The following is a 109,596-nucleotide window of genomic DNA, read 5'->3' on the forward strand; positions in this document are numbered from 1 at the left end:
CAGGGTAGGTGTAAAGTAATCTAGGAAAGGTGCAGCCAGTCAAGGTTGCGAGAAGTGGATGAATTATGATAGGGTGTACATCTGTCTCCTAGAGGAATTGAGCTTTGTGTTTGATTTCTAATTTTCAGAGTAAATAACTCACGGACAGTAGAGAAGCTTAACCAAGTTCAATTCTTCCCAAAGAGTCGATACAGCTGGATTCAGACAAAGACATGTTTCCACCACCACAAGTATATATACTCCACTTTAGGCACTTCTTCTCTCCAATCGTTACAGCTTATGGTTCGACAGGAAGAGGGTAATAAACCATAATTTCTCCCTTCAGGGGATCTGATCTGACCTCAACCCCTCCTTCGCCTAATCCACAGATGTCCATCCGCTTCCCCAATAGCAATCCTGTGACTTCCTCCCGTCCACTCAACACTGGGCGGCAGGTAGCCTAGTGGTTAGAGCATTGAAGATCGAATCCCCAAGCTGACAAAGTAAAAATCCGTTGTTCTGCCCCCGAACAAGGCAGTTAACCCACTGTTCTTAGGCCGTCGTTGAAAATAAAAATTTGTTCTTAACTGACTTGCCTAGTTAAATAAAAAATAAACATTCCGTCTGTCTCCTTTAACTTCTGTTGTAAACACTAATCTCTTTCACTCCTGTTACTAGCAAAGTTTGTCCAAAATAGCTAGCAATGCCAACGTTAATTAGCTAAAATACTGTCCCCTCAATCTTACTTAGCTGGCAAAATTTATACTGCATCTCAAGTCAAGTCAATCTGGTAACATCACAATCATGACAAAATGTTTTCCTTCTACTTATCTACCTTTTTTTTAAATGTTATGTTTCCAAGCCGACGAAAGCCACATTAGCCTCCGAGGTGGAACCCATATATAACAATGTTCCAAGTTTCACCCAGAATTTAACAGTTTGAATGGGGGAACGGGAAGTAATGCGTTTTAGTCTACAGAGCAAAGCTCCTCTCAAGGGGGTGATAACAGTGCCTATAAGTGTAGTGGTTGTGCAACTTAAAGAGCGACTGCCCCTAAAAACAAACTAATCCCTTTGTAAATGGCCTATGTGGCATCGATATGAGTCGGAAACATTTATTCTAGTGTCAAAATTGTAAATAGGATAATTTTGTTCATAAAGTCAGTCATGTTGTTTATAATTGAGGCCTACAGAGGGTGGCTCAGTTGGTAGAGCATGGTGTTTGCAACGCCAGGGTTGTGGGTTCGATTCCCACGGGGGACCAGTACGAAGAAAAAAAATGAAAAAAATGTATGAAATGTATTCATTCACTACTGTAAGTCGCTCTGGATAAGAGCGTCTGCTAAATAACTAAAATGTAAAATATGTAAAAATGTATGACAAGAGTGCCATCCTACTGCATCTCACACATGCACTCCTGCCACTGGACTGTCCATAACCTGCAATACATTACTTAGATGGGACTTCATCACCCAATGGACACTTGAAGACAGAACCTCACCCAGAGAGCTGTGCGATTAGCGAAATCCTTAGATTTGGGCAAATATACAGTTGAAGTCAGAAGTTTACATACACTTAGGTTGGAGTCATTAAAACTTGTTTTTCAACCACTCCACAGATTTCTTGTTAACAAACTATAGTTTTGGCAAGTCGGTTAGGACATCTACTTTGTGCATAAAACAAGTAATTTTTCCAACAATTGTTTACAGACAGATTATTTCACTTATAATTCACTGTATCACAATTCCAGTAGGTCAGAAGTTTACATACAGAAAGTTGACTGTGCCTTTAAACAGCTTGGAAAATTCCAGAAAATGATGTCATGCTTTAGAAGCTTCTGATAGGCTAATTGACATCAGTTGAGTCAATTGGAGGTGTACCTGTGGATGTATTTCAAGGCCTACCTTCAAACTCAGCGCCTCTTTACTTGACATCATGGGAAAATCAAAGGAAATCAGCCAAGACCTCAGAAAAACAATTGTAGACCTCCACAAGTCTAGTTCATCCTTGGGAGCAATTTCTAAACACCTGAAGGTACCACATTCATCTGTGCAAACTATAGTATGCAAGTATAAACACCATGGGACCACGCAGCCGTCATACCGCTCAGGTAGGAGAGGCGTTCTGTCTCCTAGAGATGAACATACTTTGGTGCGAAAAGTGCAAATCAATCCCAGAACAGCAAAGGACCTTGTGAAGATGCTGGAGGAAACAGGTTCAAAAGTATCTACATCCACAGTAAAAGGAGTCCTATATCGACATAACCTGAAAGGCCGCTCAGCAAGGAAGAAGCCACTGCTCCAAAACCACCATAAAAAGCCAGACTACGGTTTGCCACTGCACATGGGGACAAAGATTGTACTTTTTGGAGAAATGTCCTCTGGTCTGATGAAACAAAAATAGAACTGTTTGGCCATAATGACCATCTTTATGTTTGGAGGAAAAAGGGGGAGGCTTGCAAGCCGAAGAACACAATCCCAACCGTGAAGCACGGGGGTGGCAGCATCATGTTGTGGGGGTGCTTTGCTACAGGAGGGACTGGTGCAATTCACAAAATTAGATGGCATCATGAGGGGGAAAATTACATGGATATATTGAAGCAACATCTCAAGACATCAGTCAGGAAGTTAAAGCCTGGTTGCAAAAGGGTCTTCCAAATGGACAATGACCCCAAGCACACTTCCAAAGTTGTGGCAAAATGGCTTAAGGACAACAAAGTCAAGGTATTGGAGTGGCCATCACAAAGCACTGACCTCAATCCTATAGAAAATTTGTTGGCAGAACTGAAAAAGTGTATGTGAGCAAGGAGGCCTAGAAACCTGACTCAGTTACACCAGCTCTGTCAGGAGGAATACGCTAAAATTCACCCAACCTATTGTGGGAAGCTTGTGGAAGGCTACCTGAAACATTTGACCCACGTTAAAAAATGTAAAGGCAATGCTACCAATTACGAATTGAGTGTATGTAAACTTCTGACCCACTGGGAATGTGATGAAAGAAATAAAAGCTGAAATACATCATTCTCTCTACTATTATTCTGACATTTCACAATCTTAAAATAAGGTGGTGAACCTAACTGACCTAAGACAGGGAATTTTTACTAGGATTAAATGTCAGGAATTGTGAAAAACTGAGTTTAAATGTATTTGGCTAAGGTGTATGTAAACTTCCGACTTTAACTGTAAATAGCTGTAAATAAATGCCATTCTAGTTTTGGTTAGACAGCTGAAGTTGTACTCTCTACACAACCTTTTTCATTTGTTAGGTAAAGTGTAGGCACACTGTCCTTATAAGCATATCAATATATTATTTACAGCAGAACATATTTTGTCTTTGTAACACAAACACATGCATGCATTTTTTGTTGATGTACAGTGCATTGGGAAATTCAGACCCCTTGACTTTTTCCACATTTTGTTATGTTACAGACTCATTCTAAAATGTACTAAATAGTTTTTTCCCCCCTCATCAATATACACACAATACCCCATAATGACACAGCAAAAACAGGTTTTTAGAAATGTATTATAAAAAACTGAAATATCACATTTACATAAGTATTCAAACCTTTTACTCTGTACTTTGTTGAAGCACCTTCGTCAACAATAACAGCCTCGAGTCTTCTTGGGTATGATGCTATAAGCTTAGCCTGTATTTGGGGAATTTCTCCCATTCTTCTCTGAAGATCCTTTCAAGCTCTGTCAGGTTGGATGGGGAGCGTCGCTGCACAGCTACTATCAGGTATCTCCAGAGATGTTTGACTGGGTTCAAGTCCGGGCTCTGGCTGGGCCATAAAAGGACATTCAGAGACTTGTCCCGAAGCCACTCCTGTGTTGTGTTGGCTGTGTGCTTAGGGTCTTGTCCTGTTGGAAGGTGAACCTTCGCCCCAGTCTGAGGCCCTGAGTGCTCTGGAGAATGTTTTTTAAATCAAGGATCTCTCTGTACTTTGCTCCGTTAATCTTTCCCTCGATCCTGTCTAGTCTCCCAATCCCTGATAAACATCCCCACAAGTCTCTGATTGATGAACAATCAGGCCAAATTGTTCATCAAGCCAGAGAATCTTGTTTCTCATGGTCTGAGTCCTTTAGGTGCCTTTTGGCAAACTCCAAGCGGGCTGTCATGTGCCTTTTACTGAGAAGTGGCTTCCATCTGGCCACTCTACCATAAAGAGTCTTGGTTGTTCCAAACTTCTTCCATTTAAGAATGATACAGGCCACTGTGTTCTTGGTGACCTTCAATGCTGCAGACATTTGTTGGTACCCTTCCCCAGGTCTGTGCCTCGACACAATCCTGTCGTCTCGGAGCTCTAGGGACAATTCCTTCGACTTCATGTCTTGGTTTTTGCTCTGACATGCACTGTCAACGGTGGGACCTTATATAGATAGGTGTGTGCCTTGCCAAATCATGTCCAATCAATTGAATTTACCACAGGTGGACTCCAATCTAGTTTTATAAACATCTCAAGGATGATCAATGGAAACAGGATGCACCTGAGCTCAATTTTGAGTCTCATAGCAAAGGGTCTGAATACCTATGTAAATAAGGTATTTCTGTTTTTATTTGTCACTTTGTCATTATGGGGTATTGTGTGTAGATTGATGAGGAAAATGTTTTATTTCATCCATTTTTAAATCAGGCTGTACTTAGAAGCATGTCAAACGCTGTTTAAAATCAATTTTTATGGTATTTTTAACGTAAAATTGCGATAATATTCCAACCGGACAATAGTGTATTGGATACAAAGGATAAAGGATACATAGCACTAAATAAAATAAAAAGAAATAACAGAATTTTTTCAGATCCAAACAAAAACTCTGACAGTATATTTTCTTCCATCATTGTAAAGAGCACATTTACAGTCCCTTCTCTTGAGATGGTGTTTTTTTTTATGTGGAAAAAGTCAAGGGGTCTGAATACTTTCCGAATGCACTGTATCTGCACAAAAGCTGGGCGACATTTGTGCAGTGTCCTCATGTAGCCTACACCTGTAGGGATATTAGTTCTGGGATTTGTCTCCCGGGAAATATCTAACAGCAGACATAAGGAGAGAGAAGACGAGAGAAAACTAGCCAGTTATAGAATATTGTGTTGTAGGACAGCTGAGCTGACTGAAGACAGCGCATGGGCATTCAATTCGCAGTAGTTAATATCGTTTCCACAGCAACATGTATTTAAATGATGTGATGAACCGTTGAAACTAAGTTGCAAGCTTCTTTCGTAGCAAGGTATTGTAGAAGGAGTGTCTTATGAAACACAGTCCAGACACTAGCTCTTGCTATCTTGCCATGACTGTTTTGACAGAGACATATCAGGTAAGATAGGATAGCTGAATTAGCTGACCATCTTGAGATGGTGAGTCAGTCAGGAGGGGAGAAGTCCTCAACTTAAAAACTTTGTTCACTCCATAGCAAAGTTAGCGTAGCTTACCTCGCTGTACTCACTACTGTTGTGACTGAATGGCAAAGACACACCCAAGAAACACCCACATCAAACCACACCCACATGATAACTCTCGTTTGCCCTCAGTCATGGCCGGTAGGATTTGTTAATGAGCATAGATGAAAAATGAATCCAAATCAGAGAGTGCAGTCACCCTGTAAGAAGGTTCCAGGCATGTGCAGAGCCAGACAGCTAAACATAAATCGAGGCAGGTGGAGGGAGGAGAGCCTGGCCGTGGTGTTGTGCTTTGAGTTCGAGGTTCTCCCTGATAGTGTGATTCCAGGATATGAGTTATCTGGTTAGAGCATTTGTGCCTAATGTTTTGTAGTGTTCGCGCTGCCAGAAGTTGACGAGGCATCACTCTAGTATGGACTTCTACCGCAGTTTACACAGCTCAGTCAGCAGTATCAAGAAGTGTAAACCCAGAATAGAGGGACTGAGTGAATGTGGTCTGTACACGGAGGGTCATTGTATTAGAAAAGGCGCTGTAGAAGTACAGATTAGCTGCCTGGTGATCCAGGTACACTCTTACTCTGGAGGACTGAGGGCCTGATACTTCAACTTCACAATTTGTGTGTCTGGAACGATAACTACACCAACAGCTATCGCTAGAGTACTCTAAACTCCAGAACTTGACATAGTATCCTAATCTAGAATCTAAATTGACTACTGATGTCTTGATTTCAGACTGCTATATGAAACTTCCCTGACCACTCCACCTTCCAATAACAGCATTCAGACAGACCCTCTCTACACAGTACCTGAGGCCACGTAGTGAACCTTTCTGGATGGTTAGGATATGGACGGGCTCAGGATGTATATGTCACCTTTCTGGAGGCGTTCATTGTGTGCTGTCTTTGGGTCCAGAGTGAGCTGGCAGGAGTCTAGGAGAAGAGCAGAGCAGAGAACAATGAGGGGAGATAGCTTACTGTTCTAAGTCAGATACTGTATCTACCCTGTCAGATTGTAGCAGAGTAGAGATTATAGAAATATGAAAATAAGATAAGCGTCTCACTAGTCTTTGACTATATTTACTATTGCTATATGTTTCTATCTTAGAGTTTGTGAGGATTGTCAGTAGATACAGACTTAGTTGCTTCAGGATAAAGAGCACATAATTAGATAAAACAATTGAATGTATCTCTGTGATAAAGAGACTCACATTATAAGAGCTCTTCTCTGGTCTTGGGTTCTGGAGGCAGTAAAACATCCACTGTTTTCACTACAGACACAAACACATTTACAGAGAGAGGGATATTTTTTTAGTCACCATACCGTATTGAACATATATAAACTTTTGGCTTTTTTTTAAAGTACATAACTAAATATTTAGCCATATTTCCCCTTTTAGAATTATTTCCAACCCACCTATATTCTCTTTTTATTTAAGGGGGCATTCTAGTTTCTCTCTCCGTCCACACAGACTTACTCACAACATTACTCACAACCTCTGAAGGGTGAAGAAATATGGCTTAGTCCCTAAAACCCACACAAACTTTTACAGATGCACAATTGAGAGCATCCTGTCGGGCTGTATCACCGCCTGGTACGGCAACTGCACCGCCCACAACCGCAGGGCTCTCCAGAGGGTGGTGCGGTCTGCCCAAAGCATCACTGGGGGTAAACTACCTGCCCTCTAGGACACCTAAAGCACCTGATGTCACAGGAAGGCCAAAAAGATCATCATGGACATCAACTACCCGAGCCACTGCCTGTTCACCCTGCTATTATCCAGAAAGCGAGGTCAGTACAGGTGCATCAAAACTGGGACAGAGAGACTAAAAACAGCTTCTATCTCAAGGCCATCAGACTGTTAAATAGCCATCACTAACATAGAGTGGCTGCTGCCAACATACAGACTCAAATCTCTGGCCACTTTAATACAGGTATCACTACTCACTTTAATAATGTCTACATATCCTACATTACTCATCTCATATGTATATACTGTATTTTATGCCATCTATTGCATTGCTCATCCATATATTTATATGTACATATTCTTATTCATCCCTTTACATTTGTGTGTATAAGATAGTCATTGTGAATTTGTTAGATTACTTGTTGATATTGCTGCAATGTCGGAACTAGAAGCACAAGCACTTCGCTACACTCGCATTAACATCTGCTAACGATGTGTATGTGACCAATAAAAATCTATTTGATTTGAAAATGTAGGGAAAATGGGCGGAGATCAGAGACCTTGCAGTGTGGTGCCAGGACAACTACCTCTCCCTCAACGTGAGCAAGACAAAAGAGATGATCGTGGACTACAGGAAAAGGAGGGCCGAACATGCCCCCATTCACATCAATGGGGCTGTAGTAGAGCGGGTTGAGAGTTTCAAGTTCCTTGGTGTCCACATCACCAACAAACTATCATGGTCCAAACACACCAAGACATCGAAGAGGGCACGACAACACCTTTTTCCCCTCAGGAGACTGAAAAGATTTGGCTTGGGCCGCCAGATCCTCAAAAAATTCTATAGCTGCACCATCGAGAGCATCCTGACCAGTTGCATCTCCGCCTGGTATGGCAACTGCTCGGCATCTGACCGTAAGGCAGTACAGAGGGTAGTGCGTACCACCCAGTACATCACTTTGGCCAAGCTTCCTGCCATCCAGGACATATATACTAGGCGGTGTCAGAGGAAAGCCCCAAAAATTGTCAAAGAAGTCATAGACTGTTCTCTCTGCTACCGCACAGCAAGCGGTTCTGGAGCGCCAAGTCTAGGTCCAAAAGGCTCCTTAACCTGTTAGGGCTAGGGGGCAGTATTTACACGGCCGGATAAAAAACGTACCCGATTTAATCTGGTTACTACTCCTGCCCAGTAACTAGAATATGCATATAATCCATTGGCTTTGGATAGAAAACACCCCAAAGTTTCTAAAACTGTTTGAATGGTGTCTGTGAGTATAACAGAACTCATATGGCAGGCAAAAACCTGAGAAGATTCCATACAGGAAGTGACCTGTCTGACAAGTTCTTGTTCATCTTGGCTCTTTTTATTGAAGACTGAGGATCTTTGCTGTAACGTGACACTTCCTACGGCTCCCATAGGCTCTCAGAACCCGGGAAAAAGCTGAATGATATCGAGGCAGCCCCAGGCTGAAACACATTAGCGCGTTTGGATAGTGGTCGATCAGAGGGCCATTAGACTAAGGCTCGTGCACGAGGGGATCCCATGCTTTTACTTTCTCTCTCGTTGAATGTAAACAGGCTTTGCCGGTCGGAATATTATCGCTTTTTTACGAGAAAAATGGCATAAAAATTTATTTTAAACAGTTGACATGCTTCGAAGTACGGTAATGGAATATTTAGAATTTTTTTGTCACGAAATGCGCCGTGCTCGTAACCCTTATTTACCCTTTCGGATAGTGTCTTGAACGCACGAACAAAACGCCGCTATTTGGATATAACAATGGATTATTTGGGACCAAACCAACATTTGTTATTGAAGTAGAAGTCCTGGGAGTGCATTCTGATGAAGACAGCAAAGGTAATAACATTTTTCTTATAGTAAATCTGACTTTGGTGAATGCTAAACTTGCTGGGTGTCTAAATAGCTAGCCCTGTGATGCCGGGCTATCTACTTAGAATATTGCAAAATGTGCTTTCACCGAAAAGCTATTTTAAAATTGTCCCACCTAGCCCAGAGAGGGGAGCACCAAGTCTAGGTCCAAAAGGCTCCTTAACAGCTTCTACCCCCAAGCCATAATACTGCTGTACAATTAATCAAATGGCCACCTGGACTATTTACATTGACCCCCCCCCCTTGTTTTTACACTGCTGCTACTCGCTGTTTATTATCTATGCATAGTCATTTTACCCCTACCTACATGTACAAATTAGCTTGACTAACCTGTATCCCCGCACATTGACTCGGTACGAGTACCCCCTGTACATAGCCTCTGTATTGTTATTTTATTGTGTTATTTTTTAAACTTTAGTTTATTTAGTAAATATTTTCTTAACTCTATTTCTTGAACTGCATTGTTGGTTAAGGGCTTGTAAGTAAGCATTTCACGGTAAGTGTTAGAGCTGATTTGGACATATTTGCATAAAAGACAGAACATTCAGAGCTCCATGTATATTTGTGTAAATATGAATGTATATGATGAAATATTAGGTACGTACCTTTATGATTTATATTTACCTGATTGAGATGTATTCATTTGTTGTTAGTGTAACTTAGTTTTGTCCCCCCCCTCTTGCCCATTCATTGTACTGCAGTAAGTGTGTTAGGATAAAAGCAGGAAGTTGGGCCTTTGGGGGGAGGAGTCCTTGCTAGACGCGGGAGCGGTATAGTTTTTTGACCATACAGACACACAGACATACAGACATACAGACATACAGACAGGTCATATTGTGTATTTTCCATATCAAGTAACCTATGTTTTAAGTTGATTGGATATTCATTTTCCTGTTAGATATAAGAAGAATAAACATTTTTGTTGCACCATATCCCTGGATCACATTGAATGTTTGGCTTTTTGGAAACCTTGAGTGTGGACTGTATGCGTACCAAACAACCCCGCTTCAGGCTTGGGCAGTGGCTATGGTAAAGAGGAAAGGAAGCCACTACAATCAAGTCAAAAAACTCCGTGAAGGATTGCTATCGGAAGGAAATCTCCGGTTTCGGACACATACTGGATATTGTTCTATTTGTAATTGCATTCGTACCATAAGGACAGCTCGCTTGGAAGGACTTGAACTCCTAGAATTCGCCAGCCGTGAGTAACCACTGCGAATGAATGAGCTGCCCTGTTCAATGCGATTGATTGATCATGCATATTATGGAAGCGCAAATGTGCTTATAATTGGAATGTTTGATAAACTTGGGAATGGAATTCAAAACACAGCGCTGTGAAAACAATTAAGAAGTTTAAGTTTGGGTAACACTGAGATCCTATGCACAATGTAACCTAATCATATGTCTAATATTTGGCCTAACGTGGAAATGCAATGCATCCACGCAACGAATGATACTGCGTGTTCAAACTTCATTAAAGGGACAAAACGTATAAATGGATGAAATGTTTAAAACGCAACTAAAATGCCGAACTTGCACATGTTCAATTCAAAATGGGTCAATATGCTGAAATGGATGAATGTGTTTTAAAGCATTAAAGGAGGTCTAAAGGGGCATTACGTTTAACAATCAAACCAACAACTGTGTCATTGTAAATTGAGTGAACTAAAAGTGAATGATGGAGGATGAAATCCCAAATAAGACTCCACTGGAGAGGGCAGAGGAGCATCTAAATTCGCTTTATGCAGCCCGGAGAGGCAAACTTGGAGTGTGTACACGCAAAATGAATGAAATAAAAGTCCTTCTTGTTGATGGAAGAAACATTGAAACTGTGAATGAGAGTCTTGAAGCATTTGATGCTGTTCTCAATGACTTTAAGAATGCTCATGAATCTGTGCTAGAGCTGGTCACAGAGGAGGAACAGGACCAGGAGAGCATGAACTATTATCAACCAAGAATGAGAACTTATGAACATTTCCTGAAAGAGGTGGAAATATGGAAAAAAGCTGAAGTTGAGCCACAAACGCTCATTGAACCACATGACAGCATTTCCAATGTGTCAAAAACATCAAGTAAAACAAAGTGTTCTAAGACGGCTTCCTCAGTGTCCTCTGCACGCCTAAAAGCTGAGGCAGAACGAGCAGCTCTACTAGCTCGCCAAGCATCATTACAGGACAAGCATGCACTGGAACTGGAGAAAGCTCAACTGGAACAACAGAGAGCTCAACTGAATGTTAGGATGGAGAAAATGGCACTGACATAGCAGCATATAATGCCAAACTGAAGGTCCTGGAGAGTGTTGAGTCAACTTCTCAATCCCATGCTGTGGCAGCCCATTTACTAAGCCAAGAAGATGGAATGAACTCTTATTTTGAGAACCAGGAACCCGAGGTCTATGTGGAACCTGAACCATCACGTGTTGAGTTTGCTGCATTAGGTGCAGTTCCAAAGACCCCACTACAAAGGGTTTTACAACAACCGACAACAAAGCCATCAAAACCTATTCAGAGGACAGTCATGAACCACACCCTTCAGCAGCCAACAGCAAGGTCTAGCAATCAACACAGAATCAACACTGCGGGTATCAGCGATAATACCAGCTATGATAACCTCTCTACTGTCATGCAAAGGCAGAATGAAATTGCTGACCTTCTTGTACTACAGCACAAACAGGCCACACTCCCTGTTAGGGAGATACCTATGTTTGACGGTGATCCTCTGAACTTTAGGCCATTCATGCGTGCATTTGAACATAGTATAGAAGATAAGACGAGCAGTCACCAGGATAGGCTCTATTACCTGGAACAGTACACCACTGGTCAGCCCAAGGATCTGGTACGTAGTTGTCTGCATATGGAAGCCAGAAGAGGCTATGCAGAGGCTAAGAGGTTGTTAAAGGAACACTTTGGCAATGAAATCAAAGTCACCACTGCTTACATGGAAAAAGCTTGGAACTGGACAAACATCAAACCAGATGATGGAAAGGGACTGGGTGTCTATGCACTCTATCTTAGAGGTTGCTGTAATGCTATGCAAGACCTACAGAACATGGAAGAGCTTAATCTTCCCTCCAACATAAAGTTGATCATGTCAAAACTTCCCTACAAACTAAGGGAAAAATGGAGGTCTACGGCATGCGATATTTTAGAGAGAAGACACCTGAGGGCCCAGTTCAGTGACCTTGTGACATTCATGGAAAAACAGGCCAAAATACTGCAGGATCCGTTGTATGGAGATATTCAAGATCCCCTGTCCAACAAAAAGTTTTTAAAAACCAGAACAGAAGCTGACTTTAAACAGCAGTTCAAGTCCAAGAGTAGGGGAAGCAGCTTTGCCACTGCAGTAGCTGTAGTGGCAGATTGTGACTCTGAAAAACCTCTAAAAGAACAAACATTAAAAGTAAAGAGACCAGGCACCTACCCTTCTGACGCTCCCAGTATCTCATGCGTATTTTGTGCTGGAGAGCATTTATTGGTCGACTGCCAACAGGTGAAGGCACAGCCACACGAATCCAAGGTTGAGTTTCTGAGATCAAAAGGCCTTTGTTTTGGCTGTTTGATGAGAGGACACTTAAGCAAAGAATGTAAAAGAAGGATGACCTGTCAGAGCTGTCAAAGAAAGCACCCCACTATCCTGCACATTGAAGGAAGAGAGAGATTTAGATCTCAAAAGGCAGATATGAGTGGTGTAGCAGTAAAGCGGGAGGAGACTGTCAGCAGTGCTCTTGTTTCACTGGAAGCTGGTGAAGATACCGGGGCCGGTACAGATTGTGCACTTGCAATTGTGCCAGTTCAAGTAAAGGTGGCAAATGGAAGCAAGTCTTTGTTAACCTATGCGTTTCTTGATTCTGGTAGCTCGGCAACATTTTGTACGGAGAGACTCATGAGGCAGCTGAATGCTAAATGCAGTGAGACTGAAATTCTGCTACGCACAATGGGGCAGGAGAGTCCTACCAAGAGCTTTGAGATATCTGGATTAGAGATTGGCAACGTGGAAGGCAACACATTTCTTGCATTACCAAAGGTCTACACCCAAAATAAAATCCCAGTGACAAGAGAGAACATTCCCACTCAGAAAGATCTCAAAAGGTGGCCATACCTGAAAGAGGTTCAGTTGAAGGAAATTGATGCCGACGTCGAACTCCTGATTGGCGTAAATGCTCCAAAGGCAATGGAACCCTGGCAAATCATAAATAGCCAAGGCAACGGACCGTATGCAGTGAAAACCATCTTTGGATGGGTGATGAACGGTCCTCTTAACAATTGTACCATGGCAGAAGAATCTGGATGTCCTACGGTGATGGCCAATCGTATCTCAATGGCCGACCTGGGGGTTCTTCTTGTAAATCAATACAACCATGACTTCCCTGAGAGAGAGTATGAAGAGAAAAGTGAGATGTCAGCTGAGGATCGTAAGTTTATGGAGATAGTATCAAGCTCCATAACCCTCAAAGACCGTCACTGCTACTTACCATTGCCCTTTCGCAACAAACAGGTAGTCCTGCCGAACAATCGTGACATGGCAAAGCAGCGGGCTCTAAATATCATCAGGAAGTTTTAAGAAGGATGAAGGTTATGCTGCAGAGTACAAAGGCTTCATGGAAGAGATGATAACAAAAGGTTATGCCGAGAAGGTACCACAAGAACAGCTTCTCAGAGAGAAAGGCAAGGTATGGTACATACCACACCATGGCGTTCACCATAAGCGCAAAGGAACAATACGAGTGGTGTTTGACTGTTCATCATCCTATAAAGGTACATCTCTTAACAGTGAACTCCTTCAAGGCCCTGACCTGGCAAACACGCTTATAGGAGTCTTGCTAAGATTTCGGCAAGAGCACATTGCCATGATGGCAGATATCGAAGGAATGTTCCATCAAGTACGTGTCCATGAAGATGACTTAGACTTCCTGCGATTCCTATGGTGGCCGGATGGTGACACTAACAAAAGATTGGAGGAGTACAGAATGACAGTACATCTTTTCGGTGCTATATCCTCTCCAAGTTGTGCAAATTTTGCACTACGAAAGACTGCAGAAGACAACTGTGAGAGGTACGATGAAGAAGTGATTCAAACAGTCAAGTCCAACTTCTACGTTGATGACTGCCTCAAGTCAGTGGCCACAGAAGAACAAGCCATAGCTCTCACAAAAAACCTCATGGATGTGTGCTCTCAGGGTGGGTTCAAATTGACCAAGTGGGTCGGCAACAGCCGTGCTGTGCTGGCTTCTATCCCTGATGAACACAAAGCCAAGCAGATAAAAGAACTGGACCTGGACAGAGAAAAGCTGCCTGTTGAAAGAGCACGGAATCCAATGGAACATTGAAAGAGATGTGTTTACCTTCCGAGTCATTGTCAAGAACAGACCCCTTACAAGAAGAGGTATTCTCTCTACTGTCAGCTCTGTTTATGATCCATTAGGTTTCCTCGCCCCATTCGTATTAAAGGCAAAGCAAATTCTTCAAGTGCTCTGCAAGCTAAAGTGTGGATGGGACGAAGTCATCCCCGAAGAACACTCTATTTCATGGAAGAGATGGCTCTCAGAGCTAGACCAGCTTTCCAGATTCCAGATAGACCGGTGTATGATGCCTGAGAACTTTGGTCAAGTCAAGACCGCACAGCTGCATCACTTCGGTGACGCAAGTGAGCAAGGTTATGGCACGGCAAGCTACCTTAGGTTCACAAACGGTATGGGAAAGGTCCACATTGCATTCATACTGGGGAAATCAAGGGTCACTCCACTCAAGCAGATGACGATCCCCAGACTGGAACTTGCTGCAGCAACATTGGCAGTGAGAGTGGACAGGATGTTAAGGTTAGAGCTCCAGATTGAACTTGAGGAGTCAACTTTCTGGACAGACAGCCAGTCTGTGCTAAAATACATCCGCAACGATACCAAGAGATTCCATACCTTTGTGGCTAATAGGGTTGCTATGATCCGTGACCTATCGAAAGCAAAACAGTGGAGGTATTTGAACTCCAAACACAACCCAGCCGATGATGCTTCAAGAGGATTACATGTTGAAATTTTCCTGAACTCAAAGAGATGGCGCAAAGGACCAGAATTCCTGGAGAAAACAGAAACACAATGGCCAAAAGTCCCCGAGGAGCTTGGCTCCATCCCTTCGGATGACCCAGAGGTGAGAAAAGACGTCATCGTAAACAGTACATGTGTGGAAGAAAAGAGTCCGACCAGTAAACTGATTGAGTACTATTCAACATGGAACAACTTGAAGAAAGCAGTTGCCTGGATGCTGAAACTGAAGAGACTTCTTCTACAGTTAAGCCAGAAAAGGAAAGTTCTCACACAAACTGATCCAGGTTCAGATCAGAGTCTGACTAACTCACTGAAGGAACAAATTGACAAGTTCAAACTGACATTTGGAAAAGAAAGTCTGTCTGTGGATGACCTAGATGAAGCAGAAAATGCCATCATTCGATTTGAGCAACGACAGCACTTTAAACAAGAAATTGCACTAGTTGTGAAAGGAAAACAATGTGCCAAGAGAAATGGCTCAATCTGTAAGCTTGATCCAATTGTTGACAATGGCATTCTGAGAGTGGGAGGAAGGTTAAGCAAAGCTGCTATGCCTACGGAACTAAAGAATCCTATGATCCTACCCAAAGACTCCTACATCTCCAGACTGATCTTACTCCACATCCATGAGCAGGTTGGCCACTCTGGGAGAGGTCACATGCTTTCTAGACTTCGCCAGCGATATTGGATACCCTGTGCCAACTCCTTAGCAAGGAAGATCCTTAAGAGCTGTGTCTTCTGCAGGCGGATGCAAGCTAGAGCTGGAGAACAGAAGATGGCCGACCTTCCACAAGATTGAGTGTCGCCTGATTTGCCGCCTTTCACCCATGTGGGCATAGATTACTTCGGCCCCATAGAGGTGAAGCGAGGCCGCGTTCATGTGAAGCGGTATGGTGTGATCTTTACTTGCCTTGTGAGTCGAGCTGTCCATCTAGAAGTTGCTCGTTATCTGGATACTGATTCCTGCATCAATGCCCTGCGCAGGTTCATCTGTCGAAGGGGCCCAGTCACAAGTATCAGAACAGACAATGGCACCAACTTTGTTGGAACACACAGAGAGCTAGGAGAAGCTCTGAAAGAGCTGGATCACAACAAGATTCAAAATGAATTACTGAAGGAAGGAGTGACATGGTCATTCAATCCTCCCTCTGGAGCCCACCATGGGGGGGTATGGGAGAGGTTGATCCGACTAGTAAAAAAGATCCTCTATTCAGTCCTTAAAGAGCAAGTACTGGATGATGAGGCTTTGCAGACAGCCTTGTGTGAAGTTGAGGCGATTATGAACGACAGACCAATCACAACTGTAACAAATGACCCTAATGATCTAGAACCCCTGACTCCGAACCATCTGCTTCATCTGAAAGCAAAGCCAGTCCTGCCACCAGGACTATTCCAGAGAAGCGACCTATACTCACGAAGGAGATGGAAGCAAGTACAATATATTACTGACCTCTTCTGGAAGAGATGGATCAGGGAGTATCTTCCACTTATGCAGGAGCGGAACAAGTGGAACAAAACTAAGAGAAACTTCAGTCCTGGTGACCTTGTGGTCATCGTCGACGACACCGCCCCTAGGAACTCTTGGCTAATGGGGCGTGTGGTGGAGGCTTTGCCAGGGGCCAAAGGTCTTGTCCGGAGCGTCATGGTTAAGACCAAGACCAATATCTTACAGAGACCTATCAATAAACTCTGCCTGCTCCTGGAGGCGGCGGAGTGAGACACACACACACACACATACACAGTGCTCCATCTTTGAATCACGTGCACCTCTGATTCGTTGATGTTGTACTCTTACATTCTTTGATGTCGTAGTCATACATTTTTTGGACGTCATACTCTTGACATTTTTGGAAGTTGAACACCTGAACACTTCAACTCAGACTGAGATCTACGGACTATTTTCCTATATGGCACCTTGTATATTTGTATATAGCTATGAACTGTAATGGTGCTCTGGTATAGAATGTTTTGTGTATTGGCTCTACGTTTGAATATTAAGTAATTGTTGTCCACTCAGTGCAGTTAACAATTAGGGGCCGGTATGTTAGAGCCGATTTGGACATATTTGCATAAAAGACAGAACATTCAGAGCTCCATGTAAATATGAATGTATATGATGAAATATTAGGTACGTACCTTTATGATTTATATTTACCTGATTGAGATGTATTCATTTGTTGTTAGTGTAACTTAGTTTTGTCCCCCCCTCTTGCCCATTCATTGTACTGCAGTAAGTGTGTTAGGATAAAAGCAGGAAGTTGGGCCTTTGGGGGGAGGAGTCCTTGCTAGACGCGGGAGCGGTATAGTTTTTTGACCATACAGACATACAGACAGGTCATATTGTGTATTTTCCATATCAAGTAACCTATGTTTTAAGTTGATTGGATATTCATTTTCCTGTTAGATATAAGAAGAATAAACATTTTTGTTGCACCATATCCCTGGATCACATTGAATGTTTGGCTTTTTGGAAACCTTGAGTGTGGACTGTATGCGTACCAAACAACCCCGCTTCAGGCTTGGGCAGTGGCTATGGTAAAGAGGAAAGGAAGCCACTACAGTAAGGTCTACACCTGTTGTATTTGGCTCATGTGACAAATACAAATTGATTTGAAATGGCGCAGCAAATCTTCCAGAAAAACAGTCGCTATCAAACTAGGGAGTTCTTGGCTAATTGAGGTAAAACAGTAATTATGCTCATAGATTATGCACATTGAAACATCCCACCCAAAGCGGGAGGTTTAAAAAAATACTTAGTAGTCGCCAAAGGTCCGAAGCATGTCTTTAACTGTTTGTTTGACTTGTTTTACCTCAGTCCTCTATGCTGCAGCTGACACTGCATCATGGCCTTTATGTTCATCCATAGCATTGCTGTGTAATTGTCAGATGCAGGACTCCATCGCAAAAAGACAATGGAAATCCCTGCTAAAATAAAATAACACACAGATAAAAGATACATTGTTCATCAGTATGCATGTAAACCTCCAGCAGTTTGTCATGACTAGAGCAGATCTGCTCCTGCAGATATGTGGAGGCTTTGACCAGCTCATGCTTTCTTAAATCCAGGAATTTCATAGTGAGGATGGAGGCAAGTCTCGCAGACAGACACCGGGGATTTCTGCTTTCTGGTCCCAGTGCAGAAATCACAGGTTACATCTCCAGGTCCAGCATGACACGAGCAGGAGGAAGAGCAGCCTGGAGTCCTGTCTTCTTCGGTTTCTGCATCACCTCAGCCAACATATTATTTTTCCTCAGAGCATGCCTCGGAGTGAATGTCTGTCTACACTGAGGGTAGCTGTAGACGGCTTTCTGTTCATCCTGATCCCAGCAGCCCTCAATGCAGTAACTGGGTCGTTCCACAAAATGAGTGCCTTTTGATATTTGAAATAGAAATTTTACACAAATATTGAATTTTAAAAGCATGTTATATTAAATGGAGTACACTTTAATATGAATAAAGACATGCTAAAGTGCCAAAATTCCGCATATTTACATGTCCCTCTGTGCATCCTTTGACTTCCAGGAAGATTTTAACCTACTTAACCCCATAATTTCCACTATCAATGTAAAGTTATTTTGTTGCTTTGACAAAGTAATTTATGAAGATAATTATGCATTTCATGTTATTAGTTAAACCTGTCCCTGATTTTAAGGTCAACCCTGTTACATGAACATTGAATAGTCAAATCACAGTGTAAAAGCAAGTGAGATATTTGCTGTTGTTTAGTGGTGGAAAACTGAACGCTTCGAGTGGAAAAGGTCAACCCTGTTACCCATAGATAGACAGGCTAGAAACATTTCAATTTTTATAGATTTTTTGGTGAAGCTTGCATTCAATTGCCCTTCCCTGTTGCACACAACAACATTCCATCCCCCTGTCACAAGGGGATTTGTGGCTGATTTAAGATGAAGTCATTAACCCTGTTTACGGTCAACCCTGTTACTTGTCCCTCTTTTTCTCTCTCCAACTTCTCTCCCTTCCTCCGACCCAACCAAACTCACAAAATGTGTGTTATAGATCTGTCATGCTCATTGAAAGCAAGTCCAAGAAGCCGTAGATCTGTTCTGTGTGTACTATTTCTATGCCCAAATGAGAAAAGGCCATAGACTCCGATCAGTTTCGTTTCCTCAGACGAGAGTGTGGGAGGGGTGGAGTTAGAGGGAAGGAGGAAGGGATAGAAGTTGGAGGGGGAGAGAGAAAAAGAGACAGACAGACAAACATAAAGACAGACACAGACAGAGAGAGGAGTATGGGAGGGATCTGCCTAAGGAGCGGGTTATAGGGAAGGAGGGAGAGAGAGCGAGAGAACAGATTTAAACCCTTTTAAAACCTTTATAAACCCCCTAAACAGTAGCATTATTTTAGTCTATTCTACACTCTAGATAGTGGATCTTAAACACAATACATCATTATCTAAAGATTTTCTAGGAAAATGAAGCAAGTTATTGAGTAGATTAGCAATGCTGTTTATTGTTTGGCAAATAGCGCCATCAAGTGGACAGTTTTATGATCCAAACATTTTGAAAAATAAATGCACAGGAAAATGTTAAAACATTACATACACTACAAGACCAAAAGTATGTGGACACCTGCTCGAGGAACTTCTCATTCCAAAACCATTGGCATTAATATGGAGTTGGTCCGCCCTTTGCTGCTATAACAGACTCCACTCTTCTGGGAAGGCTTTCCACTAGATGTTGGAAAATTGCTGCTGGGACTTGCTTCCATCAAGCCACAAGAGCATTACTGAGGTCAGGCACTGATGTTGGGCAATTAGATTAGGCCTGCCTTGCAGTCGGTGTTCCAATTCATCCCAAAGTTGTTCGATACGGTTGAGGTCAGGGCTCTGTGCAGGCCAGTCTTCCACACCGATCTCGACAAACCATTATGGACCTCGCTTTGTGCACGGGGTCATTGTCATGCTAAAACAGGAAAGGGCCTTCCCCAAACTGTTGCCACAAAGTTGGAAGGACAGAATCATCTAGAATGTCATTGTATGCTGTAGCGTTAATATTTCCCTTCACTGGAACTAAGGGGCCTAGCCTGAATCATGAAAAACAGCCCCAGACCATTATTCCTCCTCCACCAAACTGTACAGTTGGCACTATGCATTGGGACACGTAGCGTTCTCCTGGTATCCGCCGAACCCAGATTTGGACATCGGACTGCCAGATGGTGAAGAGTGATTCATCACTCCAGAGAATGCGTTTCCACTGCCCCAGAGTCCAATAGCAGCGAGCTTTACACCACTCCATCTGACGCTTGGCATTGTGCATGGTGATCTTAGGCTTGTGAGCGTATGTTCGGCAATTGAAACCCATTTTATGCCTCTAGAAGCTGACGTTGCTTCCAGAGGCAGTTTGGAACATGGTAGTGAGTGTTGCAACTGAGGACAGTTACGCACTTCAACATTCGGTGGTCCTGTTCTGTGAGCTTGTGTGACCTACCACTTCGCGGCTGAGCCGTTGTTGCTCCTAGATGTTTCTTCTTCACAATAACAGCACTTACAGTTGACTGGGGAAGCTCTAGCAGAGCAGAAATTTGATGACCTGACTTGTTGGAAAGGTGGCATCCTATGACAGTGCCATGTTGAAAGTCACTGAGCTCTTCAGTAAGGCCATTCTACTGCCAATGTTTGTCTATGGAGATTGCATGGCTGTGTGCTCGATTTTATACACCTGTCAGCAATGGGTGTGGCTGAAATAGCCAAATCCACTCATTTGAAGGGGTGTCCACATACTTCTGTAAATATAGTGTATGTAGACCATGACCTCTACCAAGGCTTACACATCTCAGTATCGTACCAATACCGCCAAAACGTAGGATAGAGGGGCTGAGTGAATTTGTCTGGACTCTGTGGAGGAGGGTCATAGAAGGATGCATTTTGTAGAAGGACAGAGAACCTGCCTTGTGATCCTGGTAAACTACTACTCTGGGGCACAGAGGGCCTGAAACATTAGTCCTAATATTATCATGCATTAAACAATAACCACTACAAGAGCTGGCATCACTAGGGCACCATAAAGTCCAGGAATTGTCACTGCGTCCGAATCCGGAGTCGTAATCTCTTCCGGTGATCTTTTTATACGAGACTGCTATAGAAACAGACTCACCACTCCACCTTCCACTAACAGCGTCCAGACAGTTGTTTATGCTGATGACCACTGAAACACACCAGTAGTCCAGAAGCCATCTTGTCCGACCCTTCACCTTTGACATTTGGGCCTAGGGTCACAGGCTGTCATCGTACCCGGGGGTCCAGGTGAGGTGAGAGGGGAAGACCAGGCCCCTCTCCAGGGCGTGGCATCTCCAGCGGTCCTCGTCCCCCTCGTGGGTCAGGTACCTGCAGCCCATCCTCTTCTCAAACTCCCTCAGGTCACACCACAACTGGAAGTCCTGGGGAGTTAAGGATAGGGTTAAGATGATGGTTAAGAGTTAGAAGGGTTTGATTATGACTAGGGTTGGTGTTGAGCTGGAATGGAGCTAGGTTTAGGGGGAAGAGGGAGAGTAGAAAAGGACAAAGAGAGAGAGAGAGAAAGAAGTGTGAAATTTAGAGATGGCTTGTCAATGACTGGCCATTCATAATGGGTTACAAACTGACTATCCTTCTCACTTGTTATAGGCTATACCCATTGCCTTACAAACTGCTCTGAGATGTTTTCAGTTTGTCTAAGATGTCAGACACGACAAGATATTTTTTAAATTGTGATTTATCAGGGGGTGTTGCAGCACCCCTACTTCCTGTGGCTATGCTTAGCACAGTGGGAGGCCGTTCCTTCTCTTGCTAGAACAAGACATAGGCTACCTGCTGCATACTGGTGTTGACAAACCTGTAATTTCTACTAACCTGTCGGACACTGCTGAGAATCGCAGGGAGGGAGACAACAGGTGACAAGAAAAAAAAGAAAAAAAGAGCCTAAGGACAACCAGTGTAATCCTCTCCCTTTTCATCAGAATTGTTCTAAGACAATAAAGCATTACATTATTTGTTGTACATCTAGCTAAGGAGTGTTGTGCTTGAATAAGTGTTTTCTTTTGTTAGGCTTGATAATGTGCACTAGCGCATTAACGTTAGCTTGCTAACTGACCAATGCAGTCACAAACACTTCATATGAATCGAATGGGTGTGTAAGTGCAGCACAATGCGCAAAACACTAAATGCCCTACTAAGCTAGCTATCTAGCAAGATGAATAATAAAGAATTGAATTCACTCTCCACTATCCCACTGCGAATTCTAGCTAACGTTAGCTTAACAGTTAGCATCGTCATTATTTCCAGTAGCACAACATACAGTTGAAGTCGGAATATTACATACACTACGGTTGGAGTCATTAAAACTTGTTTTTCAACCACTCCACAAATTTCTTTTTAACAAACTATAGTTTTGGCAAGTCGGTTAGGACATCTACTTTGTGCATGACAAGTAATTTTTCCAACAATTGTTTACAGACAGATTATTTCACTTATAATTCACTGTATCACAATTCCAGTGGGTCAGAAGTTTACATACACTAAGTTGACTGTGCCTTTAAACAGCTTGGAAAATGCCAGAACATTATGTCATGGCTTTAGAAGCATCTGATAGGCTAATTGACATAATTTGAGTCAATTGGAGGTGTACCTGTGGATGTATTTCAAGGCATAACACATAACTTGAAAGGCCGCTCAGCAAGGAAGAAGCCACTGCTCAAAAACCACCATAAAAAAGACAGACTACGCTTTGCAACTGCACATGGGGACAAAGATCGTACTTTTTGGAGAAATGTCCTCTGGTCTGATGAAACAAAAATAGAACTGTTTGGCCATAATGACCATCGTAATGTTTGGAGGAAAAAGGGGGAGAAGAACACAATTCCAACCGTGAAGCACGGGGGTGGCAGCATCATGGTGTGGGGGTGCTTTGCTGCAGGAGGGACTGTTGCACTTCACAAAATAGATGGCATCATGAGGGAGGAAAAATTATGTGGATATATTGAAGCAACATCTCAAGATATCAGTCAGGAAGTTAAAGCTTGGTCGCAAATGGGTCTTCCAAATGGACAATGACCCCAAGTATACTTCCAAAGTTGTGGCAAAATGGCTTAAGGACAACAAAGTCAAGGTATTGGAATGGCCATCACATAGCCCTGACTTCAATCCTATAGAAAATTGCAGAACTGAAAAAGCGTGTGCGAGCACAAGGAGACCTATAAACCTGATTCAGTTACACCAGCTCTGTCAGGAGGAATGGGCCAAAATTCCCCCAACTTATTGTGGGAAGCTTGTGGAAGGCTACCCGAAACGTTTGACCCAAGTTAAACAATTTAAAGGCAATGCTACCAAGTACTATTCAGTGTATGTAAACTTCTGAGCCAATGGGAATGTGATGAAAGAAATAAAAGCTGAAATAAATCATTCTCTCTACTATTATTCTGACATTTCACATTCTTAAAATAAAGTATTGATCCTAACTGACCTAAGACAGGGAATATTTACTAGGATTAAATGTCAGGAATTGTGAACTGAGTTTAAATGTATTTGGCTAAGGTGTATGTAAACTTCCGACTTCAACTGTAGCTAGCTTCTCTACTGACTTACAGGCAGCTGCTTCACACAACAACAACAAACATCCATTGGGATTTAATTATAATGTTGCTAGTTATCTAGTTGTGGCCATCTGACTCATATCAACAAGGGCTTACTACAAATTATCACTAGCTAGCAACATTATTAGAGAATCTTGCTAGTTGGCTAACATTAGCTATCTACAGCAGGGACAACCCAAACAAGCTACTGCCACCTTGTGGTCTAGAGTATTTTGACTATTGCATCGGTGATGTATCTGTGATATGTGAAGAACAAAAAGTTAACTGCCAACAAGAGGTGCTAAGTACATCTCAACAGTCAATATCATTGGTGTGTCTGAGCCTTATAGTGTTTCTGTTAGGAGAAGATGAGGTATTTTACCTGTAGCCAGGGGTGCCCCAGTGCTTTTCCCACACTGAACCTACATCTTACTGCAACCCGGAGCAGGTTGTTGATAAGACTCACCGCTAGAGAGAGAGAGAGAGAGAGAGAGAGAGATGAGAACATCATGAGAGACTGATTCTACCTCAACACAGATAAAACGTTAGCCCAGGGGAATAAAGAAGAAATAAAATGATGTTTGAATGCTGATTCATTGATTTCTGCACCCCACCTTAGACAAAACACTAGGGGGAATGTTACTTTTAAAACCCCTGATGTTAGCCAAAGGCAGTTGGGTGTACAGACCTACCCTCCAGTGATATGTTAGCCCAGTGCAGGCGGGGGTAAAGACTTACACTCCAGTGAGATGTTAGCCCAAGGCAGGCGGGGGTAAAGACTTACACTCCAGTGAGATGTTAGCCCAGGGCAGTCGGGGGTAAAGACTTACCCTCCAGTGAGATGTTAGCCCAAGGCAGGCGGGGGTAAAGACTTACACTCCAGTGAGATGTTAGCCCAAGGCAGTCGGGGGTAAAGACTTACACTCCAGTGAGATGTTAGCCCAAGGCAGGCGGGGGTAAAGACTTACACTCCAGTGAGATGTTAGCCCAAGGCAGTCGGGGGTACAGAACTACTTCATATTTTTGAGGAAGACACTTTTGTGAAACAACCTTCCTGGGCGAGCCACTATACCCATCAGAGAAGGGGGGTTGAGGAGTCATGAAGTCAAATTGATACAAACAGTCACTTCCAAAATTATTGGCATCCTTGATAATGATAAACAAAAAATATTGTACGCTCAGAACAATTTGAAAATTATATTATTTTTTACTAATACAATTGCCCAGAAAAATAGATTTTCTTTAACAAGTAAGACTTGTTATATCTCAAAAAGATAGGTCTCAAAATGATTGCCACTTCTTAAGAATCTTATCAAAAATGAAATCTGCATTAACGTTCAACTTTAAGTTCATCTAAACTTAATGAACTGTATTGTGGTCATCCATGGCTTCCTGTTTCACTGGGGTATACAAATTAGGTAACACACATGTAAAATACATTTGTCATCCACCACCATGGAGAAAGGCAAAGAACTCACAAACGAAAAGAGAAATGGTTGTTGACCTTCATAAATCAGGTACAAACGGCTAAAAAAGGAAATACAGTATACCACTTACCACTGGAACAGTGGTAAACTTGCCTGGTAAAGGACGCATGTGTATCTTTTCCCCACGCATAGTGAGGAAGATGGTTCGGGAGGCAAAGAAAAGTCCAAGGGCCACAGTTGGAGAATTCCAGAACGTGGTGGCATCTTGGGGTCACCAAGATTCTAAAACTACAATTAGACACCACCTCCATTCCAATAGGCTCTTTGGAAGGGTTGCCAGAAAAAAAAACTTCAGCAACCAACAAATGTAAACGCCTGGAGATTGCTAAAAACAGCATTGGCACTTGGATTGGAACCAGGTGCTTTGGTCAGATGAGACGACCGTAGAGCTCTATGGCCACGCAAACCAGTGGTGGGTTCACCATTGAAAGAAATATTCATAAGCAGAAAATAACCTCATACCAGCTGTAAAATATGGTGGTGGATCACTGATGATCATTATGCGACTCTTTTGCTTGCATTGGTCCTACCAGGGGAACAAACTTACCCTCTAGTGAGATGTTAGACCAGGGCAGGCGGGGGTACATGAAGGCAGCGTTGGTGATCTGTTGTCTGATGTCCTCGTCCTCGTTGAAGGGGAACGTTCCGCTCAGGCTGACGTACAGGACCACACCCACCGCCCACATGTCCAACGAGCGGTTGTAACCGTGGCTACTGATGACCTCGGGTGCCAGGTAGGCCGGCGTGCCCACCACCGACCGGCGGAACGACTTCTCGCCGATGATGCGGGCAAAACCAAAGTCACACAGCTTTACCTGAGGGGAGAGGAGACGCTGTAAAGTCTGATGGAAGGGTTATTTTACAAAGTAGACAGTCTTCACAGACAAATTGATGCACATGCATGCACACACACACACACACTGACCTGAGGGAAAGAGTCTGGGGAGGCCAGCAGTACATTCTCAGGTTTCAGGTCACAGTGAGCGATGTGTTTGAAGTGCAGGTAGCGCAGGGCCTCTAAAATCTACACACATACACAAGTCTATGAGTCAACAAAGAATTCAAAATCAACTGAATTTTACATATTGACGTATGCATCAAACGTATTATTAAAAAGGCACTACTTTCCCCCCTCTAGAGGCACTATTTGAATACCGCAGACTGCTGAAGAAATAGTCCGTGTCCTACCGCTATGCGACCAGTACCTGTGTAACCAAGAAACGTGTGGTGCGCTCTGGCAGTCGGCCCTTCTCATTGGACAGAATCATCTCCAGCATATCTCCATGGAGCTTCTCCATGACAATGAATACGTGATCCATGGTCTCAAACACGCCCTCCAGTAGAACTATACCGAGGTGGGACAGATTCTGAACACATACGCACACGCACACATTGAAAGGGGGAAACTAATATGACGAACGGGATGTTCATTTCAAACACTGTACCTCCTTGTGACACAAACGCAACATAAACAAACAAATCTTGAACCGTCACCTGTAGAATTGCCTGCTCGTTCCTCAACTGTCTCTCCTGTTTGGTAGGGAAACGGGTTTTGTCGATGACCTTGACGGCCACTGGCCGACCAGACTGTCTGTGGGTGCCTGGGGACGAGAGTAGACTCTCAGCTAGCCAAGTAATACAATGATAATACCCTATATATAATCTGAATAGAAGAAGCTCATTGAGCCTAACAGGTAACGGCAGAGAAAGTATTTCTTCCAGTGTAACGTCAAACCCACCTCCATACACCACTCCAAACTGTCCTGAACCCAGCACCTCATCAGTGAAGATCTGATACACTGAGCTGACATCCTGAATGACACACACACAAACATAAAAAGGCACACACAAACATAAACACAAAATGCGAGCAATACACACACACACACACACAGTGTTAAGTTACTCATCTATCCATTTCAGACAATGAGACTCGAGAGCTCGTACTCCATATAGATCCATCAGCCGCCCACCCCACACACTTACCGGGCTTTTTCCACTCTGGGGTTCATGGTCTATAACAGAAAGAGTTTTCTCTTTATTAAAAGCACCAATTGTCAATCTCACCATTGTTAAAGAACATGACCATGGAACTAAGTCTAACACGCATGAGGATGATGCCAACTTTACTTTGAAGCCTTTATGAAAAACAATGTGAGAGATCATCCAGTGGCATGGCCCTCAGAGACCTTAGGGAGTTTGGCCAACTGACACAGGACACCATGGAGGTGAGTTGTGGGGTAAATACTTGGCTCTGATGTCAGTCATTGGTCTATCTCTGAACAATACTCTAGTACCCCAGTCCAAACATGCTACTTCTCTGACTCACCTTGCCCCTGTTTGTCCACCTGCCCACTGTTCAGCACGGGCATCAGAGCCTGGCGTACGGCGGTCTCCCAGGCCTGTCCGTCCCGGCCCGCCAACACACAGTACACCAGCGTGCCCGTCACCACTTCGAAGGAGTGGGCACTGTTGCCGGGCAACAAGGGGACAGACAGCTGGGCGGGGCCTCGTACCTGCAGCACCTCAGATAGAGGAATCTCCTAGAGAGGGAGGGAGGAATGAAGATAGAGGAAGGGAGACAGGAGAGGGTGTGGAGAAGGGAAGGAAAGGGAGGGAAAGAGTGAGAGACAAGGGAGAAGGGAGGGAGGAAGAAAAACACATTTAGCTGATGTTCTATTTGGCCACAAGAGGTTAGTACTGTAGTGTTGAGGTGACTGTGACTGGCCTTGCATGGTAAATGATAGAATGATAGATGGATCTTTCTTCCCCACTGAACCAACCTTGTAGTACTTGGTGTTGATCTCGTTCTGGTACAGAGTGATACTCTTCCAGTCCAATATCCAGTAATGACGTTTCCTCTGACAGAAACAATGAGAAAGTATGGTGTGAGTGTTTTCTCTCTCTGTGTGTGAGTGTTTTCTCTCTCTGTGTGTGTGTGTGTGTGTGTGTGTGTGTGTGTGTGTGTGTGCATGCCTGCCTGCGTATTTGTTCTCACCAGTGTGTCAGTGTTGGTGTGATGCAGTAGCCAACCCTCTCTCAGTACTCCACTGGCCTGTCTTTTAGTGTGACGGACTGACTGGACTACCCGCATTAGAGGAATATAACTACTGAAACATGGACTGAGAAAGAGAGGGAGGGAGGGCGGGAGGGAGGGAGGGAGGGAGGGGAGGGAGGAACCGATAAGAGGAGTAATATAGAGAGAGCGAGAGAGAGAGAAGTAAGGAAGGAGAAAGAGAGATGAGAGAGTGGGAGGGAAAGAAGAGAGAGAACTTTTTTACAACTTCAATGACAGACACTCATGTACTACATACTCAAATTATTATTATCATCAAAACTCAAAATGGAAACATACTGAACTTTACATCCTATCATAGCCATTTAAAAAAAAAAAATCTCTTACATGATTGGTGGCTGATGTCCCACTTCCTTGTTCTCAGCAAATGGAATCTCAGTAGACGGCTCGTCGTCATCGTCTTCTAGTGATGTTATACTCAAGCTCATATCCTCCTCATCATCCTCTGTGTCGTTCTTGTAGCCGAGACTGGACACTGAGTCTGAGTCACAACACTTCCTACGTCAATATTAAGCTACTAAGGCACTGTTTGTGTCAATGAGAAGTGTGGCAGTTCTACTCTCTTGTCAAAACATGTACATGGAATGTATCATTTTATTAAGGACAATTTAACTTTTTTTCAACCAAATCTTAATTTTTTGATGTAAATGTCATAGAAGTGTCCAGACACTTTTTTGTGATTTCTTTCAATTGGTTTTGAGAAACTTACCCCACCGGCAATATACTTCCTCATGCTTGTTCTGCAGTTGTAGGGGCACAGAAAAACCTAAACAAAGGCTCCAAAAACACTCAAATATGTCCTTTTAGAAACGGCAACGGAAAGAATCGCTAAACAAGTGTCCGGACATTTACATCAAAAATAGAGTTTTAAACTTTTCCTTGAAGCACGTTCGACATGGACTCCATTGGTTAATAAGTTCAGTGGCCTGTCTTGCGCTGAGACTTTGTCTCTCACCTCCTTCCCCATTGGTGTTCCTCCTCTCTCCAGGACAGTCAGCGGGGACCAGGGAGCTCTCACAGCGACGATGGCAGTTCAGCTTACAGTCTGGGGAGAGAAAGAGAGAACGAGAGAAAGCGAGAGAGGGACAGAGAGAGGGAGTGTGAGAAAGAGAGAGGTGAACCTTCAGTACACCAAGGCGACTGACACAGAAATAACACAAAATGTGAAATCTGACCAAGCGATCGACATACCCGCTCCAGAAACGTACGACTAGAGAAAGCATCCCCCCCCCTAAAATAAAACCTGAAATCTATCAGCTGCTCCCATAACCACACACCCTATCTGAACTATGACCCCCCCCCCCCCCCCTCCGACCCATCTCACCGGAGCATTGTAGGCCCTGGCGGAAGAGGCCTTTGAGAAGGTGGCGGCAGTGCTGGCACACGGTAGGCTTGGTGTAGCTGTGGATGTGGAAGGTGTGGGGCACCCTGGCCCTGCCTGTCTCACCATCCTTTCCCTGGCCCACCCCCAGCCACACCGGGTGATCTGTCCATGACGGGGGTCTGGACCTGGGCTTGGACATACTGATCTAGACGCGGAGGGGAAGAGAGCAGAGAGGAAGGAAGGGGTGAGGGAGAAGAAGACAAAAAAAGAGAGAGGGAAAGGAAGGGAAGAAAAAGAGATAAAAAGAGAGATTTTCAGGTTCTGCAGTTGCTGTTAGAACCACCCAATATTGCCCTGTAAAATAGTTCTAGGTGTATCCATGTGAATACACGATGAGTGTTGCTGACATAGAATTAGAATAGAACGCATGCAGGTCTATGACGTCAGCCACTCCAGTGTATGTTTCTAAGCACTTCTACATGAATGTGGATGTTACTATGATTCCGGATAATCCTGAATGAATCGTGAATAATGATGAGTGAGAAAGTTAGAGGCATAAATATCATACCCCCTCCAAAATGCTAACCTCCCATGTTATTGTAATGGTGAGAGGTCAGCATGTCTTGGGGGAATGATATTTGTGCGTCTGTAACTTTCTCACTCATCATTATTCACAATTCATTCAGGACTATTCGTAATCATGGTAGCATCCACATGAATGTAGAAGTGTTTAGAAACATGTTATATTCTTATTTACAAATATAAATGAATGTACCATTCATCATATCTATTAGGCACAAAATAATATGAAACACATCCAAAACAAACAGCAAACGCATCCAACAAGTTTGTAGAGACAAGCTTAATGTAATCATTGCATGCTAGGAATATGGGACCAAATATTAAACTTTTGACTACTTTAATACACAACACTTTTGGTCACCTAAAATGAAGGGACTACGTACAAAAACTGCTGTAATTTCTAAACGGTTCACCCGATATGGATGAAAATTCCCTCAAATTGAAGCTGACAGTCTGCACTTTAACCTCATAGTCAATTTAGCATTTGAAATCCAAAGTGCAGGAGTACAGAGCCAAAACAACAAAACATTTGTCACTGTCTCAATACTTTTGGAGCTCACTAAATCGCCAAGAATTCTGACCTCCTCTAGACTGCCTCCTGCAGGTGTGGAGAGGGAGTGCGTCCGGGGCCTGCCAGGGGGGAACAGGGACAGACTGGGGCCACACACACGACGCCGTGCGCGGCTACAGTCACTAGGCAACTGCAGCGCACAGCGCTTATGGAAGTCTAACCCACAACCTACGGAGAGAGACAGAGAGAGAGAGAGAGAGAGTGAGAGAGAGAGAGAGATGAGACATAATTGTAGACAGAATCTGAGAATTGCTGAATAGATTGAGGTACAAAGATATATACGACTAAGAATTCAATACAATTCAACATTAAATAAATACTGGAGTTGCTCGCTGTGATTAAAGATAGGGATATACAGAAAAAGTACTGCTGTATCCAATTCCTTACCTTCACATTTTAACCCTTGACGTATCAGTCCCCACAGCATCTCACCACAGTGGTGACAGAAGGTGGGGGTGCGATATGATTGGACAGCCAGGGAGTGTGGGCGGGTCTTCATCTCCGTCACAGCAGCTGATCCTGAGTCAGATCAGAATGAGCAGATTATAGTGATAGACAGACTCATTAACCTAGGACGCTAATGCCTCGATAAGACTGACAGCGTTATTGCATCAATGCTGTGTAATAAATGCTGCAGTTCCAACTTTTTTCATGATCCAAAATGTGTGTGGATATGTGTGCGATAAAAGTTCAACATTCACCTTTTGCTACTAGTTCTGTCAAGTCTACGCTTACAATTTGATGCATACGTTGGATAAATCGTATGCACCACAACACAGAACACACTGCAATTGCCTCTGCAACGCAATGCTGCAAGGCAAACGCAGCGTTCCTTTGGAAATGAATGTACTTCTGGCGTACAAAAATTCAATGACGCTGTCGGTCTGACCGAGGCGTTAAACTAGTAAGTAAGTAGATTCAATCGCGGTCAAAAGTAGTACACTATAAACGAAATAGGATGCTAGTTGGGACACAACCCCAGCCTGACCTGAGAGGATGACCTCTATGAGGTCACCGTCCTGCAGTGGATCCTGGTCTTTGAGTCTGTGGAGGAGGTGTTCTGAGCCAGGCTGGTGTCTAAACAGGAGGATCTTCTCCCCTACACCCACCACACTGCAGTCTGGAGCCTAAAATACCCAGAGACATGATCAATCAATCAGTGTGGTTCTGTCTGGTTTATCATCTGGATATGCATCATCAAAAGCATGCAGACACACAGTGGGTGTTTAGTGAGGAGGCCATTATAGAGAGAGACTGGTCATGGAACAATGTGAGGGATGTCAAGCGTCATTGTCGTTAGATATTCAAATGTGATGGAAACAAGTTTGAGTGTGGGTTCATTTCCAGGCTTTCTGACCGTTTGTTTGTATGTTTGCTACCAAAAACAGGCAAAGTGCAATGACCTCTGGGGGGGATTTCCAGATGATTCACACAAACCACATACAGGTTCACACACAAAGATTTACATTTAAGTCACTTAGCAGACGCTTCTGTCCAGAGCAATTTATAGTGCATTCATTTTAAGATTGCTAGGTGGGACAACCACATATCACAGTCATAATAAATACATTTTTCCTCAATAAAGTAGCTATCAGCAAAGTCAGAGCTACTAAGGAGGGAAAAGGTCAAGTGCAAGTGTTAGTTCACAATTATTATTTTTTGGGGGGGGGGGGTGAGAAGGGGGTGGGGGGTGCTGTGGGATTATTTAAGATGCTCTTTGAAGAGGTAGGGGTTCAGATGTTTTCGGAAGATGGGCAAGGACTCTGCTGTCCTAGCTTCAGGGGAAAGCAAGTTCAACTATTGGGGTGCCAGGACAGAGAAGAGCTTGGATTGGGCTGAGTGGGAGCTGAGAGACCAGAGGTGAGAGAACAGAGTGTTCGGGTTGGGGTGTAGGGTTTGAGCATAGCCTGAAGGTAGGGAGGGACAGTTCCTCTTTCTGCTCCGTAGGCAAGTACCATGGTCAAAGACACCTACACAGACACGTACACACAGTACATTGCACATATGCGCACGCACGCACGCACGCACGCACGCAAACACACTTGTATAACTAACCTTGTGGGGACACACAATTCAGTCCCATTCAAAATCCTATTTTCCCTAACCCCTAACCCAAATCTGTACCCTTACCCTAACCTTAAACCTAACCATAGGTGTGTGTGTGTGTGTGTGTGTGTGCGTGTGTGTGTGAGAGATGCAGGAGGAGAGTCTGTGGTTGGAAAGTAAGCTGCAGACACAGCTAAACCACACAGCAGCCCCTCTGGCTGACATAGTAACAGGGCTATCTCTCACTGAGGTGTGGTAGAGACAGACATACAAAGACATACACACACACACACACACACACACACACACACACACACACACACAGAGAGAAAGAGAGGGAGAAAGAGAGAGGCAGAGAAAGACATTTTAGCTACTGTGTTGCATCACACCAATAGTTAAAGAAATTGGCTAAACCATTCTAGACTGGGGGGGGGGGGGTGGCTGTGGATGTTAACCTTGCGTTCTATGATCTCTGCCGCCAGTCTCTTGGCGTGGCGAAAGCTGAGCTGCCCTCTAGGCACCCATACCACCTCCCTGAAGAGGCCTAGCTGGAACTGGACCAAGGCAGGGCCGAGAGGTGCCTGGAGGGGCCCGGGGGCCGCGGGGTGGGAAGGTCGATCAGGGGCACCCGGGCTGGACCGGGTCAATGACATCCTGGAGAGAGAACCTATAGGTGCAGATAGAGATAAAGATACCTCTCTAGCGCTATGACAGAAATAAGACGGTGTACTTATAGGAGAGAATTAAAATATATTTATCAGGAACAGAAGTACTGATGGATCATGGATGCATAGGTACACTAAAAATAACATTTATTCAAATAGCACATTTCCTACATACACAGCAACTGAATGTACATCACAGGCACGGAGCTTGTCAATAAGTGAACAAAATAACAGAGCATATTGACATACTAGATTTTCTGTACAAAGTTCAATCAGACAAACATGGCTACTGAGACACGGCAAAGTACTTTTGGTGAGGGAAACCCCCTTACTTGATATTTCAGAGTCCATACAGTCTAGTTTACACCTTCCAGGCTCGGAAAGCTCCATCTTAGCAGCCCGATCTCCTGTCCTCGTTCAAAAGACTCCTTGACAAATGAACAGTGGCTACTGTTCTCAACCTTTTCTTCAGAAGCACACTGGTGATTTCCTCATGTGAGGCTGTAGGCTTATAACAGTGACAGGAAGCCACTTAGTAACACCCTCAGCCCAGAATGTGAACACACACACACACGTCAACTTGATACTTACCAGAAGCCTGGTCCACCGTTATCATTTATCCAATAAATGTCACACTGGTTTGTTGGTTCATGTCGTGTACAACTTGATCTCTTATGTTCCAGCAGGCAAGGTGTGTATTTCAAACTAATTTCAATCAAGCTGTTTCATTGTGTCAAAAGAATGACGTCACACAAAAAGATCAGGATAAATTTGAAAAGTGGAGTTTTTCCTTTATTGAACCTTTAATAAAATATACAAGGTTGTTGGCCCCTTAACAATGAGATTCACTATACTGAAGTAAAGTGCATCACAAACTCCCCCCCCCCATCCCCCCCTGCTACATTCTGCAGATCAAATAGTAACACCAGGGGTGAGGGGTGTTTACTTCTACATGTGGTATATCTATCTATCTATATATATATCTATCTCTATTTGGAAGAGAAGCACTGCGTTTAGGTATGAGTTTTTCTTTTAAACATTCCTCGGTGTATAAATACAGCCTCTTTAGAGATCTACAAACTACAGTCCACTAACTTCTACATATTTAGACAGCATGAGGATGGATGTGTGTGTGTGTGTGTTTGAGATAATGCGCTTGTACGCGTTGAGAGTAAATTTGAGTACGTGTGACAGAGGTCATACATTGGCAATTCTGTACATTATTTGCTGCAATGATGCAAAGCCCTTCCCCCCCCAATACTTCTCTCCAACGTGCCATTTCGTTTCAGTCACTGATGCTCACTTGTCACCTAACAGCGCTTCACATCTCTTTTTCCATTCTTCATCAGTCGTCTTTTCCTCCTCGGCCCTGCTAGTCTGGCTAAAGTGTCACACACTTTAGCCTTTATTCCAGCATTTCTCCCCTCCATGTAAAAATCTATATCCCGTCCCATCCACCACATGACAAAGCACTAGCAACACAATCAGAAGATGCAAATCGTTAAGACCACTCTCCTTCTCAAAGACGTACAGTAATATACACTCTGTGGCCAAGTCTCTTGGTATCGGTCTTACAAACAAAACAATTAAAGAGTCAACACAACACAGTGCACTCTCACCCCCCCCCCCTTCCTGTTCCTCCCTCCCATCTCCCATGATAAAAGTAAAACCCAACATTTAAATCAACCATTCAGTGTTCAACAATAACCTGCACATCGTCACTTGAGGTTGGAGCCAATCACAGACAAGAATAGACCTAATGACGACGACGTTTGGTGAGAGGACTGTCATTGGTTAGATCATCCTAGAGCCATTTTCTGTAAACCGATCTGAATCATTCCAATCAACAGTAGTGATAAGGAATCATTGTTTTATATAAAAAGAGATGGACAGATCATGCTCACATATTCAGTAAACGCCAACCAAGGAAAGAGAGAGAAGTTACAAGAACTAGAAGAATTGATAGTTACATACCATTCGCCCAACGCTAACCTCTTAAAGAAACAGATACTGTACCTTGCGAAACTAAATCAGAGAGCAGTACAACTACGTGGAAATGTAATTTGATTGGAGTAATGTTGTGCTTTGGTGGCTGTGTCCATGCAATCCATTTATAGTGTGTCTGGAGATTGTACCGGGCCGTGCCTACACTGACTGACATGCGCTGTTTGTCCAATGTCAGCATTTCCAGTATTTCCCCCAGGACTGAGCAGAACTAAGTTAGCCTCATATTGATTAGCGCACATTGTAGCAAAACTTCTTAGAGTAACAGAAAATGAGCATTTCTTATTGGGAAAAGTCCAGGTTGTCCTGTTTCAGTCCATTTTCTTCAGTTTAGTGCCTAATGAATATGAACCTGGTCTCAAATCGGTTTGTGATTCCGCCCCTTGTTTGTCCTTCCGCCAATTGAGCTGCGTTCACAGGCAGCTCTATTTATATTTTTTTCCCACTAATTGTTCTTTTGACCAATCAGATCAGCTCTGAAAAAGAGCTGATGTGAAAAGAGCTGATGTGATTGGTCAAAAGACCAATTAGTGGAAAAATATATATCAGAAACAGGCTGCCTATGTAAACAGCCTTATTTATCAAGTTCAGAATTGTCTGGCAAGGCAACAAATGATAGCGGAGTTGGCTAGAGCGCAAACAAATCTGGACAGATCAGGCTATAGATTTCGGGGGAAATCCTACCTTCGGCTTAAGTCAAATTTTCACTTGATGTCAAATGAGACTAAGTAATACATTTGACTAGAATTTATATTCCCCCCCTGGTTGATGTCCTCTTTACTAGTCTATATTCCCCCGTTTGTCTTTTCACTGTTCTACATTCAACGGACAGTTTATTAGGTACACCACCGTGTTCACAAAAATGAATCGCTCCTACAGACAGTGAGTCACGTGGCTGTGGCTTGCTATATAAAGCAGGCAGACAGGCATCGAGGCATTCAGTTACTGTTCGAATGAATGATAGAATGGGCAAAACGAGTGACCTAAGCGACTGAGTGTGGAATGATCGTCAGTCAGCGGCAGTCCTGTGGGCGAAAACAGCTCGTTGACAAGACAGAAGAATGGCAAGAATCATGCAAGCTAACAGGCGGGCCACAAACAGACAAATAACAACGCTGTACAACACTGGTGCGCAGAACAGCATCTCAGGAATGCACAACCTGTTACTCCTTGTCACGGATGGGCTATTGCAGCAGATGACCACACAGGGTTCCACTCCTATCAGCTGAAGACAAGAAGAAGCGGCTCCAGTGTGCCCGCGATCACCAACACTAGACAATTGAAGAGTGGAAAAACATTGCCTGGAACATGACATCAAGTTCAGTTTACTTAAATGGCCTGCGCAGTCCCCAGACCTCAACCAATAGAGCAGAGGTAGGCAACCCTGGCCCATGTTGAGTTAACTGACCTGGAAGTCCAGGTCTGTTGAATTTGGGCAATTACTGAACTGATCAATTAGCTCAGTTGGTCAGATGTGGTGCCAAGTAGGATAAAAACCCTGCAGCACTCCAGGAACAGGGTTGCCTACCTCTGCAATAGAGCATCTTTGGGATGAGATGGAATGGGCCATTCACAGCATGAATGTACCGCCGTCCAATCTGCAGCAACTGCGTGATGCCATCGCGTCAGCACGGACCAACATCCCTGTGGAACGTTTCCGGCACCTTGTGAAATGCCCCGAAGAATTCAGGCTGTTCTGGATGCAAAGGGGGTGTCCGACTCTGTACTAGAGGGGTAATCTAAAACTGTTCGGTGAGAGTATTTTCTCCCTGTTTCTCTTCACTTGTCTGACATTTTTCCAGCATATGTCTCCCCAACAAAGATCCTCCTATGCTCTAACCAGTGTAAACAAAAACTGTCTGTGCTATATACAAAGAAAGAAATATTAAATAACTTAAACCAGTATATACATAACAAAAATTCAGAAGGCAAAATAGTGAGCTTGAACTGGTCAGTGCTGTTTTTCTCCCATTTGATGTTTAAATATAGACTTACTCTGATTATTTTCATCATCCCAAAAATATTGTGTACAGTCTTTGTCCTTGCTGAATCTTCTAACAGCTGTAGTTCATACCTCTTGCAACTTGTCTTAAAAACATATGATTTATATCACTCTAGCACTGTGATATCTATTGAACAGGTTGTTAGTGTTTGCAGTATTCATGCCACTAGTAATCAATGAGGGTGATGCTTCTCGTAGACAGGTAAACTAGTTCTATTCTGATTTCTAAGGTCGAGTGTCTGCACCAGAAGTACCAGGCAGTTAGGATAGACATTTGTCATGTTGCAATAATAATGACTCGCTATTATGTTACGATGCTATGCCTCAGTCACCATAATTAGTGCAGACATTCCATGTTCTAGTATGCAGCATGCCGTGTTAAATATTATTCTTCTGTACCGTTTGATGCCAGCGAAGTATACAGTGAAGCAGATCGACACAGAGATGTCACAAAAAGCCATGTCAAGTCGTGTTTTTCTCAATACTTTTTCTTCAGAAAATGTCTTGAATGCGAGTGTTGGACCTGAAGTGTGTTTTGATCACATCGGAAAGCCAACAGTTTCTTCCCATTGGCCCTTCCTCCTCCTGGTCCCGCCCCCTGCCTGTTTAACCAATCAGGGAGCTGCGTCTTGACAAGTCCACATTGCTGGCGCTCAGTCCTCTGCATTCCGAAAGGCCCGTGTTGGCATCCTGGAGAGAGGGAGGGAGTTAGGAGGGATATTCCAAGAGTGATAACGAAGAAAAAAGAAAAGACACTAGAATCATGTAGACTAAATCTGAAACTGTCTCAAGTCTAATCCTTTCATCTCAATGTATAACTCAGGACTTGTTTGTGCTCTGCCTGTGTCAGCAGTCCTTGGCTCATAACTAACAGATTAATTAATAACTATATGTGATAGTGAGGAGGGTTAACTTTGTGCTGCTGGTACCTGCAAGGGGTCTTCTGCACTCTTGTTGAGGAAGTTGAGAGAGCTCGCTCTTGTCATCCTAAGGATCACACAGACAATCTTTTAGGCTTCAATTAAAATGTCATTGCTTGGATTTTGCTTTATTGTTATTATCAGTTTTACGAACTACGGTGCATTGTCGGCTCCCCACCAAAGAAAAAACCCTGAGGGAAACACTAATTCATGCACGGTATGAGCAGTGACGGGCTAGGGACACAGTCGTTCTCTCACCCTGGGTTGCAGGGCTCCTGGGGGCCACTGCCCTGTAGTTTCTTCACCAGCATCTCACTGCTCCTGCGCAGGGCGTCGCGGATCTTCCCGAAGGAGCCGCTCCGACGCAATGAACCATTACCCTCCTGAGAAAACAAGACAAACACACCCCGTCAAGGATGGGCCTCAAAACATGAATCAAAAGTCATTTCAGGTATATGAATATTTTTCAAAACCTTTTATCATGTCTTCTATCAATGTATTGGACAAAAATCACAGCAGATTTTTTTTTTTTTAGCTATTTGCATTTTTTTGTGTGATGTTTTGCTGAATGCATCCAGGTTTAGTAACGATGTCAGCTTGTTTGTACTGTTTTATAATTGATATAATTTGCCAATTCTTGATACTTTGGGAGTAAATGACATGTGATTGTACACCTTTTCATCATACATTTTAATGCATGTGCACTCCCATAAAAGCCCCCCCCCCCCCCCCCCCCAAAGACAGAGGTTTCGTACCCCGTTCCACTCTGCTCCATCGTCTCCCTCACAGTCCCCCCGCTGGGGACCACTAAAACCCTCCCGGTTCTGACGTCGCTCCCCCCCTCCAGGGGCCCCATCCTTCAGGAGCTCCACCACCTTACTCTGGTTAATGGCATCTATACCCTGCGAGAGGAGGAGGGGACGAAAGAGGGGAGGGATAGTGAGAGACAGATGATTCATTCTAAATGTCCGCTGGGTTAAAACAGAGTGCATTCAGAGCTTTAAGGCTCTAGACCGCAACCGTGGGTAATTGCACTGCCAGTGTATCTGAGTGCTTGTACCTGCTTTTTTAATGATTGTGTAGTAATTGCTTTTTGACTGATTGTATAGTACCTGCTTGCATCAGTGATAGTGCAATACCTGCTTGCGTCAGTGATAGTGCAGTACCTGCTTGCGTCAGTGATTGTGCAGTACCTGCTTGCGTGTCTTGGTAGCACACTCCTCCAGTGTCTCAGCTGCCTCTAGTTTACCCTGTCTGCGGTACAGCGCCCCCAAACTCTTCAGGGTGGTATTGACCGTGGGGCTAACAGGAATTAAGTACATGCCAATATCATGTCATTACGGAAGTCCAGAGAGGACATACTGTATGAATAAGAAAGATATTCCCTCGTTATGTCGAGATCACAACTTATTTATCTCATGATCACGACATTACAACATTTGTTACGTCGAGATCCCGAAAGAAACTCTAAATAGGAGTTGATGTATTGATGACAGATTGACAGTATGGGCTGAGACAGCACAGCCCATGGTGGATCAGCACATACATTTTATTGATTGCTACAAGGGATGGTACATTTCATGCTAACATCAAGCTTTCATTTGTGTTAGGAGCTCATTATCAGTTTCTAAGAATGTTAGGAAGCTAAATGTCTCTTACCTTGAGCTAAAAGCTTGTGGGGGAGCTAAGCCCTCGTCGGGCATTTAAGCCCTGAACGATGCCTGACAGGCAGCTTTGTCTCCCAGGCTGTGCCACCCCCCAAGACCACAGCCAATCGCATGCAAGCAACAACGCAGCTAACTTGGCTAGTCTTGCGAGTGAGTGATCGAGCTAGTTAGTCTTGTTAGCTAGATAGCTAGCTTGTTATCTATGCTGGTTGTTAGCTTGCATAACTGACGTGTATAATTGTAATGGACACTTCATGTTTCCTGGATAATATTTACATTTACAGAGTGGGTGGGTGGGCCCCATTTCTGACAGGCATATTAACAGTCAGCGCAATACGTATATGATCAAGAGTGGGTGTGCTCTATTCCTGGCAGGCTGATCAGATTCAATAGCCGTCTCAGGATGCTGCCTTGTTGGCTGTCTACAAGGAGCCTTACCTAAAAAACAGAATAAAAAACGCAGCATCCTGTCTGATCAGTCTCTAAAGCAGAAATTGAATCTGATCAGCCTGTCAGGAATGGAGCTCACCCATTGTAAATATGTCCCTTATAATTATACACATATGAGTTAAGCAAGCTAACAAGACTAGCCAAGTTAGCTGCGTTGCTCCTTGTATGAGATTGGCTGTGGTCTTGGGGGCGGCACGCTGCCTGGAAGAATAGGCTGCCTGGAGGAATAGGCTGCCTGGAGGAATAGGCTGCCTGGAGGAATAGGCTGCCTGGAGGAACAGGCTGCCTGGAGGAACAGGCTGCCTGGAGGAACAGGCTGCCTGGAAGAATAGGCTGCCTGGAAGAATAGGCTGCCTGGAAGAATAGGCTGCCTGTCAGGCATTGTTCAGGGCTTAAATCCCCCACAAGTGCATTGTGATCAATGCAGCCACTGGGCTCCTTGATGAGGTGGTTATTGTGCATGTGAACAAATGAATGAATGAAGCACGGTACTTTTGATTATCTCGTGATCTCGAAAAAGCAACTTTTATTATGTAGTGATCAGGAGATAAGTTGTGATCGAGACATAAGAGGGATTTATTTTATTTTATTCATGTCCTTTCTGGACTTCCATACATCATTAAAGCACAACATTGATATAAGTTAGAACACTGAGTTGTGTATTTCTCACATTAAAATGAATTTGGAATACTAACTCACCTGTCAACTTTGCAGGCCTTGTACCAGCTCCCATATTCTCCATAGGGCACAGCATCCTTTCTCTTCGCCTGAGCAAGCGACAGAGAGAGAGAGAGAGAGAGAGAGAGAGACACAGTGGCAGGCAGTTATAGTCCAGCGACTAAGGGAAAAAATTGTGGACTTTTTCTACCATTGCAGATCTTTTATATTTCCAATATGGCCACCAGCTCCGTGGGGCCAAAACCTTAGCACATGTAGCTGGCTACATTATTTCTACGATAACATCAGAAATATGATGGCCTATGCATCGTTTTTGGGAAAAAATGATTTACTTGCGGCTGCCAGCCAAATAGTGTTCCACTCCACACATGACTGGCTCAACTGTTCTGGGGAACTAGAAGCTTCATAATGTAAAAAAAATGCGAAGGGTGAAATGAAGAACGTGCTTCATCTCTTAACGCATTACAAAAGTTGAATGCGGGTATTTTTTTTTTAGTTACGTTTTCCCTGAAGTCTGCTGCTTACAATGACACAATGATATAACATACTATGTCAATTTTAAGAAATGTGACACCAAACCTGCACACATCTCTCTAGGTAAAACCCCATAGTAATGCATTATGTCCAGCAAGGAGACAGGTAAACCCCTTTTAACCAAATGCCTTTGTGACGACAAAACAACAACAAAAAATGCGACGGCACTATAGCTAAAAACACTATGGACTTATCCTAGCTGTTTGGGTCATTTGGTGCCTTTACCACAAAGTCCACAGTTGCCATAAAACGTTAGGCTTAGCCGCTGGACTATTAGCAGCAGCAGCAGCAGCAGAGACAAATTACGACCTTATTATAAAGCCTCCGTTATCATATTAGTGTTCTCCCTCTCAGTCCTATTAAGTCCACCTATCCATCAGAGTTAATAGCCGGACAGTGTCATCAAGTAACAGGACCGTGGTTCAGTTCACCATACAACAGGTTCCTACTGGAAACTACCTTGCTCTCCTCTCTCTCCTCCGCATGCATCCAGATAGGTTTGTTGTCATCTGAAAAGAGAACAGAAGATATCAGTGTCACTGTTTTATTTGTACATTCATATTAGAGGTCGACCGAATTTAAAAATCAAACGGATTGATTTATGGCATATTACTCAGAGGATTTAACCTCTCCATGCATTTACCCATCAGTGTGTGCTCATTTCACTAATTAAATCATAAAATCAAACACTTAACTTGTGTGTGGGGGGGGGGGGGGGTACAAAGTGGGTTATGCTGGTATGTGCCATGCTAGCTAACCAACGCCCTCCTCTACTGTGCTGTTCTGAGTATGTAAGGGTTTGATTGGCTTAAGGGCAGTGATCTGGACACAGGGGTGAATTAAGCCGCTCCATGCACGACAGATTAGCCCTGATCCCCTGAACTGACCGCTCAGGACACGGCCGCGCACGGCCAGCCAATGACCACAGGGTTTACTGGGCAGTCGTGGCCAGAATGAAGACTTCATAGAGTCGGTAGGTCTAGTGAGGTGGTAAATGTAGAACCAGGTAGTGTCCCAAATGGCACCCTATTCCCAAAGGGTCTTGGTCAATAGTAGTGCACTATATGGAATAAGGTGACATTTTGGGACGCAAGCCTAGTCCGTCAATGTGATTGTAGGAGACTCACTGTTGACTGAGCCAAACTCCTTCTCGTGTGCTCGGGTCAGGATCTCTTTGTACAGAGACTCAGCATCCTTGAACTTCCCCTGTTTGAGGTAGCATGTAGCCTAAAGAGAAAAGACGAAACGTACACAGGTTTAATGACAAACATTTCACATCAACACATAAAAGCATGTACATCTATAACAAAACTGTGGATTAAAATATCACGTTTTAAGTTTCCCAAAAATGTTAATTCTTTAAGATTAGACTGCATTCATTTGTACTGCCCTATACTGGAAATTCAGCTAAATGATCATCTGAGGTATTCCAGAATATTCTCCCTCCCTCCCGCTTCACCTCTCTCTTCCTCCCCGCTTCCCCCTCACCAGGTTGTTCTTGGTCTTGGCTACGTTGGGGTCATCAGCTCCTAGTTTGGACTGGTAGATCTCCAGGGCTCGTCTGTAGTAATACTCCACCTCCTCGTATTTTCCCTGGTTCTGACACAGCAGGGCCAGGTTGTTCAGCTGCTTGGCCACGTCAGGGTGGTACTTCCCCAGGACCTGAACACCACAGGCAGAGAGACACACATGAAGACTTACTTTAGCTACAATGAAAGGAGATGACAGTTCTCTCTGGGGACTACACATGTTGAGTCATAAATGCAATTAAAATCATTTGCGTACCTTCTCTCTGATCTCCAGGGCTCTCTTACAGAGGGGCTCAGCCTCCTTGTACTTGCCCCTCTTCCCGTAGAGCACGGCCAGGTTGTTGAGAGTGGCAGCCACCGCAGGGTGGTCCTTCCCCAGAGTCTTCTCTCTGATGGCCAGGGCATCATTCAGCAGGTGGGCTGCCTCTTTGTACTTGTTCTGGTCCCTGGAACACAAATATAACTCCAGGTAAGAGGACTTGCACAAGCACCATAATTAAGCAGTACGTCTCAACTCAACACATCCTCTCCGCACCCAATGATATTTTTCTATGAGTACATCCAGCTGTCCCTTGACCCCATCCATCTCCCACGAGCATATCCACCTATCCACCCGTCCAGCACTCCATCCATCTCCCTCACTCCCATTTCTCCCTTCCTTCCCCTCTCACCTGTAGACAAGGGCCAGGATGTTGAGCATGGTGGCCACGTCAGGGTGGTCGTGTCCGGAGGTCTTCTCCAGGTCCTCCAGGGCCTGTTTGCAGAGGGGCACGGCCACCTCGTACCTCCCCTGGGAGGCGTACTGGATCACCAGGTTATGAAGGGTCCTCAGGCGGGCCGGGATCTCGTAGCCACCCTGCTGGGCCGCCGCCTCTCCGCTGGGCTGGGCTGGAGGGGAGATGTGGAGGGGGTTAAAAGTGATTCACTCTTGATACTTTGTTCTGACAGAACAGGGGCTCCAAATCAAAAAAGGGCTTTCATTCTTTTTACAGAATGGCTAGCTTGCGCTGAGGTACAACTGTAGCATATTACGATACAATGCTTATTTCAGAAAGGAATATCTGAGACGAAGATGTCATTTATTTCACGTCATTTTTAGAGGTGGCAGTGTCAGTAACCAAAAGGACAAATCAATAAATCAACTATCGTAAGTCTAACCCTCCTGTAACCCCAACCATATCTAACACCCATCGTCTTCAACATTGCCATCTAATGCCACGTCTACCTTGTCCCCTCAATGGGATTCTCCTCGGCCAATCGATCGTCCTACCTTGTCCCTGGTCGTCGTCGTTGGGGAACAGGTCGTCGAGGCTGTCTTTGGACGTCTCGCCTGCAGCCTTTTCCTCAGACGGAGACACGTCGTCGTCAAACTTCTTGATCTTGTTCATGAACTCCAGATGTTTCTTCTCCTCCTCCAGCTGGGCAACACTCTGCTCACTACACTGCAGCTTGCTCTGAAGGGGGGAGGGGGGGGCGGAGGTGAGTGGGAAGGAGGGGACACTTTGGAAACGTCTTGCTTTGGAAAGAATTAAAGTGATCGTTTACTCCAAAATCCCTAAAATGTTAGCCAAATGTGGACCACCCTCAAAAGTAACGTTGAGATGAGCCCACACAGTCGGTTGTGTACGTTGGGATATAAACTCATCCAACATCCCCAGAACATTTAACCACTGAGGTCTAAAAAAAACAAAGACTTTGATATTGGAGTGAATGATGCCGTGTTCTATGCTGTACATACAACGTGAGGTGGATTTGGCTGTAGTATGTCTACCTGTGTTCCTGCCAGTTCGTCTCGTAACCACTGGTTCTCCTGACACAGCCGTCTGACCTGGGCTCTTAGCTTCTGCTTCTCAGACTCCACCGCACTCAGGTGGCCCGACAGGGCAATGATCACCTGGACAAGGGGGGGGGGGGGGGGGGAAGTGGTTAGAACCAGCTCTTATTTTCAATGACAATACGGCAAGAGAGGGAACGAGAGAGGGATGAGGGAGTTCAAATAAACAAGGAACGCTGCAGGAATGAAACTAAAACAAAAAGGGGGAAGTGGCTAGCTTGGGGACCACATTGTAGGTTAGCGTGGACTACCAGACTAGGAAGAGGTGAGGAGCATTTTAGAATGTTTACCTGGGATTTGTACTGTGTGCGTGACTGTTGTAACCTGTTCCAAAACCAGTGCAAAGAATTTCCTTCATGGAGGACAATATATCATTCTATTATAGTCTGGTCTATTCAAAAGAGGGTGGGGAGTTGTCTTTAGGGACATCCTTTCATGCCGTTCATGTTATATCAGACCATCTGTATCCAACCCAGATTCCCACCACTACCTTCCTCCAGGAACAAGTCTCATATCCTCTTGATGAATCATCCTCCTCACGCTCTATGAGGCATGAATCTAAATTCATCCTCTCCTTCAGTCTTAGTCACAGAGTATGAACTAGCAATAACCCACATCAAGCATCAGCATCCTCCCCCTCTCCATTCACCTCCACTCTCCCATCATTTCATTATCATCCCTTACCTCTCAAGACTGAGCCTCTTCCGCTCAACCCCCTCCCTCTTTCACTCCCCTGTGCCCTCCCCTGTGCCCTCTTTCTTCTTCCATTTCTCTTCTGCCTCGTTAGCCCTCACCCTCTTCACATCCCTCATCTCGTTCCTACCTGTGCCTCTCCCAGGCCCAGTTCGATGGCCTCAAGGCTCTTACGCAGCAGGCCTGACTTCTCCTGGGCGGCAGGTGGCTGTGTGCAGTCCAGCAGAGAGGTGAGGAGCTGGGCATGCTCCCCGCGGAGGGTCTCCAGGCCCTGCATCACAGCCTTGGTGTTGAGCACTATCTCATCCTGGGTCAGGCGCTCCAGGGCCTCCTCGCTGCGTGGGTACACCATGGTGGAGATAACCCAGGTTCACACACACTGTAGGAAGGGAGAGAGGGGTTAGGACTGGTCTCATGTTACCATACTCCTAATCTTGTACAGAGAGCTTGGAATTGATGCTAGTTTGAGGAAGAGCCATGTATTCAGACCCATTGACTTTTTCCACATTTTGTTACATTTTAGAATAAGGCTGTAATGTATTACATCAAAAAAAAATCCTTAGCAATTTACACACAATACCCCATAATGACAAAGTGGAAACAGGTTTAGAAATGTTTGCTAATTTATTAAACAGAAAAACAGAAATACCCCACTTTGACAGTACCAGTCAAAGTTTGGACACACCTACTCATTCAACGTTTTTTTTTCTTTATTTATACTATTTTCTACATTGTAAAAGAATAGTGAAGACATCAAAGCTATGAAATAACACTTATGGAATCATGCAGTAAACAAAAAGTGTTAAACAAATCAAAATATATTTTATATTTGAGATTCTTCAAAGTAGCCACCCTTTGCCTTTGACAGCTTTGCATTCTCTCAACTAGCTTCACCTGAAATGCTTTTCCAACAGTCTTGAAGGAGTTCACACATTTTCTGAGCACTTGTTGGCTGCTTTTCCTTCACTCTGCGGTCCAACTCATCCCAAACCATCTCAATTGGGTTGACATTGGGTGATTGAGGCCAGGTCATCTGATGTAGCACTCCAACACTCTCCTTCTTGGTCAAATAGCCCTTACACAGCCTGGAGGCGTGTTGGGTCATTGTCCTGTTGTAAAACAAATGAGAGTCCCACTAAGCGCATACCAGATGGGATGGTGTATTGCTGCAAAATGCTGAGGTAGCCATGCTGGTTAAGTGTGCCTTGAATTCAAAGTGTCACCAACAAAGCACCCCCACATTATCACACCTCCTCCTCCATGCTTCATGGTGGGAACCACACATGCTGAGATAATCCGCTCACCTACTCTGCGTCTCACAAAGACACAGTGGTTGGAACCAAATTTTTTAAATTTGGACTCATCAGACCAAAGGACAGATTTCCGCCGGTCTAATGTCCATTGCTCGGGTTGCTTGGCCCAAGCAAGTCTCTTCTTATTGGTGTCCTTTAGTAGTGGTTTCTTCACCAATTCGACCATGAAGGCCTGATTCACGCAGTCTCCTCTGAACAATTGATGTTGAGATGTGTCTGTTACTTGAACTCTGAACCATTAATTTGGGCTGCAATTTCTGAGGCTGGTAACTCTAATGAACTTATCCTCTGCAGCAGAGGTAACTCTGGGTCTTCCTTTCCCATGGCAGACCTCATGATAGCCAGTTTCATTATAGATCTTGATGGTTTTTACTTTCAAAGTTCTTGAAATATTCCAGATTGACTGACCTTCATGTCTTAAAGTAATGATGGACTGTTGTTTCTCTTTGCTTTTTGAGCTGTTCTTGCCATAATATGGACTTGGTCTTTTACCAAATAGGACCATCTTCTGAATACCAACCCTACCTTGTCACAACACAACGGATTGGCTCAAACGTATTAACTTCTTTGGGGTAGGGGGCAGTATTTTCACGTCCGGTTGAAAGTAAACTGCCTGTTACTCAGGCCCAGAAGCTAGGATATGCATATTATTAGTAGATTTGGATAGAAAACACTCTGACGTTTCTAAAACTGTTTGAATGATGTCTGTGAGTATAACAGAACTCATATGGCAGGCAAAAACCTGAGAAAAATCCAACCAGGAAGTGGGAAATCTGAAGTTTGTAGTTTTTCAAGTGATTGCCTATCCAATATACAGTGTCTGTGGGGTCATATTGCACTTCCTAAGGCTTCCACTAGATGTCAACAGTCTTTAGAACGTTGTTTCAGGCTTCTACTGTGAATGGGGAGAGAATAAGAGCTATTGGAATCAGGTGTCTGACAGAATGGCATGAGCTCAGTAATGCGTGCAGCCGTGAGAGCGAGCTGAGTTCCTTTTCATTTCTGAAGACAAAGGAATTGTCCGGTTGGAATGTTATTGAAGATTTACGATAAAAACATCCTAAAGATTGATTCTATACATCGTTTCACATGCATCTACAAACTGTAATGCAACTTTTTTGACTTTCGTCTGGACTTAGTGAACTGAACGCACAAACAAAAAGGAGGAATTTGGACATAAATATGGACTTTATCGAAACAAAACAAACATTTATTGTGGAACTGGGATTCCTGGGAGTGCATTCCGATGAAGATCATCAAAGGTAAGTGAATATTTATAATGCTATTTCTGACTGGTGTTGACTCCACAACATGGCGGGTATCTGTATGGCTTGTTTTGGTGACTGAGCGCTGTACTCAGATTATTGCAAGGTGTGCTTTCGCCGTAAAGCCTTTTTGAAATCTGACACAGCGGTTGCATTAAGGAGAAGTTTATTTAATTCTATGCATAACAATTGTATATTTTATCAACATTTATGATGAGTATTTCTGTAAATTGATGTGCTCATTCACCTGTAGTTTTGGAGGCAAAACATTTCTGAACATTACACGCCAGTGTAAAATGGGGTTTTTGGATATAAATATGAACTTTATCGAGCAAAACATACATGTATTGTGTAACATGAAGTTCTATGAGTGCCATCTGATGAAGATCAAAGGTTAGTGATAAATTTTAGCTGTATTTCTGGTTTTTGTGACGCCTCTCCTTGCTTGGAAAATGGCTGTGTGGTTTTTCTTGTCTAGGTGCTGTCCTAACATAATCTAATGGTATGCTTTCGCCGTAAAGCCTTTTTGAAATCGGACACTGTGGTTGGATTAACGAGAAGTTTATCTTTAAAATGGTGTATAATACTTGTATGTGTGAGACATTTGAATTATGAGATTTTTGTTGTTTTGAATTTGGCGCTCTGCTATTTCACTGGCTGTTGGCGAGTGGGACGCTAGCATCCCACATACCCCAGAGAGGTTAAGGAAAGAAATTTCACAAATTTACTTTTAACAAGGTACACCTGTTAATTGAAATGCATTCCAGATGACTACCTCATGAAGCTGGTTGAGAGAATGCCAAGAGTGTGCAAAGCTATCATCAAGGCAAAGGGTGGCTACTTTGAAGAATCTCAAATATATTTTGATTTGTTTAACACTTTTTTGGTTACTACAATTCAATATGTGTTATTTATTTAATAGTTTTGATGTCTTCACTATTATTCTACAATGTAGAAAATAGTACAAATACATTTACATTTAGTAATTTAGCAGACTCTTATCCAGGGCGACTTACAGTAGTGAATGCATACATTTCATTTCATGCATTTTTTTGTACTGGCCACCCGTGGGAATCGAACCCACAACCCTGGCGTTGCACACACCATGCTGGCGTTGCAAACACCATGCTCTACCAACTGAGCCACAGGGAAGGCCTTGAACGAGTAGTTGTCCAAACTTTTGACTGGTGCATTCTGTTTCCATTGATCATCCTTGAGATGTTTCTACAACTTGATTGGAGTTCACATGTGGTAAATTCAATTGATCAGACATGATTTGGAAAGGCACACACCTGTCTACATAAGGTCCCACAGTTGACAGTGCATGTCAGAGCAAAAACTGAGCCATGAGGTCGAAGGAATTGTCCGTATAGCTCCGAGACAGGATTTGTGTCAAGGCACAGATCTGGGGAAGAGTACCAAAAAAGCATTGAAGGTCCCCAAGAACACAGTGGCCTCCGTCATTCTTAAACGGAAGAAGTTTGGAACCACCAAGACTCTTCCTAGAGCTGGCCGCCCGGCCAAACTTAGCAATCGGAGGAGAAGGGCCTTGGTCAGGGAGGTAACCAAGAACCTGATGGTCACTCTGACAGAGCTCGAGTGACCATCAGAGTTCCTTTGTGGAGATGGGAGAACCTTCCAAAAAGACAACTATCTCTGCAGCACTCCGCCAATCAGGCCTTTAAGGTAGAGTGGCCAGACGGAAGCCACTCCACAGTAAAAGGAACATGACACGCCGCTTGGAGTTCGCCAAAAGGCACCTAAAAATACTCTCAGACCATGAGAAACAAGTCTGGAGGAAACCTGGCACCATCCCTACGTTGAACCATGGTTGTGGCAGCATCATGCTGTGGCAATGTTTTTCAGCGTCAGGGACTGGTAGACTAGTCAGGATCGAGGCAAAGATGAACTGAGCAAAGTACAGAGATGTCCTTCATGAAATCCAGCTCCAGAGAGCTCAGGACCTGACAGTGGGGCGAAGATTCACCTTCCAACAGGACAACGACCCTAAGCGAACAGCCAAGACAACACAGGAGTGGCTTTGGAACAAGTCTCTGAATGTCCTTGAGCGGCCCAGGCAGAGCCTGGACTTGAACCTGATCGAACATCTCTGGAGAGACCTGAACATAGCTGTGTAGCAACACTCCCCATCCAACCTGACAGAGCTTGAGAGGATTTGCAGAAAAGATTGGGAGAAACTCCCCAAATATAGGTGTGCATAGCTTCTAGCGTCATACCCAAGAAGACTCGAGGCTGTAATCCCTGCCAAAGGTGCTTCAACAAAGTACTGAGTAAAGGGTCTGAATTCTAAAAATCTGTTTTTGCTTTGTCATTATGGGGTATTGTGTGTAGATTGATTGTGGGGGAGATTTAATCAATTTCAAAATAAAGCTGTAACTTAACAAAATGTGGAAAAAGTCAAGGGGTCTGAATACTTTCCGAATGCACTGTATACAGTATATAGAGATGAAAACTACAAGATAGAGCTAGAATTCATGTCTGATGAGATGTACGACATATATGCAAGGCTGAGCATAAAAGGAAGAAAATCCCTCCAAATAAATGATGCCCAATCAAGATATTTTGTTCACAACTGTTCAGTCTGTTACCAAAAACTAACCAAGGCACAGTTCATTTCTCTGGACCCTATGCCTCTACTCCAATTGGAAAAATGAAGTAAGGAACTGTACACGTTTCGATTCCAAACCTATTCTATACATAGAAAAACGGATTAAGGCAGTGCCACTCAAACTATCTCCCGAGAGAACAGAACTGACTAAATTGAATAATTTAAATTATTAAAATGTAAACAAACTGATCGTTGCAGGTGGAGTGATCAGAAATGCGCTGCTCCGCTTTGGACGAGCACCTGTTCTGTTCTCGCCGCCGCCAGGAGGGCCCCCACCCCATCCATTGACCGCAATGCACCAATATGAGCGATCCCGTTATCTCTCATCCTTTCGCCACAGGCACAGCTAACAAATCTCTCACAAGCTGCACGGGACGTTTGGCAATGTGCAAGTGTTATCATCGATCCATTAAACCGCCAATTAGTGTTAAGTAGTAAAATATGGGCCGACACACTCCAGGATGACAAGAAATCGGGGAGAATCAATGAAGGATAGAGAGTGTTACACATAAATAAAATACATTTAGTCTGAGAGACTTATAAGGTATATACTATAGTATGTATAACTGTCACACTCACACGTAGGATCATGTCCTACAAAGCGCTCCAACATTATTGTAAACATTGGCAGGTTTGAGCGAGGCCCAGCCAGAAATATGCTGCTGCAAGGTCTTTCTGCACGGATGCGGTCGTGAAGTGTAAGTCTGTCTCTATACTGTTTCATGATGACTAAGAATAACAATTTCCTCCGCACTTACCATAAGCGATGGCTCATCAAAACAATGTAAAGAACCAAGACGAGCTCGATTGGCAACATTGGTAGAGATACATTTCACGAGCCTAGCATGGGGAAGAGGCATTGACACGTCGGCGTAGCCTATGATTTACTAGTTTCTCTCTCTTTGTTGGACTCAAAAATATATTCCAATATAACTCAGACACGTAAAAATACACTCAAAAGACCTCGTGTCGGTCATACGTTACCTTCGTCGAAACGGTTCTATTTCCCCCCCCAAGACAAGTGCGCTGCTCCTGGCTACCTCGAGTTCAAACAAGGCACGACCTGCCGTTGTGATGCTCTGCTTCCATCACTTGTCAGTGGACTAGCTACGCTCGTACACATCAACGATAACATCAAGGCTGGGGATAAAATAACCCTACACGTATACAACAAAAAAATAATACTTAACTATGCCTACGGTGGGCTATATCATCATTCATCTCTAAAACCATAAACTGAAAGATGTATCAGGTCGGTGTGAGGAAAGTAATAGCCTGTACATCACGATAAACAACGTTATTTACCTGCTCTCCCCTGCTGTTGCCCCACGGGTAAGATCCGGATGACACGTTATTCAGCCTTCTGAACTAGCTATAAAAATAGCCCACGAAACAGCACTTTGCTTAAATCCGATTGTCGCTGCCGTCTAAAAGCTTGCGAATTCCAAGCAATACATTGTTACCAATTGTGTTAGCATTGCTGATTAGCTAATGAATTCGATCCTGGCACGAATTAGCCAAGTCAAATGTTCTCGTCTTGCGGACGGTTGGTTTCAACGGGAGTTGGGATCAAAATACAGGAACGCTGTTTGCAAAGTGAGTCGACATCGTCCGATCCTTCCTCGGAAGTTGTTTTGGACAGAGTGCGGGGACCGTTGCGTTCTCAGTCTGAGAAGCGTGTTCGAAGAATGACAGTCGCGACCCGAAAATGGCTGCTGTTCGAATTCTCCCACAATCCTCCGATCCACAGCCCAGTCCGGGCGGTACGACTTCACCGCTACCCCTGTTACGTAGGAGAGATCAAAATAAAGGATGATGCACAATTAACATTTATTTGTAGGATTGTGGATATTTCCTGTGGCTAATCACCATAGCATTTACAATAAGTTTATTTTTTTTTGTCATTCTAATGTAGACCTATGTATTATAACTAGCCTAGAGAAGCCTAAATAAAACTTAATTTTAACTTTAATAGGCTACATTAATTCCTAGATTCCATTCAAAATAATAACTGAAAAAGCACCAGAGCACCCACACACACAACTCAGGAGTATTTACAAAATAAAGAAAAACAAATCAACAGTTCCACTTTTCCATCCCACATCAGTTTATTTGACAACATAATCATGAAAAAGTACTACAAAACATTTCAAATAAAAAAACGACTAAGATACAATACAGAAGTACTGTTGTGATATGTACAAGCATTATTACTGTTTATAGACAAAAGGCAAAAAAGCTGCTGAAGAAACAAAGGCATGTGCAAAATTACTCTCCAAATGCACAAGCATTAGAATCCTCCCCTCAAACTACTACCAAGCAAAAGTGTAGTCTAAGCAGTGTTATGCAAAAACAGATTCTCTTCTGTGATAGGGTGCTATGTTACAAGCAGGGATCCTTTCAAAATGGGCTTTATTAGAAGCAAAACTTGTGGAATCCTGGCAGAGACTCTAGATATCTTACAGTTTGTTCTAGATCTCTCACTCCATTTGTTCTGAAACACATTGTGATGATAGCAGAGAGGAAGGACATTATTGATCGCTAAATTGATTTATTCATATCAATAGATCATATTGTTCTTCCCCTCCAGGACAGAAGTGTTTCAGGACCATATGACCTGTTTCAGGAAGCAGTCTGGGCCCTGTACTCTATAGACGATAACTAAGGCCCAGAGTTGTTCCTGGTCAGGTCACATGGTCAGCAAAAAACTGCTGTCCCTATACGTTAGTCATGGACATCAAAGACCATCACAGTAACTACAGGTCAATACAGGTAGAGACACAGGTATGCATACATCAGGTACAAGTTAGTGAGACAGTCACACAGGACAAATAGGCCTAAAGAAGGTAGGAAAAACAACAAACATATTAATGGTAGGACAGGTGAAAGAAGGGACTGAGCTGGGAACCCGGGGGAGAGGAGAGAGAGGAGTAAACATTGGAATGTATAGTGGAAAAATAATGTTTCCAACATTAAAATTATTACTTTGGAACAAAGTTTTATCACCAAAAAACATTACAAAACATTGAACACCTATATCTACACCACCCTCCGCTTCAGCTTGGTGTTATATCCATGTAACATTTGACATCTTGGCAGTGATTTCTTTGTCCCATTCAGTGAACGCTTATGATCCCCCTATGAACAGACAGCAGGTCAAATGGAATCATATCTTACACTCCTTATTATGCTAATAACACGCTGCAAGGCATAGAGAAATTGGACCTCTGTGTTCTGCTCAGAGACGGTAAGAAATCTCCCCTAACCACTGACACAGGGTCAGATATCTTTTAATCCCCCTAATGGTTATGGTTAGAACTAGGTGGGGGAGGGGGGAATTGTAATCTGATCCTAGATCTGTGGTTAGGGTGTAGCGTAGCTACAGGTAGAGTTCACTATGCTTAAGCAAAAAAGTCCCTCCCATAGATAAAACCATGTTGTACATAACATTCATACAGTAGGATACAGTCTCAGTTAAAATATGCATTAAGAGTCCAAGTCCACGTGAAGGCATTGGTCTGGGTCTAGCCCTTGACTGGTGGGCAGTGACACTTGCTATGAAAGGCAGGGTTTAAATGGTCTGCTTTCAAGAGTACCACTGCCTAGTCAGGTCAACTAACTATGGAGTTGAGAGAGATTATTATGGTGTGTTTGTGTTTTAGAATGAAAAAAAATGTTCTAGTGAACTAACAGCTGGTTATGGACTAGGGTAAAGCTACCAGTAATTTACAAAAGTTACCGGAATCTATAGCAATCGATGGTAACTTTGGTAATTTAAACTTGAATAAATGTAAATGTTTTAAATTCATATATAGTATTAATTTGTCATGTGTCTCCATAATGTCCATTAGTTTCTAGTGGATAGACCCTCTGATCAAGAGAAAATAGCCAAATGAATTTTAAAAAGCATCTAATCAACAATGGCATTATTCTTAATTAACTCTGCAACTCTTCCAACTATTGACTTTTTTCACAACTGCCATCACATTTACAACAAAGGCATATTGACATAGTAAAATAAATACAAGTGTAAAAATAAATGCTATGGTTGATATTTCATGCTGAAACCCTCATATTAATCACCAATGGTATTCACTAATTATTATTAATATTTAGGAATGTTTTACAGCTTTGTCATTCAATTTTTAGAATTTTAAAATCATCTTATTTGATTATATTATATATGTGATTAGGCCACAGATAATGAAAGACACCTGTGACAATCTGAAGTACCCAAAATGGCCACTAGATGTTGTGATAAATTACATAAAATTCTTGAAAGTTACAAAAATGGTGGTAGTTTACTGGCAAACTTAGAAAGTTTCCAGTAATATACCCTCCCTTTGCAACCCTATTCTGGACTGATAAAATGGTGTTAAAACTTCCAAAATGTATGTTTACTAAACAATAAAGCTTTTGTCGACAGTCGACAAGACTGAGAAGAGATAATAGAAACTAACAATGAACATTATCTGCACATTCAAATTAAGTTCAGATGATATCTCTAATGATTGTTGGAAATACATCCTTGTTTTTTGAGATCTGTACATTCTATCATTCAGACTTATTTGTGGAACATGCATAGCTGTGTACTTAAGCTCTCAATCAGTTTGAAGCCCTTGGTGCAAAAACCTTTCTTTGTACGATCCCCCCCAAAGAGAACAGGGCCAGATTTGAGTTACACAAGGTGTTGACGTCACAACTTTTAACACTGTTACACCCAAGCTGAAAAACCTACCTCTAAATTACCCCGAAAATCATAATAACAGCAAAAATGCGAGACATTGGCATTGTAATACTTGATATTTGTCACAATACTTCACTCCGCACAGATGGGGAAGGTTACTTTGTAGGTGACACAAGGCTAAGCTACTCAACATTCATTAGCTTTCATTTTAGACAGCAAGAGGACTGGTGTTTTGCTTACAACACATTGCCATTTCATTCAAAATATACTAATTTGAAGGTACTTTGCAAGTACATTATAGACCATAGACTTTGCTACTAAATTGAAAATCAATTATTTTAAGTCAAATTCTTTGGATACCAATTATTTGTCTTCAGTTTTTCTTAAAAGCACCAGAGCTGTTAGTAGCTCTTAAAAGGTAATTTGGTGTCACCTATCTTTGTGTCAGTCTACAAGGCAAACGTCTGGCCGCTGATACCGCAGCCTACAGAACTCATAAAGCGATATTGACCACATCTCGACACAAACACGTGGCCACACACAAAACAATCATACTGTGTCGCGTGGGTTACTTAGAAAATTGGTTTCATAGATATTTCAATATTGTTTCTCGTTTTACCACATTACGTAATAACACACCTGTCACTGGACACCTCACGACACCCTAGACACAACACACCACCATTTCGGTGGAGTGAACGCTGCCCGTCTATCACAGGCAGGGCTGGAAAATGCATGTTTTCCAGAAATCCAGGTCGGGAGATTCCGGATTTCCTACTTATTCCCTCCTAATTCCAGAAACCTTCCAACTAGGAATTTCTGGAAAACTTGGTAATTTGGGGAAAGTTACCGGAATTTTGCAACCCTTGACAGGTAAAGACAGGGATAAAAAGTCACTAGTAGCGTGCGACATTGTGCTTTGGAGTAGGATACCTAGCTACTATAGCGCTCGGGGAGGAGTTACTGGAAGTGCGTCGCAAAAGATGAAGATGACGGTCACAGCTCCTGTCACCCAATTTAACCTCGGCACGAGCCTCAGCCTACAAATCCCAGAATGCAACAGCCCCACACAGGTGATATACTGTACGTCCCACAAGCAGAAGGAGGACTATACATCGGAGGGTGCATCAAGAGAGCAACGCTGACGACAACAACAACTGAGATTGATAAAGGGACAAGCCTTACAGACAGCAGAAATGTTGCCTCTTCTCGGTAAAGTTGGGGCAAACAGTGAGCTCTTAAGTTGGCGCCCTCGCTGTACACAGAGTTAAAATGTCGTTACAAAAAAACGTGAGCCTTTTCTTATATTTTCTGCTCTTCATATGCATAACATGTCAACTTACTGTACATCATTGGTGAGAAAAAAAAGCATTTTCTTGTAATTAGGGAGCAGGAAAAGCATTGCTACTGTAGGTATTGCCTCTTGTTCATTCCATTTCATGCACATGTACAGTATGTTTGGATCCCAAGTTCCCCTCCATACCCCATAATAACCATGGCATTACTGTTATAACATGGCACAATATGATACTCTTGTTATAACTGGCACATGGTGGTGTAGTGTACAGCATGCAGGTTGGCCTTTGGTGACACCGGGCAGGTTCAAGGTGATAAGAGAACTACCTGGTCAAGGTTAAAGGTTAAGGGTTAAAGGGGCAGATGTCAGGGGTCAAGGGTCAGGGCTAGTAATGGGAGTTATTCATGCGGGTGCATCTCATCGTCAGGATTAGTTGAACGGCAGTCCGTTATCTTGTGCTGTGGGCCCCTCATACACACACGCTAGACAGAGAGAGGGGCATTTCAATTCATTAAAGTGACTAGTAACATCTCTCCCCCTCCCTGCTATAGAGAAATAAGACAAACATAGCAAATACATTCGGCCCCTCAACCCTTCGTCGTAATTGACCAATATTAGTCGCCACGGCGTTCCGAGAGGCGGGGTCTGTGTGCGTAGGTGGGACGGGATTGGGCGAGGCGAGTGGGGCGAGGGGTAAAGGGTGGACCCTAGGAGGGGGGTTTGTTGTAACCAAACAGTCCAACAGGGAGATACTTGACATGGGTGGGCCACTGGGCAGCCAGCTGGAAGAACTTGACGTCATTCCACTCCACTCCGTCTATGGACACTGAGACACACACAGGAGACACATGGATACTGGTTGAGTATGACTGTTGTTCAGACAGGGAACACTTAAGCCTGTCACACGCTTCCCAGTAGAAACAGTTTACGCATTTGAGAACATTTGTGGATATTACATTTTTTATTGAGGCAAGTTATAGTTCGGTAGCATAAGTCTACACCCCTTCGTCGGTGATTGGTCAACAATACTACTCCTAGTAGGAGTGGGAACTATGGACAGGCTTCTTCAATGAAGTGTTTGTCATTCAACGAGAGACGATGAGTTCTCATGCATATTTTTCACTTGAGAAATACTGCACCAAACATCTTAGTTAGATGTAAAATTGCGAGACAAAGACTTCCCTCTGCAAAAATGTCCAAATGAATTACAGATTTCTTGATTTATCTTTGAATAATTCTGACTACTTTGAGGAAGTGCATACGGGCTACAATGTTGATACGGCGTCTCAAGAGGGACAAACAGTAAAAATTGTATCTAGTTTTTCAAGCGAAGGTCTTTTAAGGGGCACAGACGTTTGAACCTAGTATGCGGGCACCTTTAGGCTGTGTCTCAAATGGCTCACTATTCCCTATATACAGTAGTGCACCATTTTTGACCAGAGCCCTATTGGCCCAGTGGTAGGAATAGGGTGCTATTTCGGACAGTCTTAGAGACACTTAGAGGTCCGTTAACATAACCCTTCCTTCATTTTCTCTTTCCTCCAACGTCCCCAATAAATCATTTCCCCTTCCCCTGCCTCCTCTTCCGCCTCATCTTTACTGATGGGTCGACTCTTTCTAAAGATTTTGCATCTAGAGAAGCACTATAATTTCACCTCTCTCTCTCCCTCCCTCTTCTCAGAGCCTTCTCTCCAATTTCACTGGTCATCTCTCTTCCCCGCCCTCCCTCCTCGTCTCATGTTCCTGTACCTTTCAGGATGGTTTGATGCTGCTTGGCAGAACAGATGAGTCTGCTGATACCCTCGATGACCTGGCTCTTAGAGTCGACATCCTTCTCCTTCGGCTTCTTACCCAGGAATATGGTGGGAACTACAGACACAGAGAGAGAGAGACAGAGAAAAAGTCAACCTTCATTATAAATGCAATAGGATTTCTATAACTATAGAACCAGGAAGACTATAACAGTCACATACTGTAGGAAGAATGACTGAAGAACACCCCAACTAGAAGGAATGCATCTATTCCACTGACCATTCAGCACTAAAAACGTTGTTGTTGTTTTTTTAAACACTGAATTACTTTGATTTTGCCATAGAAAAGTGTTATTCTAAAACTCTTTACCCTTCTTGTTCTTCTCCTTGGTGACCACGGTCATGGCCATGGTGCCGACCTGGGCCTGTGTCTCACTGCTGCCCCCTCCTGGTAGCCTGCTGACCTGCAGGGATCTGAAGGCACTCTTCAGGGTGTTCTTACAGCCTGTGTCACGCCGCTCGCCCTCTCGGCGCTTCTCCGCCAGCGACGCCAGCCAGTAGTCCACCTGCAACCCAATGGCGTCCACACCTTGGGACATACTGGGGCTCCTGGGACAGGAAGAGGAGGGTCACGAGGACGGGTTAGGATACAATACGGGAAAGAAAAAGTTATGGGAGATTCTTTGCTAAAAGTGTAAAAAGTCGTGTTCATTTGTGAGGTGTAGGGAGGAGGTATTCAGCGACAGAGAGGGCTATGGATTCAGGGGCATACATTTCATACGGTGCATCAACCCTGACCCTGAGTTTGGCTATAGAGAGGACAAGAGAGTCTGTTACAGCACCAAACCCCAAAACAATGATGGGCTATAACGCTAGAAGCTGCTGATGCATCTGTGGTTGTTTTTAGATGGTCAGAGAGGATCACTGCTCTAGAGTTTCACCAGGGCAGACATGAAGGGGACATAACGAACCTGAGACGGCTGACCTGAGGAGAAGAAGTGTGCTGGTAATATTCCCCCCTCTCCCTCCCTTCCTTCTCTTTTGCCCCTTTCCTTCTTTCACTCAAGACAGGGGTAGGCAACTCTGTCAGGTCAAGGGGGGGCCACAGTGTGTCTACTGTTTATTGGTTCTCGTTCCTTTCAGGGACTGATTTAGACATTAAAAAAGGTGTGCAGACACTCTCTGGCACTTCATTGATCCACTAACGATTACTCAGAAAGAGAGGAGGAAACGTAGCAGCTCCTGAGAACTGGAATTACCCAGCGCCTTATAATAAGAAATAACAGCACGAAAGACTATACCCAAGCTAGAGGTTCGGGTGCAGACTTACCCCTGGACTGCGAGAACACTGCTCATAGAAGGAGAGGAGGGGGGAGTGGCAGCCTCTTTGATCAGCCCAGTGGGAGAGCCGTGGGAGGGAGGGGACGTAGAGGGAACAGCCAAGCTCACTGCCACGCCCTCTTCTGTGTCTCCTAGGCGACCGCAGGGGCAAGGGATGGAGGTGAGATTGTCATTATTTGTAATATTATCAAGTAAATAGGCCTGGAAGATGGAAATTTAGCAGTAAGAGCGTGTACTTCTTCATTGGTTTTTAAACCACCTACCTGTAGAGGAAGTGTCTGGCTCAATCAGACCAACCTTCACCAACTGAAACACATGACAACATCCTGTTACTACAACATCAGGACAAATACCTCATATTCTAAACACCCTAAATCAGCTGAGGAGTTACTATCCAAACTAGATGTCCATTTTCAACGGTAGATCTATGGAAGGGTCTACAGAGAGACCTGGTTTATTATATACGTACCCCAATAAAAGGAATGAACTTCTGGTAGGAATCTTCATCGTGCCTGAACAGAGACAAATAATGAGTTATGACCAGTTACATGGGTTTTGAATTAAATACTATCTTGTAGTTATTGCTCCGGTTAAGGTATGCGTTACACCCTGACAGTTTGTGTGTGTGTGCGTGGGAGTGTGTGCGTGCGCACGTCCACTCACATCCTGTGTTTGCAGGTAAGCATGGCCTCAGCGATGGGCAGCTGGTGTGTGACGGTGGCTCCACTGATGTACTGGGAGATCCTACCGGCCACGTCCAACAGGTCTGCAGCACAGGGGACAGGAAACACAGATCAAAGATTAGAGGTCAGAGGTCAGGCTCTAAGTGCTAACTTTATGTATCCAGTGTGTGTGTTTGTGTGTTTGTGTGTGTGTGTGCGCGCGCGGTTGTATGTGTACCTGTCTGTGGGGGTTCAGAGCGGCTGAACATGTCTCTCCACGCCCCGTCTAAGAACGCAGAGCTGTAATGGTTGTCTATGGCACCCAGGTGCTTAGCAACAGGATGAGAGCCTATAAGACCATGAGAGAGAGAGAGAGAGAGACAGACAGATGATCTTTTAGTGTACGTGATCAGCCTGACAACTCTTTTCCATTATCAACCCATCACTACGCCTGTCACCATGGATACGGACAGAAGGTGCCATTGTTGTTTGTCTCACCCAGGGGCACCACCAGGAACCTCAGGTGGTTGAGCCAATCAGAGGTCTTGCTTGCCAACTGTGTGACGAAGAACTGCAGGATGGCACCAAGGTAGCTCTGACTACCCACCACTGCCACCTTGACCGGCCTGGGCATGGACGAGTTACAGTTACAACTAGAGAGGAAAGTAGAGAGGGGGAGGGAGAGAGAGAGAGGGGGGTTAAAGATAATCACATAACCCAGCTATGACACCCACCAAGTAACGATGAGCACGGTTAATCGAATATCCAGATATTCGAACGGAAGCTAGCATTCGACCACCTGAGTGAGCGTGTTCATTTTTTGTGATTTTCTTTTTAGGCCTACTTTGACAATGAAAAAGCTTTGCTATAAATGTAATTAGACTATCCTTGTGACCTACAAGGATATATACCATGACATTTGAAATACTTAATAAAAAATAAAAAATAAAAATGAGAGAGGAGAGGAAATGAGAGAGGAGAGGAAATGAGGAGACCGTTTTCCGAATCAACTCAATATTGTCTGTGACTGTGTGAGTACTGCGGTCTAAATATTTCATAGACAGTGAGATTAATAGAGCATAGATAATGTGTTAGACCAACAGACTCACAACTCTGTGTCTGTGTGTGTGTGCGCGCGTGAGCATAAAGTGTTAGACTTACAACTTCTGGATGCGTGTGAGGACAGCAGACAGCACCGCCTGGATCTCAGCTCCTGAACAGGTACACACCACCGGGTGCCTCTGTACCTGCAGCTGCTCCCCCACGTACTGGAACACACACACACACACTTAAAGAACTGCGGCAACATATAGGTTTGTTCTGACACAACACACACGGTGTGCACGCGCCAGTGACGTGCGGGAGGACTCATAACCCGCAGTGCCCGCGGTTATATCTGCGGGGTGGATGAGTTTCGGGTCATTAAATATTGGGTAGATCAAGGGCGGGTTGAATAAAGAGAAAAAAATACCTTAAAAAAAATCCATAATTCTTGTGCAATTTAGGCTACATTTGTTTTTCTTTCATTATTTTAGGTTATCTGGTATTAGTGCTTAAGGGGCTAACTGTACCCACCAAATAGCTTACACGGCAATCGCCAAATGCATTTGGGAACGGGCAAAATAGTTACCGTCGATCCACAGAGGCGAAAAAGGACAATGTCGAAGTTGAATTCAATAAGAGAAAAGCTGCGAAATGGAGAGTTGAAAATAAAGAGAAGGGAGGGCCAGCAAAGTCATGTTTGGGAACGATTTGGTGAAGTGGTAAAAGAGGATGATGGCAATGTGACGTTATGTGTGATGATTGTGAGGCGCTATACAAATTTGAGGGTCACAAGACGGGGACTTTACATAGGCCTATGGCACGTCAAGGGAACTGTAGCCCACTGTTCAGATGGGTTAAATGGAAACTGAAATCAGGACACTGACTGTAGGTCCGCTCACATAGCCTTAATATTAACTCCTGCAGAGTTAAGCATTTCTTGCAGTAAAATGATACACCGAATGAAGTTTAAATTTTGACTCAGGAAGAGGAGTGGATGAATATGAATTCTTTCTTTCAGCATATTGAGAGAATGCGAATGCGCAGTTAGATACCGTATGTAGAGGTGCTATCTTTGCCAGCATCATAAACGCTGATAGTATTTCAACCACATAAAATATGCATCCAAGCCGAACTGAAATAAGTTGGGTCGTTTTCACAGTTTTGTATTTCCATACAACCGGTCAAACTGCACAGAAAATCTTTCCAGTTTTATTTGAGTTACTGCATTTTCTCCCCGGTCCCTAAACGTCTTTGCTCCCGAAAAAGAAGGGAGATCACAGAGAAAGCTTTAACCAATGTCAACTACGGTAGATTGAAGCATTAAATTCTATCGATTTATGACACTATTCTGGTCATCAAAAGGTTTATTTAGTCTTCTAGGGCAACATATGATGACAGAAGTGAAGCTGCGTGTTTTCTAACTGTAGACAAGGTGACGGAAAAAAAAATGGCCTACCAAAATATCAGAAACGACAAGAAAGAATCTGCTCGGAAAAATCGTTCCGCCACACAGGATGTTAATTGTGGAGGACGGGCTTGTAGCGGAATAGTATCAAATACATCAAACACGTGGTTTTTCCAATGCCATTATTATGAGCCGTCCTCCCCTCAGCAGCCACCACTGTTCCGTCGTCTCTGACTGTAGCCTACGGCGCATTTTCTATATTAGCTGGTTAGGGTCGGACGCTGGCCTCGGATTTTCACATATAGTCAGGCTGTTACGGATGGATTGGTTATTAACACCACTAGCACACACACACACACACACACACACACACACACGGTTCTTACCTGGCCCTGCCAGTCGGTGCCATTGACCAGGATGAGACTCTCAGGCAGAGCTGCGTCAGACAGAAGGATCTGGTTCAGCTGATCATACACCGCCTTCCTCAGGACCTACACGCACCGCGCGCACACACACACCACGCACACACACACACCACGCACACACACACACGCGCACAAAGTGGAGCAGTTTCTTTTTAGATGACTCAACAACACATACATCATTCATTCTTAGTCTCGTCATCATGGGTACATTCATGTTCTTTATTTAGACAAGAAGAAGGGAGTAGGTGGAGGAGAGGAACGGAGAGATCAAGATGGAGAGAGACGATATTTTTTTTCTTGGCATATACTGTGCTCTCCTTAAGCTTGTTTTTTTTTTTAACCCAGGTAAGTTGACTGAGAACACATTCTCATTTACAGCAACAACCTGGGGAATAGTTACACGGAGGGTGGGATGAATGAGCCAATTGTAAACCGGGGGATGATTAGGTGGCCATGATGGTATGAGGGCCACATTGGGAATTTATCCAGGACACCGGGGTTAACACCCCTACTCTTACGATAAGTGCCACGGGATCTTTAGTGACCACAGAGTCAGGACACCCGTTTAACGTCCCATCCGAAAGATGGCACCTTACGCAGGGATATATATATATATATATTATTTTGTTGACCAGAGGAAAGGGTGCTTCCTACTGGCCCTCCAACAGCATCTGGTCTCCCATCATTGGATGGATGAGATGTGACAACTGGAACTATAGGACCCCCTGCTATAAGAAAGAGTGTGTGTGTGTGTGTGTGTGTAATGGTGAGAGGTTAGCGTGTCTTGGGGTTATGATATTTATGCCTCTGTAACGCTCACTCATCGTAATCATGGTGCTATCCACATTGATGTAGAAGTGATTAGAAACACATTCTATTCTTATTTACAACAAAAGTGACTCCAAAATGACACAATACATTATTTACCCTTCATTTCTATTGGGGCACAAAACAAACAGCAAATGCATCCAACAAGTTTGTAGTCATAAGCTTGATGTAGTCATTGCGTGCTATGAATATGGGAACAAATACTCAACTTCTGACTCCTTTAACACACAAGTGAATTTGTCCCAAAAAATGGGGGACTACGTACAAAAAGTGCGGTAATTTCTAAACGGTTCAGCGTGGATGAAAACACCCTCATATTAAAGCTGTCAGTCTGTACTGTAACCTCATAGTCATTGTATCATTTCAAAATCATCCAAAGTGCCGGAGTATAGAGCCAAAGCAACAACAAAATGTAGCACTGTCCCGATACTTTTGACGCTCACAGTAGTTTTAAGAATGTGTGTGTGTGTGTGTGTGTGCGTACATGAGTTACCTGTGAGCAGTGTCCCAGTTCGGGGGATCTCTCGCTATCGGAGCTGTTGGTCCTCCCCCCTTCACTGATTGGTTTAGACAGCTGTCTCTCTTTCATAGGAGTACTGCTCTGTCTCTTCTGTTTGGGGGTGGGGCCTCTGCCGTCCAGCCTGTGAAACACACACACACACACACACCTTTTAAAGAGACCAATCCCCCCCGTTCGACCAGTGTGGAGGGTATTACGCGTTTGTGTTAAAACTCCAAACTGACCCCAAACCCTTTCCTCTAGGGTTGAAGGATTGGAACAGTTCTACCTTTGAGGAAAAAATGCACATCTGCAAAGGCACCTGGGAGGTTGGTTTGGTATCAGGCATGTGTCATTTTGTTGGAGTCACTATGGCAAGAGTCTGTGTGTGTGTGTGTGTGTGTGTGTGTGTGTGTGTGTGTGTGTGTGTATAGTTACCTGGGGGAGGGCATGGTCTGTCCTCCTCCACTCTTGCTGCTCTTCAGGGGCGTACGGGGTTTCTCAGCCCCCGACACCGTAATGCAGGGGCCCTCCGGAAACATCTCCTGATCCGTCAACTCCTGCACACAGAACACACACACAGATTAGCTTGAGCTCAAAACGGACCGCTACCTCTTACACAGCACACAGAGCCTGTTGGCGCATCTCACCAGCGTGTCCGTCTCAGAGAGGGTCTCCGCCTCCAGGTTGCGACTGCGAGAGTGTTTCATCTCCACAGGCCGCTGCTCCCCCTGCTGGAGACACGCGGGGAAACACAGTCACTACCACACATCTCACCTAGCCACGTATTACCAGACTGATGATCGCGGGATGACCGCTGCGCCGTGAAACTCGCGAGATCCGGCTGGTTGATGTGAATCTCAAACCTTCACCTTCGTCCTCTTTTTTTTTTTCTTCTCTCGAACATTCCTCTCTGTTGTCTCCATTCTGTTTTAAGCCCCTTCTCACAAGATTCTTCAGGGACCGAGAGACTGAAAAATTGTTTCTATCTCAAGGCCATCAGACTGTTAAACAGCCATCAATAACAGAGAGGCTGCTGCCTACATACAGACTTGAAATAATTGGCCACTCTAACAAATGGATCACTAGTCACTTTATTAATGCCACTTTAATAATGATGTTTACATATCTTGCATTACTCATCCCATTTGAATACAGTATATTTTATACCATCTATTGCATCTTGCCTATGCCGCTCGGTCATCGCTCATCCATATATTTATATGTACATATTCATATTCCATCCCTTTACCTAGATGTGTGTGTATTAGGTAGTTGTTGTGGCATTGTTAGATTACTTGTTGATATTGCTGCCCTGTCGGGACTAGAAGCACAAGCATTTTTCGCTACACTCGCAATAACATCTGCTAACCACGTGTATGTGACCAATAAAATTGATTTGATCCCTTACACCCCCCCCTCCATCCTTTAATGCATTATTTATCTCCCTCTCCCCTCCCTCCATTACTCACAGGGCTGAAGCAGGCGTCTCGTCCCAGGCTCCCTCCTCTGCTGTTCAGGCTGGTGATTTCCGTCTGAGAGCTGGACTGGGACATTCCCTCAAAGAACGGCCTGGATGGACACACACACACACACACACACACACACACACACACACACACACACACACACACACACACACACACACACACACACACACACACACACACACACACACACACACACACACACACACACACACACACACACACAAAAGTTAGCACCGACTGTAACATACATGGAATGGTGTGTTCATAGTGATCAGTATTAGGACTTGAGAAATAAAGTTTATCATTAGAAAGAAGATATTCTTCTCTTTTCTGCTGTATGTATTAAACATTTGTTTTATTCTGCTGTTGCTAGCGATGTTCATAACATTGTGAAATAAAAATCCACTTTGTGCAATCCATACAGTGCATTCGGAAAGTATTCAATGCTGCAGAAATGTTTTGGTACCCTTACCAGATCTGTACCTCGACACAATCCTGTCTCGGAGCTCTACGGACAGTTCCTTCGACTTCATGGCTTGGTTTTTGCTCTTACATGCACTGCCAACTGTGGGACCTTATATAGACAGGTGTGTGCCTTTCCAAATCATGTCCAATCAATTGAATTTACTACAGATGGACTCCAATCAAGTTGTAGAAACAGCTCAAGGATGATCAATGGAAACAGGATGCACCTGAGCTCAATTTGGAGTCTCGTAGCAAAGGGTCTGAATACTTATGTAAATAAGGTATTTCTGTTTAAAAACGTTGAATACATTTGCTAAAATGTATTTTTTGCTTTGTCATTATGGGGTATTGTGTGTAGATTGTGGAGGATTGAGAGGGCCTCCCGAGTGGCGCAGTGGTCTAAGGCACCGCATCGCAGTTGCATGCTGTGCCACTAGAGATCCTGGTTCGAGTCCAGGCTCTGTCGAAGTTAGCCGCGACCGGGAGACCAATGGGGCGGCGCACAATTGGCCCAGCATCGTCCGGGTAAGGGGAGGGTTTGGCCGGCAGGGATGTCTTTGTCCCATCGCGCTCTAGCGACTCCTGTGGCAGGTCGGGCGCAGTGCACGCTGACACGGTCGCCAGGTGTATGGTGTTTCCTCTGACACATTGGTGTGGCTGGCTTCCAGGTTAAACGGATATTGTGTTTTGGAACTCTCGGCTCTCGACCTTCACCTCTCCCGAGTCTGTACGATGAGACAAGACTAACTACCAATTGGATACCACGAAATTGATGGGTAAAAAATAAACATTTAAAATATATTTTTTTTAAGTCACTGAGGATTTTTTTTTTTAAATACATTTTAGAATAAGGCTGTAACGTAACAAAATGTGGAAAAAGTCAAGGGGTCTGAATACTTTCCGAATGCACTGTATGTCAAGAGAGTGTAAGGCATTATTGGGTTAGGTGTGCTGTGGGTTCTGGTTGTACGCGTGTGTATATACACGTGCTTGTCACCATAACACCTACCTAAGTTTAGGTTTGGGTGTGCTGAGGATGCTGTCCGTCTCTTCCATCTCAGGTCCACTGTCAGAGGGGTTGTACATCTCCAGACTGTCATAGAGCTCATCTAAATCCTCCTCCACTTCCTGGATCTGTTCACTAGATACATGCTCCAGACCAAAACCCACCTACACACACACAGACAGACAGACAGACAGACAGACAGACAGATCAACATATTACACGGGTACAGAAGCATAGCTCTCACTCATACCAACATCACAAACAGAGGCATAGTCTTATGACGCACAGACATGGAAAAGGAAAAAACACGAAAGAGTTGTATTACCACATCTATCTCTTTGTCTATCTCGCACACATACTTGTGTGTAGAGCAACACCGTCAAATTGTGTAGAGCAACACCTTCAATTGCAATTATAACGTCTGCAACTTGCACAAAACAAGGTGTTCGGAGAAGTGAAACAGAGAGGGGGAAGGTGTAGGTGTAAGACAGAGAAAGTAAAAAGTCGGCGTTTGAGTGAAGAACGTTTTTGTATCTCTCAGTCGATTAGAGAGAGAGAGAGAGAGAGAGAGAGAGAGAGAGAGAGAGAGAGAGAGAGAGAGAGAGAGAGAGAGAGAGAGAGAGAGAGAGAGACACACACACACACACACAGCCCCATATAGTCCCCCTCAGATCCAACCTATGCCCCTCCTGCCCACCCCACGCCCCCCCACTCCCGCAAAGAGGGCCTCAACATGAAAGTCACACATACGCCCAGGCCGTGAGCAGGCAAACAGGCCCAACCCCCACTCTTACACTAGCCCAAGCCAATGGCATGTACCAGATGATCAGCAGGCTCTGCTCACACTTACTGGTCTGAGGCCAAACCACACAACTAACATTGGAAACTTTATGGAACACAAAGGCTTCACTATCTCACCCTCGAATATCCAAGGCCTGAGGTAATTTGCCTTTGGCCTAAAGAGCAGGAACCTGGACTTCACTAAAGAAATCAGAAATACAGACATTGTCATCCTACAAGAAACATGGTATAGAGGAGATGGACCCAATGGTTGCCCTCTAGGTTACAGAGAGCTGGTAGTCCCATCCACTAAACTACCAGGTGTGAAACAGCAAAGGGAATTAGGAGGTATGCTAATTTGGTATAGAGCAGACCTGACTCACTCAAATTAATCAAAACAGGAACATTTTACACTAGGCTAGAAATTCAAAAGGAAATTATCTCAACAGAGGAAAACATCCTCCTGTGTGCTACCATACCTTAACGATGACAGCTTCACCATCCTAGAGGGGGAGAGCCACAATTTCCAGGCCCAAGGACATGGGCTCCAGAGTGGCACGGCGGTCTAAGGCATTGCATCTCATTGCTAGAGGCATCACTACAGACCCTGGTTTGATTCCAGGCTGTATCACAACTGGCCGTGATTGGGATTCCCATAGGCCGGCGCATAATTGGCCCAGCGTCGTCCGGGTTAGGTTTTGGCCAAGGTAGGCCGTCATTGTAAATAAGAATTTGTTCTTAACCGACTTGCCTAGTTAAATAAAGGTTAAATAAAATGCTAGTCTGTGGCAACCAAAATGCCAGAACTAGACACAAGAAAAGAACCTGACACCCTCAGCACACAGGGGAACAAACACATACCTGGAGGTGACAGCATTCCCTCCCCCAAATACCACCCTAGGCACAACTACGACAACATAACCAACAAAAACAGGACAACTCCTGCACACTGGGTATGTACATAGTCAATCTAACCACTTCTGGGAAAATTGGAACACACAAAGAGTTATCTATCCAAAATGTAGATGTATGGATAAACCAATACTCCAGTCTTTTTGACCCGATACCAAAGAACAGCAAAAAAATTATACATGATCAAATACAAATCTTAGAATCAACTATTAAAAGACTACCAGAACCCACTGGATTATCCAATTATATTGAATTAACTACAGGACAAAAACACTCTAACCCAAAAAGGCCTGCGGTGTTGAAGGTATCCTCAATGAAATGATAATATACAAACCACAAATTCCAATTGGCTATTCTTAAAAATCATCCTCAGCTCTGCCATCTTCCCCAATATTTGGAACCAAGGACTGATTACCCCGATCCACAAAAGTGGAGACAAATTTGACCACAATATCTACCGTGGGCAACAGCAACCTTGGGAAAAATCCTCTGCATTATCATTAACAGCAGACTCGCTCATTACATTGTTTTCACTATGGAAATGTACAAATGTCAAATTGGCTTTTTACCAAATTACCGTACGACAGGCCACGTATTCACCCTGCACACCCTAATTGACAAACAAATAAACCAAAACAATGGCAAAGTCTTCTCATTTGATGATTTCAAAAAAGCTTTTGACTCAATTTGGCATGAGGGTTTGCTATTCAAATTGATGGAAAGTGGTATTGGGGGAAAAACATCCAACATTATAAAATCCATGTACACAAACAACAAGTTTGTACGGGATTTTTTTTTAATGAAATGTATGAATTGTATGCATTCACTACTGTAAGTTGCTCTGGATAAGAGCGTCTGCTAAATGACTAAAATGTAAATGTAAGTGTGCTGTTAAAATTGGCAAAAATCACACACATTTCTTTCCTCTGGGCCGTGGGGTGAGACAGGGATGCAGCTTAAGCCCCACCCTCTTCACCATATATATCAACGAATTGGCAAGGGCACTAGAACAGTCTGCAGCCCTCGGCCTCACCCTACTAGAATCTAAAATCAAATGTCTACTGTTTGCTGATGATCTGGTGCTTCTGTCCCCAACCAAGGAGGGCCTACAACAGCACCTAGATCTTCTGTACAGATTCGGTCAGACCTGGGCCCTGACAGCAAATCTCAGGGCCCAGACAAAAATAACCTCACTTGCTTTGGCAATGTAAACATATGTTTCCCAGCCCCTTAAATTGAAATTGAATTGAGGGAGAGTAAAACAGAGACAAGGCGAGAGAGAGAAGGCGCGATAGCGAGATGCCTACCTCATCAGAAACCTTGAACCTTTTCAGCAGGGCCACAAACTTCTGCTTGATGTTTGGTTGCTGTAAGAGAGACAAGTATTATTTCCCCCTCGGGGTTAAGTGTTCTGAGAAACATGAGTTCGAAAGAAAATGAAAACAAGCGTTTCTTATAGAACGAGCTTAAGGGGGTCCCTCCCCGTGTCAGTCCGTTTTTCCTCCGTCCGCTGCCTTTTGAATATGACCCATCTACAAAGACTTGAATGCATATGAATATCAACAGACCAGAGAACAGATCATTTAAGACGCTGCTGCAGTCCAAGAAAAATGATGCTCAGGTGTTTTACAGCGTATTCTATTATATAGTGACTGGTGCAGCCATGGCCTCATTCTGCACGCATGTGTGTGTGTGTGTGTGTGTGTGTGTGTGTGTGTGTGTGTGTGTGTGTGTGTGTGTGTGTGTGTGTGTGTGTGTGTGTGTGTGGAGTGTTTGGATACATTTTCACAATTGTCTGTTTGCCTCCTGGGAAATGTAATTACACACATTGAAGAAGAAAGGAAGGAACAGAGTGATTGCAGAATTAAGGACAAAGGAGGGAGAACAATAGAGGGAGGTGCAGAGACGAGGTTTGAGAGCAGGAGAACGGAGTGAAAGAGGGATGGGAGGGACAGAAGGGTTTCTCACTCTAGTGATGGATGCGTTGGAGGTGAGCTTCCGTCTGGGCTTCTTCTTCCTCACCTCATCCTCTTCGTCGTACAGATACTGACAGAGAGAGAGAGAGAGAAGTGGAGGGGAGAACGAGGAAGACACAGAGAGGGGGGGAGGAGGGGGAGAATTGGAGAGTTATTCAGAGCATGAGACACACACTCCCAGCAGGTTATTTATACCCTACCAACCGTGACCTCCTTCTCTCCATCCTTTCACTAGTCCTCTCCTTCACTCCTCGCCCCTTACGTACCCCCATTCACTCTATTCATATGTCCCCCCTCTCCTTATCTTTTCATTCTGTCTGTTTGCCGCTTTCTCTCCTCTCCTTCTCACTCTATCACCTCCCTCCCTCCCTTCTCCCTCTCTTCTCTTCACATCCCCTGGGCTCCAGGTATCTCTGCTTCACAAACAAGGCAGGACAAAAGACGCGTGCACGCGCGCGAGCACACACCTGGCCGTGGATCGGGTCGTCACTGCCCTCCTGTTCTGAAGAGTAGCTCTCCTCCTCTTCCTCAGAATAGTTATCAATGTCTGGAGAACGATCTGGAGAGAGACGGGAAGGAGAGAGAGAGGTGATAGAGGGGGAAGGAGAGGGAGAGAGAAAGCATTAATGGTTAGGAAGGGAGGAGAGGAAAAGTCTATGAGGGAGTAGAGAGATGGAGCAGAGAGATGGGGCAGAGAGGGAGAGAGTGATGGAGCAGAGAGAGAGAGAGAGAGAGCGAGAGCGAGAGAGAGCGATGGAGCAGAGAGAGCGAGAGAGAGCGAGAGAGAGCGATGGAGCAGAGAGAGAGCGATGGAGCAGAGAGAGAGGGAGATGGAGCAGAGAGAGAGAGAGAGATGGAGCAGAGAGAGAGAGGGAGCAGAGAGAGAGGGAGCAGAGAGAGAGGGAGCAGAGAGAGAGGGAGCAGAGAGAGAGGGAGATGGAGCAGAGAGAGAGGGAGATGGAGCAGAGAGAGAGGGAGATGGAGCAGAGAGAGAGGGAGATGGAGCAGAGAGAGAGGGAGATGGAGCAGAGAGAGGGAGATGGAGCAGAGAGAGGGAGATGGAGCAGAGAGAGGGAGATGGAGCAGAGAGAGGGAGATGGAGCAGAGAGAGGGAGATGGAGCAGAGAGAGAGAGAGAGATGGAGCAGAGAGAGAGAGAGAGGGAGAGGGAGCAGAGAGAGAGAGAGGGAGCAGAGAGAGAGAGGGAGCAGAGAGAGAGAGAGGGAGCAGAGAGAGAGAGAGGGAGCAGAGAGAGGGAGATGGAGCAGAGAGAGGGAGATGGAGCAGAGAGAGGGAGATGGAGCAGAGAGAGGGAGATGGAGCAGAGAGAGGGAGATGGAGCAGAGCGAGGGAGATGGAGCAGAGAGAGGGAGATGGAGCAGAGAGAGGGAGATGGAGCAGAGAGAGGGAGATGGAGCAGAGAGAGGGAGATGGAGCAGAGAGAGAGAGATGGAGCAGAGAGAGAGAGAGAGAGAGATGGAGCAGAGAGAGAGAGAGAGGGAGCAGAGAGAGAAAGAGGGAGAGGGAGCAGAGAGAGAGAGAGGGAGAGGGAGCAGAGAGAGAGAGCAAAACACAGGGACTCATAGATCCCTTACCAGACATCTTGGCCTTGGGTCCCTCGTGGTCGATGGGCTGGCTGGAGAGGGAGTAGACCCTGACCTCTGCCACGGGCACCGAGGCATCCTTCAACTGGCTGTGGAGCCCCAACACCTGGGCCCCCTCACTGGGATGCTGCATCACCTGGACATGGGACATGGGAGGGGGGGTGGAACCAGGGGGAAAGATGAGAGTGAAGACAAAGGGATAGAAGAGAGCACACAGAGAGAGAGAGAGAGAGAGAGAAAATAGAAAACAAGGGAAACAGAAAGGGATTACCACATATTCTGTACAAAGGCTGGTGTTCAGAACAGCATCAGCTCTCCCCCCCCCCTTCTCTCTGCAGTCTGGTCACACCCTGGCTGTGTTAATGAAGTCTGCACATCCTATTACACAGGCAGCAGTCACACACACACACACACACACACACACACACACACACACACACACACATGCAGCAGCTACAGCGCAGTTCTTTTATTCAACTTGAAAAACACTGCCAGAGCTTTGGGGAGAGCGGGTCAGAATGACATGGAGTGTCGTGACAGAGTGTTGCGGTTACACTGAGGTTCACTAAAGGCTTGATAAAAGGTGTCGCTGGTTGAATGAAGGTTGAATAGAGGTTAGCTAAAGGCAAAATAGACTTTAAATACCAACTGTTGGCTACTGTGAAGATAGATCTACGTGAAGTAAGTAGCCTTGTCTGAGCCAGAATGGCCCTCGGGGCAGGAGCCTATTTCCTTCCTGTACGACTTGTAAAAGGTGTGGTTAAAAATCGATCAAATATAGGTTAAACCAAGGATGATTCGAGATGAAATAGGAATCGAATTAAAAAAAAATGTTGAATAGGAGGTTAAGGTTGAATAAAATGTTGTTGTTTTTTTAACAACGGAGGTTAGCGCCGTACCTCGGCCATGTTGATGTGACCCAGCGCCAGTGTCTTGTAGCCCAGGATGGTTCGGTTCTTATAGCGTTTGCGGCGCTGCAGCATGATCTGGAGCTTGTTGGCGTCTCTCTTCAGGAAGTGGGGGTACTGTGAGGGCACACGCAAACACAGAGAGAACCATGACCATCTGGTCGTCAGACTGCATAATCACACAGATATAAAAAAAAAAAAAAAAAAATCGGAGTGTTCCGTAACGTTCCTGATCTGCGACCGGTATGTGACTCCAGGATGGTGACAGGTCACGTCTCATAACCCCCCCCCCCCAAATCAGACTAAGCCACAGTGACGGAGCGCTACGCAGCAACTTTCAACGGAAAGTTCAACCATAGTTGAGCCAAATTGAAGATATGAACTCACCCCAGTTCTGCAGTCTGTAATAACCCCGTTACCCCATGACCAGAAACAACTGATCTTTGATAAATGTGACTGTTTTGTGTGTTTGTGTTACTAATACCCCAGAATTGCTGACTACTCGTTTCTGATTGGCTAGAAGGGCATTCTAGAACGGCCATTAAAACCAGATAAACGGGACAGATAATAATATAATACCTAGGGGGGAAAAAAATGAACTCCTCGGAGAGCTGAGGAAAAGTTAACGTACAGTAAAAAAAAAAAATAATAATCATGAGGCGGCGCACGTCCAGAGAAAACGATTTAACGTAGAGGTGCTGACTAACGGAGAATAAACTGGAAGCTAGAAAAAAAAAAAAGAGTCGCACACTCCATATGTACAACCTCCCAGTAACACATCGGGTAATAATTTTAAAAAACACCCACGTTTCGGCATCACTGTGCCTTCTTCAGAACATCGGTGTTTATCCCTTACTGAATAGGGCCAGGACACTTGAACATTTGACCTGGTCAGGGAAAAAAAAAGTGCTGGCTGTAGATGTGAGTGGTGACCCCATTCCTATGTAAATAGCCTCAGTTGCTAGACCAGCCCTACTGAACAGTATGTGCAACAGTAGTAGTGTGCAAGGCCAGCCCTACTGTATCTGTAATAGCAGTACTAGTAGTAGTAGTAGTATTGTACCTGTAGAGAGAAGGTGAGCTGAAGGTCTGTCTCTGTCAGTCCCGCTGAAGACAACAAGATCTCATTGGACCTCAGGATACGCTTAGAACCCTGAGAGAGAGAGAGAGAGAGAGAGAGAGAGAGAGAGAGAGAGAGAGAGAGAGAGAGAGAGAGAGAGAGAGAGAGACAGGGAGGGAGAGAGAGAGAGACAGGGAGGGAGAGAGAGAGAGACAGGGAGGGAGAGAGACAGGGATAGTAGATCATGAATAGTGGGGGAAAAAAGAGGTTGAGGAGGGATGGAGGGAGGATAAATCTGGTTAAAGATGATCATTGACGTACCACAGAGTCCAAACAATCAGCCTTTAATCAACAGAGACAGACGGGGTGGATGGATGGATGAGAGGGGGAAAAGGATGGAAAAAGGGAGAACAGGGGAGTGAGAGGGGAGGACAGAGTATAAGAAGAAAAGAACAAGAGACTAGTGATGGAGAGTAGAGGAGGGAGAGATGGAATTGAGGAATGCTGGGCATTGAATAGAAGAGAAGAAGTGTGGGGGGGGGGGATGGGTAGAATTCAATGAAACAGCATTATAGTGATCTCGGGTCAGGCAGTACCTGTAGTTTGACAGCGATGACCACAGACGTCAGGTCTTTGTCCAGCTCCTTCAACATGATCAGCTTTTTCAGGGTCAGGTTGAACAGCCTGGAAGAAGACAGGAGAGAGAGAGAGACAGAGCAAAATGCACCGCAGTCAATGTAGGTTATTCGAGAACACACGGTCACTACAAGGAAGGTACCGTACACAAAACCACATTACACAACCTCAACGTTTGATTAAGCGTCATGGTAATGACACATTGTGGCTGCTTCCAAAGTATTACGTTAAAGACTGAAAATGGAGACGAGACCTCCCCCACCCCAACCCCGCCCCCTCCCACCAACAGAACAGTCCAACCAGAAGGTCAGTGTGTTGAATTATTCACGTCTGGGGCCTCAGACACAACGCAAACTAAAATAGGCCTGGGCAGAGAGATGTAGGGAGGGAGAGGGGACGGGAGTGGGGCAGGGGGAGGAAAAGAGAGATGATCGAGAGATAGAGATGATCGAGACAGACAAGCAGGGCTAAATCGCTGCTCTGCTAATGTGGTCTGGACACAGCAGGGTAACGGCTGCCGTAAAGAACTAGTTAGTGGACAGGACAGACAGCAACATCGGCTCCATTCCAAACCAACCCTCAGGCCCTAACCCGTAACCTCTAGTCACATTAAGCCAGATATAAAATCAGGATTGGATAATGTGGTAATACTAGCTTGAACTTGCCTAGTCTTGTAAACTCAGACCCTAGGCGACAGGGACTAGGTTTCAATGACGGACTCTTTTGGCAAGTTTGATAACGGGGGGAAAAAAACTGTTCTGGGGTGGGTCCTCTTCAGACAATTCTAAAAAAAAAATCACCAAGCAGACTTGCTACAACGGCCCAGTTCAAAGCCAAAGTTTGCAGGCAAAAACTTTGCAGTGGTTTAAGTGAAGGTAGTTAACACAACCTGGGGCGGTGGGTAGCCTAGTGGTTAGAGCGTTGGGCCAGTAACCGAAAGGTTGCTGGATCGAATCCCCGAGCTGACAAGGTAAAAGCCTGTCGTTCTGCCCCTGGGCCGTCATTGTAAATAAGAATTTATTCTTAACTGACTAGTTAAATAAAGGTATATATATTTTTAAGCCACTTGTGAAATGCACTCATTAAAAATAACCTCTGACCTGCATATAACCTCTAGCTACCATATTGTATTTTATTCAAGCTGATAAAGTAGTGACTTAGGCAGGGACGTAGTTCCTCTATGCCAAAAGAGTCCATCATTGAAACCAGGCCCTAGTCACTGATGCCTAGGGTCGGCTTTTCAAGACTACAACTTGCCCTCTGATAGGTTAGGTGGAAAACATGCAAACCATTCAGATCTGGTAAAACCAGCCCCTTTGGGGGGGGGGGGGGGTAAGGGGTAAAACTAGCCCCTTGGGAGGTAAGGGGTAAAACTAGCCCCTTGGGAGGTAAGGGGTAAAACTAGCCCCTTGGAGGTAAGGGGTAAAACTAGCCCCTTGGGAGGTAAGGGATAAAACTAGCACCTTGGGGGGTAAGGGGTAAAACTAGCACCTTGGGGGGTAAGGGGTAAAACTAGCCCCTTGGGGGGTAAGGGGTAAAACTAGCCCCTTGGGGGGTAAGGGGTAAAACTAGCCCCTTGGGGGGTAAGGGGTAAAACTAGCCCCTTGGGGGGTAAGGGGTAAAACTAGCACCTTGGGGGGTAAGGGGTAAAACTAGCCCCTTGGGGGGTAAGGGGTAAAACTAGCCCCTTGGGAGGTAAGGGGTAAAACTAGCCCCTTGGGGGGTAAGGGGTAAAACTAGCACCTTGGGGGGTAAGGGGTAAAACTAGCCCCTTGGGGGGTAAGGGGTAAAACTAGCCCCTTGGGGGGTAAGGGGTAGGGCGGTATCCAGATTTTCATACCGTTTCTGTACCATACCGGGATATACGGAATTACCGGAAGTGCACACAGGGGGCACTATTTATTTTTTTACACACAAAACTATTTAGGCAAAAGGGATCTTGATCCAGAAGGGGAGTGAATATCTCTGCAGTAACCAAGAAGCTTGATCTTGACATCTAGCCACTTAGCTAACAAGTTAACAAACCAAATGTATAGCTGGAGCCCTGAGCTGGATAGAATTACACATCTTAGATTTCTTATAGTTATACTTAACTTACTGTATAGTTATAAGCAGTGGCGTATTGAAAATCATACCGTTGGTATTTCGAAATACCCCGGTATATGAGACTGGTCATAAATGGTCTTGGGTGGATTTGGGAACTGGTTACAGAAGGGCTGGGGCCTTCCATTAGTGAGGTAGTAATGCTGATATGGACAGGAGGTTAGGGTTAACCACGGAAATTCCAGAAGAGAGAAATGTCTGAGTAAAAAAACATGATCCAGACCTTAACGCCAGACGTTCATTGTGCTGAAAGTTGATGATCCGTGTGTTAAAGTATTTATTTCACTTTTATTAAAAGAAACGTGATGATGGATTAAGGATGACAAGGTAGGTCGTCGAGGACATGATCCTACCTGTTAATTGTTTTATTTTAATTACAAGTCCATATTTCCAGACAGGAATGTGTTACATACTGTGAATATTCATAATCACTTTAGGAGTATCATGAAACATTTCCATTAATTACGAATATAAAGTACCTCCAACACCTACATTTTTAGAAGAGACCATCCGAAACAAATAAACATTCGTAAGCCAAATTCATAATAAAGTTTCTTGAATGGAGAGCAAGTCTGCCTGACTGTCCAGTGCCTGACCGTATTCGCAAAGTGTCTCTGAGTACAGTAGGAATGCTGATCTCGGATCAGGTCCTCTCTGTCCGTATAATCTTATTCATTTATGAATTAAAAAGGCTAAACTGATCCCAGATCAGCACTCCTACTCGGAGTTACTTTGTGAATACAGGCCCAGTAACCTTTACTACCACAGCTCCCTCCTGCTCTGTTGCTAGGCTGAGATAATGTCTACCTCTCTCATTGACTGCCTGTCTCATTGACTGCCTGTCTCATTGACTGCCTGTCTCATTGACTGCCTGTCTCATTGACTGCCTGTCTCATTATGGAGGCCTCTACCTTACAGAGACATTACTCACTGCTATCACAAACCCCAGCTAAAAACTCTGTCTCTCTCCCTCTCTCCCCCCTCTCTTGGTCTCTCACAATTCAATTCAAGGGCTTTATTTGCATGGGAAACATATGTTAATATTGCCAGAGCAAATGAAATAGATAAACAAAAAGTGAAATAAACAATAAAAATTAACAGTAAACATTACACTCACAGAAGTTCCAAAAGAATAAGGACATTTCAAATGTCATATTATGTCTATATACAGTGTTGTAACGATGGGCAAATAGTTAAAAGTACAAAAGGGAAAATAAATAAACATATGGGTTATATTTACAATGGTCTGTCTCTCGCTCTCTGTGCCTCTCTCCCCCATCTCTCGCTGTCTCTCTACCTTCCTCTCGCTTTTTCATGCTCTCTCTCACTCTCTCTACACAAGGGTCAGACAGACTTGTAAAACACAGAGAATCCGTGTCTGTCATAAAATGGTACCAATCTGTGTGAGTGTGTGTAACGGCGTTCGTCGGAAGAAGTGGACCAAAGCGCAGCGTGGTAAGTGCTCATGATTTACTAAACAAAGAAAACACACGAACAAAAATAACAAAGCGAAAAGCCCACAGTTCCGTCAGGTACAAAATACCAAAAAGAAAACTACCCACAAACACAGGTGGGGAAAAGTCTGCCTGAGTATGATTCCCAATCAGAGACAACGATAGAACAGCTGCCTCTGATTAGGAACCATACTCGGCCAAAACAAAGAAATACATGACATAGAATGCCCACCCCACACCCTGACCTAACCAAATAGAGAAATAACACGGCTCTCTAAGGTCAGGGCGTGAGAGTGTGTCAGGAGTGAAACGGTGCTTGCCAAACTACGATACAAAGCCTTTGCATACATTCCCCGCCGTGGCTTCTAGTAGAGAGGAATGAATATGGGACGAAACTGTGATATTACCCACCAGGCTGTTGGAGGGGATTTAAATACCTGACTGCAGCTTTAAGAAGCAGTTGCAATATGGTTCCCTTGGTAACAGAGACCATCATGGGACTTGTAACCTTGCTGTGTCATACAAGCAAGCTGCGTCCAAGACACATGATACGCACCTCCGCACCTCCCCACCTTTCAACTTCCCTCTTGGGCAGTTTCTCAATTTGACCTTCAGGAAGCCTCCCCTCTCCCTCCCCGTTTCTCCTAGGTAGTGGTTCGGTGATTAGTAGTAAGGCAGGGAGAGTCATTGTCAGTAAGAGTTAAGAGTCCCCCCCTTTAACACATTCCCTCTCCCCTCCAGCTCTTCTTTGACATTCTCTCTCTCTCTCTCACACACACACACACACCTCATTACTACCAGGCACTCTCACACACACAGCTATTCTATACCAAGGACAGAAAAGACTAATCAACTGCACAAACACACACACACTGCTTCCAACCAGCGGATTCATAACAAACATCACTGCGTGTCTGTCTGTCTGTCTGTCTGTCTGTCTGTCTGGCGGCAAGCCAGCCTTCTATAGAGTGTCTAGTTATTTGTCACCTGTCCAGAGTCACTTAATACTCTCAGTCCAAAATGGTAACCTATTCCCTTTATACAGTATGGATGTATTGTTACACTCAGGCTTCAAACTCTTCTACTACCCTCAGACTAGAGGTCGACCGATAAATCAGCATGGCCGATTAATTAGGGCCGATTTCAAGTTTTCATAACAATCTGTAATCGGCATTTTTGGACGCCGATTACGGCCGATTACATTGCAATCCACGAGGGGACTGCGTGGAAGGCTGACCAACTGTTACCTTGGCTCCGTGCTGCACTCGCGTAAGTTGCTAGCTAGCATTAAACTTATCTTATAAAAAACAATCAATCTTAACATAATCACTAGTTAACTACACATGGTTGATGATATTACTAGTTTATCTAGCTTGTCCTGCGTTGCATATAATCAATGCGGTGCCTGTTAATTTATCATCGAATCACAGCCTACTTCGCCAAACGGGTGAAAAAGCACAATCGTTGCACCAACGTACCTAACCATAAACATCAATGCCTTTCTTAAAATCAATACACAAGTATATTTTTTTAAACCTGCATATTTAGTTAAAAGAAATTCATGTTAGCAGGCAATATTAACTTGGGAAATTGTGTCACTTCTCTTGCATTCAGTGCAAGCAGAGTCAGGGAATATGCAACAGTTTGGGCCGCCTGACTCGTTGCGAACTGCGTGAAGACCATTTCTTCCTATAAAAGACCGTAATTCATTTGCCAGAATTGTACATAATTATGACATAACAATGAAGGTTGTGCAATGTAACAGGAATATTTAGACTTATGGATGCCACCCGTTCGATAGACTGCGGAACGGTTCCGTATTTCACTGAATGAATAAACGTTTTGTTTTCGAAATGATCGTTTCCTGATTTGACCATATTAATGACCTAAGGCTCGTATTTCTGTGTGTTTATTATATTATAATTAAGTCTATGATTTGATAGAGCAGTCTGACTGAGCGGTGGTAGGCAGCAGCAGGCTCGTAAGCATTCATTCAAACAGCACTTTCCTGCGTTTGCCAGCAGCTCTTCGCAATGCTTGAAGCACAGCGCTGCTTATGACTTCAAGCCTATCAATTCCCGAGATTAGGCTGGCAATACTATAGTGCCTATAACAACATCCAATAGTCAAAGGTATATGAAATACAAATGATATAGTGAGAAATAGTCCTATAATAACTACAACCTAAAACTTCTTAACTGGGAATATTGAAGATGTTTTAAAAGGAATCACCAGCTTTCATATGTTCTCATGTTCTGAGCAAGGAACTTAAACGTTAGCTTTTTTACATGGCACATATTGCACTTTTACTTTCTTCTCCAACACTGTTTTTGCATTATTTAAACCAAATTGAACATGTTTCATTATTTAATTGAGACTAAATTGATTTTATTTATGTATTATATTAAGGTAAAATAAGTGTTCATTCAGTATTGTTGTAATTATCATATATATATATTTTTTTAAATGATCCGATTAATCGGTATCGGCTTTTTTGTTGATCCTCCAATAATCGGTATCGGCGGTGAAAAGTCATAAATCGGTCAACCTCTACCTCAGACGCACCAATTTCTGACCTCTCAACTCTGACTCGTGGTCGTGTGCTGGTGTACCGATGCCTGGTTCCTTTGGTGTGGCCCCCCAAAGGGGTAGAGCTTACCCAAAAGCCTCTTGAGGGGGGGGGTTCAAATATCAAAAGGGCACCATGTGAGGATTTAATTTATCGGTTCTCCCCACCAGCCTTCAATCCTTCACACACATCTTACAGAAAGGCTCCTTCAATCGGCATGAGGGAGGGAAGGAGGGAGATAAGAGAAAGGAGGAGGAAGAGGGAGGGAGGAGGAGGGGGAGAGCGGAAGGAGGGTGGAGGACATTAAAACAAAGTATTTATATAGCCCTGGTTCTGAGCCATTTCAAAGGGAAACTGACAGTGTTAAAATAGAACTGTTGGAGTGTAGAGTGACCAATGACTATCAAGGGAGACACACTCTGGAGATGAATGTCTATGTTGTTGTTGTTGTTAAGACAACTGTACAAACCCTCGGCATAACCACAATGTAGTGTTTTCCTGTAAGGACACAACAGATTACATATTTAGTACAAGTACAGTACATTCCCAACTGAATTCTCATGTATTCTGGGATTCGTCAAATGAAAAGCAGATGAGCTCAGTTGAGACAAAGACGTCGTCACTGGTTGTGTTGCAATTCCGATTTCGACCCGGTTGGTCGTGTTGTGGACAAACAGAAACAGGGGCCATCTTCGCTAGATGTACAGTCGAACAGAGAGAAACTGTCATCATTGGTTATATTATGGTTGAGATGGTGTTTCCGTTGGCCGGGAATAGACGGCTTTTGGCCCATTTATTTTTTAAAGCCGATAAATAAAATTGGCACCGGCCAATTGTCCAGGAGAAGAATAATAAATCCCATTGCGGAATAATGCTTTTTAATTGTGCGAGTGTGGACAGTACATTCGTTATGCATCTTATTTATCATGCGTACAGCATACAGATACAGAGCCATTGAGCGTAAAATCTGTCAGACAGCGCGTGAGCTGCTGCTACAGCATCTCAAACAGCAAATCCATAGGCAACAGAAATCAAATTTTATTCGTCACATGCGCCGAACACAACAGGTGTAAACCTTACAGTGAAATGCTTACTTACGAGCCCCTAACCAACATTGGAGTTTAAAAAAATATATATTAAAAAAAATACATATAACTATAAGAATTAAAAGTAACAAGTAATTAAAGAGCAGCAGTAAGATAACAATAGCGAGACTATATACAGGGGGGTATCGGTACAGAGTCAATGTGCGTGGGCACCGGTTAGTCGAGGTAATATGCACACGTAGGTTGAGTTATTAAAGTGACTATGCATAGATGATAACAACAGAGTAGTAGGGTGTAACACCTCCCTCCGCAACTGGATCCTGGACTTCCTGACAGGCCGCCCCCAGGTGGTAAGGGTAGGTAACAACACATCCCCCACACTGATCCTCAACACAGGGGCCCTTCAGGGGTGCGTGCTCAGTCCCCTCCTGTACTCCCTGTTCACTCATGACTGCACGGCCAGGCACGACTCCAACACCATCATTAAGTTTGCTGATGACGCAACAGTGGTAGGCCTGATTACCGACAACGACCAGACAGCCTATAGGGAGGAGGTCAGAGACCTGACCGTGTGGTGCCAGGACAACAACCTCTCCCTCAACGTGATCAAGACAAAAGACTATAGGAAAAAGAGGACAGAGCACGCCCTCATTCTCATCGACGGGGCTGCAGTGGAGCAGGTTGAGAACTTTAAGTTCCTTGGTGTCCACATCACCAACAAACTAACATGGTCCAAGCACACCATGACAGTCGTGAAGCGGGCACGACAAAACCTATTCCCCTCAGGAGACTGAAAAGATTTGGCATGGGTCCTCAGATCCTCAAAAGGTTCTACAGCTGCACTATCGAGAGCATCCTGACTGGTTGCATCACTGCCTGGTATGGCAACTGCTTGGCCTCCGACCGCAAGGCACTACAGAGGGTAGTGCGAACGGCCCAGTACATCACTGAGGCCAAGTTTCCTGCCATCCAGGACCTCTATAACAGGCTGTGTCAGAGGAAGGCCCTAAAAATGGTCAAAGACTACAGCCACCCTGGTCATAGACTGTTCATAGACAGCTCATTCGGCGCAGTCTTAGTGCCAGCATCAGTCTGTGTTGGTATGTAGACGGCTATGAAAAATACAGATGAAAACTCTCTAGGTCGATAGTGTGGTCTACAGCTTATCATGAGATACTCTACCTCAGTTGAACAAAACCTCAAGACTTCCGTAGATATCGTGCACCAGCTGTTATTTACAAAAATACATAGTCCGTCTCCCCTTGTCTTACCAGACGCCGCAGTTCTCTCCTCTCGATACAGCGTATAGCCATCCAGCTGTATGTTGATAATGTTGTCGCTCAGCCACGACTCCGTAAAGCATAAGATATCACAGTTTTTAATGTCTCGTTGGTAGTTTAATCTTCTGCGTAGGTCATCAATTTTATTTTCCAAAGATTGCAGGCTTGCTAGCAGAATGGAAGGAAGTGGGGGTTTATTCGATCGCCTACGAATTCTCAGAAGGCAGCCCGCCCTCTGGCCCCTTTTTCTCCACCTTCACTTTACGCAAATGATGGGGATCTGGGCCTGTTCCCAGGAAAGCAGTATATCATTCACGTCGGGCTCTCCGGACTCGTTAAAGGTAAAAAAGGATTCTGCCAGTCCCCGGTGAGTAATTGCAGTTCTGATACCCAGAAGTTATTTTTGGTCATAAGAGACGGTAGCAGCAACAATATGTACAAAGTAAAAAAAATAAGTTACAAACAATGCAAAAAACAAACAAAAAAAACACTGATTAGGAATACATAAAACGTCAACCTTGTTCTCCGGCGCCATCTTGTTCACTTTGCAATGCGCTGGAGGCAGTATGCATTTTGAAAACATATACTTAATTGTTTGAAGCCTGAAAGTTTTACTTCACATTATGAGGCATGTCGAACCTTGCTTCAAAGTAGCCTAGCCAAAATCCGACCATATCCGTGGAAGCAATTATTTTATATAAACTTTATTTCATTGTCCAGTAGCCAAAGGCACAATCCTTGTCATAGTAGCAACCCATGGTAATTATTGCATATTAGACCTCTCCTCTCTAAAAATTCTAACGGATATTTTCATCTCTGTCGCTTGCATGTGCGGTGCGCTTTTGACAATGGTGTTTTCCCACTAGTTGCATTGTGGAACGAACTTTGTGCATAACCTACTGCCTTTGTGCGCATTGTTGGGCTTATAATGTGAAGAAACAATAGTTTATCAACATTTTAAGATAAACGTTCTATAGTGTTGCATCAGACTCATTGGGTCAATGTTTTTACATTTATGTAGTTTAGGTTTACCGGTTGTATGAATTTGGGATCGATCATCCCACAAACTGTCCTGAATCTGTTTGGATTCTTTCTCGACATGTTGACCAATAGAATAGCTCTACTATGTGGGATAGTAGATTGACGTAGGCTAGTGATTTTGCTGTTCGTTGTTCATCTTTTTTGGAGGTGGAAAAGTAAATGTGGACAGTTACTCTAACATCTTCAGAGTGCGCATCAAAATTAGGACGCCGCACATCGATGCATCCTGGACTTCCATGTTATGTTAATATGAATTACCATAATCTAATAATCTGAGTTCTGTCATTCTGAGCACCGTGGTTGGACGCCCAATGCATTTGGGTTCGGTAAATTTCAACAGAAACCCTGGGTTGAGGGAAACCAGCACAGTCACTCATCAACGGGTTATGTTATTTTCGACCGAGTAGGTATCGGGGATTAGTAATAGAGCTTCACACTGTCTGTTGTAACTAGGACAGAGAAGCTGTGTGTGTGTGTGTGTGTGTGTAAGTGTGTGTGTGTGGGTCTGACTGGAATTGGGATTATGTGTGTATTTGTTACGTGCATACTGTGTGTGTGTGTGTGGGTTGGTTCTTCTATCCTTGTGGGGACCTAAAATCCCTAAATGGATTTTAAAGGACAGTAAAATAAGAAAACTTCTCCCTTGTGGGGACTTTTCCCACATCCCCATGAGGACAAAGGATATTTTAAGCTTAGTGGTTAGGTTTAGGGTGACAATTAGGGTGGTAATTGGTTAGGTTTAGAAGTTAGGGTTATGGTAAATAGGATTTTGAATGGAAATTAATTGTAGGTCCCAACAAGGATAGAGGTGTGTGTGTGTGTGTGTGTGTGTGTTAGAGCTGGAAAGATGAACCAAAAATGATTGATACCAACCATACTGATCACCCATCACAGGATGTTTTCTGATCTCGTTCATTACGACAAGTGGCCAATAGTAGAGAAATTTGAAGTTTGAAAGGAAATACGTTTGCTAATATGGTTGATTGTTAACGGGATGAATGATGGCAACAACCATCACACTAGTAGTAATAGTTTAAAGGATAATAAAAAATGAGTAACTGTGGTGCACATTAAAGTTATAAACTTATCGCTCTATTTATCGTATCAACTCAGGCAATTTATCATCCAGCTCTAGAGAGAGTGTGTGTGTGTGTGTGTGCACGCGTGTGTGTGCATGCGTGTGTGTTGCGCCCTGCTGGCAGGGTTTTAGTGATTAGCATGCGTCTCACAGCAGCAGTCAGACACACAAACAGCCAGACTCCAGAGGGACTAGGGATCTATCCGTACATTATAACACTAGCTTGTAAGCATTCATAAACACACCTATGAGCATTCATAGATTCTACTCTACTACTATAAGCATTCATAACACTTCATAGCTGACCAATAACACACACATGCTCTAAAATGTATTAGAAAATGTCTCATAGTAAATGTTGCTGATGTAGCATTAGCAGCGTTAGTGGTTAGCCTAGCAGCAGGTGGGCTGGGGAGATGGGCAGGCCCTGGCGATTGGGATCTTATCAATGTTTGTCTAACACCTGCTGTGTCAAACACAACAGACTAACTATGGAAGGATTTACAGTACCAGTCGAAAGTTGACACAACTACTCATTCAAGGGTTTTAATTTATTTTTACTATTTTCTACATTGTAGAATAATAGTGAAGACATCAAAACTATGAAATAACACATATGGAATCATGAAGTAACCCAAAAAAGTGTTAAACAAATGATATATTCTTCAAAGTAAGTAGCCACCCTTTGCCTTGACAGCTTTGCACACTCTTGGCATTCTCTCAACCAGCTTCACCTGGAATGCTTCTCCAACAGTCTTGAAGGACTTCCCACATATGCTGAGCACTTGTTGGCTGCTTTTCCTTCACTCTGCGGTAAAACTCATCCCAAACCATTTCATTGGGTTGAGGTTGAGTGATTGTGGAGGCCAGGTCATCTGATGCAGCACTGCATCACTCTCCTTCTTGATCAAATAGCCCTTACACAGCCTGGAGGTGTGTTGTGTAATTTTCCTGTTGATAAACAAATGATAGTCCCATTAAGCGCAAACCAGATGGGATGGCGTATCGCTGCAGAATGCTGTGGTAGCCATGCTGGTTAAGTGTGTCTTGAATTCTAAATAACTCACATACAGTATCACCAGCAAAGCACCCCCCCACCAACACACGTCCTCCTCCATGCTTCACAGTGGGAACCACACATGCGGGGAGATCATCCGTTCACCTACTCTGCGTCTCACAAAGACACAGAATTTGGAACCAAAAATCTCAAATTTAAACTCAAGACCAAAGGACAGATTTCCACAGGTCTAATGTCCATTGCTCGTGTTCCTTGGCCCATGTAAGTCTCTTCTTCTTATTGGTGTCCTTTAGTAGTGTTTTCTTTGCAGCAATTCGACCATGAAGGCCTGATTCACGCAGTCTCCTCTGAACAGTTGATGTTGAGATGTGTCTGTTATTTGAACTCTGTGAAGCATTTATTTGGCCTGAAATTTCAGATGGCTGGTAACTCTAATGAACTTATCTTCCGCAGCAGAGGTAACTCTGGGTCTTCCTTTCCTGTGGCAGACCTCATGAGAGCCAGTTTCATCATAGCACGTGATGGTTTTTGCAACTGCACTTGACTGACCTTCATGTCTTAAAAGTAATGATGGACTGTCGTTTCTCTTTGCTTATTTGAGCTGTTCTTGCAATAATATGGAATATGGTATTTTACCAAATAGGGCTATCTTCTGTATACCACCCCTACCTTGTCACAACACAACTGATTGGCTCAAACGCAATAAGGAAAGAAATACCATAAATAAGGTTAACAAAGCACACCTGTTAATTGAAATGCATTCCATGTGACTAGCTCATGAAGCTGGTTGAGAGAATGCCAAGAGTGTGCAAAGCTGTCATCATGGCAAAGGGTGACTACTTGGAAGAATCTCAAATATAAATTATATTTTGATTTGTTTAACACTTTTTTGGTTACTACATGATTCCATGCGTGTTCTTTCACAGTTGTGACGTCTTCACTATTATTCTACAATGTAGAAAATAGTCAAAAATAAAGAAAAACCCTGCAGTGAGTAGGTGTGTCCAAACCTTTGACTGGTACTGTATGGAAAGATAGTGTCTGCTTCCTCTCTGCTTCATATGGATCGCTGCAAGCCGATAAATGAACACAGAGACACTCTACACACACAAAGCAGATAATGACAGCGGTGCTGATCAGTATGCGAGTACGCTTGGCTGCACCCAGACTGGCTTGTGACTCTGCTGTTAGCCCCTGTTCGCCAGTGAGAGATGGAGAAGTAGATGGAGAGAGAGACAGGTGGGAAAGAACGGAGAGAGGGGAGAACGAGATGGGAGAGAAAGCGGAGAGAAAGAGAGAGAGATTGAGAGAGAGAGAGGATAGAGAGTAAGGAGAACGAGATGGAGAGGGAGATGGAGGAGAGACAGAGGGAGGGATACAGAAATACAGGGAGAAAGATAACCACAGAAAGACAGACAAAGATATGGAAAGAAAGAGAGATGGAGAGAGAGAGAGAGGCCGACACAGAGGAGAAAGACAGAGAGATGGGAAACAGACAACGAGATGAAGAGTGAGAGATGGAGAGAGAACAGCAGCTTTTAACACAGTCAGTCAGTATTGATCCGATCAGAGCTGATTCTCATTAGTTTTAACAGAGACACTGCTGAGTCCATTCATTATACTGCTCATCTGAGTGTCCGTCTGCCGGTCTACAGTCTCTCTGTCTGTTGACCTGTCTGCCTCTGCTGAGCCTGCCAGCAGTGACTGATTTTGAGGTCCTTTTAAATCTGCTCGAACGCACCCAGTTCCCCTAAAACGATCCCGAAGCTTCTGAAAACTTAATGCCGAGTGAGTGCTTGTTCCTGTTCTGCCTGCCTGGCTTTCTGTTTGCCCCCCTCTGTCTGTACTAGCGTACCGCTGTTCACAGATCCTGACAAGGTTAACCCACAGCCCGAATAAAAGTCGAGTAATCGACAAAACGCAGAATGACATCACTTCAATAAAACCATCGTGATATTGTGTCATAATATGATGAAAAGTCTCCAATGTCATTCTGGGGAAAGTAGCTTCCTCTGTGTCATCCTAAATCGTCTTGTCTGACGTTCAAACCATTATTCTGATGATATTTTTTTACAGAGTGCTTGGGGCGCTATGCACGACAAGTGCCTTATGGGTTATTGCTCCCATTAAATCAGCTGGTGTACGGGCTTGGTGTAATCTCGACGTGGATATTTTATTATATTCTGTCCTATTCTGTGACAAGAGAGACATTATAGCACGGTCCGCCAAGGGAGATTAGGCGCCAAATGAAGACGTCCGATCTGCCAGTCTCTCTTCCTCTGTGGCATTTCACTTCTCCATTTTGTGTGTCTGTGTGTAGAGGCCCAGCAGCTAGAGGTCCAGCAGCTAGAGGCCCAGCAGCTAGAGGTCCAGCAGCTAGAGGTCCAGCAGCTAGAGGCCCAGCAGCTAGAGGTCCAGCAGCTAGAGGCCCAGCAGCTAGAGGTCCAGCAGCTAGAGGTCCAGCAGCTAGAGGTCCAGCAGCTAGAGGCCCAGCAGCTAGAGGTCCAGCAGCTAGAGGTCCAGCAGCTAGAGGCCCAGCAGCTAGAGGTCCAGCAGCTAGAGGTCCAGCAGCTAGAGGCCCAGCAGCTAGAGGCCCAGCAGCTAGAGGTCCAGCAGCTAGAGGTCCAGCAGCTAGAGGTCCAGCAGCTAGAGGCCCAGCAGCTAGAGGCCCAGCAGCTAGAGGTCCAGCAGCTAGAGGTCCAGCAGCTAGAGCCCCAGCAGCTAGAGGTCCAGCAGCTAGAGGTCCAGCAGCTAGAGGTCCAGCAGCTAGAGGTCCAGCAGCTAGAGGCCCAGCAGCTAGAGGTCCAGCAGCTAGAGGTCCAGCAGCTAGAGGCCCAGCAGCTAGAGGCCCAGCAGCTAGAGGTCCAGCAGCTAGAGGCCCAGCAGCTAGAGGTCCAGCAGCTAGAGGTCCAGCAGCTAGAGGCCCAGCAGCTAGAGGCCCAGCAGCAGTGTCCATACTGTGTGTGTTTGTGTGTGGCTGGCTTCATGTCTCATCCTATTGTCTCGTCGGGGGTCATTGTCTGCTCATGTTTCTCCATTTCCCTAATTCTTATCGCCCACGGCAACATGAGCCGGGGACCACTGCCTCCACCTGCCAATGAAAACGACAATCTCTCTCTCCTTCCCTTTCTCTCTCTCTCTCCTTTTATCTCAAGGCTTTTTCATTCCACACTCGCATTCCTTAATTCTCTCCCTCTCAATCTGTCTCATCCGATAGAGCCTCTGCTTCACTCTATCCACCTTCCTCCACCTCTCATCTCCCTCCTGCCCTCTATCCCTCCCTCTCCCCTGCTCTCTCCCTCTCTCCCCCCAGCCTTTCCCCTAATCTCTGGCTCTCTCCCCCGAGCCTCTCCCCTAATCCCTCTCCTCAGCCCTCTATCCCTCTCCCCCCGGCCCTCTATCCTCCTCCACAGCCTCTCCCCTGCTCTCTCTCCCCTTCCCTGCTCCGTGCTCCCTCTGCCCTGCTCTCTCGCTCTCCCTCCCTCTACCCTGCTCTCTCTCCCTCCCTCCCTCCCTCTCCCCTGCTCTCTCTCTCTACCCTGCTCTCTCTCCCTCCCTCCCTCTACCCTGCTCTCTCTCCCTCCCTCCCTCCCTCTCCCCTGCTCTCTCCCTCCCTCCCTCCTTCCACCTCTCCCATGCTCTCTCCCCCTCTCACCTTCTCTCTCCCTTGCTGTCGCACTCCTCTCCCCGCTCTCTCATCTCCCCAACTTTCTCCCCCCCAGGTCTCTCTCTCCCACCCATCTCCCACGCTCTCTCTCCCTCCTCCCCATCTCCCCCGCTCTCTCCTTCCCACGCTCTCCCCCCCCATCTCCACCGCTCTCTCTCCCCCATCTTCCCCCCATTTTCCCCGCTCTCTCCTTCCCACACTCTCTCCCTCCCCCATCTACCCCCCAATCTCCACGCTCTCCTCCCCCACTCACTTTCTCCCCCTCCCCTGCTCTCTCCTCTGCCATGCTCTCTCCCCCCTCTCAACTTCTCTCTCCCCCGCTGTCTCACTCCTCTCTCATCTCCCCCCCACTCTCTCCTCTCCCATGCTCTCTCCCCCCCGCTGTCTCACTCCTCTCTCGTTCTCTCATCTCCCCCCCACTCTCTCCTCTCCCATGCTCTCTCCCCCCCGCTGTCTCACTCCTCTCTCGTTCTCTCATCCCCCCCCCATCTCCCCAGGTCTCTCTATCCCCCCATTTTCCCCACTCTCTCCCTCCTCCCCATCTCCAACGCTCTCTCCTTCCCACGCTCTACCCCCCAGCTCTATCCTTCCCACGCTCTACCCCCCATGCTCTCGCCGCCATCTCTCCACCCTCTGCTCTCTCCACCCTCCCCCCTGCTCTGCTCTCTCCACCTTCTCTCCCCTGCTCTCTCCCCCTCTGCCCTCTCTCCCCCCACCATCTCTCTCTCCCCCCGCTCTCTGCGCCATCTCTCTCTCTCTCTCTCTCCCTCTCTCTCTCCCTCCCCTCTCTCCCCCCCCTGCACTCTCTGCCCTCTCCCCACCCGCTCTACTGCTCTCCCCACCCGCTCTACTGCTCTCCCCACCCTCTCCCAACCCACTGATCTCTCAACCTCCTTCCCTCTCCTCCCCCCCGCTCTCGCTCGCGCTCTCCCTCCTCTCTGTGTCTGTGACTGAGTGTATGAAGATTGGTCAAAGTGGGTTATAAGTAATATGCATTCATGTGCACTTTCCACAATATGAATGCATGACTGAGTGAGTGAGTGTGTGTTCTGGCTCATAGTTAATCTGAAGGCAGTGTAGAAGCACGTCCTCCACGGTGTGCGTTTCTATTGGTTTCTCCCTCCGCTCCAGCAAGTCTAACAAAGGTCATGACAAACCTCCATTTCTCTTCCTGTGCTCGTCACAGACAGTCAGTAGAGAAACTGCGGTAGTCGAGAGAGAGAGAGCGAGAGGGGTCCCTGGAGGAGGAAGTTACTGTCTGTACAGTACATGTGGCTGTACGCTCCCCTTCTGGAGAAAGACAGAGCTCTTATCCAATTCTAATCTCGGTGGGAAATTCTCACTTAAAATGTCCTGACTTCAACACAACCGAAACTTCCTAGACCTTAAAAACACCGTGGGACTGTATCAACAGTGAAGAGTGGAATAGTGAAAACAAATACCAAAAGATAGTTTAAGTGGGTTATTCCTTTTAACTTTTCAAAATATAAATTATATAGCAACAGTATGAGAACGAAGCAAATACATTTAATACAGAGAGGTTCCCATTTTATTCTTCCTAAGGAAGAGAAACATCAAATGAAAAGGCAGTGTCCATAGTCAAGCCGTGCTCTGTCCAAACTGCACCTCTGACAAGAGGCAGAGAAACGCTTAAAATGGCCGCTTCAAACTTCGGACCGGGGACTATGGATTGGTCTCTGTCCGGTCATACGTATGCATGTTAGTACGTGCGTAAGTCACACGAGATATCTCAGAGACAACTGGCCCCGTTTTGACTAAACTTGGGTGAATGATGCGTCACGCCATAGAGATCTGCCATTTACAAAATTACACTGATTGGCTGAAGGGGGACGCTATAGTAACCAACTGAAATTCCAAACTGAGCTTGAATTGTTGCCACTAATTGGCCTAAGGGGGGGGGGCATGTTTACTGTCGTCTTGTTTAACCTAAACACCATTTACATACTTTGCTATTGAATTCCATTTTTCTCCCCGACTGTTTGACTACATTCTGTAGCCTTGCACTGCTTCCCTCCTGGTTTAATACGTCACCTCGGTTGGACCGTGACGTAGCGAGAATAGCCTACTTTGTCTTGTGCAGTGGCGGTGGCGAGAGGTGTTATGCTGCCTGTGGCAGTAACAACGAGAGCCGTGGCGGCAGCAGCAGGTGTGTGACAGAGAGTCGGCAAAAATAAATAGGTGCCGCTTTCTGAGCGACTAGTCGACAGAGAGAAAGAACCCTCCCTCCCTCCCCCTTTCTCTGCAGAGAGATAGAAAAAGCAATAAAATCGGCCGACCTCACACTCGCTCATCTTCTCCTCCGCCCTCCGTTGCCCCGCATATGCTCAATCTGTCGGGCGCAGTCAGACGCCTGGCGACACGCGCCGACACCTGCAGTAAGAACACACAAACGGCAACACACTGGCTCTCTCTAACCACTGATATAGAAAAGGCAGGACGAGGTGCGAAATATGTATTGCACCTTGTAGAAGACTTGGATTGCAGGTCCTCCACTCATAGATGTCAACTCCGTGAATGACCAGACACTAGCAAGGTCAATAGGAGCATTCTCTCTCTCTCTCTCTCCCTCTGTAGACATGCGCACGGACAGGTTAAATAAAATAGCTGATTGAAGAATATATATTCTCTCGCTCTCTCAAAACGCACGTATGTAGTAACCAAAAAAGTAAAACAAATCCAAATATATTTTCTATTTGTGATTCTTCAAAAGTAGAAACCCTTTGCCTTTGAAAGCTTTGCACTCACTTGGCATTCTCTCAACCAGCTTCATGAGGTAGTCACCTGGAATGCATTTCAATTAACAGTGTGCCTTCTTGAAAGTTGTGTCAAGAACCGTCGCAAAAAAAATCAAGCGCTATGATGAAACCGCCTCTCATGAGGACTGCCACAGGAAAGTAAGATCCAGAGTTACCTCTTCTGCAGAGGATAAGTTCATTAGAGTTACCAGCCATCTGAAACTTCAGGCCAAATAAATGCTTCACAGAGTTCAAGTAACAGACACATCTCAACATCAACTGTTCAGAGGAGACTGCGTGAATCAGGCCTTCATGGGCGAATTGCTGCAAAGAAATCACTACTAAAGGACACCAATAAGAAGAAGAGACTTGCTTGGGCCAAGAAACATGAGCAATGGACATTAGACCTGTGGAAATCTGTCCTTTGGTCTGAGGAGTCCACATTTTTGAGAGACAGAGTAAGTGAATGGATGATCTACCATCCCATCTGGTTTGCACTTAACAGGACTATCATTCGTTTTTCAACAGGAAAATTACCCAACACACCTCCAGGCTGTTTAAGGGCTATTTGACCAAGAAGGAGAGTGATGGAGTGCTGCATCAAATGACCTGGCCTCCACAATCACCTAACCACAACCCAATTGAGATGGTTTGGGATGAGTTGGGCCGGCAGAGTGAAGGAAAAGCAGCCAACAAGTGCTCAGCATATGTGGGAACGCCTTCAAGACTGTTGAAAAGCATTCCAGGTGAAGCTGGTTGAGAGAATGCCAAGAGTGTGCAAAGCAGTCATCAAGGCAAAGGGTGGCCACTTTGGTGAATCTCAAATACAAAATATATTTTGATTTGTTGAAGAAAAAAAAAGGTGTTACTACATGATTCCATATGTGTTACTTCATAGTTGATGTCTTCACTATTATTCTACAATGTAGAAAATTGTTTTCAAAAAAATACCTTGAATGAGTAGGCGTGTCCAAACTTTTGACTAGTACTGTACGTCATAGAACTTATCGGACATCACAACTTTGCTAAGTGGCGCTCTCGTGCGTTAGCGCCCGGTTATCCAACCCAGCACCTTGCTCCCTCACCCCTAAAACCTTGTTCTGGAGGCACCATGTCACTTCATGTGTGATACAGAGATAAGGGGAGGAGAGCGAGACAGAAAGAGAAAGATTCTGTCCCTTCATTAAAACGATTAGAGATTAATGTCCAAAGCACACGTCTAATCCTGTTTAGGGCTGCACTGTGTGCTGTATATCATGCCGGAGAGTTAGTGTAACAACTCAGTCCCCTCAGACTGTCACAGTGCTTCTTCTCCAGAGTGTCACTACTACTTAGTGTGTCAGTATCCCACTGTGTCGAGGTCAACCCCTATCAGCATCATAACATAACAAAAAGAATACAAATGGAGGGGCCTCCCGAGCGGCACAGCGTTGCAGTGCTAGAGGCGTCACCGCAGCCCCGTGAGGCGGCGCACAATTGGCCCAGCGTCGCCCAGGTTCGGGGATGGTTCCTAATGTTTTGTACACTCAGAGTATTTCACAGTGTCTGTGGCCATAGCCAGAGTAGGATGTCTATCGTCTTTCCACATACGCACTGTAATACACACATCCCAGTGTTGGTCCTCTGCCAGATGCGAGGATAGGATTCCACAACTATGAGATTGATGTCAGGGGCAATTAACTGTGTGAACACACACACACACACACACACACACACACACACACACACACACACACACGAGGACAAGAACAGAAGTGATCCGCCACCATACATCCTATATTGACAACCCTACATCTCAGCATTCAGCAGCATTACGATCCACATTCAACAAGGTCACCCAGACAGTCTCCTATCACAAAACAACTGATCTCTAGAGGCAGAAGACAGAGAGTCGAGATACGGTCCTGTTCGCTATCCTAGGCGTGTACACTTGTTCACTACCCCTCATAGATGTACTGAAACGCATCGAATGGGTGTCAGCAAGGGCTACGGAGTCCCTTTCATTTTACATCCATGGGGGGGGAGTGAACGAGTGCACACGTCGAGAAGAAGCGTAGAGAGTGTGGGAACGCGAGATGGGTCGAGAACGGGGTCCCTCCCTCCCGCTCTACCTCGCTCTGTCTGCCGTCGCTGCTCCTGGCAGCGGTGCGCGAAGGGAAACTTCAGACCTCTCAGCCATTCAACTGAGCGGAAGAGTGAGCAGTGGCCCGATCCATGTGCCAGTCCTTCTTAAAGCGGGTGTGAGTATGAGCGTGAGATTGTGTGTGTGTGTGTGTGTGTGTGTGTGTGTAGAGGGCAGGTTAGGCAAGGACTGGCTATGTGGTATTGTGTAGCAGTGTGACACACTATTGTGGTGCGGGTTGATTAGAAACAGAAGAGCGCAGGATACAATCTGTGGGCTTTCGTCCTTCATTCATAGCTAGTATTTCTCATTGACAGCTCAGGTGTGGGCATTAAGGAGGTGCATATCACTGCGATAGACTAACGTCCCGTCCAGTGGGAGTACGTGTATATCAAGCTGCCTCAGGTTCCAGCCCCATGGGCCGTTCTGGCTCGGACAAGGTTACTGTATCACTCGTCACACACAGTGACAACCCAGACCCGGCCAAGGCCCCGGCCAAGGTCCCAGCCAAGGCCCCGGCCAAGGTCCCAGCCCCGGCCCCAGCCAAGGCCCCAGCCAAGGCCCCAGCCCCGGCCCCAGCCACAACCAGGGACAGAGTTCAGTATAGCTCAGCATTAGAACTTATTCAACCGTACGTTCCGTTCCATTCCTCTAGGCTAGAGTCAGAGGACTTGAGTTTGGTTCCTGCCAGGGCCTCAAGCTCCAACAAAGCAGTCAGCAGAAGCAGGAATCCCAACCATCCCCTTCTGTCAACTCTCAGGGTGTCTCCCAAATGGACCTCTATTACCTATATAGTGCACTACTTTTGTCCAGGGCTCATACTGTCAACCATTTAACACACCAACGTTCCATAAGACTCCCAAGACTGACTCCAAACGGACTAAGAAGCTTAGTAATGGGAATGTTTAATTATTTAAATGCCACATACAGCAGAACTATATTAGCAGCTATATTTAATGGGAGGTAGTGATCAGATGATATGCATTGCAGACTGGAAATAGAGTCTTATACAGCGCATTCAGAAAGTATTCAGGACCCTTCCTTTATTCTAAAATGTCTTAATAAAATTTTTAAAAAAATGATAATCCTCAAATCTACACACAATAACCCATAATTACGAAGTGGCCGGCCAAACTGAGCAATAGGGGAAGAAGAGCCTTGGTCAGGGAGGTGACCAAGAACCCGATGGTCACTCTGAAAGAGCTCCAGAGTTCCTCTGTGGAAATGGGAGAACCTTCCAGAAGGACAACCATCTCTGCAGCACTCCACTATTCAGGCCTTTATGGTAGAATGGCCAGAGTGAAGCCACTCCTCGGTAAAAAGGCACGACAGCCCACTTGAAGTTTGCCAAAAGCCACGGAAAGGACTCTCAGTACTCCGAGCATGGGCTGACCAACTGGCAAGTGTCTTCACTGACATTTTCAACCTCTCCCTGTCTGAGTCTGTAATACCAAAATGTTTCAAGCAGACCACCATATTCCCTGTGCCCAAGAACACTAAGGTAGCCTGCCTAAATGACTACCGACCCGTAGTACTCACATCTGTAGCCATGAAGTGCTTTGAAAGGCTGGTCATGGCTCACAACACCATTATTCCAGAAACCCTAGACCCACTCCAATTTGCATACCGCACCAACAGCTCATAAGATGATGCAATCTCTATTGCGCTCCAGGCTGCCCTTTCCCACCTAGACAAAAGGAAGACCAATGTGAGAATGCTATCCATTGACTACAGCTCATCATTCAACACCATAGTGCCCTCAAAGCTCATCACTAAGCTAAGGACCCTGGGACTAAACACCTCCCTCTGCAACTGGATCCTGGACTTCCTGACGGGCCGCCCCCAGGTGGTAAGGGTAGGTAACAAAACATCCGCCATGCTGAGCCTCAACATCGGGGCCCCTCAGGGGTGCGTGCTCAGTCCCCACCTGTACTCCCTGTTCACACATGACTGCACGACCAGGCACGACTCCAACACCATCATTAAGTTTGCTGACGACAACAGTGGTAGGCCTGATCACCAACAACGAGGAGACAGCCTATAGCAAGTAGGTCAGAGTCCTGACCGTGTGGTGCAAGGACAACAACCTCTCCCCCAACGTGATCAAGACAAAGGAGATGATTGTGGACTATAGGAAAAGGAGGACAAAGCATGCCCACATTCTCATTGACGGGGCTGTAGTGGAGCAGGTTGAGAGCTTCAAGTTCCTTCGTGTCCACTTCACCAACAAACTAACATGGTCTAAGCACACCAAGACAGTCGTGAAAAGGGCATGACAAAACCTATTCCACCTCAGGAAACTGAAAGGATTTGGCATGGGTCCTCAGATCCTCAAAAGGTTTTACAGCTGCACCATCGAGAGCATCCTGACGGGTTGCATCACTGCCTGGTATGACAACTGCTCGGCCTCCGACCGCAAGGCACTACAGAGGTAGTGTGTACGGCCCAGTACAGTACAGGCGGTGTCAGAGGAAGGCCCTAAAAATTGTCAAACACTCCAGACACCCTAGTCATAGACTGTTCTCTCTGCTACCGCACTGCAAGCAGTACCGGAGCGCCAAGTCTAGGTCCAAGAGGCTTCTAAACAGCTTCTACCCCCAGGCCATAAGACTCCTGAACAGCTAAATCAAATGGCTACGCAGACTATTTGCATTGCCCCCCCTCTGTTATTATCGATGCATAGCTACTTTAATAACTCTACCAACATGTACATGATTACCTCAATTACCTCGACACCGGAGCCCCCGCACATTGACACATTGACTCAGTACCGGTACCCCCTGTATATAGCCCCGCTATTGTTATTTACTGCTGCTCTTTAATTATTTCTTATCTCTTACTTTTTAGGGATTTTCTTAAAACTGCATTGTTGGTTAAGGGCTTGTAGGTAAGCATTTCACTTTAAGGTGTACACCTGTTGTATTCAGCACATGTGACAAATAAAATTTGATTTGAATGTCCTTGAGTGGCCCAGCCAGAGCCCGGGCGAGAACCCTGTAAAACATCTCTGGAGAGACCTGAAAATAGCTGTTCAGCGATGCTCCCCATCCAACCTGACAGAGCTTGAGAGGATCTGCGGAGAAGAATGGGAGAAACTCCACAAATACAGGTGTGCCAAGCTTTGTAGCGTCATACCCAAGAAGATTAGAGGCTATAATCGCTGCCAAAGGTGCTTCAACAAGGTACTGAGTAAAGGGTCTGAATACTTATGTAAATGTGATATTTCCGAGGGAGTTTATTTACATTTGCAAAAATGTCGAAAAAAAGCTGCTTTTGCTTTGTCATTATGGGGTATTATGTGTAGATTGATGAGTAAAAAAAATTATTTAATCAATTTTAGAATAGGGCTGTAACATAACAAAATGTAGAAAAAGTCAAGGGGTCTGAATAGTTTCCGAATGCACTTTATAGAGCTTTTGAAGACACTTTTTAACAGACCAAAAGACAGGTAGCCTGCTGGTGTCACTAGGATTATTTAGCTTGGGATTTAAAATATATATATATATTTATTGTTGTTAAAACATAAGAAAGTCAATGAAGCTGTGAGAACGAGATGGTTGGTGACAATCGCTGGTGGTGATGACGCCGCAGAAACATGGTAAATTGGAGAAAGTAGCTTACTGCATACTGATAGTTTCCCACCCACAGAATAGTTAATGAAGGTAAAGTGTCCATAAGAACTGACCTTACAGAGGCACTCTATGTAAACAACACACCAACAGCATTGTGGGTAGACGGGAAGTAGAAGAGGTTACAGCTACAAACCTCTACAGGGAGGGTGTTCACATGTCAGCTTCCTGCAACAATAACAATAATAAGACACCCTGGGCCTGTTTGAATCATACCCAGCAGCCATCACAATGTCTTGAGACACAGGTGAGGGCTGGGTAAGATACTTCGAAAATAAATCCCTCCTCACCTCCTCCCTTCCTTCAAGTGATCACATCTGACCCGATTGGACAGGTGAAACTCTGGGTTCTATAACACAGTCTAACAATCTACGTGGTGTCAGATCAGTGATTGCCTCCAGGAAGGAAAGGAAGGAAGGCTGTATTTCTCAGCGTTCTGCTTGGTTCTCTGTTTCTCTGCTGGAAGAAGGGTGATGGACCGTGGCTTCTGCTAAAGCCCTGAAACTGTGCAGATCCAGCAAGGTGACATCACTATGCACCCCCCACAAAAACAACGGAGACATTTCTATTCTTAGTAATCAGAGACAGGACGTCAAAGTAACGGAGATCTGAGTCCAGGACACAGACCAGATATTTTTAGAGCACAACTCATCTACTTACCCCAAACAAAGCACTTGACAAAAATACTAAAAAGCATGTGTCAAAACACACCCAAAGGCTTTAGTACTAAACCAGCCAAGCTCTAAAGCTTTTTGAAAAGGAGAAGAAGTACAGTACTAAAAGCCCATATGATGCTTTTACGCACCTTATCTCATACAGTGGCATCTTTATTCAGTGATTCTATAGTATGGTTATGATATGATTATTATAATAATAATAATAATAATGTCATTAATTTACTAGGCGTGGTAGAAGCACTCTCTCTTTAGGTAAGGGAGCACAAAGAAAAATGTAAATGACGTCAGAATTTCCTCAAAGTGTGTGCCAACAGATTAAGCCAGTCATTATAGACTATGCATAAGAAAATGCATCCTCCAAATGCAACATCTGCCTATGCTCACACAGTCATTTCTCTTTTGACATGAGCCTATTTTTTTATACCCTCAAACTCCAAGTTGGGGATAGGCTACCTAATTTCAAAAATAAGCCATCGCCACCGTCAACCGTGAATGATAATTCTTCATGTTTTACCGGTGAAAAGTCCCCGCTGCATCTCCACGCCGATCATTTGATTGATCGCAATCAGTTTCGCGGGAATATGCGTTCAGGTGTTCCGCGAGCGTATTAGAGAAGATCGGGATAAACTATTAGCCTTTCTTGTGTTTTGTTTCAATCAAAGCATCTATCTCTGACAATTCAGCTTCAGCTAACCATCCTAAAATCTCATTAGAAATGAGGTGTTTTTGGTGTAGCAGTAACGTTACAGCCCTACTATGCTATTATATTCGGTTCTGTTATGTAACATGCAAATTAATCATTATGTGATCTGGCAAGACATTGATAACTTTTTCTAAACAAGCACCATTGTGAGAAGGATAATCTTCTATGTGTAATAATAACAATAATAAGTGATGAGTATGACTGTTAGGCAATAGATCTTGATTAAATGTCATTTGAAGCAAAAGGACTGAAATGACATTTTAAGAGAACAGTGCCGAAATGACAGCGACAGGATCGCTCAATGATGTTAATTAAAGAAGTTGAACCAACTTGTGGTGATAAAGGATAGCTCTGCCATTCGGCCAATTCAGGAACAAACAAGAATAATTTGCAGTAGGACTGTAATAGGCTTACGACTACGTGGTATAGTTGTTTTGTAGGCTATAACCTAATATACCCACATATAGCTTAATATCATTGAACTGTTCGCGATTAGTTTGAACACACAGTTACGATATTACCCTATTACAGAATAAATTTTAAAAAACAGAAGTGAACTATCAATTCATAGAATTTATGTGCCTAGATTAAAAAATGTTATCAAATCAAATTGTAGTTAACGTAAACCATCACGGTGGCCACTACGGTTTACGTGTCCTGGGCAAAACGGCATCGCCGTAACCAAGTGGTCACATATCGTGTTCAAGGATAAATTCAACGTTCTGATTGGCCAAAGTGGTCAGGACTCGGACAGGCCGCCGCAGTGCACACAGGTAGCCTAATAGTTCATCATCATTCTTGCCACCGCCAGAGAGAAGAAACCACCATTTACCTCTAGGTTGCTATAAATATTTATTTGGTTTGTCATTGAATTATTGTTGTAATTCAAATGTGATTTATCAGAATCCATTTGACAGAAATAGTATCACAGCTCAGTGTAATCTCGAGTCAAATTGGAAAAGAGTGGGGGAGCACCACTCCTCCGGCTTCACTACACCCCGTTTAACTATGATACTTCTACAGGTGAATGTCGCATTAATATAGTACTGAAATACTGCTGAGGTATCTATCCCCATTTGAAAGGGGGGAAGGTATACAGTGCATTTGGAAAGTATTCTGACACCTTGACTTTTTCCACATTTTGTTACGTTACAGCCTTATTAAAAAATGTATTCGATATCCCCCCCCCCCTCAGTCTACACACAACAACCCAAAATGACAAAGCAAAAACAGGTTTGTATACATTTTAGAAAATGTCCTCCCAAGTGGCGCAGTGGTCTAAGGCTGTGCCACTAGAGATTCTGGGTTCGAGTCCAGGCTCTGTCGCAGCGCAGCCGGCTGCGACCGGTAGACACATGGGGCGGCGCACAATTGGCCCAGCGTCGTCCGGGTTCGGGGAGGGTTTGGCCGGCAGAGATGTCCTTGTCCCATTGCGCTCTAGTGACTTCTGTGGCCGGCCGGGCGCAGTGCACGCTGACACAGTGGCCTGGTGTACAGCGTTTCCTCTGACACATTGGTGCGGCTGGTTTCCGGGTTAAGTGGGCATTGTGTCAAGAAGCAGTGCGGCTTGGTTGGGTTGCGTTTCGGAGGATGCACGGCTTTCGACCTTCGCCTCTCGAGTCTGTACGGGAGTTGCAGCGATGAGACAATTGGATACCACGAAATTAGGGAGAAAAAGTGGCAAAAAAACCTGGAAATATCACATTTACATAAGTATTCAGACCCTTTAGTCAGTACTTTGTTGAAGCACCTTGGGCAGCGATTACAGCCTCGAGTCTTCTTGGGTATGATGCTACAAGCTTGGCACACCTGTATTTGGGGAGTTTCTCCCATTCTCCTCTGCAGATCCTCTCAAGCTCTGTCAGGTTGGATGGGGAGTATTGCTGAACAGCTATTTTCAGGTCTCTCCAGAGATGTTCGATCGGGTTCAAGTCCGGGCTCTGGCTGGGCCAATTCAAGGAGATTGAGATTTGTCCCGAAGCCACTCCTCCGCGTTGACTTGGCTGTGTGCTTAGGGTCATTGTGCTGTTGGAAGGTGAACCGTCACACCAGTCTGAGGTCCTGAGCACTCTGGAGCAGGTTTTCATCAAGGAGCTCTCTGTACTTTGCTCTGTTCATCTTTGCCTTGATTCTGACAAGTCTCCCAGTCCCTGAAAAACATCCCTACAGCATGATGCTGTCACCACCATGCGTCCCCATAGGGATGGTGCCAGGTTTCCTCCAGACCTGACACTTGGCATTCAGGCCAAAGAGTTCAATCTTGGTTCTTGTGATCTGAGTCCTTTAGGTGCTTTTTGGCAAACTCCAAGCGGGCTGTCATGTGCCTTTTACTGAGGAGTGGCTTCAGTCTGGCCAATCTATCATAAAAGCCTGATTTGCCAGAGTGCTGCAGAGACAGTTGTACTTCTGGAAGGTTCTCCCATCTCCACAGAGGAACTCTGTCAGAGTGACCATCGGGTTCTTGGTCACCTCTGACAAAGGCCCCTCTCCTCCCATTGCTCAGTTTGGCCGGGCGGCCAGCTCTGGGAAGAGTCTTGGTGGTTCCAAACTTCTTCCATTTATTAAGAACGATGTTTGCCACTGTGTTCCTGGGGAACTTCAATGCTGCAGAACTGTTTTGGTACCCTTACCAGATCTGTGCATTGACACAATCCTGTCTCGGCGCTCTACGGACAATTCCTTTGACCTCATGGCTCGGTTTTTGCTCTGACTTGCGCTGTCAACTGTGGGACCTTATATAGACAGGTGTGTGCCTTTCCAAATCATGTCCAATCAATTGAATTTACCACAGGTGGACTCCAATCAAGTTGTAGGAACCTCTCAAGGATGATCAATGGAAACAGGATGCACCTGAGCTCAATTTTGAGTCTCATAGCAAAGGGTCTGAATACTTATGTAAATAAGGTATTTCTGTTTTTTATATGTAATACATTTGCTAAAATTTCTCAAAGCCCGTTTTCTCTTTGTCATTATAGGGTATTGTGTGTAGAATGATGAGGAAAAATGTAATCAATTTTAGAAAAACGTAACAAAATGTGGAAAAAGTCAAGGGGTCTGAATACTTTCCCAATGCACTGTAAATAAACATAGCATAAACACATGCCAATGAACACATACAGTATCATATAGCATAAGAACATACAGTATATTATAATACAACAGAGAAAGGGGGAATGTGGAATAGAAAAATAAATACCACTGGCACACACACACACACACACACACACACACACACAAAGAGGGATCTTGAGAGCCTTTGTTCAGAATGACCATGGATGGATGTCAGGTGTGTGCGTGATTTCCTGGCAAGTCTTCCTACTGCTCCATTACAATGGATTAATACACTCCCTTCCAGTTAAACCCCCCCCCCAAAAAAGATAACTTCTATTACAGCAAATCTAACCTATCAATGGATATGTTAATGGCCGTAGAACGTTGCTAAAAACCCCTGGCAGCATTGGACTCAAAATCAAATGGTGGAGCCTTGAGCTATGGGGAAATACACCCAGACAGTCTGTTCTGTCGTGGAACGGACAACTGGTTTCTGTATGCCACCATCTGAATGGCCAGTGGTGCATTTGATATGATGGGTCTCCCCCAAAATACCACGACCGACCGAGAGATAAAATGCTCTATCGGAAACCTAGGCACAGGATACTATCGTGAGGGGTACGTACACAAGAACGATACAGAAGTTGATTCTGTATTAGAATGTGGTAGACTAGCCTATAGGCTACGTGTCTGGGTTGACCAGATAGACAACAATAAAAAGGTTATTGCAAGTTGAGAATGTCTTATTAAGCTATTTGCCCAGTCAAAACAATTCAAACACTGCCTTTTATGTCTGCCACAGTTATGTTAGAGAATTTAAGATCGTTTTGGTAGTAAAACCAAAGTATGACCCGTAAAACCCATAGTGGACGTCTTTAAATGGTCTGCAAACAGTACTTATTTGTCTTAAACGAACAAAAACCAGACAAGAAGAACCGAAGGCTCTTACCTCGGCACACAGCTTGGTGAAGAGCGGTCCACTTCCCAGGTGGCGTATAGGTTCATGTGGACAGGGCGATTCGAGGTGATCGTGACCGGTTTGGAGGGTTGCAAGTGCGGGGAGGGGGCACCTCCAGTCCGCGGGAGCCCTCCTCGCTCCGACATCCTGGAGGTAGGTTAGCTTAAAGGGTTTCAAACGAAGGGGTAGAATAGCCTTTCTCTTTTCCCTTCTGCCTCTTCGTTGCAAAAACCTACGGTGTGCCTGTCTAGGCTACACGTAAAAATGCTCGTCTGTGCAATTAAAAGTGAATCCGTATCTTCTATACTATTGAATAACTATTATTTTGGTCGTACTAAATTGTAACTTTACCGTCAATTTCCTTTCTAACAGAGAGCACAGCTAGCAAACCCTCTTTCTCGCTCTCAACTTGTCTCTAGCCTGGTGCAGGAAACAGAACACTTCTCCAAGGCAAGTCGCACAATCAGAGAAGAAGAGGCAAAGCGAGAGGTTTTACTCCCCCCAAAATCTGCCCACGAAAACAAGACCACGAAGTGAGGAATTTTTGTATGGAGGTCGATGAGTCTCGAATTTGGTCAACAAACATAATTGCAAATGTTCTACGTGCGGCTTCTTTGACCGAATATACGTTTTGTATTGGTTGGGTTGTTACAAATGCTCTGATATAAGTGGACCACGTGGCATTTCGGCAACTTTGAAAAAAAACGACTTTATATCAGAGTTGTGCCCTGTGGTCACACGCGTATCTGCCCTCTCTCATTGGCTAAAATGGTCCCACCTGATCTCGCCTCCTGGCGCTTGTCTTCCATCCTTGAGGACATGTATTTTCATTGTTACAGCAGTCACTCGACTATCTTGTCAATATAATGAAGATCTTTGTCACCATGCATGATCAACGTGCCTCTTGTTAACCCTTTAACTGTCTCTAAAAAAATGAAAAAAATGTTTGCAACTTACATTCCTATTACTAACAACTCAAATAAGAACGTACAATAGCTCTACCAGGTGGTTGAGATATTAAAATAAGATCATACTATCACTGCCACATTAGAATGCCAATTTGCATAGCATTTTGGCTAATTTCAATATAAAAAAAAAAAACACTTTAGGTCTGCTTCAATTGCCTTTATTGGTAGGTACGCATTGTTGAAGACTGTTACATGTTAACCTATAATGGTAATTTTGTATGTCCAAACATGAATATTCAGTTACATTGAAATGAATGTGTTTTCAGGTGGGGTATAGTGCAGTCCCTCAAAAAATAGTCCCATTTTGAAAATGTATGACAAAGTGACGTTCTTTATTACTATTATAGGCATTATTTGTATTAGTTGACCAATCAAGTTCAAGTGAAGATTTTTTTCATATTCACTTCTAAATCCATTGTCAAAACATGCTCTATAAGCCTGTTGAGAATATGGTTGAAGGGTTAAAGGAGATGTATGCTTCAATTATTTTACATGAGCGGGAGAGAGAGTGAGGAGATGAGAAAATCATAAAAACAGTGTGAAAACATGTGCCCCCTTAACATTCTGTTTTTTTTAACGGTTAAAAGTTGGTTAATTAAGAAACTATTTCAGGTAAAGCTATATAAATAAATGGTAGGCTATGCTGTTAGAGATAAACAAACTCAATTGATTAATCAATGAGTCAATCAATGTGAATGGATTTTTACTCATAATGCACCTCATTCCAAGCCCATGCTTCAATCGCACTTCAGAAAGAAAAGTCCTTTGGTGTGACTGATGATGAATTCTAGGAATTTCCCCAAAGTGACATGATTAGAGGTGATTATTTAATTTTGAGATTTTTAAGTCCATCAGTCAGGACATGGGGGGGCCTCTGGCTCAGGTGTTTTGGAATTCCATCCATGTTATTGTTGCTGTAACCCTACAGGGAATTAATCGGCGCAGGTCCGGTTACTAGCCTACTTGACTCTGACAGTAGACGGTCTGTGTTCGGTGTGACTCACCGTCTTCCACCATTTATCTCTCACCCTGAGTAAAGATAGCTTATTAGGATGCAGAGCTGGTTACAGTCCGACGTTTTATTTAGCGTATGAGCTCACCTTCGTTGCGTCACACGACCTTGGGGAAATATTTGACTGTGCACATGTTGACTACGGGTTGCTTTCCCTTTCATTTACAATTGGTCTACTACTTTCGGTAGTCACAGCCTATAACCGAGTTACTAATTCTTCATGGTGATCGTGATAATTAGGCTTATCGTGGGCGGTAACAATGTGATATGGGCAAGTGAATAGGCTACTGCGGTTAGATGTAGGCCCTATGCCAAAAAGAGAAGTGGTGCACATTTTATAGTCTGGCTACCGGCTGGCTGGAATATGAATCACTCAGATGTTGTCATTTGATAATCACACACACGTCACGTGGCCTGAATAAAATACAACCAGCGACTGTCACCTTGTTGAGATTAAATTGGCACATAGCCTACGCGTTCGTGCTTTGTTGACATTTTAGAGCAACAGCAATGTGGAAACAGTCAGTGGTTGTATTTTATTAAAACTGTATTAAAAAGTATGGATTTCAGCAAACAAAGAAAGGCATAAAACAGATGACAAACATAGGTACACGGTATGGTTTAAGAATTTACATTTTTGAAGTAGGCCTATCGACGCATAGCGACTCGAAGGAGTCAGGTTCATTTTAAAAAAACCTCTAGTCTACACTCAATTCCGTGGAGGAGTTGAGTTACTTGGCTAGTGATAATCTATACATACTTGTCATAAATTAGTCATAACCGGTATTCACATAACATGTTTCATCTTCCTGAGGCAACAGTTTATTGAAACAAACACCCTGCGTCCATAGCCGCGGGAAGTAGTTTGGGAGTGCTGCGATTTTATTGCTGCCTGGGGAAAATAAATTGCAAATGCAACCTATTTCTATGTGGAAGCTGAAATGGTCTATTAATTCATTTTCCATTTTAGTAAACACTCTTATCCAGAACAACTTAGAGTAGTGAGTGCATACCTTTTTATACTTGTCCCCCGTGGGAATCAAACCCCCGAGCATTGCAAGCACCATGTTCTACCAGATGAGCCACGTCATCACATACCACTTGATGTCTCAATGTACACAATTACTGTATTGGTCATTGTTTTTCATCATGGTGATGGAAAGTCTACAGGTACAAACCTAGATGACCAGCCTATATACAGTAATGTACATTTACATTAAGTGGTTTGTAAGGATGGTACATTAATACTGCACAAAAATTGTTTGTTTTCCATGTTATTTGAACAAGAAAAATATTTCATTTGATGTGGATGTTTTTGCCCATAACTTGGCACCTTTTGATGTAAATGTTTGAGGACAGGGTTTTGTTCTTTTGGATTCCATTAGAATGAATCTCAGAGAAAGGGACAAGGCAACAACTCTTACAATTCCAACCACTGAATCATGCTAGACACTGTTCTTAATTATACAACTACCTTTTTTTGCCAAAGCGGAGATGCTGAACATTTTCTTTGGCCCGAACTGCAGAAGTCTATATCGGTCCGCTAATACAAGTAAAGGCCCAGTGCACTACTTTTGTGATTTTTTTATTTTCTTCAAAACATACATTTTTTAATTCAGATTTTTCAGGGGGTGCTGCAGCACCCCTACTTCCCGTGGCTATGCCTGCACCCGTGAATAATATGCGTGCAGGCAGGCCATTTTATTTGTCTGAAGTCGCATAAGGTGTTGCTTGTTTCCTTCTTCCCGCCACTGCTGCATGTGATGACATCCATAGAGAGATTAGGATGACACAGATTAAATGATGGCCATGGATGGACCTAGGGGTTCTAAACAGTGCTCTGGATCTGCCACGTCTCATTGTGTTCCAAGACATCAACCCTGAACCCAAGACGTCAAGGGAAGAATATATGTTATTCAGACCAGCCATGGTAAAAAAAAAAAAAATCCAATGTAATTTATGACCTTGTTATCAGTGACGATGCAACTTTTGGCTTGACTGCCAATTAGTGGTAAAGAAACAGTGTCTGAATAGATCTTATCAACGAGAACTGAGTATGGAAGACAAGGACATGTCTATTGAAGGGGCCATTGCGAATCACTGATGATGGTATAATGGCCAAGCCTAGTACTTGCAGTTAGGATGACATTCATTCATTCATTCATTAATGTGAGTGGCCTTACCGGTTTCTGAATCTCTCTCACAGTGTGTGCGATCCATCTACGTGGTGTCTTCGGACGGATGATTCATGCCAGGGTTTCTCCAGTGTGGGCGAGAAATCATTCATATGCTGTTAAATGATGTCATGCCATCTCCACAACAATAGCCAATGTCTCGAGTTCACTTTGCCTTTCATGAAGAATTTAGCCTCATCACACACAGTAAAATACTTATTTGGTCCTTCTCATTTGAGAGATAATTAGTGCATATCATATGGTTATGTAGCAGACACCTCTTTTTTAAGCAGGCTATTAAGCCTAATACATAGAATAGTTATTCTAGCATACAAAGTGGCTGAGAGGTTGTAGTAGGCTGCTATACGCTAGGCTGACAAATCCAGGAATGGTATTGCAGAAAGCCTGCCAGACAGTGTGGTGCAGAGGGGCCTCACAGGCATTGTGTTACTGTGTGTGTGTGTGTATATGTGCTAGTGATCGAGTCAGCATGCGGTTACTGCAGTTATTTAGGTCACAGTGAGTGTTCCCTAGCATCATCCTGCTCTCGCGAGCTTACATTCTGTTAGGCGAAACCGAATGTAAGCTCGCGAGATCAGGATGGTTCGTATGAGGGTAAGTTTCCCAGACGTCAGGTGTCTGTCACACTGGGTCCTCTGTCAGCCCTCGGTGGACGAGTTTAGAACTACACCTTG

At 44.4% G+C, this 109,596-nt stretch overlaps 3 protein-coding genes across 6 annotated transcripts; all 3 read right to left on the reverse strand.

The window, feature by feature from the left end:
- Positions 1-20,654: 20,654 nt before the first annotated feature.
- Positions 20,655-33,910, reverse strand: LOC115198467 (serine/threonine-protein kinase D3). 3 transcript variants are annotated; one of them, XM_029760430.1, is made up of 20 exons: positions 33,894-33,910; positions 33,635-33,810; positions 33,093-33,304; positions 31,580-31,718; positions 30,979-31,110; positions 30,602-30,759; positions 29,439-29,643; positions 29,070-29,159; positions 28,442-28,595; positions 28,037-28,160; positions 27,822-27,899; positions 27,368-27,581; positions 27,025-27,053; positions 26,778-26,850; positions 26,533-26,639; positions 26,244-26,405; positions 25,964-26,062; positions 25,586-25,853; positions 23,934-24,019; positions 20,655-21,382 (listed from the first exon to the last, which is right to left on the reverse strand). In XM_029760430.1, the coding sequence occupies exons 2-20, from the start codon at positions 33,690-33,692 to the stop codon at positions 21,218-21,220; spliced, it is 2,553 nt and encodes an 850-aa protein (XP_029616290.1). In that variant the 5' UTR covers positions 33,693-33,810; positions 33,894-33,910; the 3' UTR covers positions 20,655-21,217. The 3 variants fall into 3 exon arrangements, with proteins under 3 accessions (XP_029616290.1, XP_029616289.1, XP_029616291.1); XM_029760429.1 differs by having other exon boundaries at positions 33,635-33,896; XM_029760431.1 differs by having other exon boundaries at positions 21,348-21,469; positions 33,635-33,898.
- Positions 33,911-37,243: 3,333 nt separating this feature from the next.
- Positions 37,244-52,600, reverse strand: LOC115198470 (kinesin light chain 2). Of its 2 annotated transcripts, none has more exons than XM_029760433.1 (15): positions 52,126-52,600; positions 45,744-45,992; positions 44,858-44,980; positions 44,357-44,540; positions 43,758-43,974; positions 43,343-43,532; positions 43,046-43,219; positions 42,685-42,784; positions 42,017-42,066; positions 41,045-41,112; positions 39,422-39,530; positions 38,984-39,130; positions 38,487-38,611; positions 38,238-38,295; positions 37,244-37,998 (listed from the first exon to the last, which is right to left on the reverse strand). In XM_029760433.1, the coding sequence occupies exons 2-15, from the start codon at positions 45,963-45,965 to the stop codon at positions 37,915-37,917; spliced, it is 1,851 nt and encodes a 616-aa protein (XP_029616293.1). In that variant the 5' UTR covers positions 45,966-45,992; positions 52,126-52,600; the 3' UTR covers positions 37,244-37,914. The 2 variants fall into 2 exon arrangements, with proteins under 2 accessions (XP_029616293.1, XP_029616295.1); XM_029760435.1 differs by lacking the exon at positions 52,126-52,600 and adding an exon at positions 51,805-52,010.
- Positions 52,601-52,903: 303 nt separating this feature from the next.
- Positions 52,904-105,497, reverse strand: LOC115198465 (phosphofurin acidic cluster sorting protein 1). Its single transcript, XM_029760426.1, has 24 exons — positions 104,739-105,497; positions 75,556-75,643; positions 74,963-75,052; positions 73,891-74,016; positions 72,983-73,127; positions 71,856-71,947; positions 71,381-71,458; positions 70,720-70,779; positions 67,724-67,884; positions 66,232-66,331; positions 65,410-65,493; positions 65,198-65,319; positions 64,754-64,901; positions 63,394-63,498; positions 61,720-61,826; positions 61,057-61,211; positions 60,797-60,907; positions 60,560-60,662; positions 60,366-60,408; positions 60,160-60,202; positions 59,886-60,027; positions 58,926-59,164; positions 58,554-58,673; positions 52,904-57,630 (listed from the first exon to the last, which is right to left on the reverse strand). The coding sequence occupies exons 1-24, from the start codon at positions 104,891-104,893 to the stop codon at positions 57,512-57,514; spliced, it is 2,736 nt and encodes a 911-aa protein (XP_029616286.1). The 5' UTR covers positions 104,894-105,497; the 3' UTR covers positions 52,904-57,511.
- Between the last annotated feature and the right edge of the window lie 4,099 nt (positions 105,498-109,596).

Source organism: Salmo trutta, chromosome 8 (genome assembly GCF_901001165.1).
Source record: "Salmo trutta chromosome 8, fSalTru1.1, whole genome shotgun sequence".
Taxonomy (NCBI): domain Eukaryota; kingdom Metazoa; phylum Chordata; class Actinopteri; order Salmoniformes; family Salmonidae; genus Salmo; species Salmo trutta.

Bases quoted from the DNA above. Each gene is read 5' to 3' on its own strand.
- LOC115198467 (XM_029760430.1), bottom strand. From the start codon at position 33,692: ATGGAGCTTTCCGAGCCTGGAAGGTGTAAACTAGACTGTATGGACTCT. The intron at 29,160-29,438 runs GTGAGATGGGTC...TTCTCTCCCCAG, and splicing joins CCAGGGCCTACAATGCTCCG to ACTGTAAGCTGAACTGCCAT. The intron at 25,854-25,963 runs GTCAGTGTGTGT...CTCTCCCCTCAG, and splicing joins CCCCAGACTCTTTCCCTCAG to GTAAAGCTGTGTGACTTTGG.
- LOC115198470 (XM_029760433.1), bottom strand. From the start codon at position 45,965: ATGGTGTACCCACGCAGCGAGGAGGCCCTGGAGCGCCTGACCCAGGAT. The intron at 43,975-44,356 runs GTAGGACGATCG...TCTCCCCTCCAG, and splicing joins CGACGACGACCAGGGACAAG to CCCAGCCCAGCGGAGAGGCG. The intron at 38,296-38,486 runs GTGAGAGAACGA...TGTGATCCTTAG, and splicing joins CAGGAGCCCTGCAACCCAGG to GATGACAAGAGCGAGCTCTC.
- LOC115198465 (XM_029760426.1), bottom strand. From the start codon at position 104,893: ATGTCGGAGCGAGGAGGGCTCCCGCGGACTGGAGGTGCCCCCTCCCCG. The intron at 66,332-67,723 runs GTAGGTGTTATG...GTGTCCATCCAG, and splicing joins ACACCCAAACCTAAACTTAG to GCCGTTCTTTGAGGGAATGT. The intron at 58,674-58,925 runs GTAAAGAGTTTT...CTGTGTCTGTAG, and splicing joins CAAGGAGAAGAACAAGAAGG to TTCCCACCATATTCCTGGGT.